Source organism: Procambarus clarkii, chromosome 58, assembly GCF_040958095.1.
Source record: "Procambarus clarkii isolate CNS0578487 chromosome 58, FALCON_Pclarkii_2.0, whole genome shotgun sequence".
NCBI classification, from domain to species: domain Eukaryota; kingdom Metazoa; phylum Arthropoda; class Malacostraca; order Decapoda; family Cambaridae; genus Procambarus; species Procambarus clarkii.
Genome location: NC_091207.1, coordinates 9,454,338 through 9,598,516, shown reverse-complemented (window position 1 = coordinate 9,598,516; position 144,179 = coordinate 9,454,338). Strand labels below are relative to the sequence as shown.

Here is a 144,179-nt window from a genome sequence, read left to right as displayed (position 1 = left end):
CCATCCAGCGGTCGACCCCACACACGCCTTCACCAATGTTGACATGCTCTTCATTCAAAATAGTAATTTTTTCAAATATAAATTAATACTATAATATATTATCGTGTTGTGCATATATGGGCATAGGTTAGGTTGGAGTATTTGTAGTCCGTGGGTGAGGCATTTACAGCGTTGTGGTTCGAACACAAGTCGTCAGTCACGCACCTGTTCCGGAAGTGTTCGGACGTCATCAGTTGTGAGTCGTGTGTAAACAGTTTATCATTCATAAAGACCTGCGGGGGTTGGCGGGTGGGTGGAATGGCTTTTGGGTCTTTGTTTAGAGGACGGGCTGCTCGTCACTTGAGAATGAACCTCGCAGGTTCGAAACATTGTGTAAATATACACTAAGTGTAACACATTCTACAGATAATTGTTATTCTGTTAGTCAACCTCGAACCAATATGACAAAAATGTTAAATATAAAATGCGAGGCGTTTATGACGGGCAGTAGTGATAGTGTGACACCGTGACCTTCACCCTGTGTTGTGTCTCTAACATTGGTCAACACTAGCTACACCTTAACGGGGTGGGGGGGGGGAGGGGAGGTTGTGGGTGGTTAACTAACAATAATCACAAGAGGGAGAGTGGTCCAGGACGTGAACCTTCGCCTCACATCACCACACTTTATATCACATCACTGCATCACTGCTGGTACCTGGTCGATACCTGGTTGATGGGGTTCTGGGAGTTCTTCTACTGCCCAAGCCCGGCCCGAGGCCAGGCTTGACTTGTGAGAGTTTGGTCCACCAGGCTGTTGCTTGGAGCGGCCCGCAGGCCCACATATACCTGGTTGATGGGGTTCTGGGAGTTCTTCTACTCCCCAAGCCCGGCCCGAGGCCAGACTTGACTTGTGAGAGTTTGGTCCACCAGGCTGTTGCTTGGAGCGGCCCGCAGGCCCACATATACTTGGTTGATGGGGTTCTGGGAGTTCTTCTACTGCCCAAGCCCGGCCCGAGGCCAGGCTTGACTTGTGAGAGTTTGGTCCACCAGGCTGTTGCTTGGAGCGGCCGGCAGGCCCACATACCCACCACAGCCCGGTTGGTCCGGCACTCCTTGGAGGAAACAATCTAGTTTTCTCTTGAAGATGTCCACGGTTGTTCCGGCAATATTTCTTATGGTCGCTGGGAGGACGTTGAACAACCGCGGACCTCTGATGTTTATACAGTGTTCTCTGATTGTGTCTATGGCACCTCTGCTCTTCACTGGTTCTATTCTGCATTTTCTTCCATATCGTTCACTCCAGTACGTTGTTATTTTACTGTGTAGATTTGGGACCTGACCCTCCAGTATCTTTCTGGAGTATATCTATATCAGTATATCTAGGCTGTAGGCTTAACCTTGGATAGATATTTCACTAGTAAATTGAAACGCTTAAAATACATATTTAACAAAGATGTTACTGTCGTGTTTAATAATAATAGTAAAATAATAATAATACTTTATTTAAGTAAAGTATTATTATAACATGAGACAACATGAGTTACAAGCAGAATGTTGGAGTTGTAGATAGAACAAGTGTATACTGTGTGTGGTCACACTAGTACACACGGGCTCTCACTGCAGTAGCACACAATATTACCACTACTGAGCACATGTGGCATGAGGGAGTGTACACACACAAACACACACACACACACACAGGAGGAGGACTGCTTGAGGCTTCAAGAAGACCTAGACAAGCTGAAGGAAAGGTCAAACAAATGGTTGTTAGAATTTAACCCAAGCAAATGTAATGTAATGAAGATAGGGGTAGGGAGCAGGAGGCCAGATACAAGGTATCACTTGGGAGATGAAATACTTCAAGAGTCAGAGAAAGAAAAAGACTTAGGGGTTGATATCACGTCAGACCTGTCCCCTGAAGCTCATATCAAGAGAATAACATCAGCGGCATATGCCAGGTTGGCTAACATAAGAACAGCATTCAGAAACTTGTGTAAGGAATCTTTCAGAACTTTGTATACCACATATGTCAGACCAATCCTGGAGTATGCAGCCCCAGCATGGAGTCCATATCTAGTCAAGGATAAGACTAAACTGGAAAAGGTTCAAAGGTTTGCCACCAGACTAGTACCCGAACTGAGAGGTATGAGCTACGAGGAGAGATTACGGGAATTAAACCTCACGTCACTGGGAGACAGAAGAGTTAGAGGGGACATGATCACCATATACAAGATTCTCAGAGGAATTGAAAGGGTAGATAAATACAGACTATTTAACACAAGGGGCACACGCACTAGGGGACACAGGTGGAAATTGAGTGCCCAAATGAGCCATAGAGACGTTAGAATTAATTTTTTCAGTGTCAGAGTAGTAGACAAATGGAATGCATTAGGCAGTGATGTGGTGGAGGCTGACTCCATACACAGTTTCAAGTGTAGATATGATAGAGCCCAGTAGGCTCAGGAATCTGTACACCAGTTGATTGACAGTTGAGAGGCGGGACCAAAGAGCCAGAGCTCAGCCCCCGCAAGCACAACTTATAGACCAAGTTGAAGGTGCTTTCGGAAATTATAAACCAGTTGCACTAATGTCCCACATAATAAAAGTATATGAGAGAGTGATTAGGAGTCAGGTCACCAGTTTCATGGACACCAATGACCTCCACAATCCAGGCCAACATGGATTTAGAGCAGGAAGATCGTGCCTCTCTCAGCTACTTGATCACTAGGACAAAGTCACTGAAGCATTAGAAGAAAAACAGAACACTGATGTGGTATACACGGACTTCGAAAAGGCATTTGATAAATGTGACCATGGAGTGATAGCACACAAAATGAGGTCAATGGGAATAACTGATAAAGTAGGACGCTGGATACTCAGTTTTCTGTCGAACAGAACACAAAGTGTAACAGTCAATCGAATAAAATAAAGTCCAAGCGCAGTTAAAAGCTCAGTACCTCAAGGTACAGTCCTTGCACCACTGCTGTTCCTTATTCTCATATCTGATATAGACAAAAAACAAGTCACAGCTTTGTATCATCTTTTGCAGATGATACAAAAAATCATCATAAAAATTACCTCTGCCTAAGACATGGAAAAACTTCAAGCAGAAATTAATAAAGTTTTCGACTGGGCAACAGAAAATAACATAATGATTAACAATGATAAATTTCCGGTACTCAGGTACGGTAAAAATGAGGACCTTAAACATAATACAGGGTACAAAACACAATCAAATCTGCCCATAGTAGGAAAGCAACATGTAAAGGATTTGGGAATAATGATGTCCGACGACCTAACGTTTAGGGAGCATAACCAAGCAAATATTGCGTCAGCCAGAAAAATGATCGGATGGATTACGAGAACTTTCAAGTCCAGGGATCCCATCACAATGGTTGTACTCTTCAAGTCACTTGTGTTGTCCCGTCTTGAGTACTGCTCAGTACTCACTTTCCCCTTCAGAGCAGGAGAGATTGCTGAAATAGAGGGAATGCAGAGAACATATACGGCACGCATAGACGAGATAAAACACCTAAATTATTGGGATCGTCTCAAAGCTCTCCAAATGTACTCACTAGAAACCAAATAATATACACCTGGAAAATACTGGTCAGGTCCCAAATCTACACAGTAAAATAGCAACATACTGGAGTGAACGATATGGAAGAAAATGCAGAATAGAACCAGTGAAGAGCAGAGGTGCCATAGGCACAATCAGAGAACACTGTATAAACATCAGAGGTCCAGTGAAGAGCAGAGGTGCCAAAGGCACAATCAGAGAGCACTGTATAAACATCAGAGGTCCAGTGAAGAGCAGAGGTGCCATAGGCACAATCAGAGAACACTGTATAAATATCAGAGGTCCGCGGTTGTTCAACATCCTCCCAGCGAGCATAAGAAATATTGCCGGAACAACCGTGGACATCTTCAAGAGGAAACTAGATTGTTTCCTCCAAGGAGTGCCGGACCAACCGGGCTGTTGTGGGTATGTGGGCCTGCGGGCCGCTCCAAGCAACAGCCTGGTGGACCAAACTCTCACAAGTCAAGCCTGGCCTCGGGCCGGGCTTGGGGAGTAGAAGAACTCCCAGAACCCCATCAACCAGGTATATGTGGGCCTGCGGGCCGCTCCAAGCAACAGCCTGGTGGACCAAACTCTCACAAGTCAAGCCTGGCCTCGGGCCGGGCTTGGGGAGTAGAAGAATTCCCAGAACCCCATCAACCAGGTACCATCAAGCAGGTGAGTGGAGGCACACACACGCACACTTCCTGCCCGACAAGACTCACCAATGCCGTTACTTTCACTGAGGCTCATGTATAACAGAGGAGCCAGGGTGGTGGCGTAATGTGGTGCCCACACCACGCCAAGGTCGGCCGTGTCGCCCCTCCGACACTACACACCGCTCTATCGTCACCACTTTGAACTTTGGGGAAACTGGGCTCAACTTCTGTACAATTTCTATAAATGTCTTCCCAAGTTGACAGCCAACACGTCAACCTGGTCTGTGTACACTGTTCCGCGCCTTCACAGGGCTCCACCACACTGGGGCTCTACCACACTGGGGCTCTACCACACTGGGGCTCTACCACACTGGGGCTCCACCACACTGGTGCTCCACCACACTGGTGCTCTACCACACTGGGGCTCCACCACACTGGGGCTCCACCACACTGGTGCTCTACCACACTGGGGCTCTACCACACTGGGGCTCTACAACACTGGGGCTCCACCACACTGGTGCTCCACCACACTGGGGCTCTACCACACTGGGGCTCCACCACACTGGGGCTCCACCACACTGGGGCTCCACCACACTGGGGCTCCACCAGTGTTGACCACAAGCCTGGCCAGGCAGGTGTGGACCAACACCACCAGTGTTGACCACAAGCCTGGCTACACACCTGCCCCCCCCCCCACACACACACTCATGGCAATTCAGGTGTGTGTAATATGACACACTCTGCTCTTGTTTAAACATCTCCCGTGTGACAGGTGTGTGAGTGTGGCCCTGCACACTTCTCCAGTGTTGAGAAGACCAGTGTTGTCCTCGGCCAGGTGTGGGCTACAGGTGTGGGCTACAAACCCTCACCAACCTACACATGTCAGCCCCACACCAGGATATCCGCGCAGATATCCGCGCAGATAGCCGCGCAGATATCCGCGGCTAGTAAACTAAACATTCTGGAGGTCTGTCTTAACTGTTGTTGTTGTCTAAGATTTGCTACTTGGAACAAAAAGTTCCAAGTAGCACGGGCTATGGTGAGCCCGTGGTTAGCTATAATTAGATGAGCGCCTCGCTCGCTATAAACTGTCGTGGGACTGAAACTCACTAACAGTTGAGTGTATTGGTGTAAGGGAAGTGAAGCCGTGTAGTTCATAGTGTCATTTATCACTCGCTTTAATATACAATGTTTTATTTTGACTTTAGATGAGATAAACGGGCAGTTTGCCAGGTTGTTGTGGGTAGCATAATGTGTGGCCTAGTGTGGAGGCCTTCCTCCTCCTCTGTCGCCATTATGATGTGTGTGTGGGTGTGTGTGTGTGGTTGTGTGTGTGGGTGTGGTTGTGTGTGTGGGTGTGGTTGTGTGTGTGGGTGTGGTTGTGTGTGTGGGTGTGGTTGTGTGTGTGGGTGTGGTTGTGTGTGTGGTGTGTGTGTGTGTGTGGGTGTGTTTGTGGGTGTGTTTGTGTGTGTGTGTGTGGTGTGTGTGTGTGTGTGTGTGGGTGTGTTTGTGTGTGTGTGTGTGTGTGTGTGTGTGTGTGTGTGTGTGTGTACTCACCTAGTTGTGCTTGCGGGGGTTGAACTTTGGCTCTTTGGTCCCGCCTCTCAACCGTCAATCAACAGGTGTACAGATTCCTGAGCCTATTGGGCTCTATCATATCTACACTTGAAACTGTGTATGGAGTCAGCCTCCACCACATCACTGCCTAATGCATTCCATCCGTTAACTACTCTGACACTGAAAAAGTTCCTTCTAATGTCTCTGTGGCTCATGTGGGTACTCAGTTTCCACCTGTGTCCCCTTGTTCGCGTCCCACCAGTGTTGAATAGTTTATCTTTGTTTACCCGGTCGATTTCCCTGAGGATGTTGTAGGTAGTGATCATGTCTCCCCTTACTCTTCTGTCTTCCAGTGTCGTAAGGTGCATTTCCCGCAGCCTTTCCTCGCAACTCATGCCTCTTAGTTCTGGGACTAGTCTAGTGGCATACCTTTGGACTTTTTCCAGCTTCGTCTTGTGCTTGACAAGGTACGGGCTCCATGCTGGGGCCGCATACTCCATGGTTGGTCTTACATATGTGGTGTACAAGATTCTGAATGATTCCTTACACAGGTTCCTGAACGCCGTTCTGATGTTAGCCAGCCTCGCATATGCCGCAGACGTTATTCTCTTTATGTGGGCTTCAGGAAACAGGTTTGGTGTGATATCAACTCCTAGATCTTTCTCTCTGTCCGTTTCATTAAGTACTTCATCTCCTATTCTGTATCCTGTGTCTGGCCTCCTGTTTCCACTGCCTAGTTTCATTACTTTGCATTTACTCGGGTTGAACTTCAACAGCCATTTGTTGGACCATTCACTCAGTCTATCCAGGTCATCTTGTAGCCTCCTACTATCCTCCTCAGTTTCAATCCTCCTCATAATTTTTGCATCGTCGGCAAACATTGAGAGAAACGATTCTATACCCTCTGGGAGATCATTTACATATATCAGAAACAGTATAGGTCCAAGGACTGACCCCTGCGGGACTCCACTCGTAACGTCTCGCTAATCTGAGACCTCACCCCTCACACTGACTCGTTGTCTAATGTTGCTTAGGTACTCCTCTATCCACCGGAGTACCTTCCCTTTCACTCCAGCCTGCATCTCCAACTTTCGCACTAGCCTCTTGTGTGGCACTGTATCAAAGGCTTTCTGGCAATCCAAAAATATGCAGTCTGCCCACCCTTCTCTTTCTTGCCTTATTTTTGTTGCCTGGTCGTAGAATTCAAGTAACCCTGTGAGGCAGGACCTGCCATCCCTAAATCCATGTTGATGCTGTGTTACAAAGTTCCTTCGCTCCAGATGCTCCACTAGCTTTCTTCGCACAATCTTCTCCATCAGCTTGCATGGTATGCAGGTTAGGGACACTGGCCTGTAATTCAGTGCCTCCTGTCTAGCCCCTTTCTTGTATATCGGGACTACGTTAGCTGCTTTCCAAATTTCTGGCAGTTCCCCTGTTGCCAGTGATTTGTTATACACTATGGAAAGTGGTAGGCACAGTTCTTCTGCTCCTTTCTTTAGTATCCAAGGGGAGATTCCATCTGGGCCTATAGCCTTTGTCACATCCAATTCTAGTAAACACTTCCTTACTTCCCCGCTGGTAATCTCAAACTCTTCCAGTGGTTCCTGGTTAGCTATTCCCTCTCTTATCTCTGGGATTCTCCTTGCTCTAAGGTGAAGACCTCCTGGAATTTCTTATTCAGTTCCTCACACACTTCCTTGTCATTTGTAGTGAATCCTTCCACCTCTATCTTTAATTTATTAACCTGTTCCTTTACTGTTGTTTTTCTCCTAATGTGGCTATGCAACAATTTAGGCTGAGTCTTTGCCATGCTTGCGATGTCATTTTCGCATTGTCTTTCTGCCTCTCTTTCATCCTGACAAATTCATTCCTGGCATTCTGGTATCTTTCTCTGCTCTCAAGTGTCCTGTTATTCCTATAGTTTCTCCATGCCCTTTTACTTTGCTGCTTAGCTAATAAGTGTGTATCTGTGTATCTGTGTGTATGTGTATGTATGTGTATCTGTGTATATGTGTATCTGTGTGTGTGTGTGTTTGTGCGTGTGTGTGTATCTGTACTCACCTAGTTGTGCTTGTGGGGGTTGAGCTCTGGCTCTTTGGTCCCGCCTCTCAACCGTCACACACACACCGTGTGTGTGTGTGTGCACGCGTGTGTGTGTGTGTATCTGTGTGTATGGGTGCGTGCTCGCGCGTGTATGTGTGAGACATTTTGGGGGCGGAACAAACAACATGTTTATAATGATTCACTCAAATTCCAGCTGCTGACTAGTTCAAGGCCCCGGGGGGGGGGGGGGGGGGGGAGGGGGGCTCAGTTATTGTCCACCTGCTACGGGTATATTAACCCCTCCCCCCCTCACTCCCCTCCTGAGGTGCCCCAACGTCCAGAAACTGCCGTACTAGTGTGCCCTCATCCTAACCTGCCAGAGGACCTAAAACAGAAAATGGGACACTGTCACGCGAGGCTCTGACATATTGTCCCGTTCTCACACCAGACAGTGTTGACCATTGTGGGGGTGTTAGTGGACGTGTTGACCATTGTGGGGGTGTTAGTGGACGGGTTGACCATTGTGGGGGTGTTAGTGGACGGGTTGACCATTGTGGGGGTGTTAGTGGACGGGTTGACCATTGTGGGGTTGTTAGTGGACGGGTTGACCATTGTGGGGTTGTTAGTGGACGGGTTGACCATTGTGTGGGTGTTAGTGGACGGGTTGACCATTGTGGGGGTGTTAGTGGACGAGTTGACCATTGTGGGGGTGTTAGTGGACGGGTTGACCATTGTGGGGGTGTTAGTGGCCGGGTTGACCATTGTGGGGGTGTTAGTGGACGGGTTGACCATTGTGTGGGTGTTAGTGGACGGGTTGACCATTGTGGGGGTGTTAGTGGACGGGTTGACCATTGTGGGGGTGTTAGTGGACGGGTTGACCATTGTGGGGGTGTTAGTGGACGGGTTGAGACAGTACACACATGTCACGATGTACTCTCACACACACACACACACACACACACACACACACACACACACACACACACACACACACACACACACACACACACACACACACAAAAACTGAGACGATGATTGAAACTGAGGACGATAGTAGGAGGCTACAAGATGATCTAGATAGACTGAGTGAATGGTCCAACAAATGGCTGTTGAAGTTCAACCCGAGTAAATGCAAAGTAATGAAACTAGGCAGTGGAAATAGGAGGCCAAACGCAGGATACAGAATAGGAGATGAAGTACTTAATGAAACGGACAGAGAGAAAGATCTAGGAGTTGATATCACACCAAACCTGTTTCCTGAAGCCCACATAAAGAGAATAACGTCTGCGGCATATGCGAGGCTGGCTAACATCAGAACAGCGTTCAGGAACCTGTGTAAGGAATCGTTCAGAATCTTGTACACCACATTTGTAAGACCAATCCTGGAGTATGCGGCCCCAGCATGGAGCCCGTACCTTGTCAAGCACAAGACGAAGCTGGAAAAAGTCCAAAGGTATGCCACTAGACTAGTCATAGAACTAAGAGGCATGAATTACGAGGAAAGGCTGCGGGAAATGCACCTTACGACACTGGAAGACAGAAGAGTAAGGGGAGACATGATCACAACCTACAAAATCCTCAGAGGAATCGACCGGGTAAACAAGGATAAACTATTCAACAATGGTGGGACGCGAACAAGGGGACACAGGTGGAAACTGAGTACCCACATGAACCACAGAGACGTTAGAAGGAACTTTTTCAGTGTCAGAGTAGTTAACGGATGGAATGCATTAGGCAGTGATGTGGTGGAGGCTGACTCCATACACAGTTTTAAATGTAGATATGATAGAGCCCAGTAGGCTCAGGAACCTGTACACCAGTTGATTGACAGTTGAGAGGCGGGACCAAAGAGCCAAAGCTCAACCCCCGCAAGCACAAATAGGTGAGTACAAATAGGTGAGTACACACACACATAGGGTATAGTAGGTCACTGGAGACGGGAGACCTACCAGAAATATGGAAGACGGCGAATGTGGTCTCAATATACAAAAAGGGTGACAGACAAGAGGCACTGAACTACAGGCCAGTATCCTTGACTTGTATACCATGCAAGGTGATGGAGAAGATCGTGAGAAAAAACCTGGTAACACATCTGGAGAGAAGAGACTTCGTGACAACCCATCAACATGGGTTCAGGGAGGGTAAATCTTGCCTTACAGGCTTGATAGAATTCTACGATCAGGTGACAAAGATTAAGCAAGAAAGAGAAGGCTGAGCGGACTGCATTTTCTTGGACTGTCGGAAAGCCTTTGACACAGTACCGCATAAGAGGCTGGTACATAAGCTGGAGAAACAGGCAGGTGTAGCTGGTAAGGTGCTCCAGTGGATAAGGGAGTACCTAAGCAATAGGAAGCAGAGAGTTACGGTGAGGGGTGAGACCTCAGATTGGCGTGAAGTCACCAGTGGAGTCCCACAGGGCTCTGTACTCGGTACTATCTTGTTTCTGATATATGTATATGATCTCCCGGAGGGTATAGATTCATTTCTCTCAATGTTTGCTGACGATGCCAAAATTATGAGAAGGATTAAGACAGAGGAGGACAGCTTGAGGCTTCAAGAAGACCTGGACAAGCTGCAGGAATGGTCGAACAAATGGTTGTTAGAGTTCAACCCAAGCAAATGTAATGTAATGAAGATAGGTGTAGGGAGCAGGAGGCCAGATACAAGGTATCATCTGGGAGAGGAAATTCTTCAGGAGTCAGAGAGAGAAAAAGACCTGGGGGTTGATATCACGCCAGACCTGTCCCCTGAAGCTCATATCAAGAGGATAACATCAGCAGCATATGCCAGGTTGGCTAACATAAGAACGGCCTTTAGAAACTTGTGTAAGGAATCATTCAGAACTTTGTATACCACATATGTCAGACCAATCCTGGAGTATGCAGCTCCAGCATGGAGTCCATATCTAGTCAAGGATAAGACTAAACTGGAAAAGGTTCAAAGGTTTGCCACCAGACTAGTACCCGAGCTGAGAGGTATGAGCTACGAAGAGAGACTTCGGGAATTAAACCTCACTTCGTTGGAAGACAGAAGAGTTAGGGGGGACATGATCACCACATTTAAGATTCTCAAGGGAATCGACAGGGTTGATAAAGATAGGCTATTTAACACAAGGGGAACACGCACAAGGGGACACAGGTGGAAACTGAGTGCCCAAATGAGCCACAGAGATATTAGAAAGAACTTTTTTAGTGTCAGAGTGGTTGACAAATGGAATGCATTAGGAAGTGATGTGGTGGAGGCTGACTCCATACACAGTTTCAAGTGTAGATATGATAGAGCCCAATAGGCTCAGGAACCTGTACACCTGTTGATTGACGGTTGAGAGGCGGGACCAAAGAGCCAGAGCTCATCCCCCGCAAGCACAACTAGGTGAGTACACACTCACACACACCACACCTGCTGGGGTGGAAAGGTTACAAGGTCCTCCAAGCCTGCACCACCACACATGTCTCCACCTCAGATCAGCCAAGCCTAGTCTCAAATTCCTTATACACATGCTACCACACCTGACACAACAGGTGTGGACCTGCCTACACTCACCAGTGTGGCAGTGGGACACTGGCAGCACCAGGGTTAGGCTTACCTTAATAATACACTACTACAACCAGCCTACACTGTATTATGTTGTTGTTGTTGTTGTTGTTGTATTGCTGTTACGTGTAGTCCAGTAAGTCATGCAAGAGTTACTCTCCAGAGCATCCAAGCCTAAACCTTCTGTCCAGAGTCATGTTGTTGCTGGCCCAGGAGCACAGTGCTCAGGTGGTGGGAGCACAGTACACAGGTAGTGGGAGCACAGTGCTCAGGTGGTGGGAGCACAGTGCTTAGGTGGTGGGAGCACAGTACACAGGTAGTGGGAGCACAGTGCTCAGGTGGTGGGAGCACAGTGCTCAGGTGGTGGCGGGGAGCACAGTGCTCAGGTGGTGGTGGGGAGCACAGTGCTCAGGTGGTGGTGGGGAGCACAGTGCTCAGGTGGTGGTGGGGAGCACAGTGCTCAGGTGGTGGCGGGGAGCACAGTACACAGGTGGTGGCGGGGAGCACAGTACACAGGTGGTGGCGGGGAGCACAGTACACAGGTGGTGGCGGGGAGCACAGTACACAGGTAAGAGTGCTCAAGTAAGAGAGAGAGAGAGTACAGAGCACGCGCCCCACCACCACTAGAGTGGAATAATAACTGACAGGAGTAGTTCCGGTAACCTTGACTTCCTCACACACCCATAATGGCTGACACCCTACACCCTACACCCTACTGACCCCAGGGTTACTACACCACCAGTGTTGAGTGTACCACTCAACACTGGTGGTGTGTTCAGTGATTTAGAGCGGGAAGATCGTGCCTCTCACAGCTACTTGACTACTACGACAAAGTCACTGAGGCATTAGAAGAAAAACAGAATGCTGAGGTGATATACACAGACTTCGCAAAGGTATTCGACAAATGTAACCATGGCGTGATAGCACACAAAATGGGGTCACTGCGAATAACTGGTAAATTAGGATGCTGGATACTCAGTTTTCTGTCGAACAGAACACACAGAGCAACAGTCAACCATATAAAATAGAGTTCAAGCACAGTTAAAAGCTCTGTACCTCTGGGTACAGTCCTTGCACCACTGCTGTTCCTTATTCTCATATCAGATATAGACAAAAATACAAGTCACAGCTTCGTGTCATCCTTTCCAGATGACACAAAAATCAGCATGAAAATTACCTCTGCTGAAGACATTGAAAAACTACAAGCACATATTAATAAAGTTTTCGACTGGGCAGCAGAAAATAACATGATGTTTAACAATGATAAATTCCAGGTACTCAGGTACGGTAAAAATGAGGACCTTAAACATAATACAGAGTACAAAACACAATCAAATCTGCCCATAGTAGGAAAACAGCATGTAAAGGATTTGGGAATAATGATGTCCGACGACCTAACGTTTAGGGAGCATAACCAAGCAAATATTGCGACAGCCAGAAAAATGATAGGATGGATTACGAGAACTTTCAAATCCAGGGATCCCATCACAATGGTTGTACTCTTCAAGTCACTTGTGTTGTCCCGTCTTGAGTACTGCTCAGTACTCACTTCCCCCTTCAGAGCAGGAGAGATTGCTGAAATAGAGGGAATACAGAGAACACATACGGCACGCATAGACGAGATAAAGCACCTAAATTATTGGGATCGTCTCAAAGCTCTCCAAATGTACTCACTAGAAAGGAGACGAGAGAGATACCAAATAATATACACATGGAAAATACTGGAGGGCCAGGTCCTTAATCTACACAGTAAAATAACAACACGTTGATGCCTGGTTGATGGGGTTCTGGGAGTTCTTCTACTGCCCAAGCCCGGCCCGAGGCCAGGCTTGACTTGTGAGAGTTTGGTCCACCAGGCTGTTGTTTGGAGCGGCCCGCAGGCCCACATACCCACCATAGCCCGGTTGGTCCGCCACTCCTTGGAGGAATAAATCTAGTTTCCTCTTGAAGATGTCCACGGTTGTTCCGGCAATATTTCTTATGCTCGCTGGGAGGACGTTGAACAACCGCGGAACTCTGATGTTTATACAGTGTTCTCTGATTGTGCATATGGCACCTCTGCTCTTCACTGGACCTCTGATGTTTATACAGTGTTCTCTGATTGTGCCTATGGCACCTCTGCTCTTCACTGGACCTCTGATGTTTATACAGTGTTCTCTGATTGTGCCTTTGGCACCTCTGCTCTTTACTGGACCTCTGATGTTTATACAGTGTTCTCTGATTGTGTCTATGGCACCTCTGCTCTTCACTGGTTCTATTCTGCATTTTCTTCCATATCGTTCACTCCAGTACGTTGTTATTTTACTGTGTAGATTTGGGACCTGACCCTCCAGTATTTTCCATGTGTATATTATTTGGTATCTCTCTCGTCTTCTTTCTAGAGAGTACATTTGTGGTGTGTCGGGCATGTCTCCACAGTGCTGACATTTCCTCTCATCTTCCGGAACCTGTAAGCCTAGACGCCGTGTACATGTGTATCCAAGCCTCTTGCGAACTAAGTGTAATTCTGTTGTTCTCCTGATGCCTTTCATCAATATAGGAAACATGTATCCCCGTCCCACAGACAACCATGTATCCCCGTCCCACAGACAACCATGTATCCCTGTCCCACAGACAACCATGTATCCCCGTATCACAGACAACCATGTATCCCCATCCCACAGACAACCATGTATCCCTGTCCCACAGACAACCATGTATCCCCGTCCCACAGACAACCATGTATCCCCGTCCCACAGACAACCATGTATCCCTGTCCCACAGACAACCATGTATCCCCGTATCACAGACAACCATGTATCCACCGTCCCACAGCCAACCATGTATCCACCGTCCCACAGACAACCATGTATCCCCGTCCCACAGATAACCATGTATCCAGCGTCCCACAGACAACCATGTATCCCCGTCCCACAGACAACCATGTATCCACCGTCCCACAGATAACCATGTATCCCCCGTCCTACAGACAACCATGTATCCCCATCCCACAGACAACCATGTATCCCCCGTCCCACAGATAACCATGTATCCCCCGTCCCACAGATAACCATGTATCCCCCGTCCCACAGACAACCATGTATCCCCCTTCCCACAGACAAGTCTAGGAGGATGGGCCTACCTGAAACAGTAGTCGTCAGCAACAGCAGCAGCAGGAGAGGTTCAGGGCCACACTTGAGGGCCACGGGTCCAGGGCCACACTTGAGGGCCATGTGTCCAGGGGCCACGGGTCCAAGGGCCCGCATGAGGACCATGATGCTGGGGCCACGGTCAGGGGTCACACATGCCCCTCCAACACCTCCTTGGAGTTGATGTCTTATCAATAACTTTACAATTACTTGCTGATCAACACAAACAACTCATCACTTCCTCATTAACGCAGAGCCGTTGAGCTGGTTGGTGTAAACAAGTGACTGCTGAGCAGCGTCCGTGTGTTGTATTAACAATCACTCACGTTGTTGTATTTCACAATTACACCTGACAAGAGAGCGGGGCACGAGGAGCCAGAGCGTGGTGGGACACGTCCGTCACCGGCGGTGTCTGGCGGCCGACTGAGGCCCGCCCAGGCCCCGCCCACCACCTCACCTCGCCTGCCGGGGGTCACCACGTGGCTCACTGTCCGCCATCTTGTCCTGGTCATGAGGCACTTAGGATACACTCACGAGAGTGCTGGGAGTGTCCCCAGGTCATGATGCACTTGAGACACACTCACGACAGTACTGGGAGTGTCCCCAGGTCATGACGCATTTGAGACACACTCACGAGAGTGCTGGGAGTGTCCCCAGGTCATGACGCACTTGAGACACACTTAAGACAGTACTGGGAGTGTCCCCAGGTCATGAGGCACTTGGGACACACTCACGAGAATGACCAGGTAGAATGACCAGGTAGAATGACCTGGTAGAATGACCTGGTAGAATGACCAGGAAGAATGACCTGGTAGAATGACCAGGAAGAATGACCTGGTAGAATGACCAGGTAGAATGACCAGGGAGAATGACCAGGGAGAATGACCAGGGAGAATGACCAGGTAGAATGACCAGGAAGAATGACCTGGTAGAATGACCAGGAAGAATGACCTGGTAGAATGACCTGGTAGAATGACCAGGTAGAATGACCAGGGAGAATGACCAGGTAGAATGACCAGGTAGAATGACCAGGTAGAATGGCCAGGGAGAATGACCAGGTAGAATGACCAGGGAGAATGACCAGGTAGAATAACCAGGTAGAATGACCAGGAAGAATGACCTGGTAGAATGGTAGCGTTGTGACGCCCCCCAACATGACGGACCATTGTGACCACCCCCCCCCCCCAACATGACGCATGGGGCGCCCTCTACACGACGACGTGCAGCGCTACACGATGCAGGTCTACGATCAGAGGCCAGAGTGTTGGACGACCACAGCTGACAATACCATAGTCAGCCATGCTGACGCCCGCCCTTGTGTCCTGATGCCAAGACCTGAGTCATTGTCTTCACGATGCCCACTCACACACACACACACACACACACTCACACTCACACACACACACACACACACACACACACACACACACACACACACACACACACACACACACACACACACACACACACATTCAGAATCTTGTACACCACATATGTAAGACCAATCCTGGAGTATGCGGCCCCAGCATGGAGCCCGTACCTTCTCAAGCACAAGACGAAGCTGGAAAAAGTCCAAAGGTATGCCACTAGACTAGTCCCAGAACTAAGAGGCATGAGTTACGAGGAAAGGCTGCGGGAAATGCACCTTACGACACTGGAAGACAGAAGAGTAAGGGGGGACATGATCACAACCTACAAAATCCTCAGAGGAATCGACCGGGTAAACAAAGAAAAACTATTCAACACTGGTGGGACGCGAACAAGGGGACACAGGTGGAAACTGAGTACCCACATGAACCACAGAGACATTAGAAGGAACTTTTTCAGAGTCAGAGTAGTTGACGGATGGAATGCATTAGGCAGTGATCAGCCTCCATACACCCAGGTGTTTGGAGGCTGACTCCATACACAGTTTATAATGTAGATATGATAAAGCCCAATAGGCTCAGGAGCCTGTACACCTGTTGATTGACAGTTGAGAGGCGGGACCAAAGAGCCAGAGCTCAACCCCCGCAAGCACAAATAGGTTAGTACAAATAGGTGAGTACACACACACACACACACACGCGTGTGTGTGTGTGTGTGTGAAGAAAATTGAGAGAAAAATGTGCGTAAAAAGCTAGTGGAACATCTGGAGCGAAGGAACTTTGTAACACAGCATCAACATGGGTTCAGGGATGGCAGGTCCTGCCTCACAGGGCTAATGGAATTCTACGACCAGGCAACAAAAATCAGGCAAGAAAGAGAAGGGTGGGCAGACTGCATATTTTTGGATTGCAACAGAGAGAGAGAGAGAGAGAGAGAGAGAGAGAGAGAGAGAGAGAGAGAGAGAGAGAGAGAGAGAGAGAGAGTGAGAGAGAGTGAGAGTAAGAGTGAGAGTAAGAGTGAGAGTAAGAGTGAGAGAGAGAGTGAGAGAGAGAGTGAGAGAGAGAGTGAGAGAGAGAGTGAGAGAGAGAGTGAGAGAGAGAGTGAGAGAGAGAGTGAGAGAGAGAGTGAGAGAGAGAGAGAGAGAGAGAGAGAGAGAGAGAGAGAGAGAGAGAGAGAGAGAGAGAGAGAGAGAGAGAGAGAGAGAGAGAGAGAGCCACGATAGGAAACATACGCTTGTATCTGTTACAATGGAAGGAAGTCAGAGAACACTGTCTGAACAGTAGAGGTGCCATAGGCACAATCAGAGAACACTGTCTGAACAGTAGAGGTGCCATAGGCACAATCAGAGAACACTGTCTGAACAGTAGAGGTGCCATAGGCACAATCAGAGAACACTGTCTGAACAGTAGAGGTGCCATAGGCACAATCAGAGAACACTGAACATCAGAGGTCCGCGGTTGTTCAATACCCTCCCAGCAAGCATTAGAAATATTGTCGGAACAAAGGTTCTTCAAGAGGCAGTTAGACAAGTTCTTGCAAGAAGTGCCGGACCAACCGGGCTGTGGTGGGTATGTGGGCCTGCGGGTCGCTCCAAGCAACAGCCTGGTGGACCAGGTCGACCACCCTGCAGCTGGACCACCCAACCCGACCTCAGGTGTGGTCGACCACACCTCCACTAATACAAGTCGACGGCTTGTAACAAGTCGTTTATATTTCTTGATTTCATGTTTAGAAAGTGAAGGAAGGTTGGTATATTTTCCTGTGTGAGGAGGCAGGGTTTATGAGGCAGGCTGGGCGCGGCCTGCCTCATAAACCCTGACCATATGCTCCTTAACTTCCCGTCAACCAGGCGATTATTATTGACAGTCAGTTTACACGCGACGCATACAACGGTCTGTCCATGGGTCCTGTACCTCTGTCAGTGTTCACCAGGTGACCTGTACCTCTGTCAGTGTTCCCCAGGTGACCTGTACCACTGTCAGTGTTCCCCAGGTGACCTGTACCTCTGTCAGTGTTCACCAGGTGACCTGTACCACTGTCAGTGTTCACCAGGTGACCTGTACCACTGTCAGTGTTCCCCAGGTGACCTGTACCTCTGTCAGTGTTCCCCAGGTGACCTGTACCACTGTCAGTGTTCCCCAGGTGACCTGTACCTCTGTCAGTGTTCACCAGGTGACCTGTACCTCTGTCAGTGTTCACCAGGTGACCTGTACCTCTGTCAGTGTTCACCAGGTGACCTGTACCACTGTCAGTGTTCACCAGGTGACCTGTACCACTGTCAGTGTTCCCCAGGTGACCTGTACCTGTACACACAAGAGAGGGCCACTGTAGAGCACCACACAAGAGAGGGCCAAGTACACACACACAAGTGGTCCTCTAGGTGTTGATGTGTAGTTCCTGCGGCGGTCACTCCAGGCGGCTGACACTGTGTGTAGCACACCCTGAGCCACACCCTGAGACACACCCTCAACCACACCCTGAGAGACACCCTCAGCCACACCCTCAGCCACACTCCTAGCCACACCCTGAGCTGCACCCCTAGCCACACCCTGTTACGGCCTATTGGGTTGCAACTGGGTTCTTTCTCTGATCTTATTAGAGTTTGGGTATCCGGCCCCAAGTTAGTAGTGGCTTTCAAGGGGTGTGTTCCGTAACGCAAGTAAATTAAAGGGGAAGGGATACAAATACACAAAATTAAATATATATTGCTACCACCACCATAAATAAATATATCACAGTCACACGCGGGGTTGCTATTACTACACTTCTTATTTACAATAACTCGTCTTCCTCCGAAGACACGGGATGCTCCACGGTGCTCACGATGAGTAGCCCTGGTCCTCTTCTTGTGGCCTCACGATGAATCCTTAGATTCTCTAGACGAGTCTACCCCGGCCACAGGCCAGCCGAATCACAGTCCCACTGGGTGCACCGTCGTGGAGGCCTTCAACCACAAATCCAGCCTGTAGCTGGCAGGTTCCAATCAGCTACGCTGCGTAGGCCACTCCACGACCGATACTAGGGTTGCGAGCCCTAGGCAGGAGCCTCGTGTGATTCCACAGATCACTCTCCTCACCACAACACCCCAGTGGCTAGTCTTCTCCACCAGTCAGCCCCGGGTACGACAATCCCTGGTTCTGCCACCTCATAGGCAGGCTAACACAACAGTGTTCATCCGGGGGGTGACTCACAGCTTCTGCAGCAAATGCGTGGAGATACTAAGGCTGCCTTGGGTAGACTGACCATCGTCCAATCCAGCAGTCCCAGGTCGACTCTGTAATCAGACACGTCATCAGTACTAGGGACACCCTAGGGCACCTCACAGGCTTAGACACAAACGTCCACCTATCCACTTCATAGATGGCGTTGCTGTCTAAGCGCCACCTCACCAGAGGTCAGCAGCGGCTATGTTACGAGCTGAACAAGACGGGAAACCAGCCCCTGTGGCCGGTATATCTCGTCCTCACTAGATGGCATCGTCCATTTGGAGGGGGTTTCGGGAGCTGACCCACAGATGGCGTGGTCGTCACTGCTCCATGCTCGGACGCTGGACTCGGGTCCGTAACACACCCTCAGCCACACTCTGAGCCACACCCTCAGCCACACCCTCAGCCACACCCTGAGCCGCACGCCTAGCCACACCCTGAGCCACACCCTGAGCCACACCCTGAGCTGCACCCTTAGCCACACCCTGAGCCGCACCCCTAGACACACCCTGAGCCACACCCTGAGCCGCATGCCTAGCCACACCCTGAGCCACACCCTGAGCCGCACCCCTAGCCACACCCTGAGCCGCACCCCTAGCCACACCCTGAGCCACACCCTGAGCCGCACCCCTAGCCACACCCTGAGCCACACCCTGAGCCACACCCCTAGCCACACCCTGAGCCACACCTTGAGCCCCACCCTTAGCCACACCCTGAGCCACACCCTGAGCCACACCCCTAGCCACACCCTGAGCCACACCTTGAGCCCCACCCTTAGCCACACCCTGAGCCGCACCCCTAGCCACACCCTGAGCCGCACCCCTAGCCACACCCTGAGCCACACCCTGAGCCACACCCTGAGCCACACCCTGAGCCACACCCTGAGCCACACCCTGAGCCACACCCTGAGCCACACCCTGAGCCACACAACACAGCCACACCCTGAGCCACACAACACAGCCACACCCTGAGCCACAAAACACAGCCACACCCTGAGCCACACAACACAGCCACACCCTGAGCCACACGACACAGCCACACCCTGAGCCACACAACACAGCCACACCCTGAGCCACACAACACAGCCACACTGAGCCACACAACACAGCCACACCCTGAGCCACACTGAGCCACACAACACAGCCACACCCTGAGCCACACAACACAGCCACACCCTGAGCCACACAACACAGCCACACTGAGCCACACAACACAGCCACACCCTGAGCCACCACTGAGCCACACAACACAGCCACACCCTGAAGCACACGACAAGCCACACCTGAGCACCCAACCCAGCCACACCCTGAGCCACACAACACAGCCACACCCTGAGCCACACCCTGAGCCACACCCTGAGCCACACAACACAGCCACACCCTGAGGCACACCCTGAGCCACACCCACAAGGCCAGCTAACACACGCCACTAAGTGTTAATTAGTCAATAAGTTGATGATAAGGGTGGTGGTGCCCTGGTGGTGCTGGGGTGAGCTCTGGCTCCTGGTCCCGCCTCCCTACTACCAAACACCTGAACCTTTTGGGCTACGTCATTCCTGCTGCTTATAATTGTTAATTATAACATGTCTCACACATGTCCCCCACACATGTCCCCCACACATGTCCCCCACACATGTCCCCCACACATGTCCCCCACACATGTCCCCCACACATGTCCCCCATACATGTCCCCCACACATGTCCCCCACACATGTCCCCCACACATGTCCCCCATACATGTCCCCCACACTTGTCCCCCCACACATGTCCCCCCACACATGTCCCCCCATACATGTCCCCCACACATGTCCCCCCACACATGTCCCCCACACATGTCCCCCCACACATGTCCCCCACACATGTCCCCCACACATGTCCCCCCCACACATGTCCCCCACACATGTCCCCCCACACATGTCCCCCCACACATGTCCCCCAGACATGTCCCCCACACATGTCCCCCCCACACATGTCCCCCACTACATGTCCCCCACACATGTCCCCCCACACATGTCCCCCACACATGTCCCCCCACACATGTCCCCCCACACATGTCCCCCCACACATGTCCCCCACACATGTCCCCCACACATGTCCCCCACACATGTCCCCCCACACATGTCCCCCACACATGTCCCCCACACATGTCCCCCACACATGTCCCCCCACACATGTCCCCCCACACATGTCCCCCACACATGTCCCCCCATCACATGTCCCCCCACACATGTCCCCCACACATGTCCCCACACACATGTCCCCCACACATGTCCCCACACCATGTCCCCCACACATGTCCCCCACACATGTCCCCCCACACATGTCCCCCCACACATGTCCCCCACACCATGTCCCCCACACATGTCCCACACACATGTCCCCCCACACATGTCCCCCACACATGTCCCCCACACATGTCCCCCACACATGTCCCCCCACACATGTCCCCCACACCATGTCCCCCACACATGTCCCACACACATGTCCCCCACACATGTCCCCCACACATGTCCCCCCACACATGTCCCCCCACACATGTCCCCCACACATGTCCCCCACACATGTCCCCCACACATGTCCCCCACACATGTCCCCCACACATGTCCCCACACCCATGTCCCCCACACATGTCCCCCACACATGTCCCCCCACACATGTCCCCCATACATGTCCCCCCACACATGTCCCCACACCCATGTCCCCCACACATGTCCCACACACATGTCCCCCCACACATGTCCCCCACACATGTCCCCCCATACATGTCCCCCACACATGTCCCCCCACACATGTCCCCCACACATGTCCCCCCACACATGTCCCCCCACACATGTCCCCCCACACATGTCCCCCACACATGTCCCCCCACACATGTCCCCACACCCATGTCCCCCACACATGTCCCCCACACATGTCCCCCCACACATGTCCCCCATACATGTCCCCCCACACATGTCCCCCATACATGTCCCCCACTCACGTGACCAACTGTTGGTCTACTTAACGCAGTCTTACTATGGCAACTGTTGATCTACTAACGCAGCCTTACTATGGCAACTGTTGGTCTACTAACGCAGCCTTACTATGGCAACTGTTGGTCTACTAACGCAGCTTACTATGGCAACTGTTGGTCTACTAACGCAGTCTTACTATGGCAACTGTTGGTCTACTAACGCAGCCTTACTATGGCAACTGTTGGTCTACTAACGCAGCCTTACTATGGCAACTGTTGGTCTACTAACGCAGCCTTACTATGGCAACTGTTGGTCTACTAACGCAGCCTTACTATGGCAACTGTTGGTCTACTAACGCAGCCTTACTATGGCAACTGTTGGTCTACTAACGCAGCCTTACTATGGCAACTGTTGGTCTACTAACGCAGCCTTACTATGGCAACTGTTGGTCTACTAACGCAGCCTTACTATGGCAACTGTTGGTCTACTAACGCAGTCTTACTATGGCAACTGTTGGTCTACTAACGCAGCTTTACTATGGCAACTGTTGGTCTACTAACGCAGCCTTACTATGGCAACTGTTGGTCTACTAACGCAGTCTTACTATGGCAACTGTTGGTCTACTAACGCAGTCTTACTATGGCAACTGTTGGTCTACTAACGCAGTCTTACTATGGCAACTGTTGGTCTACTAACGCAGTCTTACTATGGCAACTGTTGGTCTACTAACGCAGTCTTACTATGGCAACTGTTGGTCTACTAACGCAGTCTTACTATGGCAACTGTTGGTCTACTAACGCAGCCTTACTATGGCAACTGTTGGTCTACTAACGCAGCCTTACTATGGCAACTGTTGGTCTACTAACGCAGCCTTACTATGGCAACTGTTGGTCTACTAACGCAGTCTTACTATGGCAACTGTTGGTCTACTAACGCAGCCTTACTATGGCAACTGTTGGTCTACTAACGCAGCCTTACTATGGCAACTGTTGGTCTATTAATGTAATATCAGTTGATGTTATTGTAGAATGATTAGGTTGTGGGCAGGAATTGGAGTACCAAACGTCCACTGCTTTTCCTTAGTTTATTATAAATATATATATATATGTATATATATATATATATTGTGACGGTAACGCGTTGGTGTTCGGCTGTTTAAGGCTAGGGGTATGGCCTCGTCACATAGTTATAAAAAAAAATAGAAAAACTGGAACTTCGTCTGTGGTAAGGTAAGGAGAAGACACAAAACACAAGTAAAACTTTAACAATGAAATTTTAATTACGTTAAATAAATCAAAACATGAAAATAATGCACAAACAAATATGTATAATAAAATTAATGAATCAAAATAATAAGAATACTTAAATGACACAATGAAAAGTTACGTTAAGGCAAAATAACAAGAAGTGCAATACAACAGTTAAGTGGGAGGTGCTGGAATATTGGCTTAAAGCCACCACCTCTCTCAGTACACGCTAACGTCTAGCTGGGAGGAGTGCTGGCTACGAAAGCACGGAACATTCTGAGGACTGATGTTGGGGCGACCCCAGACATCAGGTAGTATTGGGGGCGAGTGCAGGTGCAGCCAGACCGGCGACCAATCAGCGGAGCCGTAGCGATCAACGGGTAGTTTGGTGGTTGGAGTTCGAACAGGTGGCTGGATGCATACGTTTCTGCTCACCCTGGCAAGCCTTGCTGGTGCTGGTGTTGTTGTCGTTGTTGGACATTTCTTCCATAGTCTTTTTATATAATTGTGAAGACGTAATTTTGGAGGGAAGAGCAGGCTCAATCTCTTGAAGGAGATTATCGTCACAACTCTCCCCCGAAGCCTGCGGTTCTGGAAGAAGTACGTCGTTATGTGGTGGAGTAATGGATGGAGTCGCTTCTACTTCATAAACTCTGGAGAGGGCATCGGCTATGGTGTTGTCAGAACCCTTGATATAGCGGATCTCCAGGTTGAAGTCTTGTAAATACAGAGCCCATCGTAGAAGACGCTGGTTGGTGAATTGGGCTTGATGTAGGAAGCGGAGAGGGTTGTGGTCTGAGAAGATGGTGGTAGACCTGGCGCCTTGTAGGTACGGAGCGAAGTGTTGGAGGTTCAGGACGATGGATAGTAGCTCCTTTTCAATAGTGCTGTAGTTCCTCTGGTGTGGTTTCAGTTTGTAGCTGTAGTAGCTGACAGGTAGAGCCTCCTCGCCTCGTAGTTGCATCAGGACACCACCAACGCCGGTACCACTGGCGTCGACATGAAGGACGAAGGCTTGGTGATATCTGGAGAGGCGAGAATGGGTTTAGAACAGAGGAGGAATTTGAGTTGTTCGAAAGCAACGGTTTGCTGCATGGTCCAATTATACCGTTGCTTGGGACTGGTTAATAGAATTAGAGGTGTGGCGACTGTACTGAAATTCCTCACAAACCTACGGTAGTAAGAGGCAAGACCAAGGAGCGCAGGAGCTGCTTCCTGGTGGTAGGCTGTGGATACTGTAGGATGGCTTGAGTGTGTGAGTCTAACGGAGCTATGCTGCCCACTCCCAATAACATGACCCAGATAACGCACTTTACCTTTCGCGAAAGTGGACTTGCCCAGGTTGATGGTGAGGCCGGCTGTCAGGAGCTTGGAGAACAGACGTCGCAGCTGGAGCAGATGTTCACTCCAGAGTTGGAGGCTACGACGATATCGTCCAGGTAGGCGTATGTGTTATCCAAGCCCTGGATGACACGGTTGACAGCTCTTTGAAAGGTGGCCGGGCATTACATAGTCCGAAAGGAAGGCGTTCATATCTGAAAAGTCCAAAAGGAGTGATGAAGGCAGATATCTCTTTAGCGCGCTCCGTTAGACACACTTGATAGTACCCCTTAAGCAAGTCCACTTGGGACAAGTACTGGGCACTACCAATGGCATCAAGGATGTCATCTATCCTTGGCAAGGGGTAAGCATCCTTGACAGTGACAGAGTTCAGTTTTCGATAGTCAGTGCACAACCGCACCTTACCTTGGGGTTTTGGGCACCAAGATACAAGGTGAGGCCCAGGGGGACTCACAAGGTGTAGCCAGTCCATGATCCAAGAGGTATTGCACCTCAGCACGCATGACTTCCCTTCTTGCTCGGGCTGATTCGGTAGAAGGGTTGACGAATCGGCCGGGTGTCGGAGAGCAGTTGGATGTCGTGCTGGGTAAACATTACACTCTTGGGGATCATCTCTGAACAACTCTTGATGTTCTCTGAAGATCTTGACGAGAGGTGCACTATGATTATCCTGAAAGTATTTGGGAAGATCATTAAGGATTTCGGAATTAGAAAGCGCTGACTCCTTGTCAGTGCTTTCGGGAGGAGAAGCTGGGAAGGTTTCACTGTGGATGTAGGTTCTGTGAATGTGGAATAATTAGTCAAGACAGTGGGAGGAGTACCATTATATTGCTTCAGGAGGTTGACGTGGCACAGCTGGGTCTTCCGCCGCCTATCTGGAGTCTCTATCACATAATTATTATTATTCCTGCACTCTTTGACGCAGTAGGGTCCTGAAAATCTGTTTTGTAAGGTGAACCTGGGATAGGGAAATAAGCAAGGACGAAGTCTCCCGGCTTGAATTTTCTTACTTTGCTGGTCTGGTCGTAATGAGTCTTCATTTCTCACCTGGGCTTTCAATAGATTATCATGGGCAAAGCGGTGGACTCTCTCTAGAATGTGCTGAAGGTTTTGAAGAAACTGGGGCACATTCTGATGCTCACTGAAGGTGGCATCTCTGAGAGAGTCTTTTGAAAGCCTTAAGGGGAGTACGGCACTTACGGCCGTAGAGCATCTCATAAGGAGATACTCCTAGGGACTCATTGGGGAGACTTCTGAAAATACACATTATAAGGTCAATCTGCTTATCCCAATCCTTCGATGGTTTCACTTACAAAACTTTTTTCAAGAGTGCTTTGATGGTCTGATGACTACGTTCAAGAGAACCCTGTGAAGCAGGATGATATGGGGCTGGACAATACTCTGTTTGATGTTGAACTCCTCCAGTGTCCTTTTGAAGAGATCACTGGTGAAGTTGGTGCCACAGTCACTTTGAATCTCCCTGGGAAATCGTATTGAGTGAAGATCTTCAATAGATGTTTGATAACCGTAGCAGCCGTGATGTTCTTCACTGGAACTGCTATGGGAAATCTGGTGGTAGGCACACAGGATGGTTAGGATGTATGGCGTTACCTGAACTGGTCCGAGGTAAAGGACCAACACAGTCTATTATGAGTCTGTGGAAAGGTTCCGCAGGCACCTGTATGGGAATCAGTGGTGCTCTGGGAATGGAGACGTTCGGTTTGCCTGCCCATCTGACATGTATGACACTGTTTTACGTACTGTTTGACGTTATTTACCATACCTGGCCAGTAGTAGTCTTGGCGAATCCCATGGTAAGTCTTGTTGAAGCCGTAGTGGGAGAATGCTCCGTGGGCCAGGTGTAGAATAGTGGGCCGCAGGCTGGTGGGAATCACAAGTTGTTCGGTGTTGGCCCAATCGTCCTCCTCCTTCAGTTTACTGGGTCTATATCTGCGGTAGAGCAAGTCGTTCTCTAGGAAGAACCCAGGAATACTGTCGGGTTGAGTCTCAGCCTGGAAAAACAATGGTGTTAAAGTAAGATCTTCCCTCTGCAACTTACGGAACTCCAACTTGGTCAGATGCGGGGGTAGTTTCTGAGGGTCTTGAGGGACAGCGGTAGCAGTAGAGTCAGCTGGCTGTGGACGTGCGGCTTGTGCACGGGTGGTCACGAGAACCGGAGGAGAAACTTCATCACTCTCTTGAACCTCTGCTGGAACATACTCAAGAATAGGGTTACTTGGCACAGAGTTACACACCTGGGGTTTGTCCATGACGATCAGGTTGGTCGGTTGCAGGTCTTCTGCCAAGTCGTTGCCTAGGAGAAGTTGCACTCCAGGCATGGGAAAAGGCTTTTCCCTGACGGCGACTTGGACTTCCCCGTTCACGTAGGGACAATCCAGGTGGACTCTGGCGAGAGGGTATGGAGTGGTAGCAGTGAGGTCAGTGATGAAGACTGTTTCCCCGGTGTAGACTATGTTGGGCACAGCCGACTTCAAGATGATCGATTGTAGAGCCGCTGTGTCCCTCAAGATCTTCAATTTGAAACGTCCCTCCGGATTTGAACCGTTGGCAGAGACAGTTCCAGTATACAGGTGGTTACTGAAAAGAGAAAGATCATTAACATCAACACCAACATTCATCACAGGCTTACCGGACTTAGGAGGAGTTGGTTTGGGTCGTTGTTGGTCAGTGGTTCCCTTGTATTGAGACTTACCACACTTGTCTATGGTATGTCCATAGAGTCTACAATACTTGCAGTACAGTTGTGAACCAGCTTGATCGGGGCTCACCTTCTCGTAACTGTACCACGACTTCTTACTGGAGGATGGTTCAGGTGTCAGCCGGTGGATGAGGCTGTAAGTGTCAGCCGACTTAGCACACTTCAGGTAGTCGGTTTCTTCTTTATCTGCTAAGTAGAGGCGGACAGGAGGCGGCACACGTCTCAAGAATTCTTCAACAAGCATCAGGTTGACGAGTTCTGTAAAAGTAGAGACATGTGCTGCTTCCAGCCATTTCATGAAATACCTCCGTTTCGTGTTAGCAAACTCGAGGAAGGTAGTGGTACTTGCCTTCAGGTGGTCACGGAATTTCCTTCTATAACTTTCGGTGGAAAGTAGGTAGGCGTCAACACTGCTTGTTTCAGAGTGTAGTAGTCATTCTCAGACGCCAAAGTACTGAGTGTGACTGCAGCTCTACCTGTAAGATGGACTCTGAGAAGTGTGCCCATTGGTCGACAGGCCAACTGAGTTGATTAGCAAGGGTTTCAAAGGTGGTAAAGAACACATCAACTTCTGCTTCTACAAAGGATGGCATTAACTTACTTGCATGTGATATATTAAAACTGACGGGAAGATTGGCAGTAGCTTGTTGGCGTTGAGTGAAGTGTGAAGTTTCCAAGGCGATTTCACGTTGACGACACTCTAGAGCCAGAGTCGCTTGTTGCTTGTCATGTTCGCGTTGTATTTCCAACTCGCGTTGTTTGGTTTCAAGCTGTAGCGTTCCCGCTCCTGGAGTGTTTCAAGCTGTACTCGTTCACGTTCACGGAGTAATGCGACCTCACGTTCGTGTTCTTCTCTCCTCAAAGCAGCTTCACGTTCTCTGAGGGTGATTTCTCGTTTTGTTCTTCTCCTCAAAGCAGCTTCGCGTTCTTGTTCTTCTTTCGTATGGCAGCAGCTCGTTCTTGTTTTCGAGGGCTTCCCTTTGCTGCTCACGTTCAATCTTGGCCAGCTCTAGTTTAAGTTTCATCGTTGCCAAGTCAGTTTTATCTGCAATATAGTAAGTTTCATGAGTTTCAGAGTCTATCTTACCTTGCTCTAAATAGTAATCCAGCAACAGGTTGTGTAGGTCATTTTGTTGGCTTGATAGGGAACTTCTAGTTGATACTCATGTGCAAGAGTTTGTAGTTCAGTCCTCTTGGCACGACTTAAAGTCCCTATTTCACCTGCTGGATTTGCACGGAAAGTTTGGAGACGAAACATGGTGAAATTAGCAAATAAAGGTACACGAATGTTCAATAATGAAATGTCAGAAACAGGACAACGTGGCAACTGGCACCCTATCCTGTGTGATCTTTAACAATTAACGTTAAGTGAAAGATATTAAATGATTAAATTAAATCAAGGGCGCAGGAAATTCTTGTACCCGGTACTCATGTAAGAGAATAAGGGCAAGAAAAATCCTACTAACAAATGAAACAAAGTTTCGAAAACAAATGAAACAGTTAAATGCTTCAAAGTAAAATTGGTAGTCCAAGGATGTAGGCATACCTTGCCAAGTCTCTATAGGACTAAAAGCAAGTTTTTCCCACTGAATTTAATATGATACTTACAGAATTAGCGAACTTTTGTGCTCTGAAAAAATAAGCTAATTCCCTACCGTTTGTATGTATCATCATCTCTGACTGACGTGTAGGGGTGCGAGGTGTCAACTGGTGACGAGAACTGCTGCTGAGGTCCCAATTCAGCAACTAAAGTTCGAGCTAGAGGAACTATGGCCCTCTTTGTCCTCCTACAGTCAGATTGCAGAAGATTGGGTACTCTTGACCCGGGGCAGACCACAGTACCAGGGTACCAATATGATGATCTGTCAGAATGAGAAATATTCAAGGGACATAGATGGTAAATACGAGTAATAACAGGAGGGAGAGATGACCAATTAAGAGTATGACTGCGGCCTACAGTCACCACGTAATCCAAAGTTGTCTCACCTTCACTATATGTTACTCTCGTAATGCACAATACACCGCACCTTATAAAAAATGAAATTGAATGAAAAATAGTAAAGCTACGTTAACAAAGTTAAATACGCTTACCATAAATTACCACTTGGCACCAGTACCTGAGTAAGCTCCGGACAGGCCCCCATATAACTTGTGACGGTAACGCGTTGGTGTTCGGCTGTTTAAGGCTAGGGGTATGGCCTCGTCACATAGTTATAAAAAAAAATAGAAAAACTGGAACTTCGTCTGTGGTAAGGTAAGGAGAAGACACACAAAACACAAGTAAAACTTTAACAATGAAATTTTAATTACGTTAAATAAATCAAAACATGAAAATAATGCACAAACAAATATGTATAATAAAATCAATGAATCAAAATAATAAGAATACTTAAATGACACAATGAAAAGTTACGTTAAGGCAAAATAACAAGAAGTGCAATACAACAGTTAAGTGGGAGGTGCTGGAATATTGGCTTAAAGCCACCACCTCTCTCAGTACACGCTAACGTCTAGCTGGGAGGAGTGCTGGCTACGAAAGCACGGAACATTCTGAGGACTGATGTTGGGGCGACCCCAGACATCAGGTAGTATTGGGGGCGAGTGCAGGTGCAGCCAGACCGGCGACCAATCAGCGGAGCCGTAGCGATCAACGGGTAGTTTGGTGGTTGGAGTTCGAACAGGTGGCTGGATGCATACGTTTCTGCTCACCCTGGCAAGCCTTGCTGGTGCTGGTGTTGTTGTCGTTGTTGGACATTTCTTCCATAGTCTTTTTATATAATTGTGAAGACGTAATTTTGGAGGGAAGAGCAGGCTCAATCTCTTGAAGGAGATTATCGTCACAATATATATATATATATATATATATATATATATATATATATATATATATATATATATATATATATATATATATATATCTCTTCTACACGGGCCAGGAGCTAGCTCGGAGAGTGTGTAAGGGAGCGTGTGTAGACGCTCCGATGCCCAGGCTGCTCTCTGAAGTCTGAGGGCTGCAGCAGGCGCAGGGCTACATTCAAATCTGCTGACAACGTTGTTGATACCTATTAAGTTGTTTAGCTTAGCGCCGGCCATCATAAGAGGGTATTGGGTCACCCCATGTGTATGGCCCCTAAACTGGCGTCCAACACTAACGCAGCCTTACTATGGCAACTGTTGGTCTATTAACGCAGCTTTACTATGGCAACGGTTGGTCTATTAACGCACCTCTACTAAGAGTGAGGGTGTGTGAGGAGAGAGTGAGGGGGCGTGTGAGAGGGGGAGTGTGAGGGCCGCCCCAGTGAGCGCGGCGCCGCCTCTCATCTCGCAGTACTTGGTGTCAAGTGGTTCCATTTCCTGGTATAAACACTCACACTAAACACCTCCCACACGCCAAGCTGGCCCAGCTGGCCCCCAGCTTAATGCTCAGCTGGAGGACACCTCCCACACGCCCAAGCTGGCAGGTTGGCCACCAGCTGGCCCCCAGCTAGCTCAGACTGGAGGACACCCCCCCACACGCAAGCTGGCGCAGTTGGCCCCCAGCTGGCCCCCAGCTTAATGCTCAGCTGGAGGACACCCCCCACACGCCCAAGCTGGCGCAGTTGGCCCCCAGCTGGCCCCCAGCTTAATGCTCATCTGGAGGACACAGTCACTAAGACAGGGATGAGTATCCACCTTCTCCGTGCACACACCACGGCTGCCTCACCCTGGTCACACCTTGGTATACTTGATATACTTGCTGGTTGGTATACAAGCCCAACACAGCAATATGGTTGTGCTTATATACAATATACCTGATGTTCCGGACTCGTCACCTTGGTCAGAGTGTAGAGTAGCAACTCTACATGTGTGGGTCTGCTCTCCAACCCTCTGATATTGGACGCTACCGTAGGACAACGCCATCTGTTGGTGGTGGCGTGACAGCGGCAAAGGGCCTGGTTTCCTGCCTTGGTCAGACAGAGAGGTCGTTGTGGATGACCTCTGGTGGTGGGCGTATCAAGACCAGCGCCACCTAAAGTGTGCTACGAGCCATAATGTCAACTCCCCAGTGAGTGTTACCTCCTGGTTTCCCCAGTGTACCGTCCTGTTGACTGATGTTTCATCTCCACAGAGGTGACGTGTAGAGGCAGTCGTACTGAAGAGGGCAGTTTACCATGGGCAGTCCACGTTCTCTCAACTTGGTCCTGGAAGACGACTAAGTAAGCCGGCGCCGATCTGGAGCAGTGTGTTAGCTGCTGATTTACGCAGTGTTGGAAGAGATCGGCGTACCCGGGATTGGCTTAGAAGAGTAACGGAGGACAGTGAGGTGCCTGTTGTGAAGTGCTGCTAGCCGGTCTCTAGAGACTTCTGCCAGGGGTTCGCTACCCCTGTACTGGTTGTTGTGGCCCCGATCAGTCGTGTGGCTGAGGTCCTCTGCCAGAGAGTGGCTGGAAGAGTGGTCGTGGGGTGTAGGCACCTTCGGATACTGTGTCGGTGGGCTGGCCCACGTACAAGGTGAACTCGCCAGTGTTTCCCAGTACAGGTGGACGGGGTACTGAGTGGTGGAAGTGCTGGGGTTGGCAACCAACTGCGTTGCTAGTGCTTTCGGTGTCCTGAGTGAAAGAGACACCACTGTAAATAAGTGTAAATACTCTATTTTAATATATTTTATCGTTTAAGGTAAATACATTGGTGAAGGGAATAGTGTTTTGTTCATCTCCCCCCTTATTTATTCATGGCACTATATAGCTAAATCTTGAAAGCGTACTACCAACTTGGGTCGGATACTACAAAGTTCATCCATCAAGAACCCGTTAACTGGTCCATAGTGAACGTAACACCTGGCTACTGGTGACGACTTCTGCCTGAAACACTGTGTTTCTCATGCCATGTTTGTCATGCATGGATGTCAAGGGGAGACTCTTGAAATGGGTGAAGGACCTTCCTTACAGGGAGGAAAGCCAAGGTTTGCTTCAATGGAGCAGTCTCCAGAACAATGAATATGAAACTCGGGACCCCCCAAGGCGGAGTCTTAAGCCCCACACTATTCAATGTACTTATGAACGCCATTGCAAATACCGATTTTCCAGAAGGAACACAACAAGTGGGATATGCAGATGATGTCCTAATACAAGCTCCCACCTTGGGAAAAATTGAACAATCCATTGAACTCCTTGGAAGGAAATGTATTGAGCTCGGTTTCACTCTCTCCACAAACAAGACGAAGGCATACTCTCATCACAAGCGGAGAGCAAATGAAGAACTGCAAATTAATGGTGTAACACTTGAATGGGTTGACCACTATCGGTACCTTGGCGTCACTGTTCGGCTCTAACACGGGAAAGAAAGAGGAGCTCAACCCAACTCATAGGAACATGCAAAAGTCGACTCAGGCACTGAAAGCTATGACCTTGAATGGACATGGAGCCTTCTATTGCCGTGCTTCAAAATGATGTACACAGCCTATGTAGCGCTCCGTCTATAGACTATGCCGCAACCAGTTCTGTGCACCACCATAGTGACAGTATTGGGCAGCGCCACTCATCCTGTGAGTGGACACACCGCCATAGTGACAGTATTGGGCCGCGCCACTCATCCTGTGAGTGGACACACCGCCATAGTGACAGTATTGGGCCGCGCCACTCATCCTGTGAGTGGACACACCGCCATAGTGACAGTATTGGGCCGCGTCACTCATCCTGTGAGTGGATCACACCGCCATAGTGACAGTATATGGGCAGCGCCACTCATCCTGTGAGTGGACACACTGCCATATTGACAGTATTGGGCCGCGCCACTCATCCTGTGAGTGGACACACCGCCATAGTGACAGTATTGGGCCGCGCCACTCATCCTGTGAGTGGACACACCGCCATAGTGACAGTATTGGGCCGCGCCACTTCATCCTGTGAGTGGGACACACCGCCATAGTGACAGTATTAGGCAGCGCCACTCATCCTGTGAGTGGACACACCGCCATAGTTACAGTATTGGGCAGTGCCACTCATCCTGTGAGTGGACACACCGCCATAGTGACAGTATTGGGCAGCGCCACTCATCCTGTGAATGGACACACCGCCATAGTGACAGTATTGGGCAGCGTCACTCATCCTGTGAATAGACACACCGCCATAGTGACAGTATTGGGCAGCGTCACTCATCCTGTGAGTGGACACACCGCCATAGTGACAGTATTGGGCAGCGCCAATCATCCTGTGAGTGGACACACCGCCATAGTGACAGTATTGGGCAGCGTCACTCATCCTGTGAGTGGACACACCGCCATAGTGACAGTATTGGGCAGCGTCACTCATCCTGTGAGTGGACACACCGCCATAGTGACAGTATTGGGCAGCGCCACTCATCCTGTGAATGGACACACCGCCATAGTGACAGTATTGCGCAGCGCCACTCATCCTGTGAGTGGACACACCACCATAGTGACAGTATTGGGCAGCGCCACTCATCCTGTGAGTGGACACACCGCCAGTATTGGGCAGCGCCACTCATCCTGTGAGTGGACACACCACCATAGTGACAGTATTGGGCAGCGCCACTCATCCTGTGAGAGGACACACCACCATAGTGACAGTATTGGGCAGCGCCACTCATCCTGTGAGTGGACACACCACCATAGTGACAGTATTGGGCAGCGCCACTCATTCTGTGAGTGGACACACCGCCATAGTGGCAGCATTGGGCAGCGCCACTCATCCTGTGAGTGGACACACCGCCATAGTGACAGTATTGGGCAGCGCCACTCATCCTGTGAGTGGACACACCGCCAGTGACAGTATTGGGCAGCGCCACTCATCCTGTGAGTGGACACACCGCCATTGTGACAGTATTGGGCAGCGCCACTCATCCTGTGAGTGGACACACCGCCATAGTGACAGTATTGGGCAGCGCCACTCATCCTGTGAGTGGACACACCGCCATAGTGACAGTATTGGGCAGCGTCACTCATCCTGTGAGTGGACACACCGCCATAGTGACAGTATTGGGCAGCGTCACTCATCCTGTGAGTGGACACACCGCCATAGTGACAGTATTGGGCAGCGCCACTCATCCTGTGAGTGAACACACCGCCATAGTTACAGTATTGGGCAGCGCCACTCATCCTGTGAGTGGACACACCGCCATAGTGACAGTATTGGGCAGCGCCACTCATCCTGTGAGTGAACACACCGCCATAGTGACAGTATTGGGCAGCGCCACTCATCCTGTGAGTGGACACACCGCCATAGTGACAGTATTGGGCAGCGCCACTCATCCTGTGAGTGGACACACCGCCATAGTGACAGTATTGGGCAGCGCCACTCATCCTGTGAGTGGACACACTAATATAGTGACAGTATTGGGCAGCGCCACTCATCCTGTGAGTGGACACACCGCCATAGCACTTCAGTGTAATGCTCACACAGCTCACCACAGTTCTCACCGCCAAGCGCCGCAAATATCAAATATTATCTACGCGGTAAAGTTGGGGATACTGAAGAAGATTTCTGATGGCTTCTGTCAACACCAGAGAGCTGACACAGGGTGACCCCGTGACCCCATGCCTGGCGTGACCCGCTGGCACCCGGGAGGTGTGCCAGGTGTGGACACACCTGCGCTTCACCAGGTGATAGATGTATATCATGCCAGACTTGGAGCACGATACGAGGCCTCAACTTGTAGAAAGCGTACCGCATCTGGACGCTAATGGTAAACTATGATAAAAGGAGCTAAGTTAGGAACACAAGTCCACTTATAGACGCTCGCCTCACTCTACGCCCTCTCTCATCCTGCCCCACTCACGCCTCACACTCACCTCACTCATCGCCGTACTCATAAGAGGTGCCACTAGGAGCCAGAAGCTACACTTTAGAACTAAGAGTGTCGGTAAGAGTGTGAAGAGCAAGAGAGAATACAAGGGATGGGACTACAGGAAAGGGACTACAGGAGGCCGTGGTAGACCCAGATGAAAGTCACGAATGAAATGATGGAACTCACAACACAGAAAAGCAAAGAATCAACGGAACTCTTCATACCTCTCAGGAGGGAAGTGGGCAAAAGTAACATTTTTTTTTTTTATTTATATATATATATATTATTATATATAATATATATATATATATATAATGTCACGGTAAAATCTCTAGGAAGAGATTCCGCCTACTCCATTATCGTCCATTCTACTCATTCACGTCTATGTAATAAAGAACTGCAGCCAACAACAACTACTTGCAGACGTCTAGACAGTACTACCAGTCTCCTCCCTACCCCACTGCCCGTCACCCCACCTCGCACCTGGGTCGCTGGGAAGCCACGCTCTCCCAAACAAGCAGTTTAACAGCCGGTTCATAGTTTAAAGAAGACATCAGCGCCATCTGCTCGGCCGATATTCTGTATAAATAGGGCTACCAAGCTCTCCAGGATTCAGATTACTCCTGTGTGCTCAACTGAGTCGACCCGTTGACACATCTCGGTGTGGTAACGGACTTAGTCAGACTGGCTCATAATATTCCGCACCATATTCTATTTTGCACCTTAACGTAACGTAAATTTTATTATTCATCTTGTTTGTTTTGCACATTTTATATTAAAGCTAAACCTGGATATTTTTTGTAAATTGTTTAAATTCATATTTTTTTTATCAAAGTAAAGTATTTTAAAATGAATAAATATTCTTTTCCCTCTGCTTTATCCTACAGTTTATCACACTGTGTATACACCTTTTGCAGTTTAAATTTTTTTTTCCTTTTTTTTTAATATTTTGTGACTGGCATTACAGATTGCTCAACCACCAACGTTTACCGTCACACACACACACACACACACACACATATATATATATAAATATATATATACAACTTTAGAACACTTTCCCACCAGGAGACTCGAACCCTAGCCAGCACAGAAGCCTTCCAGCAACTGGCATAACAGGTACGCCTTAACCCTCTCCACCACCTGCTCAGACCCTTAAAAGAGATGGTAATTTCGGAGTATTTAAATACCACAAAGATCACCACCTCCCAAGAGCACTAGAGCAAGTGAGGGGTCATTTAGACGTTAATTTCATCAAGTCCCTGTTAATATGGGAAGACACAGTGTCTATGCTTAAGGCACAACTCTCCTAAACACGAGAGTCAAGTATACAACTTTAGAACACTTTCCCACCAGGAGACTCGAACCCTAGCCAGCACAGAAGCCTTCCAGCAACTGGCATAACAGGTACGCCTTAACCCTCTCCACCACCTGCTCAGACCCTTAAAAGAGATGGTAATTTCGGAGTATTTAAATACCACAAAGATCACCACCTCCCAAGAGCACTAGAGCAAGTGAGGGGTCATTTAGACGTTAATTTCATCAAGTCCCTGTTAATATGGGAAGACACAGTGTCTATGCTTAAGGCACAACTCTCCTAAACACGAGAGTCAAGTATACAACTTTAGAACACTTTCCCACCAGGAGACTCGAACCCTAGCCAGCACAGAAGCCTTCCAGCAACTGGCATAACAGGTACGCCTTAACCCTCTCCACCACCTGCTCAGACCCTTAAAAGAGATGGTAATTTCGGAGTATTTAAATACCACAAAGATCACCACCTCCCAAGAGCACTAGAGCAAGTGAGGGGTCATTTAGACGTTAATTTCATCAAGTCCCTGTTAATATGGGAAGACACAGTGTCTATGCTTAAGGCACAACTCTCCTAAACACGAGAGTCAAGTATACAACTTTAGAACACTTTCCCACCAGGAGACTCGAACCCTAGCCAGCACAGAAGCCTTCCAGCAACTGGCATAACAGGTACGCCTTAACCCTCTCCACCACCTGCTCAGACCCTTAAAAGAGATGGTAATTTCGGAGTATTTAAATACCACAAAGATCACCACCTCCCAAGAGCACTAGAGCAAGTGAGGGGTCATTTAGACGTTAATTTCATCAAGTCCCTGTTAATATGGGAAGACACAGTGTCTATGCTTAAGGCACAACTCTCCTAAACACGAGAGTCAAGTATACAACTTTAGAACACTTTCCCACCAGGAGACTCGAACCCTAGCCAGCACAGAAGCCTTCCAGCAACTGGCATAACAGGTACGCCTTAACCCTCTCCACCACCTGCTCAGACCCTTAAAAGAGATGGTAATTTCAGAGTATTTAAATACCACAAAGATCACCACCTCCCAAGAGCACTAGAGCAAGTGAGGGGTCATTTAGACGTTAATTTCATCAAGTCCCTGTTAATATGGGAAGACACAGTGTCTATGCTTAAGGCACAACTCTCCTAAACACGAGAGTCAAGTATACAAGAGAGTCAAGTTTGTGGTATTTAAATACTCCGAAATTACCATCTCTTTTAAGGGTCTGAGCAGGTGGTGGAGAGGGTTAAGGCGTACCTGTTATGCCAGTTGCTGGAAGGCTTCTGTGCTGGCTAGGGTTCGAGTCTCCTGGTGGGAAAGTGTTCTAAAGTTGTATACTTGACTCTCGTGTTTAGGAGAGTTGTGCCTTAAGCATAGACACTGTGTCTTCCCATATTAACAGGGACTTGATGAAATTAACGTCTAAATGACCCCTCACTTGCTCTAGTGCTCTTGGGAGGTGGTGATCTTTGTGGTATTTAAATACTCCGAAATTACCATCTCTTTTAAGGGTCTGAGCAGGTGGTGGAGAGGGTTAAGGCGTACCTGTTATGCCAGTTGCTGGAAGGCTTCTGTGCTGGCTAGGGTTCGAGTCTCCTGGTGGGAAAGTGTTCTAAAGTTGTATACTTCACTCTCGTGTTTAGGAGAGTTGTGCCTTAAGCATAGACACTGTGTCTTCCCATATTAACAGGGACTTGATGAAATTAACGTCTAAATGACCCCTCACTTGCTCTAGTGCTCTTGGGAGGTGGTGATCTTTGTGGTATTTAAATACTCCGAAATTACCATCTCTTTTAAGGGTCTGAGCAGGTGGTGGAGAGGGTTAAGGCGTACCTGTTATGCCAGTTGCTGGAAGGCTTCTGTGCTGGCTAGGGTTCGAGTCTCCTGGTGGGAAAGTGTTCTAAAGTTGTATACTTGACTCTCGTGTTTAGGAGAGTTGTGCCTTATATATATATATATATATATATATTATATATATATATATATATATATATATATATATATATATATATATATATATATGTCGTACCTAGTAGCCAGAACGCACTTCTCAGCCTACTATGCAAGGCCCGATTTGCCTAATAACCCAAGTTTTCCTGAATTAATATATTTTCTCAAATTTTTTTCTTATGAAATGATAAAGCTACCCATTTCATTATGTATGAGGTCAATTTTTTTTTATTGGAGTTAAAATTAACGTAGATATATGACCGAACCTAAACAACCCTACCTAAACTAACCTAACCTATCTTTATAGGTTAGGTTAGGTTAGGTTAGGTTAGGTTAGGTAGGTTAGGTAGTCGAAAACCAATTAATTCATGAAAACTTGGCTTATTAGGCAAATCGGGCCTTGCATAGTAGGCTGAGAAGTGCGTTCTGGCTACTAGGTACGACATATATATATAATATATTATATATATATATATATATATATATATATATATATATATATATATATATATATATATATAGATAGTGGTGAAAGGTGTTAATATGTTGTTGAAGGTGTAATTGTTTATTCTTTGCACTACTACTAGACACAGCCAGTTCTTGAAAGCTTACCACCACCATCTTGGGGGTTGGGTACAGAAGAAGAGGTTATAACAGCATGAACCCCGGTTACTGGCCCAGAGAGGCCGTGACAAGTGACAAGGAGCTTTGTCACACCAATAACACGGAGCCACTCCAGGGGACGAGATGGTCTCCATGTGGGCTGGAGGCCACGGAGGTGGGACGGGAGGGGCTACAACACGGAGGGCTACAACACGGGAGGGGCTACAACACGGGAGGGACTACAACACGGGAGGGGCTACAACACGGGAGGGTCTACAACACGGGAGGGTCTACAACACGGGAGGGGCTACAAAACGGGAGGGACTACAACACGGGAGGGGCTACAACCACGGGAGGGGCTACAACACGGAGGGGCTACAACACGGGAGGGACTACAACAACGGGAGGGGGCTACAACACGGGAGGGCTACAACACGGGAGGAGCTACAACACGGTAGGGTCTACAACACGGGAGGGTCCTACAACACGGGAGGGACTACAACACGGGAGGGCTACAACACGGGAGGAGCTACAACACGGAGGGTCTACAACACGGGAGGGACTACAACACGGGAGGGACTACAACATGGGAGGGGCTACAACACGGGAGGGACTACAACCACGGAGGTCTACCAACCCGGAGGGTCTACAACACGGGAGGGTCTACAACACGGGAGGGGCTACAACACGGGAGGGGCTACAACACGGGAGGGACTACAACACGGGAGGGGCTACAACACGGGAGGGTCTACAACACGGGAGGGTCTACAACACGGGAGGGTCTACAACACGGGAGGGGCTACAACACGGGAGGGTCTACAACACGGGAGGGTCTACAACACGGGAGGGTCTACAACACGGATGGTCTACAACACGGGAGGGGCTACAACACGGGAGGGTCTACAACACGGGAGGGGCTTCAACACGGGAGGAGCTACAACACGGGAGGAGCTACAACACGGGAGGGTCTACAACACGGGGGGGACTACAACACGGGAGGGACTACAACACGGGAGGGTCTACAACACGGGAGGGGCTACAACACGGGAGGGTCTACAACACGGGAGGGGCTACAACACGGGAGGGTCTACAACACGGAAGCGGCATCTTCGCCAAAAGCACCGTGTACTAGTGGCTTCAGACATAGTGTATATTTGCTCTATCTAGAACTCGAGCATTATGCCTGTAACTCATGTTGTATGTACGTACTTTACCTAAGTAAAGTATTATTATTATTATTATTATTATTATTATTATTATTATTAAGAAAGGAGTGTGGTCTGGGCCCAACGTGTTGTGATGTTCATCACGGGAGGACTCGGGGCCTGGCCGCCTTCCCCACCAGCCTGGGGTAAGGATTATTAATATTAATATCTTAAGAGATACCAGCTACCGGTGCAGCCAGGGTGGCCGAGCGCTGACTGGTGCAGGAAGGGGTCCGTCGTCCCCACCGGTGCTCCTCCTTGTTATCAGGGGAGTCCTACTGCCTCGTCCATTCTCCCACACTGGTGCCAAGACCCCAGTCTCCCTCGTGCCCCGGCCTGGACACTCGGCCATCCACCGAGGGCGGCTCCTCCAGCGGGAGGTCCGTTGACCCGAACAAGACCCCCACAGGTGTGTACCTCAGGGCGCACAACACCCAGAGAGCGGCAGGAGAGGTGGCCAGCAAGGTCACCATCACCCGCCCCAGGGAGTCCTCCGTCAGCTCCCTCACCACCACAAGGTGGCACTGGAAAAAAAAAGGATTTATATGCTAGCCCCTGTTACCTAGCAGTAAATAGGTACCTGGGAGTTAGTCAGCTGCCACGGGCTGCTTCCTGGGGATGGAGGCCTGGTCGAGGACCGGGCCGCGGGGACACTAAAGCCCCGAAATCATCTCAAGATAACCTCAAGATAGTGTGTGTGTGTGTGTCTGTATTCACCTAGTTGTGTTTGCGGGGGTTGAGCTCTGCTCTTTAGGCTCGCCTCTCAACTGTCAATTAACTGTTTCTACTACTACTTCCCCCCCCCCCCCCCCCCCACACACACCCTCAGGAAGCAGCCCATGACAGCTGACTAACTCCCAGGTACCTATTTACTGCTAGGTAACAGGGGCATACGGTGAAAGAAACTCTGCCCATCGCTTCTCGCTGGCGCCCGGGATTGAACCCGGGACCACAGGATCACGTGTCCAGCGTACTGTCCGCTCGGCCACCGGCTCCCTGTGTGTGTGTGTGTGTGTCTGTAAATCACGAAAATGAACACGCGATGAAAAATATGACAGTGTCAGACCACGAAGGAAGAGTTGAAACAGGAATTTCCTTAAGTATTTCGTATTTAATAATACATCTTCAGAAGGATGGATTTACGTTAGTAGTTTGAGCATATGTAGGCGGGAAAGAGGTGAAGCGAGGCGAGGTGCACAGAGCATGGGATTCAATGGATCAAAAATAGATATAAATAGGAGCTGCATCGTATGGGCTAATAGGCCTTCTGCAGTTACCTTTATTCTTATGTTTTAATGAGATAGTGAATACTAACGAGGTATTAGTCAGACAAACGTGTATCAATGATTCTACTCAAATCACCCCTAAACTGATCAATCAAAAATGGATCTAAATAATACAAACCACTGCTAATGTTCAGATTACGTGATTTTGAAATCTGAATTAAAGCAGATTCAATTATGTTCCTGTTGAAAGTGCTTTTACAATTCGTTACTGAAGAAGTCATCTCCCAATCAATTTGGTGAGCATCTTCTGATAGATGAACAAACACAGCATTAGACAATTGGCCATGTCTTATAGAGTATTTATGTTGCCAAATTGTACATTTCAAATCTTTAGATGTTTGTCCCACATATAACTTATTACAGTCTTTACAAGGTATTATATAAATGACACAATTATCACTACGAGGGCTGTTCCTAACTAATAGCTTACCAGCAGTATTTTCGTAGCTAAACAATACATGTATATCAAAAAGTTTGAAGGCATTGCCAATATTTTCAAACCCAGAAAAATATGGTAAACATAATACATTCTTTGGGCAAATTTTCTCATTGCATATATTATTATAATATGTACGACGTGCTTTGCTACGGCAAACTTCCAAAACACTTAGTGGATAACGGAGCTTGAGACCAATAGAATCAATATTCTTAAACTCTTCATCTAAGAATTCTGGACTCACAACTCGAAGAGCTCTTAGATAAATTGAGGAAAAAATTTATAGATACAATGTGAAACAATGTCCTGAGAAATAATGTCCATAAGATAAATTATTCGTACTCGGCTTTCTGCGAACTTAAGTGAGAGTGGAGCCGGAGGCGGCGACGGTACACTGAGTGTCGTGAAGGGTGTCTCTGAGCGGCGGATGACCTCTTGCAACACCGGGCGGCCGCGGGAACAAGAGTGCCCTTGCTGGCTCTCAACACGGTATTCCCCCAGACACCGGAACTGGGCAGTGAAGAGGGCGGGACACTGTAGCAAGGCGGACCACACCTGAGAATGTCCGCACTGGGGTGTGGGGGTCACAGTGACCTGGGGCCCCCACAGTCAACCAGGTGTGGGGGCCACAGTGACCTGGGGACCCCACAGTCAACCAGGTGTGGGGGTCACAGTGACCTGGGGACCCCACAGTCAACCAGGTGTGGGGGTCACAGTGACCTGGGGCCCCCACAGTCAACCAGGTGTGGGGGTCACAGTGACCTGGGGACCCCCACAGTCAACCAGGTGTGGGGGTCAGTGACCTGGGGCCCCCACAGTCAATCAGGTGTGGGGGTCACAGTAATCTGGGGACCCCCCCAGCACATCCTGGCACCCAGCACATCCTGGCACCCAGCACATCCTGGCACCCAGCACATCCTGGCTCCCAGCACATCCTGGCACCTAGCACATCCTGGCTCCCAGCACATCCTGGCAAGCGGGAAGTGAATGTGTGAGAGCGTTGTGAGGGCGGCCAGGACCTGTCACCCCCGCCTCCCCCCTTCAGGTGGGGGAGGGGGGGGGGGTGAAGGTACTAGCGGGGGACTGAGACTCTTCACCGCACACGTTATCAAGACGTTATCAAGAGGTTATCAGTGACGGACTTGTTGGTTATACCACCTGGGGTGAGGTCGGCACCCCCAGCCACCACCTGGGGTGAGGCCGGCACCCCCAGCCACCACCTGGGGTGAGCCTGGCACCCCCCAGCCACCACCTGGGGTGAGCCTAGCACCCCAGCCACCACCTGGGGTGAGCCCGGCACCCCCAGCCACCACCTGGGTGAGGCCGGCACCCCCAGCCACCACCTGGGGTGATCCCGGCACCTCCAGCCACCACCTGGGGTGAGCCCGGCACCCCCAGCCACCACCTGGGGTGAGCCCGACACCCCCAGCCACCACCTGGGGTGAGCCCGACACCCCCAGCCACCACCTGCGATTTTCGCAGCTGGCGGCCAAAAATGGCGCGATTTTCGCCGCTACCGGCCAAAAACCGCGCGATTTTCGCCGCTAGCGGCCAAAAGCCATGAGATTTTCGCAGCTGGCGGGCAAAAATCGCGATTTTCGCAGCTACCGGCCAAAAATAGCGCGATTTTCGCCGCTAGCGGCCCAAAACCGTGCGATTTTCGCCGCTAGCGGCCAAAAATCGGGCGATTTTTGCCGCTAACGGCCGAAAACCGCGCTATTTTGCGCAAAAACCATGTGATTTTCGCAGCTAGCGGGCAAAAATCGCGATTTTCGCCGCTACCGGCCAAAAATAGCGCGATTTTCGCTGCCAGCGGTCAAAAACCGTGCGATTTTCGCCGCTAGCGGCCAAAAATTGCGCGATTTTTGCCGCTAGCGGCTAAAAACCATGCGATTTTTGCAGCTGGCGGGCAAAAATAGCACTATTTTCGCCGCTACCGGCCAAAAACCGCGCGATTTTCGCCGCTACCGGCCAAAAACCGCGCGATTTTCGCCGCTAGCGGCCAAAAACTATGCGATTTTCGCAGCTGGCGGGCAAAAATCGCGATTTTCGCCGCTACCGGCCAAAAATGGCGCGATTTTCGCCGCTACCGGCCAAAAACCGCGCGATTTTCGCCGCTACCGGCCAAAAACCGCGCGATTTTCGCCGCTGGCGGCCAAAAACTATGCGATTTTCGCAGCTGGCGGGCAGAAATCGCGATTTTCGCCGCTACCGGCCAAAAATAGCGCGATTTTCGCCGCTAGCGGCCAAAAACCGTGCGATTTTCGCCGCAAGCGGCCAAAAATCGGACGATTTTTGCCGCTAACGGCCGAAAACCGCGGGATTTTGCGCAAAAACTATGCGATTTTCGCAGCTGGCGGGCAAAAATCGCGATTTTCGCCGCTACCGGCAAAAAATAGCGCGATTTTTGCCGCTAGAGGCCAAAAACCGTGCGATTTTCGCCGCTAGCGGCCAAAAAACGGGCGATTTTTGCCGCTAACGGCCGAAAACCGCGCTATTTTTCGCAAAAACCATGCGATTTTCGCAGCTGGCAGGCAAAAATCGCGATTTTCGCCGCTACCGGCCAAAAATAGCGCGATTTTCGCCGCTAGAGGCCAAAAACCATGCGATTTTTGCCACTAGCGGCCAAAAATCGGGCGATTTTTGCCGGTAACGGCCGAAAACCGCGCTATTTTCCGCAAAAACCATGCGATTTTCGCAGCTGGCGGGCAAAAATCGCGATTTGCGCCGCTACCGGTCGAAAATAGCGCGATTTTTGCCGCTAGCGGCCAAAAACTTTGCAATTTTCGCCGCTAGCGCCCAAAAATCGGGCGATTTTTGCCGCTAACGGCCGAAAACCGCGCTATTTTGCGCAAAAACCATGCGATTTTCGGAGCTGGCGGGCAAAAATCGCGATTTTCGCCGCTACCGACCAAAAATAGTGCGATTTTCGCCGCTAGCGGCCAAAAACCGTGCGATTTTTGCCGCTAGCGGCCAAAAATTGCGCGATTTTTGCCGCTAGCGGCCAAAAACCATGCGATTTTTGCAGCTTGCGGGCAAAAATAGAGCTATTTTCACCGCTACCGGCTAAAAACCGCGCGATTTTCGCCGCTAGCGGCCAAAAACTATGCGATTTTCGCAACTGGCGGGCAAAAATCGCGATTTTCGCCGCTACCGGCCAAAAATAGCGCGATTTTCGCCGCTACCGGCCAAAAACCGCGCGATTTTCGCCGCTAGCGGCCAAAAGCCATGAGATTTTCGCAGCTGGCGGGCAAAAATCGCGATTTTCGCAGCTACCGGCCAAAAATAGCGCGATTTTCGCCGCTAGCGGCCAAAAACCGTGCAATTTTTGCCGCTAGCGGCCAAAAACCGCGCGATTTTCACCGTTAGCGGCCAAAAACTATGCGATTTTCGCAGCTGGCGGGCAAAAATCGCGATTTTCGCCGCTACCGGCCAAAAATAGCGCGATTTTCGCCAATAGCGGCCAAAAACTGTGCGATTTTCGCCGCTAGCGGCCAAAAATCGGGCGATTTTTGCCCCTAACGGCCGAAAACTGCGCTATTTTGCGCAAAAACCATGCGATTTTCGCAGCTGGCGGGCAAAAATCGCGATTTTCGCCGCTACCGGCCAAAAATCGCGCGATTTTCGCCGCTAGCGGCCAAAAATCGGGTGATTTTTGCCGCTAACGGCCGAAAACGGCGCTATTTTGCGCCAAAACCATACGATTTTCGCAGCTGGCGGGCAAAAATCGCGATTTTCGCCGCTACCGGCCAAAAACCGCGCGATTTTCGCCGCTAGCGGCCAAAAAGTATGCAATTTTCGCAGCTGGCGGGCAAAAATCGCGATTTTCGCCGCTACCAGCCAAAAATAGCGCGATTTTCGCCGCTAGCGGCCAAAAGCCATGAGATTTTCGCAGCTGGCGGGCAAAAATCGCGATTTTCGCAGCTACCGGCCAAAAATAGCGCGATTTTCGCCGCTAGAAACCAAAAACCGTGCAATTTTCGCCGCTAGCGGCCAAAAATTGCGCGATTTTTGCCGCTAGCGGGCAAAAACCATGCGATTTTTGCAGCTGGCGGGCAAAAATAGCGCTGGCCAAAAACTGCGATTTTCGCCGCTAGCGGCCAAAAATCGGGCGATTTTTGCCGCTAACGGCCGAAAACTGCGCTATTTTGCGCAAAAACCATGCGATTTTCGCAGCTGGCGGGCAAAAATCGCGATTTTCGCCGCTACCGGCCAAAAATCGCGCGATTTTCGCCGCTAGCGGCCAAAAAGTATGCAATTTTCGCAGCTGGCGGGCAAAAATCGCGATTTTCGCCGCTACCAGCCAAAAATAGCGCGATTTTCGCCGCTAGCGGCCAAAAGCCATGAGATTTTCGCAGCTGGCGGGCAAAAATCGCGATTTTCGCAGCTACCGGCCAAAAATAGCGCGATTTTCGCCGCTAGAAACCAAAAACCGTGCAATTTTCGCCGCTAGCGGCCAAAAATTGCGCGATTTTTGCCGCTAGCGGGCAAAAACCATGCGATTTTTGCAGCTGGCGGGCAAAAATAGCGCTATTTGCCCGCTACCGGCCAAAAACCGCGCGATTTTTGCCGTTAGCGGCCAAAAACTATGCGATTTTCGCAGCTGGCATGCAAAAATCGCGATTTTCGCCGCTACCGGCCAAAAAAAAAACCGATTTTCGCCAATAGCGGCCAAAAACCGTGTGATTTTCGCCGCTAGCGGCAAAAAATCGGGCGATTTTTGCCACTAACGGCCGAAAACTGCGCTATTTTGCGCAAAAACAATCCGATTTTCGCAGCTGGCGGGCAAAAATCGCATAGTTTTTGGCCGCTAACGGGAAAAATCGCGCGGTTTTTGGCCGGTAGCGGGCAAATAGCGCTATTTTTGCCCGCCAGCTGCAAAAATCGCATGGTTTTTGCCCGCTAGCGGCAAAAATCGCGCAATTTTTGGCCGCTAGCGGCGAAAATTGCACGGTTTTTGGTTTCTAGCGGCGAAAATCGCGCTATTTTTGGCCGGTAGCTGCGAAAATCGCGATTTTTGCCCGCCAGCTGCGAAAATCTCATGGCTTTTGGCCGCTAGCGGCGAAAATCGCGCTATTTTTGGCTGGTAGCGGCGAAAATCGCGATTTTTGCCCGCCAGCTGCGAAAATCGCATACTTTTTGGCCGCTAGCGGCGAAAATCGCGCGGTTTTTGGCCGGTAGCGGCGAAAATCGCGATTTTTGCCCGCCAGCTGCGAAAATCGTATGGTTTTGGCGCAGAATAGCGCCGTTTTCGGCCGTTAGCGGCAAAAATCGCCCGATTTTTGGCCGCTAGCGGCGAAAATCGCGCGATTTTTGGCCGGTAGCGGCGAAAATCATGATTTTTGCCCGCCAGCAGCGAAAATCGCATGGTTTTTGCGCAAAATAGCGCAGTTTTCGGCCGTTAGCGGCAAAAATCGCCCGATTTTTGGCCGGTAGCGGCGAAAATCGCGCTATTTTTGCCCGCCAGCTGCAAAAATCGCATGGTTTTTGGCCGGTAGCGGCGAAAATCGCGATTTTTGCCCGCCAGCTGCAAAAATCACATAGTTTCTGGTCGCTAGCGGCGAAAATCGCGCTATTTTTGGCCGGTAGCGGCGAAAATCGCGATTTTTGCCCGCCAGCTGCGAAAATCGCATAGTTTTTGGCCGACAACGGTGAAAATCGCGCGGTTTTTGGCCGCTAGCGGCAAAAATTGCACGGTTTTTGGCCGCTAGCGGCGAAAATCGCGCTATTTTTGGCCGGTAGCTGCGAAAATCGCGATTTTTGCCCGCCAGCTGCGAAAATCTCATGGCTTTTGGCCGCTAGCGGCGAAAATCGCGCGGTTTTTGGCCGGTAGCCGAAAATCGCGCTATTTTTGGCCGGTAGCGGCGAAAATCGCGATTTTTGCCCGCCAGCTGCGAAAATCGCATAGTTTTTGGCCGCTACCGGCGAAAATCGCGCAGTTTTTGGCCGGTAGCGACGAAAATAGCGCTATTTTTGCCCGCCAGCTGCAAAAATCGCATGGTTTTTGGCCGGTAGCGGCGAAAATCGCGATTTTTGCCCGCCAGCTGCAAAAATCACATAGTTTCTGGTCGCTAGCGGCGAAAATCGCGCTATTTTTGGCCGGTAGCGGCGAAAATCGCGATTTTTGGCCGCCAGCGGCGAAAATCGCACGGTTTTTGGCCGCTAGCGGCGAAAATCGCGCTATTTTTGGCCGGAAGCGGCGAAAATCCCAATTTTTGCCCGCCAGCTGCGAAAATCGCGGGGTTTTTGGCCGGTAGCGGCGAAAATCGCAATTTTTGCCCGCAAGCTGCGAAAATCGCATGGTTTTTGGCCGGTAGCGGCGAAAATCGTGCTATTTTTGGCCTGTAGCGGCGGAAATCATGATTTTTGCCCGCCAGCTGCGAAAATCGCATGGTTTTTGGCCGCTAGCGGCGAAAATCGCGCAGTTTTTGACAGCTAGCGGCGAAATTCGCGCGATTTTCGCCGCTAGCGGCCAAAAAGTATGCGATTTTCGCAGCTGGCGGGCAAAAATCGCGATTTTCGCCGCTACCGGCCAAAAACCGCGCGATTTTCGCCGCTAGCGGCCAAAAACTATGCGATTTTCGCAGCTGGCGGGCAAAAATCGCGATTTTCGCCGCTACCGGCCAAAAATAGCGCGATTTTCGACGCTAGCGGCCAAAAACCTTGCGATTTTCGCCGCTAGCGGTAAAAAATCGGGCGATTTTTGCCGCTAACGGCCGAAAACCGCGCTATTTTGGGCAAAAACCATGCGATTTTCGCAGCTGGCGGGCAAAAATCGCGATTTTCGCCGCTATCGGCCAAAAATAGCGCGATTTTCGCCGCTAGCTGCCAAAAACCGTGCGATTTTCGCCGCTACCGGCCAAAAATAGCGCGATTTACGCCGCTAGCGGCCAAAAACCGTGCAATTTTCGCCGCTTGCAGCCAAAAGTCGGGCGATTTTTGCCGCTAACGGCCGAAAACCGCGCTATTTTCCGCAAAAACCATGCGATTTTCGGAGCTGGCAGGCAAAAATCGCGATTTTCGCCGCTACCGACCAAAAATAGTGCGATTTTCGCCGCTAGCGGCCAAAAACCGTGCGATTTTTGCCGCTAGCGGCCAAAAATTGCGCGATTTTTGCCGCTAGCGGCCAAAAACCATGCGATTTTTGCAGCTTGCGGGCAAAAATAGAGCTATTTTCACCGCTACCGGCTAAAAACCGCGCGATTTTCGCCGCTAGCGGCTAAAAACTATGCGATTTTCGCAATTGGCGGGCAAAAATCGCGATTTTCGCCGCTACCGGCCAAAAATAGCGCGATTTTCGCCGCTACCGGCCAAAAACCGCGCGATTTTCGCCGCTAGCGGCCAAAAGCCATGAGATTTTCGCAGCTGGCGGGCAAAAATCGCGATTTTCGCAGTTACCGGCCAAAAATAGCGCGATTTTCGCCGCTAGCGGCCAAAAACCGTGGAATTTTTGCCGCTAACGGCCAAAAACCGCGCGATTTTCACCGTTAGCGGCCAAAAACTATGCGATTTTCGCAGCTGGCGGGCAAAAATCGCGATTTTCGGCGCTACCGGCCAAAATAGCGCGATTTTCGCCAATAGCGGCCAAAAACTGTGCGATTTTCGCCGCTAGCGGCCAAAAATCGGGCGATTTTTGCCGCTAACGGTGGAGAACTGCGCTATTTTGCGCAAAAACCATGCGATTTTCGCAGCTGGCGGGCAAAAATCGCGATTTTCGCCGCTACCGGCCAAAAATCGCGCGATTTTCGCCGCTAGCGGCCAAAAATCGGGCGATTTTTGCCGCTAACGGCCGAAAACTGCGCTATTTTGCGCAAAAACAATCCGATTTTCGCAGCTGGCGGGCAAAAATCGCGATTTTCGCCGCTACCGTCCAAAAATCACGCGATTTTCGCCGCTAGCGGCCGAAAATCGCGATTTTTACATGCCAGCTGCAAAAATCGCATAGTTTTTGGCCGCTAACGGGAAAAATCGCGCGGTTTTTGGCCGGTAGCGGGCAAATAGCGCTATTTTTGCCCGCCAGCTGCAAAAATCGCATGGTTTTTGCCCGCTAGCGGCAAAAATCGCGCAATTTTTGGCCGCTAGCGGCGAAAATTGCACGGTTTTTGGTTTCTAGCGGCGAAAATCGCGCTATTTTTGGCCGGTAGCTGCGAAAATCGCGATTTTTGCCCGCCAGCTGCGAAAATCTCATGGCTTTTGGCCGCTAGCGGCGAAAATCGCGCTATTTTTGGCTGGTAGCGGCGAAAATCGCGATTTTTGCCCGCCAGCTGCGAAAATCGCATACTTTTTGGCCGCTAGCGGCGAAAATCGCGCGGTTTTTGGCCGGTAGCGGCGAAAATCGCGATTTTTGCCCGCCAGCTGCGAAAATCGTATGGTTTTGGCGCAGAATAGCGCCGTTTTCGGCCGTTAGCGGCAAAAATCGCCCGATTTTTTGCCGCTAGCGGCGAAAATCGCGCGATTTTTGGCCGGTAGTGGCGAAAATCATGATTTTTGCCCGCCAGCTGCGAAAATCGCATGGTTTTTGCGCAAAATAGCGCAGTTTTCGGCCGTTAGCGGCAAAAATCGCCCGATTTTTGGCCGGTAGCGGCGAAAATCGCGCTATTTTTGCCCGCCAGCTGCAAAAATCGCATGGTTTTTGGCCGGTAGCGGCGAAAATCGCGATTTTTGCCCGCCAGCTGCAAAAATCACATAGTTTCTGGTCGCTAGCGGCGAAAATCGCGCTATTTTTGGCCGGTAGCGGCGAAAATCGCGATTTTTGCCCGCCAGCTGCGAAAATCGCATAGTTTTTGGCCGACAACGGTGAAAATCGCGCGGTTTTTGGCCGCTAGCGGCAAAAATTGCACGGTTTTTGGCCGCTAGAGGCGAAAATCGCGCTATTTTTGGCCGGTAGCTGCGAAAATCGCGATTTTTGCCCGCCAGCTGCGAAAATCTCATGGCTTTTGGCCGCTAGCGGCGAAAATCGCGCGGTTTTTGGCCGGTAGCCGAAAATCGCGCTATTTTTGGCCGGTAGCGGCGAAAATCGCGATTTTTGCCGGCCAGCTGCGAAAATCGCATAGTTTTTGGCCGCTACCGGCGAAAATCGCGCAGTTTTTGGCCGGTAGCGACGAAAATAGCGCTATTTTTGCCCGCCAGCTGCAAAAATCGCATGGTTTTTGGCCGGTAGCGGCGAAAATCGCGATTTTTGCCCGCCAGCTGCAAAAATCACATAGTTTCTGGTCGCTAGCGGCGAAAATCGCGCTATTTTTGGCCGGTACCGGCGAAAATCGCGATTTTTGCCCGCCAGCTGCGAAAATCGCATAGTTTTTGGCCGCTAACGGTGAAAATCGCGCGGTTTTTGGCCGCTAGCGGCAAAAATTGCACGGTTTTTGGCCGCTAGCGGCGAAAATCGCGCTATTTTTGGCCGGTAGCTGCGAAAATCGCGATTTTTGCCCGCCAGCTGCGAAAATCTCATGGCTTTTGGCCGCTAGCGGCGAAAATCGCGCGGTTTTTGGCCGGTAGCCGAAAATCGCGCTATTTTTGGCCGGTAGCGGCAAAAATCGCGATTTTTGCCCGTCAGCTGCGAAAATCGCATAGTTTTTGGCCGCTACCGGCGAAAATCGCGCGGTTTTTGGCCGGTAGCGGCGAAAATAGCGCTATTTTTGCCCGCCAGCTGCAAAAATCGCATGGTTTTTGGCCGGTAGCGGCGAAAATCGCGATTTTTGCCCGCCAGCTGCAAAAATCACATAGTTTCTGGTCGCTAGCGGCGAAAATCGCGCTATTTTTGGCCGGTAGCGGCGAAAATCGCGATTTTTGGCCGCCAGCGGCGAAAATCGCACGGTTTTTGGCCGCTAGCGGCGAAAATCGCGCTATTTTTGGCCGGAAGCGGCGAAAATCCCAATTTTTGCCCGCCAGCTGCGAAAATCGCGGGGTTTTTGGCCGGTAGCGGCGAAAATCGCAATTTTTGCCCGCAAGCTGCGAAAATCGCATGGTTTTTGGCCGGTAGCGGCGAAAATCGTGCTATTTTTGGCCTGTAGCGGCGGAAATCATGATTTTTGCCCGCCAGCTGCGAAAATCGCATGGTTTTTGGCCGCTAGCGGCGAAAATCGCGCAGTTTTTGACAGCTAGCGGCGAAATTCGCGCGATTTTCGCCGCTAGCGGCCAAAAAGTATGCGATTTTCGCAGCTGGCGGGCAAAAATCGCGATTTTCGCCGCTACCGGCCAAAAACCGCGCGATTTTCGCCGCTAGCGGCCAAAAACTATGCGATTTTCGCAGCTGGCGGGCAAAAATCGCGATTTTCGCCGCTACCGGCCAAAAATAGCGCGATTTTCGACGCTAGCGGCCAAAAACCTTGCGATTTTCGCCGCTAGCGGTAAAAAATCGGGCGATTTTTGCCGCTAACGGCCGAAAACCGCGCTATTTTGGGCAAAAACCATGCGATTTTCGCAGCTGGCGGGCAAAAATCGCGATTTTCGCCGCTATCGGCCAAAAATAGCGCGATTTTCGCCGCTAGCTGCCAAAAACCGTGCGATTTTCGCCGCTACCGGCCAAAAATAGCGCGATTTACGCCGCTAGCGGCCAAAAACCGTGCAATTTTCGCCGCTTGCAGCCAAAAGTCGGGCGATTTTTGCCGCTAACGGCCGAAAACCGCGCTATTTTTCGCAAAAACCATGCGATTTTCGCAGCTGGCAGGAAAAATCGTGATTTTCGCCGTTACCGGCCAAAAATAGCGCGATTTTCGCCGCTAGAGGCCAAAAACCGTGCGATTTTTGCCACTAGCGGCCAAAAATCGGGCGATTTTTGCCGGTAACGGCCGAAAACCGCGCTATTTTCCGCAAAAACCATGCGATTTTCGGAGCTGGCAGGCAAAAATCGCGATTTTCGCCGCTACCGACCAAAAATAGTGCGATTTTCGCCGCTAGCGGCCAAAAACCGTGCGATTTTTGCCGCTAGCGGCCAAAAATTGCGCGATTTTTGCCGCTAGCGGCCAAAAACCATGCGATTTTTGCAGCTTGCGGGCAAAAATAGAGCTATTTTCACCGCTACCGGCTAAAAACCGCGCGATTTTCGCCGCTAGCGGCTAAAAACTATGCGATTTTCGCAATTGGCGGGCAAAAATCGCGATTTTCGCCGCTACCGGCCAAAAATAGCGCGATTTTCGCCGCTACCGGCCAAAAACCGCGCGATTTTCGCCGCTAGCGGCCAAAAGCCATGAGATTTTCGCAGCTGGCGGGCAAAAATCGCGATTTTCGCAGCTACCGGCCAAAAATAGCGCGATTTTCGCCGCTAGCGGCCAAAAACCGTGGAATTTTTGCCGCTAGCGGCCAAAAACCGCGCGATTTTCACCGTTAGCGGCCAAAAACTATGCGATTTTCGCAGCTGGCGGGCAAAAATCGCGATTTTCGGCGCTACCGGCCAAAATAGCGCGATTTTCGCCAATAGCGGCCAAAAACTGTGCGATTTTCGCCGCTAGCGGCCAAAAATCGGGCGATTTTTGCCGCTAACGGTGGAGAACTGCGCTATTTTGCGCAAAAACCATGCGATTTTCGCAGCTGGCGGGCAAAAATCGCGATTTTCGCCGCTACCGGCCAAAAATCGCGCGATTTTCGCCGCTAGCGGCCAAAAATCGGGCGATTTTTGCCGCTAACGGCCGAAAACGGCGCTATTTTGCGCCAAAACCATACGATTTTCGCAGCTGGCGGGCAAAAATCGCGATTTTCGCCGCTACCGGCCAAAAATAGCGCGATTTTCGCCGCTAGAGGCCAAAAACCGTGCGATTTTTGCCACTAGCGGCCAAAAATCGGGCGATTTTTGCCGGTAACGGCCGAAAACCGCGCTATTTTCCGCAAAAACCATGCGATTTTCGGAGCTGGCAGGCAAAAATCGCGATTTTCGCCGCTACCGACCAAAAACCGCGCGATTTTCGCCGCTAGCGGCCAAAAAGTATGCAATTTTCGCAGCTGGCGGGCAAAAATCGCGATTTTCGCCGCTACCAGCCAAAAATAGCGCGATTTTCGCCGCTAGCGGCCAAAAGCCATGAGATTTTCGCAGCTAGCGGGCAAAAATCGCGATTTTCGCAGCTACCGGCAAAAAATAGCGCGATTTTCGCCGCTAGAAACCAAAAACCGTGCAATTTTCGCCGCTAGCGGCCAAAAATTGCGCGATTTTTGCCGCTAGCGGGCAAAAACCATGCGATTTTTGCAGCTGGCGGGCAAAAATAGCGCTATTTGTCCGCTACCGGCCAAAAACCGCGCGATTTTTGCCGTTAGCAGCCAAAAACTATGCTATTTTCGCAGCTGGCATGCAAAAATCGCGATTTTCGCCGCTACCGGCCAAAAATAGCGCGATTTTCGCCAATAGCGGCCAAAAACCGTGTGATTTTCGCCGCTAGCGGCAAAAAATCGGGCGATTTTTGCCCCTAACGGCTGAAAACTGCGCTATTTTGCGCAAAAACCATCCGATTTTCGCAGCTGGCGGGCAAAAATCGCGATTTTCGCCCCTACTGGCCAAAAATCACGCAATTTTCGCCGCTAGCGGCCAAAAATCGGGCGATTTTTGCCGCTAACGGCCGAAAACCGCGCTATTTTGGGCAAAAACCATGCGATTTTCGCAGCTGGCGGGCAAAAATCGCGATTTTTGCCGCTATCGGCCAAAAATAGCGCGATTTTCGCCGCTAGCGGCCAAAAACCGTGCGATTTTCGCCGCTAGCGGCCAAAAATTGCGTGATTTTTGCCGCTAGCGGCCAAAAACCATGCGATTTTTGCAGCTGCCGGGCAAAAATAGCGCTATTTTCGCCGCTACCGGCCAAAAACTGCGCGATTTTCGCCGCTAGCGGCCAAAAACTATGCGATTTTCGCCGCTGGCGGGCAAAACTCGCGATTTTCGCCGCTACCGGCCAAAAATAGCGCGATTTTCGCCAATAGCGGCCAAAAACCGTGCGATTTTCGCCGCTAGCGGCCAAAAGCCATGAGATTTTCGCAGCTGGCGGGCAAAAATCGCGATTTTCGCAGCTACCGGCCAAAAGTAGCGCGATTTTCGCCGCTAGCGGCCAAAAACCGTGCGATTTTTGCCGCTAACGGCCGAAAACCGCGCTATTTTCCGCAAACACCATGCGATTTTCGCAGCTGGCGGGCAAAAATCGCGATTTTCGCCGCTACCGGCCAAAAATTGCGCGATTTTCGCCACTAGCGGTAAAAAATCGGGCGATTTTTACCGCTAACGGCCGAAAACCGCGCTATTTTGGACAAACACCATGCGATTTTCGCAGCTGGCGGGCAAAAATCGCAATTTTCGCCGCTATCGGCCAAAAATAGCGCGATTTTCGCCGCTAGCGGCCAAAAACCGTGCGATTTTCGCCGCTACCGGCCAAAAACTGCGCGATTTTCGCCGCTAGCGGCCAAAAACTATGCGATTTTCGCCGCTGGCGGGCAAAAATCGCGATTTTCGCCGCTAGCGGCCAAAAACCGTGCGATTTTCGCCGCTAGCGGCCGAAAACCGCGCTATTTTGCGCAAAAACCATGTGATTTTTGCAGCTGGCGGACAAAAATCGCGATTTTCGCCGCTACCGGCCAAAAATAGCGCGATTTTCGCCGCTACCGGCCAAAAACTGCGCGATTTTCGCCGCTAGCGGCCAAAAACCATGCGATTTTCGCACCTGGCGGGCAAAAATCGCGATTTTCGCCGCTAGCGGCCAAAAACCATGCGATTTTTGCAGCTGGCGGGCAAAAATAGCGCTATTTTCACCGCTACCGGCTAAAAACCGCGCGATTTTCGCCGCTCGCGGCCAAAAACTATGCGATGTTCGCAACTGGCAGGCAAAAATCGCGATTTTCGCCGCTAGCGGCCAAAAATCGGGCGATTTTTGCCGCTAACGGCCGAAAACCGCGCTATTTTGCGCAAAAACCATGCGATTTTCGCAGCTGGCAGGCAAAAATCGAGATTTTTGCCGCTACCGGCCAAAAACCGCGCGATTTTCGCCGCTAGCGGCCAAAAGCCATGAGATTTTCGCAGCTGGCAGGCAAAAATCGCGATTTTCGCCGCTACCGGCCAAAAATATCGCGATTTTCGCCGCTAGCGGCCAAAAACCTTGCGATTTTCGCCGCTAGCGGTAAAAAATCGGGCGATTTTTGCCGCTAACGGCCGAAAACCGCGCTATTTTGGGCAAGAACCATGCGATTTTCGCAGCTGGCGGGCAAAAATCGCGATTTTCGCCGCTATCGGCCAAAAATAGCGCAATTTTCGCCGCTAGCGGCCAAAAACCGTGCGATTTTCGCCGCTAGCGGCAAAAATTGCGCGATTTTTGCCGCTAGCGGCCAAAAACCATGCGATTTTCGCTGCTACCGGCCAAAAATAGCGCGATTTACGCCGCTAGCGGCCAAAAACCGTGCAATTTTCGCCGTTAGCGGCCAAAAGTCGGACGATTTTTGCCGCTAACGGCCGAAAACCGCGCTATTTTTCGCAAAAACCATGCGATTTTCGCAGCTGGCAGGCAAAAATCGCGATTTTCGCCGCTACCGGTCGAAAATAGCGCGATTTTTGCCGCTAGCGGCCAAAAACCGTGCGATTTTCGCCGCTAGCGGCCAAAAATTGCGCGATTTTTGCCGCTAGCGGCCAAAAACCATGCGATTTTTGCAACTGGCGGGCAAAAATCGCGATTTTCGCCGCTACCGGCCAAAAATAGCGCGATTTTCGCCAATAGCAGCCAAAAACTGTACGATTTTCGCCGCTAGCGGCCAAAAATCGGACGATTTTTGCCGCTAACGGCCGAAAAGCGCGCTATTTTACGCAAAAACCATGCGATTTTCGCAGCTGGCGGGCAAAAATCGCGATTTTCGCCGCTACCGGCCAAAAATAGCGCGATTTTCGCCGCTACCGGCCAAAAACCGCGCGATTTTCGCCGCTAGCGGCCAAAAATTGCGGAATTTTGCCGCTAGCGGCCAAAAACCATGCGATTTTTGCAGCTGGCGGGCAAAAATAGCGCTATTTGCCCGCTACCGGTCAAAAACCGCGCGATTTTCGCCGTTAGCGGCCAAAAACTATGCGATTTTCGCAGCTGGCGGGCAAAAATCGCGATTTTCGCCGCTACCGGCCAAAAATAGCGCGATTTTCGCCAATAGCGGCCAAAAACCGTGCGATTTTCGCCGCTAGCGGCCAAAAGCCATGAGATTTTCGCAGCTGGCGGGCAAAAATCGCGATTTTCGCAGCTACCGGCCAAAAGTAGCGCGATTTTCGCCGCTAGCGGCCAAAAACCGTGCGATTTTTACCGCTAGCGGCCAAAAATCGGGCGATTTTTGCCGCTAACGGCCGAAAACCGCGCTATTTTCCGCAAAAACCATGCGATTTTCGCAGCTGGCGGGCAAAAATCGCGATTTTCGCCGCTACCGGCCAAAAATCGCGCGATTTTCGCCACTAGCGGTAAAAAATCGGGCGATTTTTACCGCTAACGGCCGAAAACCGCGCTATTTTGGGCAAAAACCATGCGATTTTCGCAGCTGGCGGGCAAAAATCGCAATTTTCGCCGCTATCGGCCAAAAATACCGCGATTTTCGCCGCTAGCGGCCAAAAACCGTGCGATTTTCGCCGCTAGCGGCCAAAAATCCGGCGATTTTTGCCGCTAACTGCCGAAAACCGCGCTATTTTGCGCAAAAACCATGTGATTTTCGCAGCTGGCGGGCAAAAATCGCGATTTTCGCCGCTACCGGCCAAAAATAGCGCGATTTTCGCCGCTACCGGCCAAAAACTGCGCGATTCTCGCCGCTAGCGGCCAAAAATCATGCGATTTTCGCACCTGGCGGGCAAAAATCGCGATTTTCGCCGCTAGCGGCCAAAAACCATGCGATTTTTGCAGCTGGCGGGCAAAAATAGCGCTATTTTCACCGCTACCGGCTAAAAACCGCGCGATTTTCGCCGCTCGCGGCCAAAAACTATGCGATGTTCGCAACTGGCAGGCAAAAATCGCGATTTTCGCCGCTAGCGGCCAAAAATCGGGCGATTTTTGCCGCTAACGGCCGAAAACCGCGCTATTTTGCGCAAAAACCATGCGATTTTCGCAGCTGGCAGGCAAAAATCGAGATTTTTGCCGCTACCGGCCAAAAACCGCGCGATTTTCGCCGCTAGCGGCCAAAAGCCATGAGATTTTCGCAGCTGGCGGGCAAAAATCGCGATTTTCGCCGCTACCGGCCAAAAATATCGCGATTTTCGCCGCTAGCGGCCAAAAACCTTGCGATTTTCGCCGCTAGCGGTCAAAAATCGGGCGATTTTTGCCGCTAACGGCCGAAAACCGCGCTATTTTGGGCAAGAACCATGCGATTTTCGCAGCTCGCGGGCAAAAATCGCGATTTTCGCCGCTATCGGCCAAAAATAGCGCGATTTTCGCCGCTAGCGGCCAAAAACCGTGCGATTTTCGCCGCTAGCGGCAAAAATTGCGCGATTTTTGCCGCTAGCGGCCAAAAACCATGCGATTTTCGCCGCTACCGTCCAAAAATAGCGCGATTTACGCCGCTAGCGGGCAAAAACCGTGCAATTTTCGCCGCTAGCGGCCAGAAGTCGGGCGATTTTTGCCGCTAACGGCCGAAAACCGCGCTATTTTTCGCAAAAACCATGCGATTTTCGCAGCTGGCAGGCAAAAATCGCGATTTTCGCCGCTACCGGTCGAAAATAGCGCGATTTTTGTCGCTAGCGGCCAAAAACCGTGCGATTTTCGCCGCTAGCGGCCAAAAATCGGGCGATTTTTGCCGCTAACGGCCGAAAACCGCGTTATTTTGCGCAAAAACCATGCGATTTTCGCAGCTGGCGGCCAAAAATCGGGCGATTTTTGCCGCTAGCGGCCAAAAACCGTACGATTTTCGCCGCTACCGGCCAAAAATAGCGCGATTTTCGCCGCTAGCGGCCAAAACCGTGCGATTTTCGCCACTAGCGGCCAAAAATCGGGCGATTTTTGCCGCTAACGGCCGAAAACCGCGCTATTTTCCGCAAAAACCATGGGATTTTCGCAGCTGGCGGGCAAAAATCGCGATTTTCGCCGCTACCGACCAAAAATAGCGCGATTTTCGCCAATAGCGGCCAAAAACTGTACGATTTTCGCCGCTAGCGGCCAAAAATCGGACGATTTTTGCCGCTAACGGCCGAAAACCGCGCTATTTTACGCAAAAACCATGCGATTTTCGCAGCTGGCGGGCAAAAATCGCGATTTTCGCCGCTACCGGCCAAAAATAGAGCGATTTTCGCCACTACCGGCCAAAAACCGCGCGATTTTCGCCGCTAGCGGCGAAAAGCCATGAGATTTTCGCAGCTGGCGGGCAAAAATCGCGATTTTCGCAGCTACCGGCCAAAAATAGCGCAATTTTCGCCGCTAGCGGCCAAAAACCGTGCAATTTTCGCCGCTAGCGGCCAAAAACCATGCGATTTTTGCAGCTGGCGGGCAAAAATAGCGTTATTTGCCCGCTACCGGTCAAAAACCGCGCGATTTTCGCCGTTAGCGGCCAAAAACTATGCGATTTTCGCAGCTGGCGGGCAAAAATCGCGATTTTCGCCGCTACCGGCCAAAAATAGCGCGATTTTCGCCAATAGCGGCCAAAAACCGAGTGATTTTCGCCGCTAGCGGCCAAAATCGGGCGATTTTTGCCGCTAACGGCCGAAAACTGCGCTATTTTGCGCAAAAACCATGCGATTTTCGCAGCTGGCGGGCAAAAATCGCGATTTTCGCCGCTACCGGCCAAAAATCGCCCGATTTTCGCCGCTAGCGGCCAAAAATCGGGCGATTTTTGCCGCTAACGGTCGAAAACCGCGCTATTTTGCGCAAAAACCATGCGATTTTCGCAGCTGGCCGGCAAAAATCGCGATTTTCGCCGCTACCGGCCAAAAACCGCGCGATTTTCGCCGCTAGCGGCCAAAAACTATGCGATTTTCGCAGCTGGCGGGCAAAAATCGCGATTTTCGCCGCTACCGGCCAAAAATAGCGCGATTTTTGCCGCTAGCGGCCAAAAACCTTGCGATTTTCGCCGCTAGTGGTAAAAAATCGGGCGATTTTTGCCGCTAACGGCCGAAAACCGCGCTATTTTGGGCAAAAACCATGCGATTTTCGCAGCTGGCGGGCAAAAATCGCGATTTTCTCCGCTATCGGCCAAAAATAGCGCGATTTTCGCCGCTAGCGGCCAAAAACCGTGCGATTTTCGCCGCTAGCGTCCAAAAATTGCGCGATTTTTGCCGCTAGCGGCCAAAAACCATGCGATTTTTGCAGCTGGCGGGCAAAAATAGCGCTATTTTCGCCGCTACCGGCCAAAAACTGCGCGATTTTCGCCGCTAACGGCCGAAAACCGCGCTATTTTCCGCAAAAACCATGCGATTTTCGCAGCTGGCGGGCAAAAATCGCGATTTTCGCCGCTACCGACCAAAAATAGTGCGATTTTCGCCGCTAGCGGCCAAAAACCGTGCAATTTTCGCCGCTACCGGCCAAAAATTGCGCGATTTTTGCCGCTAGCGGCCAAAAACCATGCGATTTTTGCAGCTGCCGGGCAAAAATAGCGCTATTTTCACCGCTACCGGCTAAAAACCGCGCGATTTTCGCCGCTAGCGGCCAAAAACTATGTGATTTTCGCAACTGGCGGGCAAAAATCGCGATTTTCGCCGCTACCGGCCAAAAATAGAGCCGGAGCCTTTCACCGATGCCACGCCACTACCACCAACAGATGGCGTTGTCCGCGTAGCACCACAAGCGGGGAGTTGGAGTGCAGACCCATAGATGGCGCTGAAATTGCCACTCCACACACTAGTGACGGTGCCGATACTGTAACAGGGAGGCAGGAGAGGGAAGGCAGGGAAGGGGAGAGAGGGAAGGGGAGGCAGGGAAGGGGAGAGGGAAGAGGAGGCAGGAGAGATAAAGGTAATGGGAGGGCGACTCAGGTGAAGGCAAGGAGCCAGGAGAGAACATTACCAGGAACTGGTAAATGTCAAGATATGATAGTTGAGTGTGTGGCTGAGTGTGGTGTAGTGTGGGAGTGTGTGGCTGAGTGTAGGAGTGTGTGGTAGTGTGTGGTTGAGTGTGTGTTTACTAGTTGTGTTTTTGCGGGGGTTGAGCTTTGCTCTTTCGGCCCGCCTCTCAACTGTCAATCAACTGGTTGATAACTTTTTACTAACTACTTTTTTTTTTTTTTTTTTTTTTTTTTCCCCACACCACACCACACACACACACACACACACCAGGAAGCAGCCCGTGACAGCTGACTAACTCCCAGGTACCTATTTACTGCTAGGTAACAGGGGCACTTAGGGTGAAAGAAACTTTGCCCATTTGTTTCTGCCTCGTGCGGGAATCGAACCCGCGCCACAGAATTACGAGTCCTGCGCGCTATCCACCAGGCTACGAGGCCCCGTAAATGTGTGGTTGAGTGTGGGAGTGAGTGGTTGAGTGTGGGAGTGTGTGGTTGAGTGTGCGAGTGAGTGGGAGTGAGAGTGTACTCACCTAGTTGTGCTTGCGGGGGTTGAGCTTTGGTCCCGCCTCTCAACTGTCAATCAACTGGTGTACAGATTCCTGAGCCTACTGGGCTCTATCATATCTACATTTGAAACTGTGTATGGAGTCAGCCTCCACCACATCACTGCCTAATGCATTCCACCTGTTAACTACTCTGACAGAAAAGGTTTTTTCTAATGTCTGTGGCTCATTTGGGTACTTAGTCACCATTAAGTTTCCACCTGTGTCCCCTTGTTCCTGTTCCACCCGTTTGTCTTTGTCCACCCTGTCAATTAACTTGAGAATTTTGTAGGTTGTTATCATGTCTCCCATTACTCTTATGTTTTCCAGGGATGTGAGGTTTAGCTCCCTTAGCCTTTCCTCGTAGCTCATACCTCTCAGTTCCGGGACCAGTCTGGTGGCATACCTCTGAATCTTCTCTAACTTTGTCTTATGTTTAACTAGGTATGAACTCCAGGCTGGAGCTGCATATTCCAGGATTGGTCTGACGTAAGTGGTATGTAGGGTCTTGAACGATTGCTTACACAAGTTTCTAAAGGCAGTTCTTATATTGGCCAGACTAGCATATGCCGCTGATGATATCCTTTTGATGTGGGCCTCTGGGGACAGGTTCGGTGTGATATCAACCCCCAGATCTTTCTCTCTATTTGACTCTTGCAGGATTTCACCTCCCAGATGGTACCTTGTGTTCAGCCTTCTGCTCCATTTGCCTAATTTTATTACTTTACACTTTCCTGAGTTGAACTTTAGTAGCCATTTTCTAGACTGTTCGTCCAGTTTGTCCAGGTCGTCCTGTATACGTAGTCTTTGTCTATCTTCATCTGAATTGATTCTTCTCATATTTTTGCATCAGCAAACATTGAGAGGAACGCATCTATACCATCTGGAAGGTCATTTACATATATTAGAAACAGGATGGGTCCAAGTACTGAGCCCTGTGGGACTCCGCTGGTAACATCTCGCCACTCTGATGTCTCCCCCCTCCCTCACCGTTACTCGCCGTTTCCTGCTAGTGTGGTCGAGAGTGGGTGTGGGTGTACAGGAAAGTTCTTATCTTGTCTTTTATTAAAATTAAAGGTTGGAAGGATTTGAAAAAATATTTGAAGTAATTACATTAGTACGATTATTATTACGTGTTCTTATCCTTCCAATCTTTAAACAACCTAATTACCAAATGCAAGTATTCTGAGGGCACTCCCTCTCTACATCTGTGTTGACGAGTGTTCTTCGGGTCAACACCTCACACGCTCCCTGGAGTACGGACAGCATGGAGCATGGTTGCCTGGTGGTCTCCGGGTCAACACCTCACACGCTCCCTGGAGTACGGACAGCATGGAGCATGGTTGCCTGGTGGTCTCCGGGTCAACACCTCACACGCTCCCTGGAGTACGGACAGCATGCTGTACCCTCATACCTCACACGCTATGCAAGACGCCAGCTCTAACACACAGCTGGTACATGGAACACGCCCACGCACCAGCTTCATCCAGCATATCCCTATTAAGCTGATGCATCTTGCCTTAATGCTGGGCTGTGTCACGGTATGAGCCAAGATAAGTAGAGCCGTTGCAAATAGAGTTCAACCTCCTATTATTACCGTGGCGTTCCGATACCTAAAAGTTCTTCCAACCTTACTTTTTGGTTATTGTGCAATTTTTTGTTTTGCAGGGAAATTCCTGCATGGGCCCTAAGCCTCTGGCTGGTTCACTAAGTGTTGCTTGTTTCTGTTTTACTTAGGCGGAGTATGAGTATTTATCACTCGTATGGTCGCTTCAGTAAGATTCCCCAAGTGTTTAACGTCGTCTTCTCTGTTGAATCTAAGTTGAAATCTTATTTGGTTTGTAACTGTGCACTGTGTTAGATAATGTTCCAGAGGTCTGTTGTGTGTGTAACTGTGCACTGTGTTAGATAATGTTCCAGAGGTCTGTTGTGTGTGTAACTGTGCACTGTGTTAGATAATGTTCCAGAGGTCTGTTGTGTGTGTAACTGTGCACTGTGTTAGATAATGTTCCAGTGGTCTGTCGGGCATTTCTCCACAGTGCTGACATTTCCTCTCATCTTCCGGAACCTGTAAGCCTATTTCCCATGCACATGGGTATCCAAGCCTGATGCGATGTAAGTGTACTTCTGTTGCTCTACTGCTCCCTTTCATCAAACTAAGTGGTTCGTAGTTGGTTGAATTCTTGTACCAACCCGCAGATCCTGATGTTGCAACTGCTGTGCAATTGTTTTATATTGATTAAGAATTCAATTTATATTTTTAATGGTAAGTCAATTCTTTTGACAGCCATGTGGGTAGTGCAGTGGTATTTTAATTTCGGTAAGACCTTCATGTTTCTATGAATTATTCGTAGATATATTGCCTCTATGAATTATCTGTAGATAGAATTATCCTTAACATTTCAAGTTTCTATATTTTACCATTTTATGTTCCAGGTTTTCGATGGTAAACATCATGGAAGAAAGGAACTAAATTACTTGTACAGTTTCTTATAAAACGGGTAATATTTGAATTATTAATCTAATGAGAAATTGGCAAATATTTCTTATATAAATCATAGCAATTGCTGTAATTTATTTCTTATAGGTCGGAAAGTGAGCCAAATTGAGCCCTTTAGTAACTCATCATAGATGTTAATATTGTTTCTAAAATGGCATATAATTTATCCATTTATGACTGGCATATAATTTATCCATTTATGACAATACATATACAGAGATATTATTTTCTTGGTACTGTGTGGGGGTCAGGGGGGTGGGGGGAGAGGGGGGCGGGGGTGGGGGGTGGGAGAGGGGGAGTGAAGAAGCAGGAGAGTGAGAGTGGGTGAGGGGATGAGAGAGGGAGTGTGGGAGAGCAAGGTAGTGGTAATGAACCCAGTAGACGACCGTTTTGGTTTGTGCCAGGTCGTCTTCTGGCTTCATGAGCATGAGGCCAGAAGATGGGCACCCCGGGGCCCAATGTGAGGCCCCGCCCCCACCGTGCGAGGCGGGGCTCCCCCACCGTGCGAGGCGGGGCTCCCCCACCGTGCGAGGCGGGGCTCCCCCACCGTGCGAGGCGGGGCTCCCCCACCGTGCGAGGCGGGGCTCCCCCACCGTGCGAGGCGGGGCTCCCCCACCGTGCGAGGCGGGGCTCCCCCACCGTGCGAGGCGGGGCTCCCCCACCGTGTGAGGCGGGGCTCCCCCACCGTGCGAGGCGGGGCTCCCCCACCGTGCGAGGCGGGGCTCCCCCACCGTGCGAGGCGGGGCTCCCCACTGAAGAACCATTCTTCAGGACTACTGAAGGATGAAGAACACAGTGATGAACATAATGGCCCACTGTGAAGGATGAAGAACACAGTGATGAACATAATGCACCACTGTGAAGGATGAAGAACACAGTGATGAACATAATGCACCACTGTGAAGGATGAAGAACACAGTGGTGAACATAATGGCCCACTGTGAAGGATGAAGAACACAGTGGTGAACATAATGGCCCACTGTGAAGGATGAAGAACACAGTGGTGAACATAATGGCCCACTGTGAAGGATGAAGAACACAGTGGTGAACATAATGGCCCACTGTGAAGGATGAAGAACACAGTGGTGAACATAATGGCCCACTGTGAAGGATGAAGAACACAGTGGTGAACATAATGGCCCACTGTGAAGGATGAAGAACACAGTGGTGAACATAATGGCCCACTGTGAAGGATGAAGAACACAGTGGTGAACATAATGGCCCACTGTGAAGGATGAAGAACACAGTGGTGAACATAATGGCCCACTGTGAAGGATGAAGAACACAGTGGTGAACATAATGGCCCACTGTGAAGGATGAAGAACACAGTGGTGAACATAATGGCCCACTGAAGGATGAAGAACACAGTGGTGAACATAATGGCCCACTGTGAAGGATGAAGAACACAGTGGTGAACATAATGGCCCACTGTGAAGGATGAAGAACACAGTGGTGAACATAATGGCCCACTGTGAAGGATGAAGAAGCAATAATACTATTAAATAACATTTCTAGAATAACTTTTAAATTAAACATATTTTTGTTTGATGGAAAAATATATTTTTTCAAGTAGCAAATTATAATGTTATTTTTCAAATACAGTAATGCCATTAATTTAGGATATACTGTACATACACAAATAACTTCACTCTGAGTAATACACATCTTAAACATTATGAAATAATACTTTGGCCTTCCACTTATCACACGATCTTTTAAGGTGTAATAAACACACTCATAATGGCTTCAGTTGAAAGAAACTTGTGCGTTATATAAAGAGTTTCGAGGTGACACACAATCACACACTCTTGTCTTCTCCACTCTCACACTTTTGTGGCTGCTTGAAAGGCACTCTAAAGGGCTTACGAACACCAAGAGTGGCCGGGGACGGAAGAGTACGCAGAGGAGACGGCATCCCATACTGTCCTAACGTCTTAAGTTTACCGCGCACTTCTCGACTCCGTTGACACGCTCGAACAAGTTTAGGATCAGTAACAGTCTCGCTGCTATTGTTGAGGAGACTAGCGTCGTTTGTTGCAGCGCCACTTTCTAATTTGCAAACATTAGTACCATCTTGAAGGCACGGCTCAACTTCCACAACTTGAGTCTGGCCTCGTACAGACACCAGGTCGGCGGGGAACGCACGTCTATCAAACTGTCCGTCTAACTTCATATCCCCTTCCTGCAACAGGTTCTTCATGTTCTGTAAACACATGAATTAATCATTACTATTAATCTGTATTATTTGCTAGGTAACAATATACAAACTTGTATACACGAGTCTCCTGCCACCCCACACTAACACTATAATAAGGAAGACTCCAGCACGTGGGGCAGTACATATGTTAGTTTATACTTACATCTCCCTGACCTTCCTGACCTCCCCTTTACCTCCCTGACCTTCCTGACCTCCACCTTCACCTCCCTGACCTTCCTGACCTCCACCCTTCACCTCCCTGACCTTCCTGACCTCCCCTTCACCTCCCTGACCTTCCTGACCTCCACCCTTCACCTCCCTGACCTCCACCTCCCTGACCTTCCTGACCTCCTCCCTGACCTTCCTGACTTCCCCTTTACCTCCCTGACCTTCCTGACCTCCCCTTTACCTCCCTGACCTTCCTGACCTCCACCCTTCACCTCCCTGACCTTCCTGACCTCCACCCTTCACCTCCCTGACCTCCCCTTTACCTCCCTGACCTTCCTGACCTCCACCCTTCACCTCCTTGACCTTCCTGACCTCCACCTCCCTGACCTTCCTGACCTCCACCCTTCACCTCCCTGACCTCCACCCTTCACCTCCTTGACCTTCCTGACCTCCACCTCCCTGACCTCCACCCTTCACCTCCCTGACCTTCCTGACCTCCACCCTTCACCTCCTTGACCTTCCTGACCTCCACCTCCCTGACCTTCCTGACCTCCACCCTTCACCTCCCTGACCTTCCTGACCTCCACCCTTCACCTCCCTGACCTTCCTGACCTCCACCCTTCACCTCCTTGACCTTCCTGACCTCCACCTCCCTGACCTCCCTGACCTTCCTGACCTCCACCCTTCACCTCCCTGACCTTCCTGACCTCCACCCTTCACCTCCTTGACCTTCCTGACCTCCACCTCCCTGACCTTCCTGACCTCCCCTTTACCTCCCTGACCTTCCTGACCTCCACCCTTCACCTCCCTGACCTTCCTGACCTCTACCTCCCTGACCTCCACCCGCCCTTTAACCTTTACTTAAAACTTTCAACCGAGTTTGTTTTTGTGACATTAATTGATAACTCTTCCCGAGATTTGCAAATCCAATCTTCAAATCCGTGCTTACATTCTTATTTTCTAAGTTTATACTTTTTCCAGAATGACTTCATTGTTTTGTGTTGCATCACAGGGAAGCATTAATATAATACCAGTGAATGGTCCCTGATGCATCATATATAGCAATAATCAGTTACAAAACAAAACGGTTGAAGTGAGATATTCTTTATCAACACATTGATAAAACATGAAAAAAACAAAAGAAATATAAGTACGGTATAGTTTGTACAGATAATTTCATTTAGTTATTATGTTATTTAAAGAAACTTTGGTGCATGAGATTATGTAGTGTGGTCTTGCCTTAATACTCTCCTTGAGATGAGTAACAGCTTCATGTAGATAGGCACTTCGAGGTGCCGTGGTGATGGTCGTCAGTTCTGTAATGTGGACGCAACCAAACCTTCCTCCTGTGTGTCCCCGCCAGCTACCGTTCAATACACATACAACAGAACATATTTTCACAATATCTTCTACTCCACATTCCTGTTAATAAAAACGAGTCTTAATAAGAAAACCAGTCTTTAAGTTTGATATCTTTAAACGGTAAAACAAATTGCCTAAGTTTAGAGAATTTGATCAAGTTAAGAAACACTTGCAATAATTACCTTGACACCACCCCAAAACTTGAGAGCAACAATGTTAAGATGGTGATCAACAATATGGACTATTTGTGATCCCTTGTCCAGCAGGCCAACCCTCAACACCACTCCAACAACATCTACTTCCTTCCACATTGGCTCAAACTCTCCTGACGACATTAGACACAGAGGAGTTACGTGGCGCTCAAACTCTGTGAAACTATTCGGCGGGTGCTCTGTATCGCGCTCCCATCTTGTCTGTCGAGTTGCTGTCAACTGGACACTACCATTTCTGTGAAAACATAATGCAAGAGAATTAACTTCTTTATATTATATAACAATCATTAGAGAACACACACACACACAATACGGAAGACTGGTGAAGCTGAGGCAAGGTGTGCAGAGATGACATGAAGAGCAGCAAATAAAGTAACACGACAAAATTACGATTAAATCAAATTGCAAAAAACTAGAAAATAAGAAGTGAAGTTGAAGCTGTTACATTACATTTTGAGGATTTAGATGAAAGTGTAAATGGACAGGCAACAGTGATAGGGCTGAGGTTGGAGGACAAATAATAATAATAATAATAATAATAATAATAATAATTATTATTATTATTAATATTAATAATAGTGTATTAGGCAACTGTCAACACCTGGTGCTTCATCTAGACAAAGCCAAGCCATGTATCTGGCAACACTGATTTGGTTTTCTATTTCAATGAATGGGTCTTACCTGATCCCTGCCGCCATGAGATAACACACACACACGTGACGGCCTTCTGTTAGGGTCTGTCTGAGGTCCTCCGAAGGTCTCCAGATCGTCACCAAGGCTCCACCACCGTCGTGGTCAACCACACGCATCTAAATGATAAGCTCGAGATTAATTTCCTAGTACCTGCTAACATGCAAAGGAAATATTACAATACCTATATATTCTATACTGTACCCAATTAAGAGACCACGCCTCCACAAATGACAATTTTTTAGCAGGAGAAAACTAAAATCTTTAGCAACATTATAAGCCAAATGTTAAAAGAATAGCTGAAAATAAAAATATTGCCAATACAGTTGCCTTTTCCCCATCCCTCTGGATGTGTGTTCTGTCTCAGGTGTGGAGCCCAGCTCCCTCCTTGCCCTGGACATGAGCTCCCCTCACCTGTAATGCTGGTTCACAGTGCCAAATTAGTTTACAGTTAATGATAGTCCAAATAAACAACTGCTGACTAAAATGTGAACACCCCAGTAAAGACAGTGTAAACAAACTGCAGGTAATGATAAACACACCACAGGTAATGATAAACACACCACAGGTAATGATAAACACACCACATGTAATGATAAACACACCACAGGTAATGATAAACACACCACAGGTAATGATAAACACACCACAGGTAATGATAAACACACCACATGTAATGATAAACACACCACAGGTAATGATAAACACACCACAGGTAATGATAAACACATCACAGGTAATGATAAACACACCACAGGTAATGACACACACCACAGGTAATGATAAACACACCACAGGTAATGATAAACACAGGTAATGATAAACACACCACAAGTAAAGTGTAAACTACAGATAACGTAAACAAGGTGGAGTGAACATAATGGTTGGTGGAGTGAACATAATGATACCTGGTTGATGGGGTTCTGGGAGTTCTTCTACTCCCCAAGCCCGGCCCGAGGCCAGGCTTGACTTGTGAGAATAAATCAGGCCTGTCCGGGAGTTGAACCAGGAACCTCTCCAACCTAAGCGAGAATCATGCCCCCAAACCAACAGGCCAACAATAACGGTTGCTGGAGTGAACACAGTGGCTGCTGGAGTGAACACAATGGTTGGTGGAGTGAACATAATGGCTGCTGGAGTGAACACAATGGCTGCTGGAGTGAACATAATGGTTGGAGTGAACATGATGGCTGCTGGAGTAAACACAATGGTTGGTGGAGTGAACATAATGGTTGGTGGAGGCACACAAGAGACACTCATACTACACCCACCTTTAATAATGGCGTTGCTTCATAAATAACTTTATGTGATGCCATCCTGCGCTCAACTTCACGATTGATGTTTCTCCTCCTGTCTTCTGCTTGATGCTGCTGCCATGATCTTGCCAGTTCCACCTGCTGGCGACTTAGTAAACCCTGCAATACCAGCATGTATTCACCCACATTTGTCAAATACATACATTTACATATTAATTAAATATATATATATATTTAATATGCGAACAAGCCAGAATGGTCCCCAAGCCAACATGCAACTGAAAACACCACACACCAGAAGGATTTGAACCCAGACAGCTTGGAGCACTATGCACCTTGGCGTACCTGGTTCCTTAACCACTCAACCACCGTCACTGTAAAAAAAGTCATTGGTAGCCGAGGCTATATCCCCAACGACCTGACAGTACTTGGTGGTAAGCTTGGGCATAGATATTTCATCGAATCACCTCACTTTGTGGGGCCACATGAGCAACATAAATGCCAACAAGCTTGACTGGTCCCCCAAGCCAATGTGCAACTGAAAACTCCACACCCCAGAAAGATTCGAACCCAGACAACCAGGAGCACTATGCACTATATGAAGTACAATATATGAATATGCACATATAGATACATATACACACAAACAAACAGAATTATAATTGACATAAATATACACCTACCTCTAAACTACTAGGGTCCTTAACCTGGTCCATGAGTTTGGCAATGTCTCGCCCCATTGTAAGGTTACGAATCTCCTCTTTAGTCATGGCCGGAACAGGTTGCATTTCTTGCTGGTTCTCTTTTGTCTCCTTGCTCAACTCCCTTTCTACTTCAGCCACCACCTAAAATGAATATGAGCATACTCAGTACAGTAATTGTAAAGGCACATTAATAGCAATAACATCCACACAGTATTCAATATATGCATATAATATCTATACGTGGTTTTCCACTTTCATGGGGAGAGGGAGGAGTTAACCTAATAAAATGTGTGTAGAGTGAAATGCAATGCCACTGTGTACAGCACCTCGGTACCTCTGACCAGCTTCAGCCACCGAAAATCTTGGGCCGCCCCAAATGTTAGGCTCTCAAGAATTTCTCGGCCAATTGGGGACCACGGGGCACCAAACCTGGGAGCTGCTGGGAATGCTGCCATATCATCACATACAATCAGATTCACATTAGGATACTTTTCATTACTTCACCACTTTAGATTTTCAAAGTACAGTATTCTCTCCACCTACTTTTGATTTCTTCCTCATTTACAACTGTTCACTGCAGTACTGTAATGGTCTTTAACATTCCCAGTTACCTGCCACACCAGTCCTCCCGCTCCACTTTCTTACAACTCCCAAAAGATCTTGGCGTTTCCCAAAATATTTTTCTTTAATTCTTTCTACCTCTCTCTCATTTTTGGTGCCCAATAATGTCCTCGTACACATTTTACTCTGCTCATACTCATTCGTCCAGTGTGTTATTCTTCAACCAGATTGTGCACCTCTGTTCTCCATTTTTATTCAAACATTTATTGCATAGATGCCCCATGTCATTACAATTTATTTGTTCATATTCTCTTACCACATGATCACTTTCAATATACAGTATTGTCTACTAAATTACAAAAAAGGCAAATAATAACACCAGCATTGAATGTAATGAAAATCATCTTTGTGGGGCATCCTTGGAGACTTCCTGTTCCCAGCAGGGTGGTCAGCGGCCACCTGGCGGCACGCATCTATATGTTACTAGGCTAATGAACCACTCACTAGTACACTGCACGCTCTCATTTTGTGTTATGTTCACATTGCTTTTGTTTGTATTGTCTCACTCAACCTTTCTGGCAGCCTTTTCTTAGTCCGAGTGATCTCACACTCGGCTCCATGTGCCTCTCTAGAAGGGGCCAGGTTTTTACCGCTGGTCCCCGGCAGGCTTACAGTGACTCGGAAGGGGCCAGTGTGGACCCAAGTGACTCGAGCCGTTCAGGTTGCCAGCAACAGGAAGCCTCCATAAGATACCTCCCAGAAAACGTCATGGCCTTTAAATTATTTACACTACAAACCACTATGCATGAAAACAGGTGCTCATACCTTATGCATTAAGGCTTCCTTTTCCTGTTGTGTTTCCTTTAGTATTCTCATGTGTGCCTTTTCACCTCTAAACATAGGTCTACCATTGGAACGCTCAAAATACACCAGAGGATACACCCGGGCCAGGGTTAAATTCATCCGTCCTACAAGACCACCATCACTTAAGGTTGCTCCAATAAGAGTATGCATTGGACCCTTTTGAGGGACAAGACCAAGGCACGACCACCAGCGTGCTCTTCTAGTCATGTTTGTATGAAGACGAAGTTGAAGTGTGCTTGGTGCCTGCTCATTGAAGAATACAAATATTAAACTATTATAACAGTAAAAGCAAGCATTGAATGTAATGAAACGACATTTTCTGAGCGAGTGCCAGAGGCTCCCTGGATCTATCGGACTGACATGTGATATATTAGTCTAGGGCATTATTCACTGGAGTTCAGCCTACTGGGGACCACAAGCCAGAACCTGGCCCCCCTCAGAGTGGCACAGGGAAGCAATGGCCTCTGGAAAACCCCCTTGTGGTTGGGGATATTCCATGTCTGCCATCGACTGGGGTTAGGCACCCAGAAAGGTAGGTGTAACAAAAACCCCACTTGGTAAGAAAATTGCAACAGAAGATCAAACAGGAAGGCAGAATTTCCCCAACTCTAAAGCAAACAAGCAAACGTCATACATCACCACCGCGCCGCTTGTCCGTGCAGCTCTCCCCTCCCCAGGAGGGGGAGGGTGAAGCCCCGGACCCCCGCGCCAGCTACTCACACCCAAGTTCGGAGGCTGAGCATCAAAAGCAAAACAAAACCGCCGACCAGAGGGAGGGAAGGTGCCAGGACACCTCCGGGGCTCACCCAGAAAATGTCGTTTCATTACATTCAACGCTGGTTTTCTGTGGGGAACCCATTCGGCTCCCTCGAATTACAGAACCCAAGAGAAGTAAAAGCGGAACATACCCGGGAGGAGGCCAAACGTGCTCCTCAACTCAATGTCGAGACAACTGGCTGCAACCTGCGACCCAAAGCCACACACAAACGAGCAGGACCAGGAATGTTGACCAAATAACAGGCGGCCAGGACCCTGTTTGACCTCCAAAAACCCCGTGCCTAAATGTCAGCCCAAGACACGTTGCCGAAGACGGTAGCCAAAGCAGTAAACTTACGAACGTCATGGGCATGAGGATAGACTGCAGGCTGGCTAGACTTAATAACACTGCAGACAACCTGGGAGTCCTGAGCCCTGGAATAGAGAATGAGGAAAACTGGATCAACCCAAAGCACCTCCCCTCTCAAAAGAACAGAACAACCATCAAACAAAGGAACAGAACAACCTTCAAACTCGCACTAGGTGAGCTAGAACCTGGAACACACATCCATCGGTCCACCTAGTCCCGACAGGGTTTTCCAGGGCCCGTAGGCTGACTGCTACGGGAAGCCCAGGCAAAGTGCTGCAAAGCCGGTTAAAACCAAGAACTAACAAAGGGGGATGAGCTAAACACAGAAATCCCTGCAATGTGTACAATCATGGGAGGGGGGCCTATAGGAGGGCCACCAAACTATCATAAGTGGACCAATAGTCAAAAATGCAAACCCCCTCTAAGCAAAGAAAATAAAAACAAAAGAAACTCCCCACAAAAGTACAACGTCTCCAGAAGGAACGGGAACACATCCACCACACAGGTAGGCAAGCTGCACAGCACCTTGCACCCCAACCATCAACAATACCACTTCCTACCAAAGGCCAAACAAAGGCCATGAAACTCCAGCTGGCCCCAAGGGGTGGGGAAAATGCCGAGCAGCAAGAACCCCTACGGAAGTGGAGCCCCAAAGGCACAGAGAACCCTAACACCCAGAGGTAGTACTTACAGGGCACTTAGGGAAGTCAGCCCTAAGTGCATGCAGCCCCAGTACATTGATGTTACACCTGGCCACCACCACCACAACACAGCAGGAAACACCACTAAGGCAAAACGCTGCCAAAAAATTGAGGTCAGAGTTGACAACCACCCCAAATTGCATCAGCCAACGAACTGGGGTGTGATTAGCCGGCGCGGGGGTCCAGGGGCCAGATTCACGAAGCAGTTACGCAAGCACTTACGAACCTGTACATCTTTTCTCAACCTTTGGCGGCTTTGTTTACAATTATTAAACAGTTAATGAGCTCCGAAGCACCAGGAGGCTGTTTATAACGATAACAACAGTTGATTTGGGAAGTTTTCAAGCTTGTAAACTGTTTAATAAATGTAACCAAAGCCTTCAAAGATTGAGGAAAGATGTTCACGTTTGTAAGTACTTGCGTAACTGCTTCGTGACTCTGGCCCCAGGGCTCCACCCTCCCACTCCCGGGGAGAGGAGGGCTGTGTGGACAAGTGGTGCAGCGGCAGTGTATGACTTTTGCTTGTTTCCTTGAGAGTCTGGGAGTTCTGCCTCCCTCTTCGGTCTTCAGTTGCAATTTTCTTACCAAGTGGGGTTTCTTTTGTAATGCCTACCTTTCTGGGTGCCTAACCTCAGTCCATGGCAAAGAAGGAATACCCCCAACCACAGGGTTTTTTTTCCAGAGGCCATTGCTCCCTATGCCACTTTGAGGGGGGCGAGGTTCTGGCTTGTGGTCCCCAGTAGGCTGAACTCCATTGACTATTGCCCTAGACTAATATATTACATGTCAGTCCAATAGCTCCAGGGAGCCGAAGGGGCTCCCCACAGAAAATGTTTCATTTTCACACATCTGAAAATAATTACAATACAGTATGAGAAAACTGATGGATATTCTCCTTAAATATTAAATGTGTCCATTTCATTAACTAGTTCCTCAATTTTTACTGTAATTTATGGTAAACACAAAACCTAGAAGAAAAATGTAACATTCGACGTACAACTTAACGCAAGACCTCTAATGATGCTGTGATTGATTCGTTACACTAATGCAGAGACCCATCTATACTTGATAATATACTGCAAAGTATATGACAGAACATGCTACAACTGCAATAAATCATATTTGAAAGCAACATATTCTCTACATGCCAGCATGTGAACATCATAGAAACTTATTCTAATGGAACACACGTCAACAGAACACCAGATTCACCTAAAGCACTCGGTTCTATTTCCAAGATCAATTGCAACGGATGTCACTGTGATAGACTGAAGTGTGTTTGCTTGACTGGGCTCTACTGAAGCATTCATTATGAAAAATTAACTAAACTAGATGTATTTTGATGGTAGACAATCAAGAAAGGCATTTCCTGCCAGTTTATTTAAGAATACAAAATGGCACACCTGGGTACAATAATTACAGCTACAATGGAAACGATAAGCATAATGAATTCAAGAAGAATAATGAAGAGAGAATAATAAGTCTAGGAAGACCACTGTATAAATGCCTACTGTTAAAATGTACTTGATGGGTTTTCCTGTAGATACCTAAATATGGAACTTAAGTAATAACAAGTTTATGCTTACTGTACCTCCAATGGATGACAGGCCTCCGATGATCCCATTAATTCTGCTCCGTGGATGACCAGCTTGGTGCCAATCTCTACTCTGCCCTCACGTAACAGGCGAGACATTGCATCGTCAACAACGGCACCTGCAACAAAGACAGCCGTGTGACACAATGCTGACTGATAGTACTGTACAATATTATCATTTCTGGGGTGGCAGCTCAATAGCTCCCCAAAGCTGGGTTCCAAACAGGCCACTACTAACTCACCGGGCATCTTATCGTGATCGCACAGCCAGTCAGAAGCACGGACCACACTCCTGCCCCCTAACAAGAGGCAGGGAACCTCGGGCAGTCATAAGACATAAACATACTAGAGCAAATATTATAAACAAAAGGAGGTCACAAAAATTTGAACACCAATAGAGAGATTAATAATAATATTAATTAATAATAATTCATTGTCGGGGGACAGGAAGCCAGGGTGTATTCATACATGGTAGACTACCTACTCAGTGCTAGGTAAACAGAGGCATTAGGTGAAAGGAAACATGCCCAACCATTTCTGTCCCGCCAGGGATTCGAACCCAGAAATCTCAATTATGCATCGAGAACAAACCCAACTATACTACCGGGATCCTCATGGTAGTTTGGTACGGTATTAACAAATGAAATTCAAAAGTGAAATGCAACTAAAAATTCCACAAATTCCTGAAACACCACCACCTCTGCTTCCTCATCCTGCCACCAGAATGCATTGCCATTCAACTAGGGATGTGGTGAGGTTATCCCTCTCACGGTCACCACACAAAGACAAGCCAGGAACAGAACCCAACGCCACACTTGACCCACAAACCAAAGTGGGCGGGACCAAAGAGCCAAAGCTCAACCCCCGCAAGCACAATTAGGTGAGTAGGTGAGTACAAAGCCAAGTAGGCTGGGAAAGAGAGTGCACGCCACCCACAGAGGACTCTTGACTTACACACAAGCAATAATCCCCACATGATGAATGGGGAACAGCCAGGGTGGGTAGAGCTGAAGGTTTTGCTATGCTGCTTGACTGTGGTTCAAATGAACGAGGTAGTCAGATTATGGTCTTAACTCCCAGTGGGTCAAACAAGCTTCAAGAGCCATGTGGTTGTCAATACTGCACCTTAAGCTCATGTGAGCTACCAAAGGGTTCTCCACACAAAGCACATCAAGTCTACTGAAACCACTTTTAGGATAGCTCCTTGAGTAGTTCTTGGTTTCAGAATGATGAATTCTTCCCAAAGTCCTCATTCTCGGGCTTATGTTGGAGAATGTGATCATGCTTTACCCAAGTGACTCAGGCCACCACCTGGTGGCGATTGTGGAGTTGGTTGGCGAGTCCTTTACTTGCTACAGTGTTGTTTGGTAATTTGATTATTTCCAAAGATTTCTCTGAGGAAGGTTGAATGTTTAGTGACTTTCTTTGATCTCTATATGCTTCCAGCCCAGAGAGTGGTACTTTATCCCTCAGTAATATAACTTACCAATGCTGTACCAGCCATCGGTGAGCTCGAGGAGATCTTTCTGTCCGCTGGGGCTCACTGGTTTCATCTCATTGCTTGCAACATCAGATGTTCCATGCTTCACAGTCTGTAAAGGAATTTGAATATAGTACAGAACTGTTTAGCAATCCCACTTGATTGTTCCCTAAAGCAAAGAAGCTACTACAGTGAGGCCTCGATTTACGATGGCAATCCGTTCCCAGAGACGCATCGTAAGTCAAAATATCGTAAGTCGAAATAATTTTTCCCATAAGAAATAAAGGGAATTGAATTTATCCGTTCCACACCCTCAAAAATATTAACTTAAAAATACATTTTATACTGAAAACAATTTTTTTCTCACACTACAATAGAGTACATATATTTATCTTACCTTTATGGAGGACTCTTGATGGCGTATGGAAGATGGTGAGGAGGGGGGGAGGAGAAGAGGTGTTACTGTTTGGAAGGAGAGTCCCCTTCCATTATAACATCAGGCAGTGATGACTTTTCCGGGGTTCACACACTGGCACGTTTTGCCTGCATACCACTAGGACCTGCTTCTGGCTCACTGCTTGATTTTCTCACTAGAAATCAATCCACTGAAGATTGTTTTTCCCTTCTTTGCAACACTTGTCTGTAGTGAGGCATCACATTGTCATTAAAAAGATCAATGCAACCGGCTGTTACAACTTTATCTGGGTGATTCTTTCCAGCAAAACTTAGCAGTTCTTCCCATACTGCACACATTTTCTTAATTAATGAAGAAGGGACATCTACTACTGCCTCCTCCTCCTCCTCCTCTGAAGATGTGTTGTACTGCCTGGATAGATCAATAACACGAGTACCATTTTCATGTTTACGTATGAACTCTTGTTTTTCCTCTATGGTCGTTCAAATGACAGGATGACAAAGAAATTAGTGAAATCCTAAAAAAGCAGTATGAGGACATGTTTAGCACTCCAATAAACAACATGAAGGTGGAAGATCCAGACAATTTCTTTATGCGGGATATTCAAACCCCTGTAAATATAACTGATATAAACACGAGCGCACTAAATTTTGAAAAAGAAATTGAAAACATGCCCATGCACTCGGCCCCAGGTCCAGACTCATGGAATTCAATATTTATAAAGAAATGCAAAGTGCCGGTAGCACAGGTACTCAGTATAGTGTGGAGGAAGAGCTTGGACACGGGGGAGATACCAGATGCACTTAAAGTAGCAGACATAGCCCCTCTACACAAGGGAGGGAGCAAAGCATTGGCAAAAAATTATAGACCAGTTGCACTAACATCGCACATCATAAAAGTATTTGAGAGAGTGATTAGGAGTCAGGTCACCAATTTCATGGAGACCAATGACCTTCATAACCCAGGCCAACATGGATTTCGAGCGGGAAGATCGTGCCTCTCACAGCTACTTGAGCACTACGACAAAGTCACTGAGGCATTAGAAGAGAAACAGAATGCTGATGTGATATACACGGACTTCGCAAAGGCCTTCGATAAATGTGACCATGGCGTGATAGCACACAAAATGAAGTCAATGGGAATAACCGGTAAAGTAGGACGCTGGATACTCAGTTTTCTGTCAAACAGGACTCAGCGAGTAACTGTCAACCATATAAAATCTAGTCCAAGTGCAGTGAAAAGCTCTGTACCTCAGGGTACAGTCCTTGCACCACTGCTTTTCCTTATTCTCATATCAGATATAGACAAAAATACAAGTCACAGCTTCGTATCATCCTTTGCAGATGACACAAAAATCAGTATGAAAATTACCTCGGCTGAGGACATTGAAAAACTTCAAGCTGATATTAATAAAGTTTTCGACTGGGCATCAGAAAATAACATGATGTTTAACAGTGATAAATTCCAGGTACTCAGGTACGGTAAAAATGAGGACCTTAAACATAATACAGAGTACAAAACACAATCAAATGTACCCATAGTAGGAAAACAGCATGTAAAGGATTTGGGAATAATAATGTCTGACGACCTAACGTTTAAGGAGCATAACCAAGCAAATATTGCGACAGCCAGAAAAATGATAGGATGGATTACGAGAACTTTCAAATCCAGGGATCGCATCACAATGGTTGTACTCTTCAAGGCACTTGTGTTGTCCCGTCTTGAGTACTGCTCAGTACTCACTTCCCCCTTCAAAGCAGGAGAGATTGCTGAAATAGAGGGAATACAGAGAACATATACGGCACGCATAGACGCAATAAAGCACCTAAATTATTGGGATCGTCTCAAAGCCCTCCAAATGTACTCACTAGAAAGAAGACGAAAGAGATATCAAATAATATACACCTGGAAGATACTGGAGGGCCAAGTACCAAATCTACACAGTAAAATAACAACGTACTGGAGTGAACGACATGGAAGAAAATGTAGAATAGAACCAATGAAAAGCAGAGGTGCCATAGGCACAATCAGAGAACACTGTATAAACATCAGAGGTCCGCGGTTGTTCAACGTCCTCCCAGCAAGCATAAGAAATATTGCCGGAACAACCGTGGACATTTTCAAGAGGAAGCTAGATTTATTCCTCCAAGGAGTGCCGGACCAACCGGGCTGTGGTGGGTATGTGGGCCTGCGGGCCGCTCCAAGCAACAGCCTGGTGGACCAAACTCTCACAAGTCGAGCCTGGCCTCGGGCCGGGCTTGGGGAGTAGAAGAACTCCCAGAACCCCATCAACCAGGTATCAACCAGGTTCTTACATGTGTTTTCATATGTTGAACCTTACCACTGACTTTCTTGGGACCCATGACGTGATATATAATAATCAGTTTTATGTTCAAAAAGCAAAAAAATCACCACAAAAATGGAATTTCTTATAAGTTTGATCATCACTGAGCGGGCTGCTCTAGTAAACTGAAGCAGGTCGCCCCGTATGACCGGGAATCATGTGCTCGGTCGACCCGATCGTGTATCAACGAATAACGTTAGTTGACGACACTATCATAAGTCGAGTCACATTTTTCGATCAAATTTATATCGTAACTCAAAATTATCGTAAGTCGGGCCAATCTTAAGTCGAGGTGCCACTGTATTCACCTTCATGTAGGACCAATATTCAATATCCTACTCAACTTTGATTGAGATCAATAATCTGCAGCAACTTAGTGGAGTATTGTACTTTGCAAATTATTACGTTAAGTCACACTATTCTTATTTGGAACACTGGAGAATACTCAATTCGGCCAAGAAAGTGGATAGAAAAGTGCTTAACAAAGTCAAATGTCTTAGCAGGCAGAATATGGCAACACAGAGACAGCCAAGCTGTGCCATAGTTAAGTACCCCCTCTCTCCCCCCCCCCTCAGTATCACTTGAGTACTACCAGCACAGTCTCGACCCCACAACAACACAGCCCCTCCACCTTAGTCTTCCTGGCCATTGTTGCTACCTTCACACTAGAACAATGGCTTTGTTTTGGTTCCATATACTTCATGTGTTTTGTGCCACCTGTCTTTTATATGTTTTGTAATGACATTGTTGTGCCAGTGTGTTAGGGTTATCTTCACTGTGGTAGCTGGCTTGTACCTCTCTTGCCACACCAGTATCTTGTGTGTGGGGTTGGGGCTTCCTGCTCTGCAAACTGACTCCTCTCAGTGTTGAGAGGAGGGGAGGAGTAATATTACTCCTCCCCTCCTTGCTTCTCACACTTTGCTGTTATACCAGGTCACACCCGGCTCTTAGACCAGGTGTTACAAGGTCTTCCTTCATACTACTATTTGTAACAAAGACAAGAGAACGAAGGATAGGAAGACTGCACCATTTTACACCAAGTTCACACTAATACCACAACAGTAATAAAAATGATGTACAATACTACTGAAGACAGGTGATAATCTTGTTCCCGAGTATGAAAAACATAAATGTTACGAGATAAAACTAAGGACCCAAATCAATTTCATGTAGCAGTCGACCGCTTTGTTTACGAATGAAACCGACATTAATATATGCACACAAATCACAACAGATGACATAAGTTTTTCTTGAATATAGCATCTTTCACTTCCAATATTCAAAGAGAACTTCCTAGGAATGATTCACACTTCAAAAACCTAGTTTTGCAGGCAAAACATTAAACAGTTGTTGGTGTGCACAGTGTAGGAATATAAAGATGAATGTACATACACACACAAAACACACTTTACCATAATATTGACCACACAGAGGATCATTGTTTTTTGTGGAATGTCATCACGCTCTGTAATCTTCCTAAGCACTGGTCGTTCTGCACGGTCGATTTCTCGGTCATAACGGTACTTGAGTCTGGCAATGATGTTTTCTAGTGTCAGAGCTTGACTGTAACAAAACGAAAAGAATATTAATTTAATGCGAGACAAGTATTCTGTGCAGTCTATGATAAGAGCAATGAACATGCTAAAATGCCATTTTCTGGTAGGCATTCAGTAGCTTCCCAGAGTTTATGTGCTAGGGTAACCAAACCTTAAGAGGTGCACCAGGCCTGTGACCCCCATGCTGACCTACCATGAGCTACAACCTGAATCCTGCATGCTTCACAAGGTAATGACAACTTGAGGATCAGAGATCTTCTTGAAACCAAGAAAATCCTACTAGACAGGGTTTGGTTAGTTGGATGATATATTGGTCATTTGTTTTCTTTCTGGGGGATCTTTTGCCATTTTGAGGACGTAACTCGCAATTTTCAACCAGACAGTGGTTTGTATCGATTCACCTGCCTTCCTGGGTGCCTTCCCTGGTAGATGGCAAATATGACAAACAGTACTTTAAATGTAAAGTGTTCATAGGCCATTGCTCCCTGCACCTCTCTGAGGGGGCCAGGTTCTGGCTCTGGTTCCCGGTAGTCAACAAGAACCGTACAACTGATGACCCCAACTGGACAAAGGAGGAGCTGGACAACAAACAAGAAGGGCCTCATAACTATCATGATAGATATTATAATAAGAATGATAAACATAGATCACGATCGTTGGTACTAGGTGACTTCTAGTTGAAATCCATAGACTGGGAGTCTTACGAAGCAAGAATGAAGGACTTTAGGACTGATAGATTCGTAAACCTCATCCTCAGACAGTCAGGTATCAACACGTTAAACAAGCTACGAGGATGAGGGGAAGGAGATGTTCCCTCCATGCTGGGATTGGATATTCACCAGGAAAGAGGAAGAGATATTTGACATTGAGTACCTTCCCCTCTTGGCCAAAAGTGACCATGTCCTTCTGGAAATACATTATGCAATCCATTATAATCTGGAAGAGAATAAGGAAAATGAAGCAGTTGAAAAACTTAATTTCGGGAGAGGACACTATGGGGGAACTTAGAAGTTCTTTAATGAATTTGATACCCAAATTCTACCATGTTTAGTAATATCAGATCTTAATGCTCAGTGGTTCCCAAGAAGCACTGGGGAACCTGATGCCAGAGTTCAGGTGCACATGGGAGTCAAGGGAAATGCTGAACATGTAGGAACCAGGTATGTCATTATAGTCCTTAATATACATGGTTATATTGGTCACATTCTCTTACGGGCAAGTGACGTCTCATCTGGACACCAGCACCAGAGCAGCCAGCTGCTTTATCTCAAAACAAATACATATTAACCTTAATATTTAGCAATTACTGCATCTACAAACATGACGGCGGTGACATTTCATAAACAAACTTCTCTTTGGTCCATGTTATCAGTGTTTCTGTGAGGTATTATTTATATTTTAAAATTTGATTTGAACCCTATTAACCTACATTAAATATCCAGTACCTGGCAATTTGACTCTACTACTGCACATAATACTATACAAACACGTCTCACCAATTAAGTAAGCGTCTTTCTAGTGCTGCAAGTTTCCACACAATCCATCGGTAATGATTGGTCAGCCAGCCAGGGGGAAGAAGTCCAGGCTGCACTCCTGGCATTGCCAAGAACCCTTCTTCTATCTGCTTCACGCCAATACATCCACAAACATCGGGAACGACTGAGCATTCATCGCCGCAGGCCACACTGCTGCATCTGAAAGATATACAGTATTAACAATATATACATACATTCCATAATTAAAACTCAATACCTCATACTGTATCCTTGCCTCCACATTATGTCTACAATTTCTTACCATCAACACTACACAGAAGTAATGTACTTTATTACATCTCTCCCACACATTTATTCCAATATTCGCTTTTGTTCAGATCCTTGAAATTCTCTTAATGTACTTTTCAGTATCTCCCTGTCTTTCTTGGGAAGATCTGTCCGTTGAAAGTACATTACAGTCCTCAAACAATTCATAAGACCCGAGATCTTCAAGGAATCTTTTCAAATAGTTTATGCAACTCAACAATTATTTTTCCAAAGAGTAATGATATGAAATTAATCTGACTGGAGAAATGTGGCGAGTGGAGCACAACAAGGTTCCATTTGGGGCCATCCCCTGGCCGACGACCGGGCCGCGGGGACGCTAAGCCCCGGAAGCACCTCAAGGTAAGGTATCCCTCTTTGTCATATACATCAATGACAGATGAGAATATTACAAACCATATCATCAAAATTTACAGATAACACTAAGATGTATAGTAAAGTAGTAAGCAAAAATTACAATGAAGCCTTACAAAGAAATCTACATGAACTCCACAAATGCTCAGACGACCAGAAATACTTTTTTAATATTGAAAAATATAAGAGCTTGCAGTTAGAATATAACAACTATGGACTTCACAACAACCAAAGCAACAACACTACCATGTAGCAGACTGATGAAGAACAGTACCTGCGAGTCAGCATTCACCAGTCATTGAAAGTTGAATAACAAGTGGGAGCTGTAGTAAAAAAAAAGAAAAAAACAGCGTTGAATGTAATGAAACGTCATTTTCTGGGTGAGACCTGGAGGCTTCCTGGAGCTATCAGGCAAATGTGTGATACATTAGACCGGGACATTAGTCAATGGAGTTGAGCTTACCGGGGACCATGAGCTAGAACCTGGCTCCCTCAGAGAGGTGCAGGGAGCAATGGCCCTGGAAACCCCCCCCATGTGGTTGGGGATTTCCTTATCTGCCACTGACTGGGGTTAGGCACCCAGAAAGGTATTCATAACAAAACAAACCCAACATTGGTAAGAAAATTACAACTAAAACCCAAAAAGAGAGGCAGAACTCCCTCCAATCCCAAGGAAATAAGCAAACGTCACACTCGACTGGCGAGTCATTCGTCTACACAGCCATTCCCTCCCGCACCAGGTACCTAGAACTCTAGTTCGGAAGGTAATCATCAAACAACACAAAAAATGCCAATCGGAGGGAGGGAGGGCTAACAAGGGGTCCTCCGAGGTTCACCCAGAAAATGATGTTTCATGACATTCAATGCTGGTTTTCTGTGGGAAGTCTCTATGGCCCCTTGGAGCTACATAACCAAAGACAAGGAAAAGAGGGACTTACCTGGGAGGCAACTGTCACACACTCCTCTACGCAAAGTTGAGACAACTGGCTGCAGCCTGCAACCAAAAACAACACAGGAACACCCAGGAGCAGGAACGTTAACCAAATAACGGGCAGCCAGGACCCTGTTTGACCTTCAAAATCCCTGCACCCAAATATCAGGTTAAGACATGTTGCCAAACACAGCAGCCAAAGCAGCAAACTTCCTAATGTCATGGGTACAAGGATAGACCGCAGGCTGGCTAGACTTAATAACCCTGCGGACGATCTGGGAGACCCAAGCCCTGGAACAGGGAATGAGGGAAACTGGATCAACCCAAAGTGCCTTCCCAGCCACCGAACCCGAAGCGCACAGATAACGGTGAAGAGCCACAACCGGACACACAACACATGAGCACCCCCAACCTGACCAACCAAGCATCAATGAACCAAGGACCCCTCCGGAAAGCAGCCATCTCATTCTTCGCCAGAAGAGAACCACCATACAAATGGTGATAAACCAGCGTCAAACAGACCAGATGTGAAGAGCGAAGGGGAAGACCGAACCAGCAGTGTACCAGACCGGTCCGACCTGCTGGAAGAGGCGGAGCCGCGGAAAATGCCCTGGGTTCGCACACAGAGCAAGCAGCGCCTGGAACCAAGGCTAGGCCAGCCACCAAGGGGCCACGAGGACTACTCTTCTTTGGTAGGACTCCAACTGAGCCAGAACCCGAAGAAACAGCTGGACTGGGGAAAAGAGGTACAGGCAATCCCTCCTCGACCAGTCCTGTCAAAAGGTGTCCACCGCGGCAGCCTTGCAGTCAGGGAAGGGTGCCACATAGATCAGGAGATGCAGAGACCAAGGAGACATGAAGTTCACTCCCAGGAGTCCGTACATCCGGCAGAGCCAACCGGAGGAGTTGGCAACGACAGGGGAATGACATTCCGTAGACGGGAATAAACCAAGACAGGACGTCCGCCAGGACATTGGATACTCCCCGGATATGAACCTCATGGAGAGCCAAACCCCGAGAAGCCAGCAGACGAGCCACTCGAAGTGACCAGCCCCAAAGAGGTAAGGACCGACGGGAACCCCTGTGGTTCAGGCAATGAACCACCGGAGAACAGTTCGAATGGAGGTGGATGGTAAAACCCCGAGTGATCCAAATCCTCCGAAGTGACAGCCAAACTGCTGAGTGTGTGGAGGGCACACCTGCCTGCCAACACACAAGGCGAGAGGCATAAAACAAGGACACCGCCTCCCGGAGGATAGGCGCAAACAGCTTAAGCAGTGCCGGCGAGGCCTTGGCCGCCGAAGTCAACGCGGCAGATGATGACCCGGCAGCCAACTCCTCCACATCTTCCACAAGCCAATCCGAGGACAACTAGAAAAGGGAAAAGAAGCGAAGAACTGAAGCCATTATGCCCGCGAACATGATGATCTTCCATAGCCAAAGATGTTGAAACGGTAGGGACCTGGACATGCAACTGGAGCACACCAATCTCATGAGAAAGCACATGGGTGTACAAGCACTCATTAAGATGCTCAAGTGTGCCCCCCAAGTACACTTGCGACATCATAGGGAGCTCCCGCCACTCAAGACTGTGAGAACGACAGAACATACACCATGCCCCCAATGAAAAGAAAGGGCAGTCCACAAGCCAAGAAGACACTGGCACCTTGCAATGTATCCAATACGGCAAAGAAAGAAAGACCAGGTCGAGCACTGAGGCGGAAACTGGGTATGCAGGAGGTACGCATCTAGGGTTCTCCCAAACTGCCGCTGAGGAAATTTGAGAAGTCGAAAACCCAGAAGGACGCAGCCGCGAAGCCCAAGGGAACCCTGAAATGAACCTGGACGGGGAGGAGCCGATATTATATCAAATTCGTACAAGGAAGGGGGGGGGGGGGGGGAAGGAGGAACAAAAACACCGAACCTTGCAACAGCAGACCCCACCCTGAAGGCACCAAAAGCCAGGTAAGGTCGAAACGGGCCTAAGCACTCCAGGCCGCCTCCCCCTTAGCACGAATCCATCCAATTAGGATCTGAGGCAGAGCCATCCTCAATGCCCTCCCCCCCTTGAAGAAAAGGCAGAGTCCAAGGAAAAAACATCCAAGAAAGGGACCTGCTGGAAGGACCCAGAAGCCTCGGTGGGAGGAACTGTCTCGAATGCCTCCATCCCTGCCTTGAATGGGGCAACCCTTGGAGCCGCCTGAGCCTCATTCCCAGCTAAACTCTGTTCCGACCCTGAAACCTCAGAATTTGGGAGCCAGAAGCAGGGGAAGGGGGGGGGGGGGGGGGAAGGAGAATGGTGAACCACACCAACAAGGGAAGGATGAAGGAGCATGGACGGAACCAAGGTCGAAGCGACCAATGTCCCCAAGTCCGGGTCCCTATAACCAAAACAGGGCCGCCCCGAGGAATTCGAGCAGGCAACCAACCATGCGCATTGCAGCAACCTAAACCTAGCATGCAATGGGCTAGCCGTTTGACCCCTAGCCTCAGCTGTAACAGCATGGAAAAATTGGAGTACGAGTAGAGAACAAGTCTCTCAAACTTCCGGGTCGAAGGTGTCATCGACCCAACAAGCAACATGACGGAGGTAGTACAGGTGATCGTCACCCTGAGTCAGGGGCAGCGAGCAACCCTCAAACTCACACAGGGCGAGATGGGATGCAGAAGACTCGTCCATTGCAGCCAACTAAGTCCCAATGGGGTATTCCAGGGCCTGCAGAAGGTTGTTTCCCTACAGGAAGCCCAGGCGCTGGACCGCCAAAACCGGTTGTATCCTGTATATATCTGGGCAAACTGGCCCCCTGTATAGTGAGCTACCCCAGAGGCCCAGAGGAGGTCCATCCGTCTGAATCTAGGTATCACCTAATATGGACTGTGGCGGCCTCCCAACGGGCAATAAAACAAGCTAAAGAATGAAAAAGAACTCCGAGGAAGCACCACAACCCAGGAAACCAGAAAGAGTCACGGCCGCTGTGATTATGCAAGTTGGGGAGCCCAACGCGACCCAACCAGCAAACAACCACCAAGGGTCAAACAGGAGTACAGTGACACCTCAGCTTATGAATGCCCCTCTTTATGAATTTTTCGGGTTACGAGCCCAGTTTCTTTGTAAAATACGAATCGGATTACGAACTTTGCCTCGGGTTTCCAGTCAGTATTGTGGAGGCCTCCAATAAATATTCCCAAAATGAAAAAGTTAAATGATTTTTTATATTTTTTCCTTTTCTCAGAGCATGATTTTAACAATATAGCACAATATAGGAAGACAAAACTTTTTTAGTTGTTTTTCGGTGTGCATAAAGATAATGCTTGATTTATCTTATTTGCATTTTAAGGGTTAATACTGTTACAAATGAGTTTTTAATGATTTTTCCTTAATAGGCACAATCTTTGAAAAAGGAGCTGGTATTTTAGGAAAGTCACTGTCCATTCCTCTTGCAATTTTATATGTAGTGATCATATCACCTCTTTCTTGTGTCCACTAGTTTCATCATATCTAATTTTTTCAGATATTCAGTAGCATGCACTGCACCTTTTCCAGTTATCACTTTTTTGAGAAAAAAGGCACCAAGCCATATTCTAGTTTACTTCTGACATATCTTGGAAACTGTTTTAATCATTTGGCTTCACCATCCATAGACCTTCCCCACAACACCTCACTACCTATTTACTAGTAGGTGAACAGAGGCATCAGCTGAAAGACAATTATGCCCAAGTACTGATGTCTTGCAATGGGAACTGACCCCAAGACCTTTCGGCTGTGACCCCGACTGCACAGACCACTGTGCCACCGTGCATAATAAGTCGCCATAAACTGTATGTCCATCTGGATGGTAATTACCTACCTGGGCTCTACCTACCTAATTACCTAAGGTACAGAGCCCTGTGTACACACCAGTTGGTGTTTGGACTAAGAGAGTACTTGTTCAGTACTGTACTAAAATGTACATTTAACATGAATGATATAAACTCCCCCCCCCCCCCCACCACTGGCGACAAACATTCACTTGCTCTGGAGTTACCAACACACCCCCCCCCCACCACTGGCGACAAACATTCACTTGCTCTGGAGTTACCAACACATACCTTTTATCTTCCACTTGAAACTGATACTTGACAGCAGTTTTTGCAGTTACTTTTTTCCATCCCCTGAATATCTGTCCAAAAGAAAGAATTAGGAATCTGAGTCTTTTTAACATCTGAAATGTCTTAATTTAATGGCTATAGCATTTGTGATAAAAATGAAGAGTTGAATGTAATGAAATGGCCATTTCTGGAGGGCCATCAGTGGCTTCCGAGGCAAAGGAGTGGTCCAGCCAAGCCTAGGAAATGCCCCCATAGGTCTCCCCAGCCTTCAAATCCAGTTCTGTGTCAGATGTAGACACCACCGGATGTCTATTGCAGTGTTCCTGGGGTCCCAGGAAGCAGCCACGTGGGTCCCAGGAAGCAGCCACGTGGGTCCCAGGAAGCAGCCACATGGGTCCCACTGCTTCTCGGCCAAGTGCCAGCAATCCTTGGACTTGGTTCTATAGTGTGCCATTTGCTTGGTATTGTTCCATATTTCAAGTTGGCTTCATGAGCATGTTCTCTATCCAGTCTGTGTTGTGTGGATCTGGCTCATAGGGTTCTTGGAACAGCATGTGCTCAGGGCTACCTTCTCTGAACACTGTGCTCACAGTGCACTTGTGAGTGTGCACTCCCCTGCTGCTACTCCTGCACTGACAGTTCTCCTCCCTGGTATGTTCAAGAGTTCGCTCTTACAAGGCTGTACCACCAGGGTGGGGCCTTTCATCAGGTGTGTCGGAGGGGGGGGTGGGCGCTTTTGCCTCTCTGTCTAGACCCTGGGTTAGGTACGAAAGTTTTGGCTGGCGGGGCGCACTGAGGGTTTGAGTGCTTGTTTTACATGGCACACCAAGGTTGACCTTCACAGCCATGTTAACTAGGCCATGTTGGTTTGCTTATATAAATCCCAGCGAGTGTCCCCAGTGCTTGGGAGTCCCGTTTCGTCAGTCCTTCGAGACCAATCCCTTGTGGGTTTCGTTTGAGGTCTCTGGATATCTCCTCCAGATATGCTTTTGCCTTGTGCGAGTTTAAGGGCTCTTGGATCAGTGACACCTACTGAAATAGCCTCCAGAATGTTAGTGAAGCTTTATAAACCTCTGGAGGGTTTCACAGCAAAGAAAGCCAGGAAACGACCAAAAGAGCTTCACAAACAATTCACAAAGAACAAAGGATTCACTCAAACTAGCTCGAAATTCATTAGTGCCAGTTACCACCACCAGGCAAAGCGACCTCGGCCCTCAGCTGGCTCCACTGGTCAGTTCTGGAGTTAATAAACAACCCAATGAAGAACCAACGAACCTGGAGGTAGGGAGGGAGTCGGGGAGCCACTAGGGTTCCTCTTAAGAGGCATTTCATTACATTCAATACTGGGTTTCTGGGGGAGCGTCCCTGGTGGCTCCCTGAAGCTAACTAACGACACAGAAAAAATGGGACCTACCAGAGAGGAGGGGAGGCAGCAGGCACTAGACACAGTAAGAGCCTGGTTCCCTAGGCACATAAGAGAACCCAGGTTGGAAGATATGGCCCAAAGAAACACACAACTGGTACTAGGAATATGACTAAATTCCAGGCCACCAGAACAAAACCAGAATGGTTTTGGTTACATTTATCAAACAGTTTACAAGCATGAAAACTTCCTAATCAACTGTTGTTATTTTTATGAACAGCCTCATGGTGCTTCAGAGCTCATTAACTGATTAATAATAGTAAACAAAGCTGCCAAAGATTGAGAAAAGATGGACAGGTTCGTAAGTGCTTGCGTAACTGCTTCGTGAATCCGCGTCTAGGCCCTAATGGTATGCCTGCAAAACGTAGGAGAGAGAGTACCCCAGAGAAGACATCACTGCCTGATGTTATAATGGAACGGAACTCCCCTTCCAAACACTAACACCTCTCCTCCTCCTCTTCCCCCTCCACACCATCTTCCACACACCAACAAGAGTCATCAATAAAGGTAAGCTATAACTTGTACATACTGTACTATAGTACAAAATATTTGTGTGTATTATGTATGAAATATATTTTGAAGGTACTGTAATATTTTTGGGAGTGTGGAATGGATTAATTCAATTTACATTACGGGAAAATTCTTTTCGGGTTACGATCCGTCTCTGGGAATGGATTAAATTCGTAAACAAAGGAACCACTGTAGTAGCAAAACTAATGCCAGGAAAGCAGGCGATGAGTCACAATAATGTGGCTGAAGTATGATGACCAGACCACACACTAGAATATGAAGGGACGACGACGTTTCGGTCCGTCCTGAACCATTCTCAAGTCGATTGTGATGAGGGAAGGAGATGAAGGCAATAAATAGGCAAGAGAGAGGTGAGGAGCAGGGCAAAAGGTACGCAAGGTAAGGTGTAGTAGAGGGGATAGAAACAGGAAAAAGAACAAAGGTAACTGCAGAGGGCCTATTGGCCCATACAAGGCAGCTCTTATTTATAACCAACCAATAAGAAGGGGGATAGTAATAGGAATAAGAATAATGCCAGGAAACTTCATAGTTACCACAAGGAAAAATACAGGTGGAACTCCAACAAGCCAGTACAATGGAACTGCAACACCATCTTCCCCCCAAAAAAAAAAATCCTGTTGCCATTGTTTAAAATAGGGCAGAAAGAGAACAATATCATGACTGTACATTGAGAATTAAAACAAAGTCATAATTGCCATGTATCGATACAGAAACTACAAGGTACTGAAAACAAAAAGCATTTAATTCCAAAGTATGAAACTAACCTAGGGAATACTGAACCCTACAACATACATTCAAATCTAGCAAACCCAGACCAGACGTAAATACACGGGCAAAAATAAGATATCCTTAAGAATACAAGGAACCCCCCTCTGCCTCCGACGGAGAGAATCCAAGCCAAACCCTCAAAAGAAAGAGGGTGTATCATCCATCCAGGACAAGCAATGACCACAAGACCCAGTCAAAACAGAGAAGAGGTTCAATTTCCATGAGAGGTACTGAAACGGCTACAAAACAGGCCACTGATGGAGCACTGCAGGGCACAGGAATCCCCTTCCTTCCCCCCACTAGTGAAGCCAAAGCACCTAATGGTACACAGAACCAAATGCAGGGGAAGCTATTGAAGGAACACACACACACACCAAGGAGGAGGAAAAATACAAAACCAACCGCCAGGAGCAAAATCCCCTGCAGAAGGAACAGAGCCCCGAAATGGGGAAAAAAGCTCCCACTGGCCCACCATGCCTAACACCCTCCCCCCTAACCACAGAAGTCATGCATGATGGCTCCAGGGCAGAGCCATTCAATATGCCCAATGCCATGGATAGCAGGTGACATCATATGTAGAGGGAGTGGAGGAAAGAAGTGGTTGTAAAGAACATTTCAAACCCTCAGCAGGAAGAGATGGCTTAACTGCTGCCTTTGCTGTTGAAGGGATGGGCCATCCCAAGAGCCAGATGAGTTACACCCCAGTGACCCCCCCCCCCAACTCCATCACTTCACTCAACACTTTTGCTGCCCCGGCAGGTGATCTGCCGCGCTCCTCAAGGTCAGCCGAGCAGTGTGCGCGAACTCACCACCAAACACAAACGTTTATGCAAATACTCTTTTTAGTTTCTAACCTCAATTTTTGTGCTATGTCATTCAATTCAGTATCAAATAGTTTGCAATAGAATATTCTAAAGGAATATGTGCATATAAGAACATATAAGTCTCACTTTCCTATACTTTAGGCCCACCATGCACGGCAAGGTAGCCTGAGAGCTCACCGCCACCACACAAAAATGTTTATACTCTTCTTAGCTTTCTGACCTCAAATTTCGTGCTATGTCGTTCAATTTGGTATCAAATTGTTCACAATAGGATGCTGTAAAGGAATATTTGCACATAAGAACATACAAGTCTCACTTTTCTATACTTTCGACGAAAACTCTCTAACTTTTTCCTCATACGTGTTTCTCTCAATGCTTTCGTCATGGATTGGCTCTATTCTTGATCAGTATCCATCTGGAAGTCAATTTGCAGTGTTTACAACACTGCAACAACAAATACCTAAGATAAAATAACCAGAATGGGGAAACTTTTTGACTTGAGAGAAGACCGCGGCTGTCATGAGCGAGGTCACAAGAACAGTGAGCCTCCAGTGTGGGGGAGGGGGGGGGGTTGCCCACATAGCGGGGTCAGGGTGCCATGTGGGGTATAGAGAGAATGGGCAGAAGTTGGAGCTCATTTTAAAACAAGTCCCATAGAATTCAGAAAATAAATGGAATTTCTACAATTTTTTGTTAATTAATGACACCATTTGCGTCATCAGGCATACTCCATATTTTGGTTTCGTGACAGAATATGAAGCATCGGACAGCGAAAGTGTTAATTTGAAGCGACAGGTGACGGGGCTTGCTCATGGCTGGCAGACCAGAACACTACACGCAGAACCAATCCTTACCTCATCATTGCCTCATCAGTAACTGAACTGATCAAGGAAGCTAGCCGAGCACTGGAACCAGGCCGCCTAGTGGTGGTAATCGGCACTAACGACATTCGAGCTAGTTCTGTGTGAATTGTTTGCAGAATTGTTTGCCAGTTAGAAGCTTTGTTTCCTGAGAAACCTGCAGTTGTCTAAAGCTTTGCTGACTTTCTTGAGAATTTATGCAGTAGGTTGATGAATTGTCATTGACCCGCTTGGCGCCTGACAGCTGGGTGGACAGCGCTTCAGATTCATAGTCCTGAGGTTCCAGGTTTGATCCCCGGGGTAGGCGGAGACAAATGGGCAAAATGTTTCTTTCACCCTGATGCTCCTGTTCACCTAGCAGTATATAGGTACCTGGGAGTTAGACAGCTGCTACGGACTGCTTCCTGGGTATGTGTAACAAAAAAGATGCCTGGTCAAGGACTGGGCCGCAGGGACGCTAAGCCCCGAAATCATCTCAAGATAACCTCAAGATAAGATCACCCTGTGTCTCTGTGAGGGGGTCCTGGCTATATGTACCCACTGGTACCCACTAGGCCAAACACAACTTGTGTGACTGATGGGGCCTTTCAGTTTGGATCAATCTTAGCAAGACAGCTTCAGGGAACCACCAGGGGGGGGGGGTCCTGGCTCTGGTACCCACTAGGCCAAACACAACTTGTGTGACTGATGGGGCCTTTCAGTTTGGATCAATCTCAGCAAGACAGCTTCAGGGAACCACCAGGGGGGGGGGTCCTGGCTCTGGTACCCACTAGGCCAAACACAACTTGTGTGACTGATGGGGCCTTTCAGTTTGGATCAATCTCAGCAAGACAGCTTCAGGGAACCACCAGGAGGGGAGGGAGGGGGGGGGGGGGGTTTCCCCTCTAGAAAGCCTCATGATGCAAACTTGGGCATCTGTGAGTTGCTGAGAATTTAGGTTTCCTTTACCAGTGAGGAAATATTGACATAAATACCAGCAATCATGTGTGCTGTAGAGTACACAGGTGTTGTAGAGTACATATACATATAGAGTACACACAGAGTGATATGGTACTCTAAACAGAAGCATGGTAGTAAAAGACAAACTTGGTGCAGGAAAACTGAAGAACAATTCCTGTGTGAGATATCATCCAAAGTGGACTTCAACTAAATTTTCTGTTAAATGTTTATTTACGAGTCAAAGCAATCCAAATGTGAGAAATATAACTTCAACTCAATTGAATATGAAGACTCTAAACCACAATTTCAAATGACAAAAACTTTTAAAGATCATTTACCTTTAATGCACCAAGTGACTGAAGTGGGCGTCTCTCCATTTTTCTCTCGCTTCTAATTTTATGTAGAGATCCCTGAATAGGCTGAACACGCACCGTCTCCTTCGACCGAATAATTTTAATTTGCTTCAATCTTAACATCTCTCTCTCAGCTGCGACTTCTGCATCACAATCTAAAAATAATATAAATTAGTAATGATTTTTTGTTTTTGTGGGGCCAAATAGGTTCCCAAGGTGAAGCCCAGCCCTGAGACGTGTCCCAGGCTTCTGAGACCCTCGCTAACCTACTGGGAGCCATGACCCATGGTGAAGCCCAGCCCTGAGAAGTGTCCCAGGCTTCTGAGACCCTCGCTAACCTACTGGGAGCCATGACCCATGGTGAAGCCCAGCCCTGAGAAGTGTCCCAAGCTTCTGAGACCCTCGCTGACCTACTGGGAGCCATGACCCATGGTGAAGCCCAGCCCTGAGAAGTGTACCAGGCTTCTGGTACACTTCTGAGACCCTCGCTGACCTACTGGGAGCCATGACCCGAGGTAAAGCCCAGCCCTGAGAAGAGTACCAGGCTTCTGAGACTCTTGCTGACCTACTGGGAGCCACGACCACAGTTCCCAGGGCCATTGCTCCTTGCACCTCTCTGAGGGGGCCAGGTTCTCGCTCATGGTCCCCGGTAGGCAGAACGCCATTGACTAAAGGCCCTGGTCTAATGTATCGCATATTAGCCCGATAGCTCCAAGGAGCCAAAGGGGCTCCCCACACAAAACCATGGCCACAAACAAAACAAATGTTTGATGAAGCAGAAAATGGGCCCCATCAGATGACACTGTGCCATATGAGATAGTGACCAGGCGAGTGAGGAGGCAGACTGGTTGGGACTCCAGGTGCCCTAGGCTATCACCTTGTGGTGGTCAGACACATTACAGGGTGTTTACACTGCAGCAATTATCATTAACTTAGTTACCTGCAGGTATCTAATTTTCCTTGGGCCATTGCTCATTTGGACGTGCTTATGCTCTCAGGTGGGATTTTTCCCCTTGGTTTTGGATTCATCTCTGGTCCCCCAGCTTCCCCTCACCTTGTATACAGCCAGACTAGACCTGACTCCCAGTAGGAAAGGCCGGGCCTCAGACACCTGGTGCATCTCCCCAAGGATTCTCTGCACTGGCACCTAGCTTGGGAAACTAATGAGGGGGTCACTTCAAGAAATTTCAAAATATATAAATATGAATATACCTACTGTATACAAAATGAAATCACAATAACATGATCTATGGAAAAGTCAGCCCAGTTAAGATATCTGCGGTGATCCTCAACGCTACTTTGATCCTGCCGTCCTGCTCCAAAATTTTCCTGATACTTGCAGTATGTTCATATACCAAAGTAGAGCAAGACAAATGCTGTTATGAGCAACAATATTACTAACCAAACACTGAAGCTGAGTAAGTCAAGTTATAATAAGCTTCATAAAGTTAAACATATTACCTTGTATAGGAGGTGTTACACTTTCATCCGTAAGCTGAACAATATCCGTAGATAATCTCTGCATCTTGGAGTTAGTGTCGCTGTTGTCCTGCTTCTCCTGTGTCAACTCTTGCCTTCGTTTCCTTCTCAACACCAAACCCTTTTGTGTTTCCTCTTGTTCCCAATCATCATCATTCAAAAAAGCCTCAGTAATTTCTGTAATTTCTACATTGTCTGATGAATGAGGATTCTTAATTATGCTTTTCAATTCGCATGTGCCTTTTGAATGGTTCTCTGCCTCTATGGACGGCAATGGCAAGTGGAGATTTCCATCCACATCCGATACACAATTTTGAAGTTGATTTCTGTTATAATTGTGAACCTTAAGATTTCGCTGGGCTGGTAGTCTCATATTTACTGCCAAATTTGCATACCTATTAACAGAAATTTCTCTACATTTCTGCGAGCCCAGTATAGGAGAGGGACTTCTGTGTGCAGAGTTTTCAAGCATATCTCCATCTTCAACAAAAGATTTATTGATTTCTTCTGTAGGTTCTGGAGTTCCTGAGAGGCCAATATTTATGCATGCTGGATCTCTGCTTGCTTCTGTGTCAGTATTTATATTACAAATTCTTTCTTTAAATTCTGCGGATGAACTCTGGGTGTCCTTACTAGAAGCTTTACTTGTTTTGTCATCTAGTGTCCAAGTCTGTGCCGGTTTCTTCATACACACACTTAACTTGGTCTTTGTTGAAAGAGGCTGTCCTGCACCTTCCGAAGTTTCTGAGCTTTTATCCACTCCTCTTGCTTCGCCAGCTAAGGCATTTATATACTCTGTCTCTGTGCTATGAAGCTCAGTAACATTCACCATACACAAATTCTCAGTGAAATGTTTTCCATCTCCCTGAATTTCTCCTCTTTCATTAATGTTCGTTGAAGAGTGAACGCTCGCCCCGTCTCCACAGCCACTCTTACTTGCCTCAAGTTTATTCTCATTATTAATATTGACATTTTCTATTGGTGCTTCTTGTGGTGGCCAAGTAATGATGTGCTTTTCATCAACTTTGTCTTCAGTAAGAAACTTGTGAGCCTTCTCCAAGGCACCCTGGCTAACATGGGCCTCTGCACCATCAGCTCTTCTCAAGCCCTCCAATTTTGTCCCCGATTCCTTGCCTTGAACTTGTTTATGATTATAAGAAGATTGCTCTGTGCACCTGTTCACTTCCTTGTCATTATTTGATGGCACATCTTCACTAAGAATATTTTTAGCTTTACAAAGAGCTTCCTTACTTATAAAGATTCGCTTGCCACGAGCTGTTGCAAAACTTGGAGCTGAACATATGGAACCGGTATCACGATTCATTTCATTAAGCAAATATGATTGCTTTTCTTCATCTAGATGATATTGTTTAGTCTCCTCTTGTTTTATAACTAACTTTGATAATAGATTGCTTGTGCCTGCTCTCTGGTAATCTTTGTAACTTGTATTTAAAGGGAGCCTAACATCAAATAAAGATTGCTCTGACTTACAAAACTGCAAAGGCTGAGGCTTTTCCAATGCATTTTGCTGTGTAATATTTGACTGTTCTTCAAGAGATGGTGCTAAATTCTCAGATAAAATATTGCCTTGTTTTTCCAAAAGTGGAATTCTGCTGCTTAAAATTAATTTATTTCCGTCATCCTGAAGGGAAGTGGAGTTATTAGTTACCATTACGTTACAGTCACTTTCTTCCCACAGAGTTTTGGCTCTAGCAATAGCCGCTTCGGTTAATGATACTCTTTTTCCACGTGCCGTGTGAAAACCAGAGAAACTTTCCCCTTTCGACTGGTGATAAATGTTACCAATGCTACTTGTATGACTTACGTTAGTATTTTCATTTGATATACAAGCTGCCATATTATGCTTTGACTGAGGCACTGGAGAATTATTCTTTATTGGTAATGTTTTCATACTTCTTTCATTGCATTTGTCTATAATATTCACTGTAATTGGTTCAGATCTCAAATGGCTTTTCAAGTTTTCACTTTCATTCAAAAGTGACTGGGCTTCACATACACCACTATGGCTAGATTTTGAAACTGCACTCTGACTTGTTTTTAACTTGGGTGAATTACTGCTATCAGCACTCAGCACAGTTCCCTCACTCACATTATAATCTGCTGGTGAACACCTGGACCCTTGCCGCTCTGACTGCAGCGTATGTGATGCGTCCGGTACCCGACGTCCACTTCTTGCACTCTTCTGTATGTTCACAGTTTTGTGTTCGTCAGGGTCGCTCTCCCCAGTATTTTCCTCCCACAACAATTTAGCCTTTTTTAATGCCTCTTTGCTAATATTAATTTTTGATCCAGAAGCTGTGGAAAAGCCTTGAAATCCCCTCACGCTGCTTGATGCTTCATCTGGTGCACCCACACACTGGTATTTGTTAACTAACTTACTAGAGGAGTCTTGCATGTCGTTACTTCTCCCATCACATCTTCTCCCATCAACACAATCCTTAGTTCTTTTAAGCAACATTTGACAAGATTTATTCAGCAAAGATTCACTGTCAGCTTGAACAGTGACACATGTATCAGTTTTCAAGGCATGTATGTTTAAACTATCTCTATCATCGTGGGCAATGGCTACCTTTTTCTCTTGTAAAACCTTGTGTAAAATATTTGAATGATCTTGAACATCTGTATCACTATTCTCGGGATCACATTCCGTAACGCAATTTTCCTCTTCCCAAAGCTTCTTGGCTTTCGCCACGGCCGCTGGGTTCACTGTCACTCTTGACCCTCGAGCAGTAGTGAAGCTACACACAGTGGGAAAATGTCCAGAAATGGACACTGGTGCTGAGAACTGGCAAGTCTTATCATTAGCAATTACTCCACGAGGAGCCACACAGGCAGTGTACTTCTTATCACTTGAAGTGTCTTCTACCATTAGTGACCCATCAGATGGCAATTCCTTCACCAGCTTCTTTGCATGCTCCAAAGCTTCTTTGCTTACTATCATTTGCTTTCCTCTGCTAGTATAAAAGCCAGAACCTATGTTTTCTCTGGAATCATTTTGATACTTATCATCAGTTTCTGCTGCAAGCGTATTACTTGGAGCACCAGTACCACCAAGGTCAAGTACACTGGCCTGCTGCACTTCACCCGTCCGACTCTTGACAACCACCTCATCTACCACTGGAACACATGGGTTTGTATCCATTTCTGATAAATAAACATCATTTAGGCTGTCATTCATAATTTGGCTAAACCTTTCCTGCTGTAAAATATGAGGTGAAGCCAATTGATCATGTTCAGGACCATGAGAATATGATGAAACAGCTAAAGTATTTTCTTCTTCAGTTAGGTCTCTCTCGGGAACAACCTGAAACTCGGAGGCGACCATCTTCGACTGGTCACCATTTTGCTGCAGTTTCCTGCTCAAACCTCCTGATAACCTCCTAGAAACTTTATCATTACAATATTTAGATTTTGGTAAAGCTGTATTGAAATAAACTTGTTCAGAATTCAACGGTTTCTGGCTGTTGCCCTGAGTACTGATCGTAAGAATGTCTGCATCTGTGAACGTGTCGTGTGGATCATCAAATGCCGTCCCGACGGCACCGACGCTGGTAACCGGTGATGCAACACACACTCTTCTTGAGCTGCTCCACTGGCTCCCCAATCTTTTCCCATCTGCAGGTACTAGTTGGTTTCTGGGACTTGATGATTTCTCTTTATCAAAACCCAAAGGAGAATATGTAGTCTTATCTGATAAAGAAACATCATTGCTTTCAAATCTTGTATCTTTCTCGAGACTTGTTAGAGACAGGAAATTCTGCTGCTTGTTGGCAATACTATGAATGTCAGGAGAAACCTTTAGCACTGAGCTTGTTGAACAAGCAGATTGTATTTTGGAGATAGGTGGTTGAGGCTCTGGGAATGAGCTCGAACTACTTTCAACCAGCCCAATTGTTTCTGTGTATGTCATCTTTAGTTTCTCGTAACCTTCTTCTGATTTTGAAGGATACAAGAACTTGCCCGACAAGTTTTTCTTCTTGCGTAAACTCAGCTTATTCAAAATACTCTTTCCCTGTAAAGAGTCTGAAGATGTGGATATTGGTGTCTTTGCACCATCAGAAGCATCACGGCCAGGACTTTCTTCATTACTGTCTAAGTATTTGCAAGAAGTTTTCTTAAATAAAGGTACTGAGAGTGATCCATGAGAAGCAGCTTCTGAAATGCACTGACCAGATTGTTCGGGTGTTTTTGCTTCAAGGATTAAGGGGCTATTATCTGTACTTTGGTTTCTAGTCATAAAAGACTCCTTCAATTCATTATCTTTGAATTTCTCCTCAGCTTTTTCATGAATAATTTCTGCCTCTGATGGCAGCAATAATTTGCTGTTGGGATTATACATTTCTAGGTGATGATTAACATCACTGTTATATGTGATATTTAAGTCTGGTCCCGTGCATGTGTCAATATTTTGTGGTATATTTCCAATAATGACTGGCTGTTCCTCAGCATCTGGCTTCCTCATATTTGTACCACTGCTCATTATCTTGACATCACTACCAGCCGTCACATCTTGGCAAGTGTTCTTGAGCTTTGCCTCACTGTTCATACCCTCAACACATTTCTTACTTACCACCTTAACAGGTGAGCAAATGAGATCAAGAGGATTCACACTTAATTCATCTGAATTTTCTGTAACATCTGACTGTAAAGAAACACGAATATGGTTAGTGTTAAGATGCTCTCTCACAATTATATTTGTCTCGGGAGTCTGCATCTTTTCAGTTTCCTTTGCATTATCAGCCTTGTGATCTATTTGGGTTACCTGAATCATCTCCGAGCATTCTTGAGGTTCTGGGACATCATCGGCGAGTACCAAATGTCGAGGGAATAAAGAGGTCCTCGACTGTGGTGTTACTCTCACCGGTGTACTGGTTCTCTCCGGACCCTTTATAGTCCAGGTGTGTCTCGTATCTGGTGTGCTCTCCAAGGGAAACCCATTTTCTGTATCAGTTGTTACTATGCTTCTCCTCCTCCTTCCTTTGGAAAGCTGAACTTTTTCATGACTGTCCTCTTCCATGGATTCCATGCACCTTTTACCAAGGGATATTCTGAAAGTTTGTGTATCATTAATCAAAAACTTCTCTTTACTTTCATTATCTATGTTTGTCTTCTCCACAACCTCTGTGGTCAGTTTGTTAATGAACACTGGCAGAGGAGAGAGACCTTTGATAACACCAAGACCAGGACTACATTTCTCCCTTCTGGAAGGACTCTCGACTGATCGTGTGTGCGGACTGAAGAGTGAACGAGCCATTACCTGTAGGTATTTGTACATTAGTCAAATATACATCAATAAAATATCTACTAAGTTGTGTCTGAGTACTACTAAATATCTACATGTTCATGAACTGTACTTACAGTTCACTTACAGTCAACTTACAGTTCATGAACTGTAAGTGAAATATTGATACCCAAAGAAGGTCAAGCATTGTGTTATTCACTATGATTGAGCATTAACGGAACCAAAAATTCTTTTTGACACTTGAAATTACACCCAACAAACCCAAAGATTATATAAGTATTGTATATGTTAAGTGTATCAAATGATTTTGTCTTTACCAGGCGTCTTTACCAGGCATGTCTTTACCAGGCGTCTTTACCAGGCGTCTTAACCAGGCATGTCTTTACCAGGCGTCTTAACCAGGCATGTCTTTACCAGGCGTCTTAACCAGGCATGTCTTAAATAACAATCTGATTCCAAAATGTATTACAGTATGAAGAATGTGTCCAATAAATCACACAACAAAAACCCAGTGTTGAATGTAATGAAACATTTCTTTCTGGAATAGCCCCATTAGCTCCCTGAAGTTATCTTGCCGAGATTGCTCTACACTAAAAGATCACACCAGCCACGAAGTTCTTTTGGCCTATTGGGAACCAGCTACAGAGCCTGCCCCCTACCCCCCACACACACACACAGTCACAGGGTGCTAGTTACAATCTGGGGCTCCACAAAAAAAGCACCCAGTAAGTCAGCAGCTTTACAGAAAACTGGAGGCTTTACAGAAAACAAAGCCTGAAAACAGCTAAACAGTTCCACAAACATTTCACACAGAACAAGGTATTCACTCAAACTAGCTGGAAACTAGTAAGTACCGAGTACCACCACTAGGTGGCCTGGCCCCGGCCCTCAGACAGCTTCCCTGGTCAGTGCTCAAGCTGATAAACAGCTCAGCAACAAACTGATGAACCTAGAGACAGTTCTAGAGGGAGCCCCTCCCAGTGGCATCTTGAAGCTATAACCACAGAGCAAAAAACCAGCATTGAATGTAATGAAACGCCATTTTCTGGGTGAGTCCCGAAGGCTACCTGGAGCTATCCAGGCTGAATGGATATGTATAACTTTCTGGCATCAATCAATGTGCACCGAGTTCTTGCCTACCGGGAAACACGAGCCAGAACCTGGCCCCTCAAGAGAGGCACGAGGAGCAATGGCCTATAGAAACCCCCATGTGGTAGGGAGCATTCTATGTCTGCCATTGACCAGAACTGGCACCCAGAAAGGTAGGAGCCCCAAACAAACCCCTATTCTGGTGAAACTATTGCTACCGAAAGCCGAACGAGTGGACAGAACTCCCCAAACGAAAATTAGCAAACGAGAATGACATCATGTCGATGTGCCGCTATCTGCACAACCCTTCCCTCCCCGGGAGGGGAAAAGGGGAGTACCAGACCCCCACACCGGCAATCCACCCTGCTGTTCTTTGGCTGGATATAATAATACGTGAAAACACCACCGACCGGGAGGGAGGGATGGATGCCGGGAAGCCTCCAGGACTCGCCCAGAAAATGGGATTTCATTACATTTAATGCTGGTTTTCTGAGGGGAGCCTCCCTCAGCTCCCCGGAGCTAACTACCCAAAGACAAGGAAAAACAGGGACTCTGCATATGTCTGGGTTGGATTATAAACAGTAAAATAAGCATATAGAGTACGGTAAGTACCATACTCTAATGTCCCGTACATTAGAGTAAGGGACCTTATGGAGTAAGGCATAAGGGGACTCCTCTATGCCTAACTTTTTTGTAAGTTACTTATGAGAAAAAGTAAGGCATAAGGGAGCCTTACTCCCTAAGGCTCCCTTAAGCACCTTAGGGAGTAGGGCACAAGACCAGTATAGGTTGTTAAATTGAGTGGATACTTTTATGTTCAGAGAAGCTACTAGGGGTGGCCCTCCTAGCAAAGGCAATTTTAACTTCTTAATTCTTTGTGATTTCTTCTACACTCCTCTAAATGGTTCAAATTCATAGTGCAAGAATATTAAAGAGATGAGAGTAATCTTTGAAGTTTTTTTACTTAATCAAACATCCCTGGGTAAGCATGCCACCTACAGTCCTGTACTTGTGGATGACGGACACAGACTACTTGACTCAAGAGTGGAAGGGTAATCCCACGACAAACCTTAATTACTCTCGAAGTAACAAACAGAACGAACTTGCCTAAGACCAAACAGCCTGAATCTTCAGCTTAATTTTTGAGATTATTGAATCAGGTTGGCAGGAAATATCCACTTACATTTTGTCTAAGTCCTTGTTTAGGATGTAAAGTGAGGCGCTCGAGTGTTGATGGAGAAGTGCGACCATCTTGCTCACCAGCTTGAGGGTGGGAGGTAGGCGTGGCGAGTGCACTCGTCCACGTCACCAGAGACTCGTCCAGATTACCACCTAAACTGGTTACAATATCTCCGGTACAGTTGCCCGTGCTACAAGGCAATACAAAAATTCACTGTAAATGAACACATAATAAGCAAAAGGCAGAAATGCCAATTATAACTTTAATAACATAAGAAGCAAACCGTAAACCATTGAAAAATTAAGTATAGTATATTGAAAACTCAATATCCATATCCTTTCACAGTCAAAGCCATTCCTAGTCACTATACCGTTATAGTATTTAAGGATTCATATGACATTTTAAACATTCACAAAAAAATAAAACTTTCTCACTTGTCTAATAAGAAATAATAAAAAAATTAATAATAATAATAATAATAATAATAATAATAATAATAATGAGTTTTAAAATAAATTAGTGTGTGTGTGTGATTACAATGACTACATAGTAATGTATTTTAAAACTCTTAATAATAATAATAATAATAATAATAATAATAATAATAATAATAATAATAATAATAATAATAATAATAATAATAATAATATTATTATTATTATTATCTTCTTCTCAAAGGTCAGCAATCATTCAGTGTTTCTGGAAATGTTACAACTAACACTATGGCCATGGGATCAAGTTGAGTTATTAAAATAGTATTACTAATACAGTACATGTACAGTGCAACTTTGGTTGACGACTGCCCTAGAAGACAAATTTTTGGGAACACCACATCAAATTCATCGTAAAATTTGAATTGGAAGACGACGTCTGTTCGTACGCATTTGGGTCGAACGAGCGCATGGTGCTGGTGGCAAGGGGCGAGCCGCTCTCGGTTTGTTTACGAGTCTATTCCGACGACCGATCTTGAATTCTTTGTAAAGAATTTCCTCGTTTTTTTCTGCTCTTTTGTTTTTTGAACAGTAAAGTTCTTATTACATATGATGCCATGAGTCCCGGGATGGTGAGGGGACTGGATGGTGGATGGGGACTGGATGGATGGATGGATGGTGGAGGGGGGGACAGGATGAATGGTGGGGTGAACCTCCGTTCCCCACACCGCACCCTTCCTGCCACTGGACTTCTATATGTCCCCTGACACCCCCCCCCCTTCATATCTTCCCTCTTCATATCTTCCCTACACCCCCACATGCGCAGTACAGCATATAATTCCTATGACAATAAATATCTCTCTCTCTCCTCATCTTAGTGTTTATCTGTGTAAACAACGGCTTCATAAGTGCTTCTCTTCTTTACTTACTGACCAAACTCTTATACAGACATTCTAAATTTTTGTTTTTTCTCAAGTGAAACTTCAAGTGACTTTACTGATCACTGGAAGCTCATGAGAGTGGACAAGATTCTACACGAGCCATCCTGTTCAAGGAAGAGGAGTTGCCAGTCAAAAACAAGGCAGTAAAGGTACAGATGCAGACACACGATATTACTGAATTACTAGATAATATATACCTTGTCCTCGGTGAGAAAATATCCGAAATGGGCACCGTTGGGCTGAATAACGAGAGGTCGGGGGTTCCTATGTCACCTGCAAAGATGCAAGGTAAAGCTAAAGTCATGCTCAATACTTGAAGCATTTCAAAATGCCTCCTTTAAATACATGCTGAACAACTTTCAGCAAGCACACACAGGAATCCTTTCATCACAAATGGTGTATTGTAAGAATGAACAATCATTACTAAAGTGTTGTATTCCTAGAATATTATGCATTTTCATATTTAGATTACAAGGCAATAGGTACAGTGAAACATAAAATAGTCAAATATATAAAGTTTCTAGATGTTAATTCCTGTGATCAATTTAACAAGGACATTTAACCCTTAAGCTGCTCCAATTACTTCAAAGTGATTGGCTGACACCCAGAAATCAAGCGTATATTCAACGCTTCATTTCTGGGTCTATGAGACTACTTTAAACTTGGACTGGTGAAGTGTGCAGTTGAGCTGGGCAGGAATGCCAACTGCTCACAACAGCTATGAACAAAATAAAATGCCTAGAGCCACAACAAAAGATCTTGAGATCTTGCCAGATAGTGTTCGTGTCTGATCTCTACCTGGTGGTGCAGGGAAATCAAGATATTTCAGTTCATGAAATTTATAGACAGGGCTGGTATAGCCGGAGGATCCTTTTGTGGGATCAACATAGTAAAGTTTGCAAATACGAGGGAGAAAAGATTTCCTGAAACACATGTGCTTAAGCAAAATAAAATCACAATTCACACGCAAGGAAATGGGAATAATTGTCTTTACTGTAAGAGGTGTTATAGGAAAATCTACACACACAGTATCTGTCTCTTGCCGACAAAACCCAAGTGACGTAATGCAATTTAACTTGACGCTGTTAATATGAACACCTCAAGCAATACCAAGAAACAGGTACAGCTGCTTAACCCACTGCAATATGCATAGGACAATTAGAAGCTCAAAATGATGCTTTGGAAATTATTGCATGCACATAAAACTGACATATGTTGTAAATATTTTCACAAACATGTGCGTGGTTAAGAACCAGCACTCTGTGGGCTGCCCTACTCGGAATGTTCGCACCAGAATCTGGGACATTCACCAAGCTTACTAGGCTGCACTTAGTGCTATGAAAATGTGAGTAAATATGTGTATTGTTACAATCTCCATCTAAATGCATCATATCTTGCCCACCTCAAGAGTCATTTATCTTGCCTAATATGATCCTAGATGGAACAAAGAATGTATTAAGTTGCTAAGGAAAGTGCTGGGTACAACTTTGGAGTGAATTTGGTTATAAAAGTTGGAAAAGGGAGAGAGAGGCAGAAAACAAAATGACACTGAGAAGCAGGTGTGAGAGTCTAGTGTGAAGACGCCGGCTTAAATGATGTACAGTATAACAAAAGGTCTGGGACGATAAAGAGACAAGCTCGCAGCCAATCAGTGATAGTGTTGCTGTGACATCATCAGTGGGCACTGACACAGGAAAGGAAAGTGGCGTGCAGGTCACTCACCTCGCAGGCCATGGACTGTGGAGACAGTCGCTCCAGAGTTCCAGGGGAAAATTTGCCATTTTAGCAATTTTATGTGGCCAGTTGAGCCTGTTGATGAGAGCAACAGTACTGTGATCACAAGAGGGGCAGCTGGAAACCTTTTTGATAAGGTAGAACAATAAGATGATATTCAAGAAATCAGAAGTTAGTGGTGGAGTCCAACAGAATACCTTCCGTCATAGAAAGGAGAGAATAAACACCCTATGGCGTTGGTGGATCAACGTGAGAGAGAGTAATCTTCAAGTCCACGAGACAGTCCCGACTCAGTCAAGGGTCAGTAGCACATGTTCCAAGAAGTTGATCTATAGAAGAAAGTCCCGGTGAGAAGAGGCTTGCAGCATTCAACAAGACTACCGGTAAGAGTCTTCACGTAAACACTGTGAGTAAGGCCAGCGATTGTTGTAATCATTTTATCGGCCATTCCATGAATAATCAGTGACTAATGTGAATAACGAGTGACACAACATATATTGAATGTTGGCTCAACCAGTAGAGACAGTTGTCATGTAATCCTCAGTCGAGGTAGCGTATCAGTGCAAACAGGATGGGTCAGAAACTGCCGCAGAGGTGAAAATCCTGCGAAATGACTCACTAGTATGGGGAATTAAGACTGTTGGAGGCAGTGGCGCACTCCCTAAGGATGCATCTCTTATTTGAAAAAGTTTGTAAAAAAAAGTTTTGTAAAAAAAGTTTAAAAAAAAAAAAAGCTCCTCCCAATAAGTTTGAAAACTTATTGGGAGGAGCTTAGTGAGTGATCTGCAACACCAAGGATATTGTGAGTGAAAAGAGCCCAGTGACATGTCTGACTTCATGGATCAACTGGTGAAAGTGCAACATCATTGATGCAGGCGAGGTGATGGTGAGCTAAGCGACATGAAAAGAACCCCCTGCTACTGTTGAGGAATCAACTGATTTTCTAGTTAACCCTTAAACTGTGCAACACTTCATATGATGTGTTGAGTAACTGACGCAAAAGTGCGCACCACTTTTGACATTTTGGATTACCACGCAAGATTAAAACGGGCCGCGAGGTAGAGGGGAGGCCCCCATATGCTGCCCATGGGCTTTAGTAAACAGCAGCCATTTTGGACAAAAATCCAGTTGGACCACCACGGTGTGAGAGGTCTCAGTTACCCAACAGTCAACATGGCAAGCACATGGCCAAACGCCTCCCGGGCACATACCATGCAATCATTGACTCAAGATCAAATAATAGTGAATTATTTTCTGATGGGGAGAAAAGTGACATTGATGACCGACATTGACAGAGACTATGCACAGACGTCCGACGATAATAGCATGGACAGTGAGATTGAGATACAGCCTGCTCCCATGGCAAGGCCTAGACGTTCAGCAGTGCCTCATCGCCCAGTGTCTACACCAATTCGCTCACGACCACACAGTTCTTGTACTTATTTAGAGTATGAGGATATTTTGGGCGACGAGTCAGAGAATGGGGATTCTTTTTCTGGTTTTAATGAAGTTGAATCAAAACAGAGTATTACTACGCCTCTCGCTAGTGGCAGTGGTGTTACCAAGCGATGTTTTGTTGCATCAGCAGCAGCGGCTTGCCCAGCCAAGCGCCACTGCATGGCACCACATGGAGACAATGAGGAACAAAGGCCTTCATGTTCATGCGATTATACCTCATTTTCAGTTCGCACCCGTACTTTGTGGTTACCTTGAGGTTATCTCAAAATGATTTCGGGGCTTTTTAGTGTCCCCGCGGCCCGGTCCTTGACCAGGCCTCCACCCCCAGGAAGCAGCCTGTGACAGCTGACTAACACCCAGGTACCTATTTTACTGCTAGGTAACAGGAGCATAGGGTGAAAGAAACTCTGCTCAATGTTTCTCGCCGGCACCTGGGATCGAACCCAGGACCACAGGATCACAAGTCCAGCGTGCTGTCCGCTCAGCCGACCGGCTCCCTGTGTAGATGGGCTTCAGCTCCTGGTCCACAGTGTGCAACGATCCTTCGCCGTGGTGCCGCTGTTTCATCTCGCAGGACACCAGGTGTACTTGTGTGAAGTGATGGTGATGATTTTGTTGGTGAGGACATGTGTGAAATGGACTTTTTTACTGCATATTTTGATGAGCCGCTCATGGAACATATTGTTCACCAAATGAACATTCACGCGGCTCATCTCACTGAAAAAGAGTTAGCAGAATTTTCACGATTATAGCACTGGAAAAACACTACTGTAGGTGAAAGGTATGTATTTTTTGCACTATGTATGTTGATGAAACATTGTGTAAAATACATCATCTCAGATTATTGGAGCAAAGACCACACTGTTCCAACACCTTTGTTCGTGAAATAAATGTCTTGAGAAAGGTTTCAGATACTCCTCAGGTGTCTTCATTTGGCAAATAATGAAGACCAGACACAGGATGATAGACTTTGGAGAGTGAGGCACGTTCTAAATGAACTGACTGTAAAGTTCAGAGATTTCTACGTACCAGCACAAAAGCTGGTGACTAACGAATCCCTTGTGCTTTTCAAAGGACGCGTCGACTTCAAGCAGTATATTCCCTCCAAACGCAACAGATTTAGACTGATATGCTTTGATCTCTATGACTGTACTCACCTAATTGTATTCACCTAATTGTGCTTGCAGGGGTTGAGCTTTGGCTCTTTGGTCCCGCCTCTCAACTGTCAATCAACTGGTGTACAGATTCCTGAGCCTACTGGGCTCTATCATATCTACATTTGAAACTGTGTATGGAGTCAGCCTCCACCACATCACTTCCTAGTGCATTCCATTTATTAACTACTCTGACACTGAAAAAATTCTTTCTAACGTCTCTGTGGCTCATCTGGGTACTAAGTTTCACTTGTGTCCCCTTGTGCGTGTCCCGCCCGTGCTGGAGAGTTTGTCTTTGTCCACCCTGTCAATTTCCCTGAGAAATTTGTAGGTGTGAAACTGTGAAACAGGATTTGTGTTACACATGATTCTGTATACTGGTAGTAATGTAGACATTCCCGGTAACGACCAATATGGTTTCTCAGGTAGTGTGGTGAAGACAATGATGGCACCACGGCTGAACAAGGACCACATTTTAATACACATAACTATTATACAAGTCCCTTGCTAACTAGGTTCTTGCTTGAAAATAGAAGGGCTCTCTTACACTGGACTTGCCCTTCACTACTATAGCTTCTCAATACATACTCACAATGGTGCACCAAAAAGGAAACAGCTTTGCAGAAAAGAAATTAAACAAAGATGAACATGGCAGACGCCATGGTTGCAGGCCAAGCAGGAGATCAGGGCTCCAGGAAGAAGTAAAAAGATGTAAGACACCCACCCAAACACCACATAAGCAAGGCAAGGTCATGGGACAAACAGCCAATAATGGTTGGACAACCCAGAGAAGAACCCCCCCAAACAAAAAAGTTGGGGAGAGTAGGAAGGAATGAATAGACTTAACACAACTGTGCAATACTTCCCATTTTCCGACACCTGTACAACTGGGAAAACTTGGGAACACGATGTAACATGGGTCTTGCACTATTTAAATCACTACAATTAGCAACCTTGAGGTTACCTTGAGGTGCTTCCGGGGCTTAGCGTCCCCGCGGCCCGGTCGTCGACCAGGCCTCCTGGTTGCCGAACTGATCAACCAGGCTGTTGGACGCTGCTGCTCGCAGCCTGACGTAGGTAGAAAGAAAAAGAAAAAGCAAGAAAAAGTATTTCTGATAAACCCCATAAAGAACAAGAGTTTAGGCATCAAAGTCAACTTGAGCAATTGTTTGTGTGCACCACAACTGTTGTGTGAAGTAACTGGGGCATACTGTATGTGCTGTGGCTGTCAGTATGTGAACTTTGGGTCAAGGCAAGTACAGAACTGCCTGTAAGGGGCAGCAGGGTAAGTTACTTTTATTGGATACTGAAGTTTCCAGCTTCCACAAGTGTCATGTTTCTTGGTATCTGTATTCATTCAACTTTTGGAAGTAAATGTCTGGGCCTTTTTATTCTAGTTTTCTCCAAGTACCTTATATAACCGCATGGCTGTTATAGGGCCTGAACAGGCAGTAGCATATATCTGTGACTCATCGCCTGCATATGTCTTAAGTCAAAACAGTCTAGACACACAGGATGGGAATATGTATGTCTAGGAGCAACAGAAGGAACAACTTCGAAAATTGAAGGGCTAGAACACCTGGTGTATAATTATGACTAAAGTATGCCATATAATTTAAAAAATAAAGTTACTTCAACTAACCATTAGGAACATTTCCCCCATTCAAAAACTATTATAGGTCATTGGTGTGCCTGGTAATTTAATTCAACCTCGAGTATAGCTTCCACTATCACCAGCTCACTTCCAGAAGTCCAGAAGTTTTCTCCCACAATGATATCATTTGATCTCTTCCTCAAGAATATGTAACTTTAATTGCGATAAGAAAGAAGTAAACGAACCTACCTTTTCTTAACACGAGTGTTGGAGTTATGAAACCCGGCTCTTGGAACATTGAAAATGGAGACCGCATCTCTTGTTTTGGAGTCGTTGGGGACGAATATCTTGCCTTCTTGCTCTTAGTAGTCATATTCTCTGCTTCCAGCTCGTTTTGGTTATTCCCTTGGACATTCCTCCTCTTGTGGCTATTTTGTGGGGTACTGAGCACCCTTTGCAATATGGGACTCTCACGCCCCGAATGTGTCGCTATTCCGACATTTAATGTACTTTCATCGGCATCCTTTCTCCTCTTTTCTTCTTCTTCTTCTTTCTCTTCTTCTATTTTTCCATTTCTCTCTGCAGCATCATCCTGCATGCATCTTACTGTGTTGTCATTGTGACGTCTGAGCCGAGCTTGGTCTCGAAGGTACTGAAGCCAATCTCTCCTTGTTTCACCAAGGTCTGTAAATATTTAGAGATTTTGTACATCAAATTACTATACTGTACTATGCTTGCTATATATTACATTTCACACCTGAATAAGAGATTAATTGCTGTAGTTGTATTTACAAATAAGGATGTTCTGTAATTTACTAGTAAGTCATGAGATTAGAATAAAGAATGTGCAATACAATACAGTACTCTAATTAGCAAAGATAAGACTAATTAATAGTGGTCAACAACATTTTTCCAAACAAATCATTGAATTTATCAGTCTATTTGCAGTATATATATTCTATGAAAATGGTACTCGATATTAAAGATCAATAAATTTTACATACAAATAATTAAAAGTACAGTATTAGTATTCACAAAAATAGAACATCGAGCTTAATGAAATGCCCCTTTCTGGGAAATGTCTGTGTGGCCATCTGAAGTGAGCTTTGTCTCCGTAGTTATACAGTGGTACCTCAGAATACGAGTGTCCCTCTATACAAGTTTTTCGGAATACGAGCAGGATTTGCTCGGAAAATTTGCCTCGGAACACGAGTTTGTTGATACACGTACAGGCCGACTAGCGCGTGGTGGCATGGCGATCGCGCCACAGTTTACCAGTGCCTCGCGCCCAGTGACTATCCCGCCTCAATTCTTCACAAGGAATTACAGTTTTTTTGACGTTTTTTTTGGCCATTTGAGCATAAAAGTTGTTATTATACATCTCGCCATGGGTCTCAAGAAAGCCATTGGTAAGGTTCAACCTAAGAAAATAGTTGTGAGTAGAGGCAGTAGAGGATGTCCCTTCTTGATTAAGAAAATGTGTGAAGTATGGGAAGAACTGCAAAGTTTTGTTGAAAAAACTCACCCAGATAAAGCTGTAGCAGGCCGTTGAATTGACTGTTTAAATGACAATGTGATGTCTTACTACAGACAAGTGTTAAAATGTAGGGAAAAACATGTGTCTTTAGACAGATTCTTGGTAAGACAAGCCAGTCCTAGTGGTATGCAGGCAAAATGTGCCAGAGTGCACACCAGTGAAGTCCTCACTGCCTGATGTTATAATGGAAGGGGACTCCCCTTCCAAACAGCAACACCTCTCCTCCTCCCTCCTCCTCCTCCTCACCATCTTCCATACGCCAACAGCAGTCATCAGCAAGGGTAAGTGGTAACTTGAACATAGTTTTGTTGGTTTATTTAGATGAATTAGGTATAAAATTTAGTTTGAAGTGAGGTTTTTGGGTAGTCAGGAACAGATTAATTCATTTCCCATTATTTCTTATGCGGAAATTAGCTTCGGATTACGAGTTTTCGGAATACAAGCTGTCTCCATGAACGGATTAAACTCTTAAACCGAAGTACCACTGTACCTGGATGGGGCTCTGGGAGTTCTTCTACTGCCCAAGCCTGGTCCGAGGCTAAGCTTGACTTGTGAGAGCTTGGTGGCCCAGCCAGCTGTTGCTTAGACTGCAGGCCCAAATATCCACCACAGCACGGTTGGTCCAGTCTGTGGTGGTTAGTTGTAAGTTATCCTTTGCTTATGCACTAGCCGAGATAGGACAGACCACAGTAACTACACCAGGAACCTATGAGACTATCCACTGGGCACAAAAGGCATTACAATTGTCTTTGCCCCCCCCCCCTCCCTGGAGCAGAGAACACACATGGAATAGAGATCAACCCAGTACTGAGGCAAGTAATAATTACCAAGAAGCATTAACACAGTATGACTATATAGCACTGTCTACTGCAACAATATTCAAAAGTTCCAAAACATCATTCAAGATGCCAAAGTAGTTAGATTCACTGATGATATTGAGGGACATGGTATACAGGGTACTATAGGAAAAGCAAAATTTCTGAGCATCCTGAAAATCAAGACAGTCAATATCAGAGGGCAAGCAACCAACCATAGAAGGAACAATGCAAGCCTGGCAACATGGTGCACGTCTCTGCTCCATTAACCCTTGCACTGCTCTAATCACCCTGTGGTTGGGCACATGGCTCAAATCACCTGGAGATAATTTTGCATATCAAGTTGTTTAAAAGTCATGGCAGGTATTTAATACACAGCCCATTCCTAGATAGATCTGGCAATCATCGCCCATATTGAAAACAAATTCTAGGTGCCTTAGTGTCCTTGTGGGCATTAGTAAACGGCTGCACACCATGACTGGCGCATCAACTTACAACAAGCGACCAAGTGCAGCAATCAACTTCGGGGGGAAAATAATTGCCATGAAAAACAGGATTTTGAAGGAGCTGGAAGATCTTAAGGAAAGTCAAATACAGTGGAGCCTCGAGTGACGAGCGGCTCCAGTTACGAGCATTTCGAGTAACTAGCAAGCCACTCGCAGAAAATATGTCTCGACTGACGAGCTTTCACTCCATTAACGAGTGTTCCCGCTGGTTCTCGGACACCTCCGAAGACAGTTTTGTTGTTGTTTCGCAAGACGAGTTTTCCACATGACGAGCTCGATGTTGAAATGGATTAAACTTGTTAATCGAGGCGCCAATGTATTTCAAGTATTTACCTTGAAATCATCACTCAGATAAAATAAGATGCTCTAACAGTAAACACAGCGAGGCTGAGGAGTGTGGTGATCGGCACAATGCAATACTGACAAGAGCGTCCCGCTTTCAGGCACAAGTTGTAACATATCTCATGCTACAATATGTGATGCTGCTGTAAATGTGACAATAGTGACCATGATTAAAGTGGTGAGGTGGAGAGAGGTGATCATGGTAACAGTGGTAGCATCATTCATGGTAGATACAACTCCTTTCATATCAAGTGAAGCAAATTTGCTTCCACAAGCTGCTAAGTCTGATGGAAATTGTGAAAATGATTTGCACTGAGCATTGTGCTAGTGATGATCATATGCTAGTGATCCGAGTGTTGTAATTATTGAGCAAGCCACATTAATCATGGTGTTAGTGATGATCATATGTGAGTGGTAAGAGTGTTGGTGATCACTGTGTAAGCTACAGTGACCATGGTGTTAGTCATGATCATATGAGAGTGTTGGTGGTCATCACTGTCACTTGCACAGTCATCATGGTGGAGGGAAGTGTGTGTTGTCAATGGGAGCCAACTTGGTGGCACAAGCTACTAAATCTGATGAAAATGATTTTATTGTGGTTTTTATTTATTTTGGAATCTTGAATATTATCCATCACAAGATGTAATAAGCTTCTATAACAGGGAAGTCCAGCCTAGGAAGTGTCGAGGGCATGTGGTCACTTGAAGCCACACAATGGACACTTATTCTTTGACCTGCCAAGTGAAGCATATTTGATAGAAGGTTTAATTCTGATGAAAATGGGTCATTGTAATGCTTTATGATCTTGTTGCTAGCAGTGATGGAGCATAGGTGTAAACAACTATTTTTCTCAGTGACATGTGAATCCAATCCATGCAACGATATGTAAAAAGAGCACAAAACTGCTTAACTGCTACCGCTGAAACTATGATGACCTTGGGCAGTTAGCAGCCTTAGGTTGGACCGTTCCATGTAGGAGCTCTCAAAAAACATCACTTAAGCAATAAACTGGCCAAGGACACACTAGGTAGACAGCATAAACACAATTATAAGGAGTAAGTAGGAAGTAAACACAAAGTATAGGTCCCTGTAGCATCATGTTCCAAGGACCACTAACTCCACTGATCTCAAACATTATATATCTGGTCCCAGAAGAGGATCCATGAGTTTCTGAAGTGGTATCAGGCACACAGGTGAGGATGCAGGCAGCTGCACCCCCTGGGTGATCTCAAGTGCCATCTGGTGGTGGTGGTGTTAATTTAGGGCCATGATGGCAGTGCCAGATGTGTCCTGGCATTCCCATGTAGATTAAAATGCAAAGGGTTGCGGATATACTGTATGCGCATCACCTGTTGGCCAAAAACTACCGTGCCTTGTGACAGATAAGCACACTAGTACACACACACTAGTCTGGTGGGGATCTGGAGTTCCCTGAAGAGGAGAATGCCCCACCACTTACAAAAAATACAGAGGAAGAATACCAACACCTAGTGATCCCAGACAATAAGGCATTAGGCATTCTGTAGACTCTTCAAGTCTAACAAAGTCACGGCCTAATGGTAGAATAGCAATGACTCATCTCTAACTCAAGCCCATTTGAACAAAAATGCAAAAATGTCTTCCAGTGACCTCCCACAGAACAAGAGTCAAACTTCCACCATACCCCAAGGGAACGGTAGAAGCCCACCATGATCCATCAACTTCTTGCATCTCTTGCCTTAGCCAGCACTGGACGTGCTGTCTCTGAAGATTTAACCAGAAAACTGGAAATATCTTTCAATGTCCGTGTGACCCCAGGTTATAAGTGTGCCAAGCATACTATCAACTTGACCATTGAAGAGGAATGCCTACTGGTCAAACCTTGTCATGTTGTTCAGCACCCTCAAGGCAGAGCAGTTGTCTCAATATATGTGTGTGTCATCAAGGTTGACTCAGGAGTCCCATCTGGTAATGCACTTGGGTACTAACAATGTTTGTTTACCGTATGCAAACTACCACTTACCTTATTTCTCTCTCTTTATTAAAGATGTGCTTTTTGTTTTGCTTTGCCTTTACTTTCTGGCCAAGTTTACTATACTCATTTTGGGTTGATCTATGATTTTCCATGTTCCCCTCGCCTCTAGGGGTTCCCTAGATTCTGATCTTGGTGTTTGGAAGGCCTGCACGAGTCAAGAGACCTGGGAGTATTATAGACGTCTCTGTGGTACCAGAGTTAATGCACCAGGGAGCTCTTTATGGACCAGCCCAGAAAAGTCACCATGCAATATGAAAACTCAAAGAGTTGACACACCCTGCTAACATGTCCAGTATTATTATATCATAACACTCAGCAGTTCCTGAGAAACAAGCCACTGAACACTGGAACACCTGGCACCTTTCTCCAGCACCCCTGAAACTTAGCCTCTTGACACCCACGAGGCCAAACATCCAGAAACCATGCATCGTATTCTACGAGTGTTGCCTAATGGGATGGAAATGAAAGGAAATACAATACAGACTATAAAACACATTGCTATACTGTACTGGCAAAATTCCCTTACAAATGGGTGAGATGGCTCATGGCCTGAGACCAGCACTAGGGTGTCCAGACTTGGATGCATGACAAAACCTCAAACAATGCCATTTTTTCTTAATACATCTTTGTGTACTTTACATGTAGCATTCATTCCAGTATCATGTTATATGACAATTACTATTTTAATTCATACTGTTTTTTTTTAAGACCAAAAACCAATAACAATCTAAAGTATTCAAAGCCTAGTGACTTCATCCTAAGGCTTATGGAAAATACTTGTCAAGAAATATTATTGTATTTGTAAGTTGCACACACACATGCCCAAGAAGCAAATGTATAATACCATAAACTAACTAATGTTCTGATATAATGTACTCTTCCTTACCCTTTTTCTTCACTTGTTGGTACCAACGATACACCCCAACCGACACCTCACTTCCCATGGCCAGCTCCATTCTCAAAACACTGTAATCAATTATAATGTCATTAACTGAACATAAATAACTTTAATTTAAACAAAATTATTTTTGTATGTACAAAAGCAAACAATTTAGAATATTTTTTGTTCTTTATCATCAGATAATTAAATATTTAAAATCCAAACTTTTTTATAATGGATGTTTTCTAATAGAATTAATTTATATCAGATTAATATATGATTTTTTATCAGATCAGATAAGCCAGTACAGTACTTGTATTTTTTTAACATAGGTGGGTACAGGAACTGCCGCTTTCGTGTTAGCAGGTTGAGAGCTTCCCCATCCCATAGCTCATGATAAGCCTTACCCACCTGTTTCCCTGGAACACCACCAGCCAATCGGTTAACAACCAGGTACCCATTCACTGCTGGATGAACAGAAGCATACAGTTAAGGATTGGCGCCTAGTCAATCCTTCCCGGCCAAATGTGCTACCAGTGCACCACAGGGACTGGTAATGAGGTATCACCATCAAACGGCTATATTGCTGTAAGAACATTATCCACTTGGTGGATCATGTTCTTACATGATCTTGGGGTGACACCTCAGTGTCACCATCAAACAGGTGTACGGCTGTAACAACATGATCCACCAGTAACTGAGGTGTCACTATCAAACAGGTGTAAGAGGGTTACCGTGTACAGGGAGGGAGGAGCAGCACACCTGACAACACCAACACTCAGTGTTTGTGTCCTCCCGCCCCCAGTGTTGTGGAGGCTCGGCCGCAGCGGTGCCACATCTCACCTGCTCAACATAGCGGCTGACGCTCTAAAGTAGCACACTTTTAATAAGAGTAGCCCAATTTATGTCTAGTGACTGATATACGGTTTTCAAAGTAATATATTTTAATACATAGAGAGCTACACGATTTTAATGATTTTATTATTATTATCTCTGCATATATATAATACAAAAATGTGATAATAGGATATAGCTTACTAATTGTACCGAGTAAACAATTTACTCACTCCAATCTCTCATTTGCTTAATGGCAACTCTCATTAGCACTAATTATGAAGCTCAAATCTTTTCCCCTAATTATAGTTAACATTCTTTCCATTCTTCTAATCTATTGGAGGACGGTGAGGTGTAGTCCAATCATAAAAGCAATCGAGAAGCGATTAATCATCGGACAGCACCGCTCCTGTGCCAGGTAAGTTACGGGCTCACCATAGCCCGTGCTACTTGGAACTTGTTCCGAGTATCTGAATCTATAACAACAACAACGATTAATCATCGGACAGTACCGCTCCTGTGCCAGGTAAGTTTGAAAGTTTTAGTATTACTAGAAATACGGGAAAGAAGCTCGTTGCAGGCTTTCGCTAAAAAATTATAGCATCTTGAGTATTTTGAAACTTTTCCTGGGGTCTTAAAGTTGTTTTGTCTGTTAGTGGCCAGAAAATTCGTAACCAAAGTTCACTTTCTCCAGGCGCAGACATGGAAGTGTGGTACAAATTAACATGAAGCTTTGCATGATTCTTCAGGCTGAGCATTTCAGGTGCGAAGTTTCCTAAGTCAGTGTGAAGGCTACACTGATCGGCTTCATCTTTTTTATAAAGTAAATTCATCCTTTCAAAATCATCTAGGACTGGGTTCATAAATGTGAAATTATAGCTTATTGACGGGATCAGAGTACATTGAAAATAGTTGCCTTGCAACATAGTTAACACAAGAGTAAGAAGCGATGAGGATGGGATTTGTACACATCACATTATAGAAGCATAAATAATCATCATTGACTTCTTGACATCAGTAGCCCAAATTGTTTTTAAAATAGTAAAAAAAATCGCAAGTAGCGAAATTAAAAAGTTTGGAGCGCAAAAACTTGGTAGCGAGAAATGAAATGCTACCAAAAAGGTAGCCTAATTCGCTACTTGTAGCCCAAACTGGCAACACTGGTGTGCCGCCCGCCACCAACACCAACGTGTTCCGGTCGTTGCCTCACTCTCACGCTTTTGTTACTCATTTATGCTTACAATTAAATTTACAGCAATATTTGTAATTTATAAACATATGTTGCTGTTTAATTTGAGAACAGATTGTTTTGTTTAGCATTTCCTTTTTTATTTGTTGTGATTATGAGGTTTTGTTGTGTTGAAGACACAGTTTGTAGGATTATACAAACACTTATTGCTAATGCAGGGTTATGTTCCTTCAAGTTTTATTCATATATTTTCAAAATCATTTAAATTATTACATTTAGAATATTAAAAGGCCACTAACATATTATTACTTTATTTATTATATAAAATATTCTATTATAAACCATAATAGAAGCAACTATTCCTTACCTTTGAGTTTTTATACAGTAATATGAACCCGCCCATAACTTTCTCCCAGACACATATTATAATTCCAAAATTCAAATGTTTATTCAGGTAAAAGTACATACATAGGAGATGAGTTATAAACATAATGTTGGATTTATAGATAGAGGTAATACATACAATACCTAAAGCCACTAATACGCGCAGTGTTCGGGCAAGGTGTGGGGGGGGAAAAAAAAGATACTTAGACTTAAACTTGCCCGGGCATTAGTAGTTGAGATTAACGTATAAATTGTGTTGAAAAGACGAATAAAAATAAATTAAATTAAAAAAATAATAATTATACCTGAGTTTACCTGAGTCACTAACACTAGTGACCTCGCCGAGGACAGAAAGCCGGTGGCTTGTCGAAGGTCCCCACATTTGCCTTGATGATTCTTTCCAGCTGTACTTTAAAAGTTAAAAGTTTTTTTTTGGCATTTACGGCTTCGGTGGGAAGATGGTTCCATGGGTTAATAATCCTATGGGAGTAAAAGCATCTGCTGTTCTCAGTCCAACATTGTGGCTTGTTGAGCTGGAACCCGTTACTCTCTAGCGAGTAGATTATCCCAATAATATACTCGCTCCAAATGCAGTGTTAATATTCCTGTCAACCTTTGGAGATGAGGCGTTGATTTGAGGCGTTGCCCGGGCAACACGGTGAGGCGTTGCCCGGGCAACACGGTGAGGCGTTGCCCGGGCAACACGGTGAGGCGTTGCCCGGGCAACACGGTGAGGCGTTGCCCGGGCAACACGGTGAGGCGTTGCCCGGGCAACACGGTGAGGCGTTGCCCGGGCAACACGGTGAGGCGTTGCCCGGGCAACACGGTGAGGCGTTGCCCGGGCAACACGGTGAGGCGTTGTCCGGGCAACACGGTGAGGCGTTGCCCGGGCAACACGGTGAGGCGTTGTCCGGGCAACACGGTGAGGCGTTGCCCGGGCAACACGGTGAGGCGTTGCCCGGACAACACGGTGAGGCGTTGTCCGGGCAACACGGTGAGGTGTTGCCCAAGCATATAAGCAGCAGAATAGCAAACATTAACTAGTCTACTTTCAAGTGTGGTCTAGAGCAGACACTTGCAAGATACCGTACCGACTCTCAGTGCGCTCAACTCACACCATTGCTCGCCAAGGTATCACCTGCATACTTCTGTATACTCGACTAAATATATATATATTCTCTTAGTGTCTGTGTTTATTGTCACCATACTTTACGTAACAATAGAACCGTTACAACTCCTTGTTTGTGTTACATCTGACCTTTAAACGAAGTTGTCCGGATTAACATCCTCCAAATTGTTCAGTATTTTAACAGTTTCAATAAGATCCGCGCTGTCATGCCTGGCTTGCAGTATCGTTAACTCTGTGGCCCTCAACCCTTCCTGATATGAGAGATGACTTCCCTCTGGAATGACACTTGTTGCCCGGTGTTGCACTTTCTCCAGAGCAGTTATATCCTTCTGAAGATGAGGTCTCCATGCTTGGATACAGTAATCCAAATGGAGGCCCACCAGAGATTTATACAACTGAATCACTACCTTATTTTCCTTAAAGTCAAAGGTACACTTGATTATTCCAAGTGTTTGGTTAGCTTATTTGACAGCTGTTCCTACCAGCTGTACAACTTTCATTAAGTGATGGATTTTGACTCCAAGGTAGTTTTCTTCATCACTCTGCTGTGGTGTAATGTTATTAATTTGGTAATTGTGGCGCGGGTTGTTATGCCCCACATGCAAGGTCTTGTATTTGTTAGTATTAAAAAGCATTTGCCAGTCATCTGACCATTTGTAAGGCTTCAACATCATTATCACTTCCCACTTTACCACAAAATGCAAATTTGACGACGTGGTTTATAATATTCTCAGGCAGGCGATGAGTCACAATAACGGGGCTGAAGACATGTTGACCAGACCACTGTGACGGTGTTCCCCCCCCCCCCCCCTTATATTTCTCCCACGCCTGCTGTAAGAGTCATGTCCACTTTACCCGAGCGTTCTCTACGTCGCAGGCATCAGTTTGATATATGTGGGAGAATGTAGTGTTCTCGAAGTGCCGAGAAATTTATAAAACAAGAGTATTTTGGCCTGTGGTTTAGGCCCTTTAGGAAGCCAATATGGCGCTGGCTCTTCTGTTTTGCCGCCAAAACTGTGTGACGTCAGTGACACCAGATTGGTCACCGACAGCGAGGTGGCACAGGGAGCCAATGAAAACCTCCCATGGCGAATGTGACGTCACGAAGGAAGGGGGGTCCGGTCAGAGCGCCAGGGCGGCGCCATCAGTCTGACACGACACGTCAAGGTGGTTGGACGTACGAAGATTGGTCCTGTCAGTTTGACAGTTGTTTCCCGCTCCCGTGGATTTTACGCGTCACCCGAAGTCTGCCAGTACTCTGTGAGGTCTTCCTTCGTTCATGTGTTGGACCAGTGAGGGAATCGACGGGATATTGAGCAACAAGTGCTCCAGGACAGGTACTGTGCAAGAAGAAGTGAATTAAGTCTGTGCAGTGACGTATACGACGTCTGAGGCAGTTCACCCGTTTGTGACGGCGTAGTGGCTGGACCGAGCCACCGGGAAGCAGTGGAAGAAGAAAACTATTTGGGAATCCGAACGACTGCAGCCGAGACGTAGGCGGGCAGCCGTAGCTGGGAGGAGAAGTTGACGGCCGGGAGACCGACTCCAACCCTACAAGAAGTCGAGGAGGAGCATGGACCTGCAGTGAAAAGGCACGGAGACGACGCGTTTACGGTGGGACGTTGATTGAGTTCCTGGAGGACACGACAGTGTGTGTGTGGGGGCGTTCCCTACACGAGGCAGGAGCCAGGACCAGGAGCTACAACTCAACTCTCATCGGAGGATAGGTGGAAGTAGGTGATTCTAGTTTCCCTCCCAATTCCCCTTTAGTCAGCTATATTATTTAGCCTGAGTATTTTGTATGTCGTGAGCAAGGCTCACCTATGTCACAGTAAGGCACCAGTGTGAAGAGTGGGACTATAAAGAGTACTCACGATATTTATGATTATTATTGGTGTGTACAGGCACCCAGAGTAATTGATGAATTTACTGTGTTGATAACGTCTTGAGACTTTAATAAGATCATTTAGTGAGAGAATATATATATATAAGTATGCCAGTGTTTGGAGTTAGGCTATGTGCCCAGTAACTATGTTATTACCATTATTGATGTCTGACTCATCCATATATATATATATGTCTATGCTCGTGTATTGAATAATTATTCATGTGTACAGTGATTAATTGTGTTATCGCCCACGAAAGGAATTACTGAGAACTCCAGTGATATATACTTGCATCCGTTATCATTAAATGAAGGGCAGTGTGTAATACCATGACAGTGAATTATTGTCACCTTTAATATAGAAATGTTTGATTGAGCACAAGATCAGTGTAGCCAAGTGTTTACGTGCTGTTGTCGCAAATATTGTGTGTTCGATCTTCTAGTGATCTTTGAGAACTTAAAGAAACAGAGCGCGTGACGCCAGGAAAACAAGCAAACAGATAAAGTGACATTCGCGCGGGGGGTAGTCGCCCAGCTGATTTTGACATTGACGAGAGGGGGAGCATTGCCGGCTTGGTGAGTTCATATTATATGTGTGGGAACGAGCGGCTCCCGCTTGAAACAGCTGTTTGCTTATTGATATAATCTTGTGATGTCTTTGAATGAGTTTTAAGTAAAATACAAAGTACATTGGTGTTTATATCAACCCCTCCATATTTCTTGTGGCTATGTAATACCTGAAAGCAGAGAGCGATAGAAGTAAATACCTGCCTGATATCAGACATATTGAGTGTGTTCTCGCCACTGTTACCACAATTCAACAAAACCACTGACGTGTTACTGGACACCGAAAACACCAGTTGGCGACCTTGTGGTTAGTAGTAGAGCCCTATGACGGGGCGGGCATACAACAGTTAAGTGAACAAGTTGTGTTCCCACTCCTTCTCGATCAGAGGCCGGTTGGGATTGACTGGGATACTCTCCTGGCGTACAGTGGCGCCGCGAGGATAGAGTGAAGACCTGCAGGGCTACGGTGAGTGACCTTGAGTATACTGTTGCTCACCCGAGGAACCCCGACACCACACACCACAAGATGGAGAGACGACCACGTTTCAGTCCGTCCCGGACCATTATCAAGTTGACTGTGACTTGATAATGGTCCTGGACGGACCGAAACATCGTCGTCTCATCTTCTGTTGTGTGATTTGGTCATAATATTCTCACCTGTCATTGATGTATATGACAAAAGGTGTTGGCCCCAAGATGGCCCCCTGTGGCACCCCTCTCACCACACTTCTCCAGTCGGACTCACTCCCATTTACCGCCACTCTTTGTTTTCTTTGTTTTAACCTTTCAAGTATTTTTCCATTTATTCCATGCGCCTGTAATTTCTTTGCCAGTCTTTATGTAGTACCTTATAAAAGGCTCTAGCAAAATCCATGTATACTACATCAACCGGAAGTCCTTTGAGTAGCTGGCGACCGTCTCCAAAAACGTGAACAAGTGTAATTACCTAAGTGTAGTTACAGGATGAGAGCTATGCTCGTGGTGTCCCGTCTTCCCAGCACTCTTTGTCATATAACGCTTTGAAACTACTGACGGTCTTGGCCTCCACCACCTTCTCCCCTAACTTGTTCCAACCGTCTACCACTCTGTTTGCGAAAGTGAATTGTCTTATATTTCTTCGGCATCTGTGTTTAGCTAGTTTATATCTATGACCTCTTGTTCTTAAAGTTCCAGGTCTCAGGAAATCTTCCTGTGTGTAAGGCAGGATCTGTTGTGGACAAGCCCATGTTGTGCCCACTGTACAAGGTTGTTCACTGAGAGATGGTGAAGGATTCCCTCCCTGAGGAGTCTCTCCGTGAGGTTGTAGACGTGTCATGTCAAGCTGATTGGGCAGTAGTTCTCCGCTGAGCTGTCTCTGCCTTTTGACAATAGGGGCGACATTTGCAGATTTCCTCTCTTGGGGGAATATCCCCTGGGCCAGAGACTTTGTGAAGTTGTTGTTGTTGTTTTAGATTTAGCTACTGAGAACGAAGTGTCCATGTAGCACGGTCTATGGTGAGCCCGACCTTTGTGAGGAGTAGTCCAGTTGGTGTATGACTCTGGCTTGTGTTCCGGCCACACCTGCGGCTCTCCAGTCTTATACCTGGTCAATGTTCTTCTTAGTGTTGTCGCGTGTTATCTTATATTCCTTAATTCATTCTCTTCCTCATTCATTCTTCTTCTCTCAAGAATAATAATAATAATAATAATAATAATAATAATAATAATAATAATAAGTTCATTAACAACTTCTGCTCGGATACATCTTGAAATCTTATTGAGTTTGTAACTGTGCACTGTGTTAGATAATGTTCCAGGGGTCTGTTGTGGTTGTAACTGTGCACTGTGTTAGATAATGTTCCAGGGGTCTGTTGTGGTTGTAACTGTGCACTGTGTTAGATAATGTTCCAGGGGTCTGTTGTGGTTGTAACTGTGCACTAAGTTAAGTAATGTCCCAGCACTGTGTTAAGTAATGTTCCAGTGATCTGTTGTGGCTGTAACTGTGTACTGTGTTAGATAATGTTCCAGTGGTCTGTCGGGCATTTCTCCACAGTGCTGACATTTCCTCTCATCTTCCGGAACCCGTAAGCCTATTTCCCCTGCACATGGGTATCCAAGTCTGATGCGATGTAAGTGTACTTCTGTTGCTCTAGTGCTCCCTTTCATCAAACTAAGTGGTTCGTAGTTGGTGGAATTCTTGTCCTGACGTTGCAACTGCTGTGTTGTGGTCACTGTACATCTTCTGCATTGCTCTATCTCTAATTATTTGCTTAATCTGTGCTAGACTCAGTAGTATGTAAATGTCTGCACTTAGCTGCCAGTTTTTGCAGCTGCTGCAATGTCGTTCCTTAGTATTCCCACATGACTCGGCACCCAGTTGATAAATACCCGACGACCTTGACGTTTAAGTGTTTGCATTAATGCTATAACATTTGTGATCAGATGGATGTTGTCACGTATGTGTTCTTGTTGCAAGGTTTCAATGTATGATAACATGTTGTCGGTGTTCAGCAAGAGCATGTTCCAAAGCCTTTTGAATGGCTAGCATCTCTGTCAGTAAAGTTGAACACCCGTTTGAGAGTCTCCAACTACAGATTTTCCTGCCTTAATTAACTGCAGTTCCGGTTTCTTGTCCCTGCTGGTCTTCTGATCCATCTGTGAAGTATGTGAAGCTCTCAGATGTAGAGTTTGCTTCTATATACATCTGTGCAGATGGGGGTTAGTCTGAATCTTTTTTCAGTGAAGAGCCACAATCTTAGTCTGTTGGCCGGGGTTCCCAAGGACCGTGCAAGTCGGCATATATTTCCTCCACACCCGTCTCAGTGACTGTCTTTGTAATCTCTAAGATATTGACGGTGGTTATGGCTCAGTGGGTCCACCTGTTGCTGTTGGAAGCTCTTCTGTCTAGAGTTGGTGCTCCAGTGATTATATTTTCAAGTGAACTGATTGGTGGCCTGGTCAGTATATTGGTGATCATGCAACAAGCACTTATTGCAACCTACGAGGGGTATACACAGGCGGACTCACCTCCCTGAATAGCCAGCCTATAGGGGCTCCCTTAACTATATAGTGGGGGAGGGGGAGGAGGGGGTAGTGGACGTGAGGTGCCGGGTGGGGTGAGGGGGGTGTATTGTATGTGTATTCCACTGTGTATGACTCTATATGGAGCTTCCGATGATTGGCTTTGGGTTGTGTAGTATCGGGCCGCTCTCCGGATATTGGTGACGTCGTCTATATGGAGTGGTTCCCAGTACAGTAATGTCCTGCCCGGCAGTTGTCCACTGTTGATGACCGACACTGTAAGATGGATGAGCCCCGGTGCTCACTCCCAGGGTGTGACACTACCACAGGTGTGGCAGGACCTGCACCACACCCAGGGTGGGACACTACCACTTTACTGTTATGGCTTCCACAACAGGTAAACGGTAGTGATGGAGCACAAGGTCTGGGGTCGAGGCTTCCACAACAGGTAAACGGTAGTGATGGAGCACAAGGTCTGGGGTCGAGGCTTCCACAACAGGTAAACGGTAGTGATGGAGCACAAGGTCTGGGGTCGAGGCTTCCACAACAGGTAAACGGTAGTGATGGAGCACAAGGTCTGGGGTCGAGGCTTCCACAACAGGTAAACGGTAGTGAGGGAGCACAAAGTCTGGGGTCGAGGCTTCCACAACAGGTAAACGGTAGTGACGGAGCACAAGGTCTGGGGTCGAGGCTTCCACAACAGGTAAACGGTAGTGAGGGAGCACAAGGTCTGGGGTCGAGGCTTCCACAACAGGTAAACGGTAGTGACGGAGCACAAGGTCTGGGGTCGAGGCTTCCACAACAGGTAAACGGTAGTGACGGAGCACAAGGTCTGGGGTCGAGGCTTCCACAACAGGTAAACGGGAGCTCCACAACAGGCGGCAAATAACGGTGACTGAGTATTACCTCTCACACTCACCCACTGGCAGACTGTCACAGTTATAACTGGGAGGGCAGCCTGTCACAGTTATAACTGGGAGGGGCAGACTGTCACAGTTATAACTGTGAGGGCTGACTGTCAGTTATAACTGTGAGGGCAGACTGTCACAGTTATAACTGTGAGGGCAGACTGTCACAGTTATAACTGGGAGGGCAGACTGTCACAGTTATAACTGGGAGGACTGACTGTCACAGTTATAACTGGGAGGGCAGACTGTCACAGTTATAACTGGGAGGGCTGACTGTCACAGTTATAACTGGGAGGACTGACTGTCACAGTTATAACTGGGAGGGCTGACTGTCACAGTTATAACTGGGAGGGGCAGCCTGTCACAGTTATAACTGGGAGGGGCTGACTGTCACAGTTATAACTGGGAGGGCAGACTGTCACAGTTATAACTGGGAGGGCTGACTGTCACAGTTATAACTGGGAGGGCTGACTGTCACAGTTATAACTGGGAGGGCTGACTGTCACAGTTACAACTGGGAGGGCAGACTGTCACAGTTATAACTGGGAGGGCAGACTGTCCCAGTTATAACTGGGAGGGACAGACTGTCCCAGTTATAACTGGGAGGGCAGACTGTCACAGTTATAACTGGGAGGGCAGACTGTCACAGTTATAACTGTGAGGGCTGACTGTCACAGTTATAACTGGGAGGGCAGACTGTCACAGTTATAACTGGGAGGGCAGACTGTCACAGTTATAACTGGGAGGGCTGACTGTCACAGTTATAACTGGGAGGGCTGACTGTCACAGTTATAACTGGGAGGGCTGACTGTCACAGTTATAACTGGGAGGGCAGCCTGTCACAGTTATAACTGGGAGGGCAGACTGTCACAGTTATAACTGGGAGGGCTGACTGTCACAGTTATAACTGGGAGGGCAGCCTGTCACAGTTATAACTGGGAGGGCAGCCTGTCACAGTTATAACTGGGAGGGGCAGACTGTCACAGTTATAACTGGGAGGGGCAGACTGTCACAGTTATAACTGGGAGGGGCAGACTGTCACAGTTATAACTGGGAGGGCAGACTGTCACAGTTATAACTGTGAGGGGCTGACTGTCACAGTTATAACTGGGAGGGCTGACTGTCACAGTTATAACTGTGAGGGGCTGACTGTCACAGTTATAACTGGGAGGGCTGACTGTCACAGTTATAACTGGGAGGACTGACTGTCCCACCGTGCTGACCAGTCTGACCTTGTCATTCAAGACCTTCACATACCGCAAACATTTTACCAGCCACAACAACGTCATGGATCAACAACTGGCCGTGGACACTGGCTGATATTCACGAAAATATGAGTTGGTCAGCTGTGACATGATGACATCAGATCAGCTGTTAGTCTACAGTCACACTGGTGCAGCTGATTGACAGCTCGTGTCGCAGTGGGCTTCGTTCACAGTGATTCTCCAGCCACTGTCTGGTCCACTGGGGGGGGGGGTTGTTGTTCACACCCTCCATGTGTACATGAGTGGCCACACCCTCCATGTGTACATGAGTGGCCACACCCTCCATGTGTACATGAGTGGCCACACCCTCCATGTGTACATGAGTGGCCACACCCTCCATGTGTACATGAGTGGCCACACCCTCCATGTGTACATGAGTGGCCACACCCTCCATGTGTACATGAGTGGCCACACCCTCCATGTGTACATGAGTGGCCACACCCTCCATGTGTACATGAGTGGCCACACCCTCCATGTGTACATGAGTGGCCACACCCTCCATGTGTACATGAGTGGCCACACCCTCCATGTGTACATGAGTGGCCACACTCTCCATGTGTACATGGGTGGCCACACCCTCCATGTGTACATGAGTGGCCACACCCTCCATGTGTACATGAGTGGCCACACCCTCCATGTGTACATGAGTGGCCACACCCTCCATGTGTACATGAGTGGCCACACCCTCCATGTGTACATGAGTGGCCACACCCTCCATGTGTACATGAGTGGCCACACCCTCCATGTGTACATGAGTGGCCACACTCTCCATGTGTACATGAGTGGCCACACCCTCCATGTGTACATGAGTGGTCACCCTCCATGTGTACATGAGTGGCCACCCTCCATGTGTACATGAGTGGCCACCCTCCATGTGTACATGAGTGGCCACCCTCCATGTGTTCATGAGTGGCCACACCCTCCATGTGTACATGAGTGGCCACATCCTCCATGTGTACATGAGTGGCCACACCCTCCATGTGTACATGAGTGACCACACCCTCCATGTGTACATGAGTGGCCACACCCTCCATGTGTACATGAGTGGCCACACTCTCCATGTGTACATGAGTGGCCACACCCTCCATGTGTACATGAGTGGCCACACCCTCCATGTGTACATGAGTGGCCACCCTCCATGTGTACATGAGTGGCCACACCCTCCATGTGTTCATGAGTGGCCACACCCTCCATGTGTTCATGAGTGGCCACCCTCCATGTGTACATGAGTGGCCACCCTCCATGTGTACATGAGTGGCCCCACCCTCCATGTGTACATGGGTGGCCACACTCTCCATGTGTACATGAGTGGCCACACCCTCCATGTGTACATGAGTGGCCACACCCTCCATGTGTACATGAGTGGCCACACCCTCCATGTGTACATGAGTGGCCACCCTCCATGTGTACATGAGTGGCCACACCCTCCATGTGTACATGAGTGGCCACACCCTCCATGTGTACATGAGTGGCCACACCCTCCATGTGTACATGAGTGGCCACACCCTCCATGTGTACATGAGTGGCCACACCCTCCATGTGTACATGAGTGGCCACACCCTCCATGTGTTCATGAGTGGCCACACCCTCCATGTGTACATGAGTGGCCACCCTCCATGTGTACATGAGTGGCCACCCTCCATGTGTACATGGGTGGCCCCACCCTCCATGTGTACATGGGTGGCCACCCTCCATGTGTACATGAGTGGCCACACCCTCCATGTGTACATGAGTGGCCACCCTCCATGTGTTCATGAGTGGCCACACCCTCCATGTGTACATGAGTGGCCACACCCTCCATGTGTACATGAGTGGCCACACCCTCCATGTGTACATGAGTGGCCACCCTCCATGTGTACATGAGTGGCCACACCTTCATGTGTACATGAGTGGCCACCCTCCATGTGTTCATGAGTGGCCACACCCTCCATGTGTACATGAGTGGCCACCCTCCATGTGTACATGGGTGGCCACACCCTCTATGTGTACATGAGTGGCCACATCCTCCATGTGTACATGAGTGGCCACACCCTCCATGTGTACATGAGTGACCACACCCTCCATGTGTACATGAGTGGCCACACCCTCCATGTGTACATGAACATCTCCGCAGGCTGCCTGTCCCGTACAACCCTTCACCACTCAAAGGAAATTGGTGTAAAACTTTAACCGGATAGTGAACGCTGAGGCGAGTTTCCAGTGTAAACTTGGACGGAGTTTACCAAGTTGGTCGCTATTTGTTCTTGTCCTCAAGAGCAGGAAATCGATTCCTTGTGGATACGTCAGGTGACGATGGCGGACGGCGTCTCCTGGGGCACTCCTCCCCCTCATTGTCTACAGTGAGAGATGCTTGATACACATACACAGTAGAGGGGCCGCCTACGGTGCTCGGGTGGGAGACGGAGGCTCCATCTACACTACACTCCACAGTCTTCACAGGAACCATGGTGACGCGACACAGTAGGGCAGCAACACCGGGCCCGGGTGGTGTGGCTCTCAGTCACACACAAACAAATTGTTGCTTTGGCCTCTTACTGTGTGTAAGTCGCTGGGAGATACACAAGAAAACCACCAGATAAATAATTACAACAATTTTTCCTTGCACTTCTGCGTGATGTAGTCCATGTCTTGGGTCATCTTTCCCCTGAGCTCTGTTTCCCATGCTATATCTGTTAGGCATTTTCTTATCTCCTCATAGTTTCCCTTTCGGTATGCTAACCTTTTCTTTTCGGTATCCCTCCTAGAGTTCAATAACCCTTCTTCAATCAAGTACTCAAACGCCAGTACACTGTGGTTGCTCATTTCTACAGGGGCATCAAAACCGATTTCTCTTATGTCGGAGTCGTTCAGAGTGAAGACTAGGTCGAGTCTCGCTGGTTCTTCATTGCCTCTCATCCTTTTGGGTTTTTTGACATGCTGGGTTAAAAAGTTTCTAGTCACCACCTCCAATAGATTGGCTCTCCACGTATCCTCGCCTCCATGCGGTTCCTTGTTCTCCCAGTCAATCTATCCGTGATTGAAGTCCCCCATGATGAGCAGGTGGGATCTATTTCTACAGGCAGCAGAGGCTGCCCTCTCAATTATAGTGTTAACTGCCATGTTGTTGTTGTCATACTCTTGACTGGGTCTTCTGTCATTTGGTGGAGGGTTATATATTACTGCTACTACTATTCTTGGTCCTCCCATTATCATGGTGCCTGCTATGTAGTCTCTGAAACCCTCACAGCTCGGTATAGCCATCTCCTTAAAACTGCATTCCTTTCTCATGAGTAGGGCCACTCCGCCTCCTCCCCCTACCTTCCCTCTCTTTCCTTATTACTATGTACTCTTGGGGAAACACGGCATTCGTTATGATTCCAGAGAGTTTTGTTTCAGTGAGTCCGATTACATCTGGGTTCACTTCTTGTGCTCTTTCCCTTAGTTCACTTGCCTTGCTTGTGATCCCATCTATGTTCGAGTACATTACCCTGAAACTGTGTGTGTGTGTGTGTGTGTGTGTGTGTGTGTGTGTGTGTGTGTGTGTGTGTGTGTGTGTGTGTGTGTGTGTGTGTGTGTGTGTGTGTGTGGCTGCAGACGACAAAACTTTCTCATTTTTAGCAAACATTAAAGAACGAGTAAATGATTGTTTTACACACCTGGTCTCTGACCTCCTGACATCAGAGGACCAGCATATGTGGTTTTACACACCTGGTCTCTGACCCCCTGACATCAGAGGACCAGCATATGTGGTTTTACACACCTGGTCTCTAGCCCCTGACATCAGAGGACCAGCAGATGTGGTTTTACACACCTGGTCTCTGACCCCCTGACATCAGAGGACCAGCATATGTGGTTTTACACACCTGGTCTCTAGCCCCTGACATCAGAGGACCAGCAGATGTGGTTTTACACACCTGGTCTCTAGCCCCTGACACCAGAGAATCAGCAGATGTGGTTTTACACACCTGATCTCTAGCCCCTGACATCAGAGAACCAGCATATGTGGTTTTACACACCTGGTCTCTAGCCCCTGACATCAGAGAACCAGCATATGTGGTTTTACACACCTGGTCTCTAGCCCCTGACATCAGAGAACCAGCATATGTGGTTTTACACACCTGGTCTCTAGCCCCCTAACATCAGAGAACCAGCATATGTGGTTTTACACACCTGGTCTCTAGCCCCCTAACATCAGAGAACCAGCATATGTGGTTTTACACACCTGGTCTCTAACCCCCTGACATCAGAGGACCAGCAGATGTGGTTTTACACACCTGGTCTCTAGCCCCTGACATCAGAGAACCAGCATATGTGGTTTTACACACCTGGTCTCTAGCCCCTGACATTAAAGAACCAGCAGATGTGGTTTTACACACCTGGTCTCTAACCCCTGACATTAGAGAACCAGCAGATGTGGTTTTACACACCTGGTCTCTAGCCCCTGACATCAGAGAACCAGCATATGTGGTTTTACACACCTGGTCTCTAAACCCCTGACATCAGAGAACCAGCATATGTGGTTTTACACACCTGGTCTCTAACCCCCTGACATCAGAGAACCAGCATATGTGGTTTTACACACCTGGTCTCTAAACCCCTGACATCAGAGAACCAGCAGATGTGGTTTTCCACACCTGGTCTCTAACCCCTGACATTAGAGAACCAGCAGATGTGGTTTTACACACCTGGTCTCTAGCCCCTGACATTAGAGAACCAGCATATGTGGTTTTACACACCTGGTCTCTAGCCCTGACTCTGGCCCCGTGAGCCCCACTAGGGCTCTCACTCTCCCACCAACCATCTCCAATTTGGGCTCCAACTGCCTCGAAAATCCTCTTCAAAGTTGTTGGGTCGTGAAATCTCTTCTTGTGAGGAGTTGCAGAACACGATTTGCATGCATTTAAAGTAGGAGTTTTAGCCTCGACTAATAAAAGATTAGTTTTGTTTCTTAGGAAGTAGATTCATCCTTCTTGAAGCTGTAGGGGGAGTGAGTGAAGACTTGTTTCTTTATATTACCGTGCACACACACACACACACACACACACACACACACACACACACACACACACACACACACACACGCACACACACACACACACACACACACACACACACACACACACACACGAAATACAAACAGAAATAAACACAAACCAGAAATATGGAAATGGGACAGGAGTCATTGCTGTAAACAACCGATAGCTAGAAAGGCGGGATCCAAGAGTCAATGCTCGATCCTGCAAGCACATATAGGTGAGTACATATAGGTGAGTACACACACACACACACACACACACACACACACACAAGAAAGGAAAGAGGAAAGAGAGAGAAGAGAGAGGAGGAGGTGGTGTAGCTTTGCTACTAAGAAAAGGTTGGAGTTTCGAAGAGATGGTAATTCAGAACTGTGAAGGTTTCAGTGACTACATATCAGGCACCATAGCAACTGGAGGACAGAAAATTATAGTCGTAGTCATATATAACCCCCCACCGAATGACAGAAGACCCAGACAGGAATATGATAGAAACAACTTGGCCACCATCAATATAATAGAGAGAGCAGCTTCTGTGGCTAGCAGGAACGGATCCAGGCTACTAATCATGGGAGACTTCAACCATGGGAAGATAGATTGGGGGAACAGAGACCCACATGGAGGCCCAGACACATGAAGAGCTAAGCTGCTGGATGTGGCAACAAGAAACTTTCTAAGTCAACACGTCAAGGGACCGACAAGAATGAGAGGAGGGGATGAACCAGCCTTGCTTGATCTGATATTTACCCTAAATGAGTCTGATATAAGGAAAGTTAAGTTGGAAGCCCCCTTGGGAATGAGTGACCACAGTGTATTGAGCTTTGAGTACCTGGTTGAGCTAGGAATTATCACCCCCAAAAAAGAACTGGGAACCAAAGGGCTGGCGTACCGAAAGGGAAACTATGAGGAGATGAATAAATTCCTAAGGGATATACATTGGGACACAGAACTCGGAACCAAGTCCGTACAAGACATGATGGACTATGTCACCCAAAAGTGTCAGGAGGCTGTAAGCAGGTTTGTCCCAGCCCGACAGGAAAAAACAGAGAAGCAAAGGAAGAATCCGTGGTATAACAGGGAATGTATGAAAGCAAAGGAGCTGAACAAAAGGGCGTGGAGGAACTTCCGTAATAACAGAACACCAGAAAGTAGAGAGAGATACCAGAGAACCAGGAACGAGTATGTTAGTGTGAGAAGAGCAGCTGAGAAAAGGTATGAAAATGATATAGCTAATAAAGCCAAGACCGAACCAAAGCTACTGCACAGTCACATCAGGAGGAAGACAACAGTGAAGGAACAGGTGATGAAACTTAGGGTGGACGAGGACAGGTACACAGAGAATGACAAAGAGGTGTGTGAAGAACTCAACAAAAGGTTCCAGGAGTGTTACGAACCCGGATCCAGCGTCCGAGCACGGAGCAGTGACGACCGCGCCATCTGTGGGTCAGCTCCCGAAACCCCCACCAAATGGACGACGACACCTGGTGAGGACAAGGTGTACTGGCCACAAGGGCCAGTTTCCAGTCCGGTTCAGCTCACAACACAGCCGCTGCTGACCTCTGGTGAGGTGGTGCTCAGACAACAGCGCCATCTATGGAGTGGATACGTCAGGCGTTTGTGTCTGAGCCTGTAAGTGAGGTGTTTTAGTGTCCCTGTTATTGATGACGTGTCTGCTTACAGAGTCGACCTGGGACTGCTGTGATGGAAGTTGAGTCAGTCTACCCAAGACAGCCGTCCCCATACCTTGTGCTTTGCTGTAGCAGCTGTGAGTCGCCTCCCGGAAGAACACTGTGGTGTTACCCTGCCAGTGGAGTGGCAGTAGAAGGATTACCCGGGACCGACTGCTGGAGACAATTATCCACTGGGGTATTGAGGACAGGAGAGTGATTTGTGGTATCACACGAGGCTCCTGACTAGGGCGCTACCCTAGTATCGCTCGTGGAGTGGCCTGACCAGCGCTGCTGATCCGGAACCTGCCAGCAGACCTGCTGGACTTGTGGTTGACGGCCTCCACGGCGGTGCCCCCAGTGGACCTGTGTTTTGGCTGACCTGTGGCCAGGGTAGACTCAGCTTCTCAAAGGATTCGTTGTGAGGCCACGAAAGCACCGAGGACTTAGCACCAAGAGCTTGGATCCAGAGTCTTCAGGAGAAGACGATTGTGTACAGTGTTAATACCCTTCCCCCTGTGTAATCTTATATTATTTATTTGGTGATGGTTTAATAATTATAATCTTAAGTTCTTGCCTTTATTTCCCTTCCCCTTTAAGTTACTTGCGTCACGGATCACATCCCTTGATAGCCACTACTGGCTTGGGGCCGGATACAACTTCCTCTAACAACATCAGAGTAAGAACCCCGTTGCGTCCCGAGAGGGCCGTAACAAGGAGGTCTTTACAATAGAACAAGGAGAGGTCACGGCGCTAGGAGAGGTGGCAGCAAATCAGGTGACCTTGGATAGGTTCGAAATTACAAGAGATGAGGTCAAGAGGCACCTATTGGAGCTGGATGTGAGAAAAGCTGTTGGGCCGGACAGAATCTCACCATGGGTATTGAAAGAGTGTGCAGAGGCACTTTGCTTGCCACTCTCCATAGTGTATAGTAGGTCACTGGAAACGGGGGACCTACCAGAAATATGGAAGACGGCTAATGTAGTACCAATATACAAAAAGGGTGACAGACAAGAGGCACTGAACTACAGGCCAGTATCCTTGACTTGTATACCATGCAAGGTGATGGAGAAGATTGTGAGAAAAAACCTAGTAACACATCTGGAGAGAAGGGACTTCGTGACAACCCATCAACATGGGTTCAGGGAGGGTAAATTTTGCCTTACAGGCTTAATAGAATTCTACGATCAGGTGACAAAGATTAAGCAAGAAAGAGAAGGATAGGCGGATTGCATTTTTTTGGACTGTCGGAAAGCCTTTGACACAGTACCCCATAAAAGGTTGATGCATAAGCTGGAGAAACAGGCAGGAGTAACTGGTAGGGCGCTCCAGTGGATAAGGGAGTACCTAAACAATAGGAAGCAAAGAGTTACAGTGAGGGGTGAGACCTCAGAATGGCGTGAAGTCACCAGTGGAGTCCCACAGGGCTCTGTACTCGGTCCTATCCTGTTTTTGATATACGTATATGATCTACCAGAGAGTATAGACTCATTCCTCTCAATATTTGCTGATGACGCCAAAATTATGAGAAGGATTAAGACAGAGGAGGACAGCTTGAGGCTTCAAGAATACCTGGACAACCTGCAGGAATGGTCGAACAAATGGTTGTTAGAGTTTAACCCAAGCAAATGTAATGTAATGAAGATAGGGGTAGGAAGCAGGAGACCAGATACAAGGTATCATTTGGGAGATGAAATACTTCAGGAGTCAGAGAGAGAGAAAGACCTGGGGGTTGATATCACGCCAGACCTGTCCCCTGAAGCTCATATCAAGAGGATAACATCAGCGGCATATGCCAGGTTGGCTAACATAAGAACGGCCATTAGAAACTTGTGTAAGCAGTCTTTCAGAACATTATATACCACATATGTCAGACCAATCCTGGAGTATGCGGTTCCAGCATGGAGTCCATATCTAGTCAAGCATAAGACTAAACTGGAAAAAGTTCAAAGGTTTGCCACCAGACTAGTACCCGAGCTGAGAGGTATGAGCTACGAGAGACTACGGGAATTAAACCTCACTTCGCTGGAAGACAGAAGAGTTAGGGGGGGGGGGACATGATTACCACATTCAAGATTCTGAAGGGAATTGATAGGGTAGATAAAGACAGGCTATTTAACACAAGGGGAACACGCACAAGGGGACACAGGTGGAAGCTGAGTGCCCAAATGAGCCACAGAGATATTGGAAAGAACTTTTTTAGTGTCAGAGTGGTTGACAAATGGAATGCATTAGGCAGTAATGTGGTGGAGGCTGACTCCATACACAGTTTCAAGTGTAGATATGATAGAGCCCAATAGGCTCAGGAACCTGTACACCAGTTGATTGACGGTTGAGAGGTGGGACCAAAGAGCCAGAGCTCAACCCCCGCAAGCACAACTAGGTGAGTACACACACATACACCCACCCACACACGCACACGCCCACACACACACACACACACACACACACACCCACACACACACCCACACACACACCCACCCACACACACACACACATGGAGGGCTAACTCCACTCATACCTTTACCAGGAGGTATAAAAGGTAAACAGGCCCGGAGGAGTAATTAGCATTAGACAACCAACGGGTAAAAAAGCGGGTCCAAGAGCTGGAGCTCGATCCTGCAAACACAAATAGGCGAGTACATACACGTCGCCTGCCTTAGAAGCGTCACCCCGGTGTTCAACAGTGTGTGGAGGCCAAGAGTACCGTCACCCCGGTGTTCAACAATGTCTGGAGGCCAAGAGTACCGTCACCCCGGTGTTCAACAATGTCTGGAGGCCAAGAGTAGCGTCACCCCGGTGTTCAACAATGTCTGGAGGCCAAGAGTAGCGTCACCCCGGTGTTCAACAATGTCTGGAGGCCAAGAGTAGCGTCACCCCGGTGTTCAACAATGTCTGGAGGCCAAGAGTAGCGTCACCCCGGTGTTCAACAATGTCTGGAGGCCAAGAGTAGCGTCACCCCGGTGTTCAACAGTGTGTGGAGGCCAAGAGTAGCGTCACCCCGGTGTTCAACAGTGTCTGGAGGCCAAGAGTAGCGTCACCCCGGTGTTCAACAGTGTGTGGAGGCCAAGAGTAGCGTCACCCCGGTGTTCAACAATGTCTGGAGGCCAAGAGTAGCGTCACCCCGGTGTTCAACAGTGTGTGGAGGCCAAGAGTAGCGTCACCCCGATGTTCAACAATGTCTGGAGGCCAAGAGTAGCGTCACCCCGGTGTTCAACAATGTCTGGAGGCCAAGAGTAGCGTCACCCCTGTGTTCAACAATGTCTGGAGGCCAAGAGTAGCGTCACCCCGGTGTTCAACAATGTCTGGAGGCCAAGAGTAGCGTCACCCCGGTGTTCAACAATGTCTGGAGGCCAAGAGTAGCGTCATCCCGGTGTTCAACAGTGTCTGGAGGCCAAGAGTAGCGTCACCCCGGTGTTCAACAATGTCTGGAGGCCAAGAGTAGCGTCACCCCGATGTTCAACAGTGTCTGGAGGCCAAGAGTAGCGTCACCCCGGTGTTCAACAATGTCTGGAGGCCAAGAGTAGCGTCACTCCGGTGTTCAACAGTGTCTGGAGGCCAAGAGTACCGTCACTCCGGTGTTCAACAGTGTCTGGAGGCCAAGAGTAGCGTCACCCCGGTGTTCAACAATGTCTGGAGGCCAAGAGTAACGTCACCCCGGTGTTCAACAGTGTCTGGAGGCCAAGAGTAACGTCACCCCGGTGTTCAACAGTGTCTGGAGGCCAAGAGTAGCGTCACCCCGGTGTTGAACAGTGTCTGGAGGCCAAGAGTAGCGTCACCCCGGTGTTCAAGAGTGTCTGGAGGCCAAGAGTAACGTCACCCCGGTGTTCAACAATGTCTGGAGGCCAAGAGCAGCGTCACCCCGGTGTTCAACAGTGTCTGGAGGCCAAGAGTAACGTCACCCCGGTGTTCAACAATGTCTGGAGGCCAAGAGCAGCGTCACCCCGGTGTTCAACAGTGTCTGGAGGCCAAGAGTAACGTCACCCCGGTGTTCAACAATGTCTGGAGGCCAAGAGCAGCGTCACCCCGGTGTTCAACAATGTCTGGAGGCCAAGAGTAGCGTCACCCCGGTGTTCAACAATGTCTGGAGGCCAAGAGTAGCGTCACCCCGGTGTTCAACAGTGTCTGGAGGCCAAGAGTAGCGTCACCCCGGTGTTCAACAGTGTCTGGAGGCCAAGAGTAGCGTCACCCCGGTGATCAACAATGTCTGGAGGCCAAGAGTAGCGTCACCCCGGTGATCAACAATGTCTGGAGGCCAAGAGTAGCGTCACCCCGGTGATCAACAATGTCTGGAGGCCAAGAGTAGCGTCACCCCGGTGTTCAACAATGTCTGGAGGCCAAGAGTAGCGTCACCCCGGTGTTCAACAGTGTTTGGAGGCCAAGAGTAGCGTCACCCCGGTGTTCAACAGTGTCTGGAGGCCAAGAGTAACGTCACCCCGGTGTTCAACAGTGTCTGGAGGCCAAGAGTAGCGTCACCCCGGTGTTCAACAGTGTCTGGAGGCCAAGAGTAGCGTCACCCCGGTGTTCAACAGTGTCTGGAGGCCAAGAGTAGCGTCACCCCGGTGATCAACAATGTCTGGAGGCCAAGAGTAGCGTCACCCCGGTGTTCAACAGTGTCTGGAGGCCAAGAGTAGCGTCACCCCGGTGATCAACAGTGTCTGGAGGCCAAGAGTAGCGTCACCCCGGTGATCAACAATGTCTGGAGGCCAAGAGTAGCGTCACCCCGGTGTTCAAGAGTGTCTGGAGGCCAAGAGTAACGTCACCCCGGTGTTCAAGAGTGTCTGGAGGCCAAGAGTAGCGTCACCCCGGTGTTCAACAATGTCTGGAGGTGAATGAAAGAGTCTCAAGAGCATATAATCGTCAGCCCGTCCTCTAAAAATTGGGAGGTAAATGTAACAGGACCATAAGTGCAATTATGTACTATGTATGACAGTCCGGAATTGTACTTATTTACACGTAGTATTAAACCGTACTCTCAAATATATTGTGAATATTTGAGTTTACCTGAAAAGCTGAATAGAAAACCATGACCTAACCTAACCGTCTAAGTTTTTGAAAATAAGCATTTTATTGCTTCCTAATTACAATTAGTACTTAACTCTATACCTATATTGATATTACAGTTTTATAAAATAAGTAAAACAAAACCAAAATATTTAAATAAATTGTAAAATAACTCAAGATATTTTCAAATTTTGTGTAAAATTTCTATTGTTTAATAAAACTGACAAAGAAATTCCTATTATTTAAAACTTGTGTACAGCTAATAGCCCCAACCAAGCAGCCACTCATGGAGCCAGCCGCCGGCACCTCCAGCCACTCCAACCAACCACTGTACGGCACCGTTCAAGCGTTAACATCAGCTGCCAGTATGATAGCTGGCAATAGCCCCCAAGAATATGTAAGAATATTAAATATTCTCTACAAAGCCAATGGTCTTCCATCTTTCACCGTTCCTGATGAAGTTTACACCAACACCACTTACCCTCGAGTTCTCAAGATCCAGATCCGGTCCCTGACGTCTCTGTGAACGCTGCCGGGCTCACGGATCTACTGTCAACAGCCAGCCCGTCCTCCAAACAAAGATCCAAAAGTGATTCCATGCACCCGCCAAACCCCCTGTTTATGAATGAAAAGCGGTTTACACACGACTCACAACTGCTGACGTTCGAACATATCCGGAACAAGTGCTTCACTGACGAATTTTGTTCGAATCACAACGCTATAAATGCTTCACCCACGTACTACAAATACAAATAATCGCCAACAGAACCTAAACACCTAACCTAACCTATGCCTATATATACACAATATGCTAATATATTATAATATTAATTTATACTTGAGAAAATTCCCGTTTTGAATGAACAGCATATTAAGATTTATGAATGTGTCTGTGGGGTCGACCGCTGGGTGTAATGGACTTGAGTCGAGGACGGGTTGCAACAGCTGCAACGCCTGCTGCTCCTCCTGCAATATTATCACAAGCCACCCAGACGCCTCCTCCATGGACAACTGCCACAGCTGCACCTCTCGTGTGAGAACCCTCTCAACGATCTACATCAGCTGCAGGTCCCATGAAGCCTCAACAAGCAAGAACTCATCCCTCAAGATCCACCGACTCTGCTTCTGAGTCACCCGAGTCATCGGATGAGGACGTCTCGGTGGGAACACCTCCACGGAGCACCCCTACACCACCGAAGGTTCCCTGCAGGACCTCCAGCGACAGCCTCACCATGTTAACGCGTCGCAAGACCAACAGACCGGCCAAGGGGCCTGGGGAAGAAGAAGAACACCGACGATCTCCGGGTAAATCAAGTAAACAGTAGAACAGCGACGTAATGCTGTGAAGAACACAGCGACGAGGAGCCCGGCCTCCTGCCGGACACATCAGCGAGCAGCCTTGAGAACTCCACCTTACCACCGCACCACAGCACCACAGCACCAGCTGGGAGTCTCACCCGCGGTGGTTGGGCCGCCGATCTTTCATCTCCACTCTTCACCTCGTCTACAGTTCCTCGCTCAAGATTTCAGCCTCCTCGTCCTCTTGGTCCATCCCGCGCTGGCCAGCTATTGGGACATTTTCACTTCGCTTCGAACTGAACTTGAAAACTTCATCCTAAAATTCTGAGTCTTAACAGAAAACGAGGAGAATTAAATGGGGAGGTAAATGTAACAGCCCCATAAGTGCAATTATGTACTATGTATGACAGTCAGGAAATGTACTTAGTATTAAATCGTACTGTCAATTCGGAGGATGAGTCGCAGCCTCGCAGTGCATACATTGTGGCTACATATATGGCTATTGTCATGTTCATGAACTGTTCTCAGCTCATATGACATTGTTCACGGTACCAGCATCATTGTTCACGACATCTGCGTCATTGTTCACGTGACCAGCATTTGGAAAATGAGAAAACAGAGATATTTTATGTAATTTATTGTTCAGTAACATAATACAAGAAGACTGACTAGAGCTTAATGTTTATTTAAGTGGAGGGCAGCTGGTGGTGGGTCAGGGGGAGGGCAGCTGGTGGTGGGTCAGGGGGAGGGCAGCTGGTGGTGGGTCAGGGGGAGGGCAGCTGGTGGTGGGTCAGGGGGAGGGCAGCTGGTGGTGGGTCAGGGGGAGGGCAGCTGGTGGTGGGTCAGGGGGAGGGCAGCTAGTGGTGGGTCAGGGGGAGGGCAGCTAGTGGTGGGTCAGGGGGAGGGCAGCTGGTGGAGGGTCAGGGGGAGGGCAGCTAGTGGAGGGTCAGGGGGGAGGGCAGCTAGTGGAGGGTCAGGGAGAGGGCAGCTAGTGGAGGATCAGGGGAAGGGCAGCTAGTGGAGGGTCAGGTGGAGGGCAGCTAGTGGTGGGTCAGGGGGAGGGCAGCTGGTGGAGGGTCAGGGGGAGGGCAGCTGGTGGAGGGTCAGGGGGAGGGCAGCTGGTGGAGGGTCAGGGGGAGGGCAGCTGGTGGAGGGTCAGGGGGAGGGCAGCTAGTGGAGGGTGTGAGGGAGGGCAGCTAGTGGAGGGTCAGGGGGAGGGCAGCTAGTGGAGGGTCAGGGGGAGGGCAGCTGGTGAAGGGTCAGGGGGAGGGCAGCTAGTGGAGGGTCAGGGGGAGGGCAGCTAGTGGAGGGTCAGGGGGAGGGCAGCTAGTGGTGGGTCAGGGGGAGGGCAGCTAGTGGTGGGTCAGGGGGAGGGCAGCTGGTGGAGGGTCAGGGGGAGGGCAGCTAGTCGAGGGTCAGGGGGAGGGCAGCTAGTGCAGGGTCAGGGGGAGGGCAGCTAGTGGAGGGTCAGGGGGAGGGCAGCTAGTGGATGGTCAGGGGGAGGGCAGCTAGTGGTGGGTCAGGGGGAGGGCAGCTAGTGGTGGGTCAGGGGGAGGGCAGCTAGTGGAGGGTCAGGGGGAGGGCAGCTAGTGGAGGGTCAGGGGGAGGGCAGCTAGTGGAGGGTCAGGGGGAGGGCTGCTGGTGGAGGGTCAGGGGGAGGGCAGCTAGTGCAGGGTCAGGGGGAGGGCAGCTAGTGCAGGGTCAGGGGGAGGGCAGCTAGTGGAGGGTCAGGGGGAGGGCAGCTAGTGGATGGTCAGGGGGAGGGCAGCTAGTGGAGGGTCAGGGGGAGGGCAGCTAGTGGAGGGTCAGGGGGAGGGCAGCTAGTGGAGGGTCAGGGGGAGGGCAGCTAGTGGAGGGTCAGGGGGAGGGCTGCTGGTGGAGGGTCAGGGGGAGGGCAGCTGGTGGAGGGTCAGGGGGAGGGCAGCTGGTGGAGGGTCAGGGGGAGGGCAGCTGGTGGAGGGTCAGGGGGAGGGCAGCTAGTGGAGGGTGTGAGGGAGGGCAGATAGTGGAGGGTCAGGGGGAGGGCAGCTGGTGGAGGGTCAGGGGGAGGGCAGCTAGTGGAGGGTCAGGGGGAGGGCAGCTAGTGGAGTGTCAGGGGGAGGGCAGCTAGTGGAGGGTCAGGGGGAGGGCAGCTGGTGGAGGGTCAGAGGGAGGGCAGCTGGTGGAGGGTCAGGGGGAGGGCAGCTGGTGGAGGGTCAGGGGGAGGGCAGCTGGTGGAGGGTCAGGGGGAGGGCAGCTAGTGGAGGGTCAGGGGGGAGGGCAGCTAGTGGAGGGTCAGGGAGAGGGCAGCTAGTGGAGGATCAGGGGAAGGGCAGCTAGTGGAGGGTGTGAGGGAGGGCAGCTAGTGGAGGGTCAGGGGGAGGGCAGCTAGTGGAGGGTCAGGGGGAGGGCAGCTGGTGAAGGGTCAGGGGGAGGGCAGCTAGTGGAGGGTCAGGGGGAGGGCAGCTAGTGGAGGGTCAGGGGGAGGGCAGCTAGTGGTGGGTCAGGGGGAGGGCAGCTAGTGGTGGGTCAGGGGGAGGGCAGCTGGTGGAGGGTCAGGGGGAGGGCAGCTAGTCGAGGGTCAGGGGGAGGGCAGCTAGTGCAGGGTCAGGGGGAGGGCAGCTAGTGGAGGGTCAGGGGGAGGGCAGCTAGTGGATGGTCAGGGGGAGGGCAGCTAGTGGTGGGTCAGGGGGAGGGCAGCTAGTGGTGGGTCAGGGGGAGGGCAGCTAGTGGAGGGTCAGGGGGAGGGCAGCTAGTGGAGGGTCAGGGGGAGGGCAGCTAGTGGAGGGTCAGGGGGAGGGCTGCTGGTGGAGGGTCAGGGGGAGGGCAGCTAGTGCAGGGTCAGGGGGAGGGCAGCTAGTGGAGGGTCAGGGGGAGGGCAGCTAGTGGACGGTCAGGGGGAGGGCAGCTAGTGGAGGGTCAGGGGGAGGGCAGCTAGTGGAGGGTCAGGGGGAGGGCAGCTAGTGGAGGGTCAGGGGGAGGGCAGCTAGTGGAGGGTCAGGGGGAGGGCTGCTGGTGGAGGGTCAGGGGGAGGGCAGCTGGTGGAGGGTCAGGGGGAGGGCAGCTGGTGGAGGGTCAGGGGGAGGGCAGCTAGTGGAGGGTCAGGGGGAGGGCAGCTAGTGGAGGGTGTGAGGGAGGGCAGCTAGTGGAGGGTCAGGGGGAGGGCAGCTGGTGGAGGGTCAGGGGGAGGGCAGCTAGTGGAGGGTCAGGGGGAGGGCAGCTAGTGGAGGGTCAGGGGGAGGGCAGCTAGTGGAGGGTCAGGGGGAGGGCAGCTGGTGGAGGGTCAGAGGGAGGGCAGCTAGTGGAGGGTCAGGGGGAGGGCAGCTGGTGGAGGGTCAGGGGGAGGGCAGCTAGTGGAGGGTCAGGGGGAGGGCAGCCGTGAGGGCCAGGAGGGACGTAGTGATGACAGGCGAAGCTGAGGGCGGGTTGCCACTGCTGGTCGGCGCCTCCCTCGACCCTGGCAACATATGGCAACATTAGTGATGGTAGATCACATTATTGCAACATTAGTGATGGTAGATCACATTATTGCAACATTAGTGATGGTAGATCACATTATGGCAACATTAGTGATGGTAGATCACATTATGGCAACATTAGTGATGGTAGATCACATTATGGCAACATTAGTGAAGGTAGATCACATTATGGCAACATTAGTGATGGTAGATCACATTATGGCAACATTAGTGAAGGTAG

At 47.8% G+C, this 144,179-nt stretch overlaps 2 protein-coding genes across 4 annotated transcripts in view; both read right to left on the bottom strand.

The window, feature by feature from the left end:
• The window catches only part of LOC123767978 (uncharacterized), a 268,631-nt gene extending 253,763 nt beyond the window's left edge, over nucleotides 1-14,868 (bottom strand). Inside the window, exon 1 of the mRNA XM_069306497.1 lies at nucleotides 14,453-14,868. Coding sequence (XP_069162598.1) covers nucleotides 14,453-14,585 — 133 coding nt within the window. The 5' untranslated portion in view covers nucleotides 14,586-14,868. The remainder of the gene's footprint in view (nucleotides 1-14,452) is intronic.
• A 50,488-nt stretch (nucleotides 14,869-65,356) lies between these two features.
• On the bottom strand, nucleotides 65,357-139,732 carry LOC138349781 (breast cancer type 2 susceptibility protein-like). 3 transcript variants are annotated; one of them, XM_069306529.1, is made up of 19 exons: nucleotides 139,684-139,732; nucleotides 116,365-116,444; nucleotides 110,514-110,948; nucleotides 104,522-104,597; nucleotides 102,956-103,142; nucleotides 95,403-100,698; nucleotides 93,927-94,096; nucleotides 88,244-88,314; nucleotides 82,546-82,743; nucleotides 80,906-81,056; nucleotides 76,741-76,846; nucleotides 75,252-75,373; nucleotides 71,795-72,076; nucleotides 70,388-70,549; nucleotides 69,720-69,863; nucleotides 68,440-68,567; nucleotides 67,729-67,993; nucleotides 67,424-67,606; nucleotides 65,357-66,022 (listed from the first exon to the last, which is right to left on the bottom strand). In XM_069306529.1, the coding sequence occupies exons 2-19, from the start codon at nucleotides 116,432-116,434 to the stop codon at nucleotides 65,618-65,620; spliced, it is 8,451 nt and encodes a 2,816-aa protein (XP_069162630.1). In that variant the 5' UTR covers nucleotides 116,435-116,444; nucleotides 139,684-139,732; the 3' UTR covers nucleotides 65,357-65,617. The 3 variants fall into 3 exon arrangements, with proteins under 3 accessions (XP_069162630.1, XP_069162628.1, XP_069162627.1); XM_069306527.1 differs by lacking the exon at nucleotides 139,684-139,732 and adding an exon at nucleotides 117,093-117,180; XM_069306526.1 differs by lacking the exon at nucleotides 139,684-139,732 and adding an exon at nucleotides 116,770-117,076.
• Between the last annotated feature and the right edge of the window lie 4,447 nt (nucleotides 139,733-144,179).

Excerpts from the sequence above, each read along its gene's own strand:
- LOC138349781 (XM_069306526.1), bottom strand. The coding sequence starts at position 116,819 with ATGGGTACCTGGTTGTTAACCGATTGGCTGGTGGTGTTCCAGGGAAAC. Across the intron at positions 116,445-116,769 it reads GTGGTGTTCCAGGGAAACAG|TGTTTTGAGAATGGAGCTGG; the intron begins GTGGGTAAGGCT and ends AATTGATTACAG. Across the intron at positions 76,847-80,905 it reads TCTGTGTGGTCAATATTATG|ACTGTGAAGCATGGAACATC; the intron begins GTAAAGTGTGTT and ends ATTCCTTTACAG.